This window comes from Populus trichocarpa, chromosome 10 (genome assembly GCF_000002775.5).
Source record: "Populus trichocarpa isolate Nisqually-1 chromosome 10, P.trichocarpa_v4.1, whole genome shotgun sequence".
NCBI lineage: Eukaryota > Viridiplantae > Streptophyta > Magnoliopsida > Malpighiales > Salicaceae > Populus > Populus trichocarpa.
The window spans coordinates 9,956,013-10,065,653 of record NC_037294.2 but is presented as its reverse complement, the minus strand read 5'-3'; the positions used below and the strand labels follow the sequence as shown (position 1 = coordinate 10,065,653).

At 33.6% G+C, this 109,641-nt stretch overlaps 5 protein-coding genes and 3 long non-coding RNA genes across 25 annotated transcripts; 4 read left to right on the top strand and 4 right to left on the bottom strand.

Moving 5' to 3' along the window:
* The first annotated feature begins 1,654 nt into the window (after positions 1-1,654).
* LOC7492415 (ethylene-responsive transcription factor 1B) lies at positions 1,655-2,558 on the top strand. The gene has a single exon (XM_002315671.3). The coding sequence runs from the start codon at positions 1,736-1,738 to the stop codon at positions 2,399-2,401; it is 666 nt and encodes a 221-aa protein (XP_002315707.1). The 5' UTR covers positions 1,655-1,735; the 3' UTR covers positions 2,402-2,558.
* Positions 2,559-16,715: 14,157 nt separating this feature from the next.
* On the bottom strand, positions 16,716-17,657 carry LOC7460796 (repetitive proline-rich cell wall protein 2). Its single transcript, XM_002314597.3, has one exon. The coding sequence runs from the start codon at positions 17,621-17,623 to the stop codon at positions 16,967-16,969; it is 657 nt and encodes a 218-aa protein (XP_002314633.3). The 5' UTR covers positions 17,624-17,657; the 3' UTR covers positions 16,716-16,966.
* A 7,991-nt stretch (positions 17,658-25,648) lies between these two features.
* LOC112328790 (uncharacterized) lies at positions 25,649-26,795 on the bottom strand. The gene is made up of 3 exons (XR_002983965.2): positions 26,531-26,795; positions 26,264-26,402; positions 25,649-25,920 (listed from the first exon to the last, which is right to left on the bottom strand). It is a non-coding gene; the product is annotated as an uncharacterized LOC112328790 (long non-coding RNA).
* Positions 26,796-39,656: 12,861 nt separating this feature from the next.
* LOC18102477 (probable inorganic phosphate transporter 1-3) lies at positions 39,657-88,854 on the top strand. Of its 18 annotated transcripts, none has more exons than XM_052456186.1 (3): positions 39,657-39,841; positions 74,115-74,322; positions 87,145-88,598. In XM_052456186.1, exons 2-3 carry the CDS (start codon positions 74,151-74,153, stop codon positions 88,581-88,583), a joined length of 1,611 nt encoding a protein of 536 aa, XP_052312146.1. In that variant the 5' UTR covers positions 39,657-39,841; positions 74,115-74,150; the 3' UTR covers positions 88,584-88,598. The 18 variants fall into 18 exon arrangements, with proteins under 18 accessions (XP_052312146.1, XP_052312150.1, XP_052312148.1 ...); XM_052456190.1 differs by lacking the exons at positions 74,115-74,322; positions 87,145-88,598 and adding exons at positions 40,621-41,057; positions 74,552-75,776 and having other exon boundaries at positions 39,662-39,841; XM_052456188.1 differs by lacking the exon at positions 74,115-74,322 and adding an exon at positions 40,621-41,057 and having other exon boundaries at positions 39,665-39,841; positions 87,374-88,598.
* Positions 44,723-52,930, bottom strand: LOC127905814 (uncharacterized). Its single transcript, XR_008060233.1, has 3 exons — positions 52,491-52,930; positions 44,872-44,920; positions 44,723-44,793 (listed from the first exon to the last, which is right to left on the bottom strand). It is a non-coding gene; the product is annotated as an uncharacterized LOC127905814 (long non-coding RNA).
* On the top strand, positions 48,314-50,697 carry LOC112326177 (uncharacterized). The gene is made up of 2 exons (XR_002979844.2): positions 48,314-48,781; positions 48,913-50,697. It is a non-coding gene; the product is annotated as an uncharacterized LOC112326177 (long non-coding RNA).
* Positions 88,855-95,636: 6,782 nt separating the features above from the next.
* LOC18102476 (inorganic phosphate transporter 1-4) lies at positions 95,637-98,906 on the top strand. Its single transcript, XM_052456871.1, has 2 exons — positions 95,637-96,001; positions 97,099-98,906. The coding sequence occupies exon 2, from the start codon at positions 97,107-97,109 to the stop codon at positions 98,670-98,672; it is 1,566 nt and encodes a 521-aa protein (XP_052312831.1). The 5' UTR covers positions 95,637-96,001; positions 97,099-97,106; the 3' UTR covers positions 98,673-98,906.
* A 7,991-nt stretch (positions 98,907-106,897) lies between these two features.
* Positions 106,898-108,409, bottom strand: LOC18102475 (phosphoenolpyruvate carboxylase kinase 1). Its single transcript, XM_006378277.3, has 2 exons — positions 107,363-108,409; positions 106,898-107,226 (listed from the first exon to the last, which is right to left on the bottom strand). Exons 1-2 carry the CDS (start codon positions 108,144-108,146, stop codon positions 107,189-107,191), a joined length of 822 nt encoding a protein of 273 aa, XP_006378339.2. The 5' UTR covers positions 108,147-108,409; the 3' UTR covers positions 106,898-107,188.
* Positions 108,410-109,641: the final 1,232 nt, after the last annotated feature.

The following is a 109,641-nucleotide window of genomic DNA, read 5'->3' as shown; positions in this document are numbered from 1 at the left end:
TGGCAGCGAAACAAAGTAACTAACCGACGGAAGAGATGGCTTCTCAAGTGGAGACTATGGTGGAGACCATTTTCGAGGGAACATGCAGCAGCCAAACCTGATTTGTCACGATCCCGATTACTATAAGAAAGCATATGAAAATTAGAGGTGTAAAAAAAAACCTTTTATTTAATATTTATATTATTTTCCAAACTTATCTATTCAAAATTAGATAATATAAATATTATAAATAATAGCCAACTAAATTTTTTAAAAAATAAATATTACAATTTAAATAATTCATTAAATTTTTTGAAACTTGATTAAATCAACATAACTCATAAATTCGATAACAACAAACTTAATTTATTATTATATATATATATATATTTATTTATTTTTTCTCAATTGGTTCTTTTATTATAGTCAATTGATTTAGTTGGTTTATTAAGCTAAAATTATTTGTTATAATCTATAACATGAATTAACTTATTAAACATAAATCTCAGTTTTAATTAAGCTTAATACATAAAAAAAAAAAAAAGCCAAACTTGTTAATATATATAATATTAAAAAAAATTAATCATATATATCTAACACACATAGATTTAAAAAATAAATAAATTTAGGTTTATAATTTTTTAAATATAAAAAATTAGATTAGATTTAATTATACATCTAAAAAAAAAACCATTATCTTCCGCGTGGATGACAAGTGGACAAGGCTCCATTCAACATAGTTTTCAGAACCTAGCCGGTCCAAGGCTCAGGTTTTGGGTTTTGACCGGGTCACCGGGTTGCTCAGGCCAAAAATTTTAAAAAAATTAAAACGATGTCGTTTTAGTAAAAAAAAAAAACAAAAGTCAACGAGTTGCAACTGGGTTTTTGATCGGGTCTTACCTGGTCAACCAGGTCACCGGGTCATACCTTGTTTTTTCTTCATCTATTTTTTTAATCCAATCCGGTTCGAGTCTCAGATCGATCGGGTCTCAGATCAACCCGTCGGACCAAACCGGGTTTGAAAGGCCGTCCACCAAATCTGAGACAGACAAAAACTGAGATCATTGGGATGATGTCATCACAAATGCCGTTCTGACCTGGCAATCTATCTTCAGTTGACAAATCAGCAATTTTAAGCCCATAGGCGATGCGGATCCCACACTTAATTAAATGATTAAACATATTGCCATCATATTCACTTTGGAGTTTGGCCAATTTCTTTGTTATTTAGGATATTTTGTTTTTTTATGAATAAGACTAGCTTTTTAAATTGAGATTTAATTATTTTTCATGTGCTAAATTTCATGTAGAATATCCACGTGATATATTCACAAAAGATTTTCTTACAATCTTTAAAAAAAAAAACAAATTGAGATCTTGCATAATAAATAAAGAGCAAAATAACTTAATTGCAAATAAATATCAATTGGAAAAAAGATATTTAGATTAATTTAGATTGTATTTGTTTTTCCATTTAAAAATATTTTTTAAAAAATATATTTAAAAAAACAACTACTATCACAAATTAATAACTTACTCATTACTAGTATTACTAGTAGATCACTTTTCTTTACCATTTTAGGTAAATACTTCATTCACTCTTATGACTGTCAAAGCTCAAATTCCTGCCTACCTGACTGCCACCCTTTGTTGGTATATAAAGAGCACAAGACTTCAAATTTTGCATACCCCAATAGACATCAAGAAAACAAAGAGGCCACAGAAAACACAAACCAAAAATCCCCAACCAATTCAAATGGATGCCTCCATCTTTCACTCTGCAAATTCTGATTTCTCATCCGAATCTTGTTTTAGATCACCAGACTCTTTTTATAGCCAATCTTTTAACCAAAGTTCTCTCCCTTTCAATGAAAATGACTCCGACGAAATGCTTCTTTTTGAACTAATCTCGGAGGCCACTCAAGAAACATCAAGAACAACTTTCTGTAATGGAATTGTTAAGGAAGAAGAGGTCAGTTCAGTTGCCAAAAGAACTCCCGACAAGGAAAAGTCCTACAGGGGTGTTAGGAGGCGGCCATGGGGCAAATTCGCAGCGGAGATAAGGGATTCCACAAGGAATGGCATAAGGGTATGGTTAGGCACATTTGACAGTGCAGAAGCAGCTGCTTTGGCTTATGATCAAGCTGCTTTTTCGATGAGAGGACCTGGGACTATACTAAATTTCCCAGTTGAAAGAGTGAGGGAGTCGCTTAAGGATATGAAGTGTAGTCATCATTATGAGGATGGGTGCTCACCTGTGGTGGCTCTAAAGAGAAAGTACTCCATGAGAAGGAAATTGGGAAGCAGGGGCAAGAAAGAGAGGAATGCAAGGATAGAAAATGTAGTCGTTTTGGAAGATCTAGGTGCTGATTATTTGGAACAACTGTTGAATTCATCTGGAAAGGCTACGAGTCCTTGGTGAAGTATCTTGATTTTATATATTTCATTTTTTTTTCTCCTTCCATGAAATTTATTGAAATGGTAGGATTGATCATATGCTGAATCTACATGTGTATTTTTCTTTTTTTCTCTTCTCATTTCTCCCTTTTTCCCTTGTAAAGGGATTGAAGATTGTTGTATCTCTCTTGTACGTGGGCCTGATATACCACATAAATAAGTATCAATGGAACAAAAAAAAAAAAAAAAACGAGGTGACTGCTGCCGTTCGTTGAAATACTTTTTTAACATGGTTCCACAGAGACTCGGCTAAACAGAGTAAAAAATTGCTTCATTCTCTGTTTTGGGTAAAAATACCCAGATCTGCACAAAAAGTTAAGTTGCACTGCTGCAGTTCAACAAGGCATTCGTCACCAAAATTTATTGATAAATAAAACTAGTGTTTTCAAACACTAATTAAACATATTCTATCTATTAAGAATTATGATAACTGTTTAAAGTGTTTTTTTATTTAAAAATATATCAAAATAATATTTTTTTTATTTTAAAAAAATTATTTTTAAAATCAGCACATCAAAACAATTTGAAAATATAAAAAAAATATTTTTTAATAAAAAAATATTTTTATCTATACGTTGACCTATGTCAACCTGTGTTGACCCTCCCGATCTGTGACCTGGTTCTTGTCCTGGTTGACCCCTGAGTTGGGTTTTAAAATTATGATAATAACAATTTTTATCCTTATGTTGATTCGGGTCAACCCGGGTTGACCCTCCTGGTCTGTAATGGGGCCTTGCCCTGTGTTGACCCTAGAATCTAGTTTTAAAACTATGATAATAACAATTTTTATTTTATGTTGACTTGGATCAACTGAAGTTGATCCTCCTAACACGTGACACCAGCCTTGCCCCATGTCGAACCTCAAGTCGGATTTTAAATCTATAATAATAACTATTTTTGTTTTTATATTGACCTGGATCAATGGTACTCAACCCTACTCATGACTTGGATCTTGCCCTGGATCGACACCCGAATCAAGTTAAAAACTATAATAATAATCATTTTTATTCTAACACTAACCCGGGCCTCTATCATTGACTATGGCTTTGTCCCGAATCGACCTCTGAATTGAGTTTTAAAACTGTAATAATAGTCATTTTTTTTCTTACACGTTTTTGTTTTATAATTTTAGAATTGAAAGTTTTTTACAAGGATATTTAAGAATAAAAAATATTATCATTGTAGACATATCTCTTCTATACTTTCTATTTTAAAAATATAGAAACTCATTTTAAAATTATTCTAGAAATGAATTTATTTTTATATCTTTATTTATATTTCTTCAATCAAATATTTTTTTTTTAATTGATTTTTATCCTAAAACAGTAACTAGACAATACTTTTCGTCCTTTGAAAAATCAATGTGCACGTGTTAATCGAATTTCAGTCATGCAGGAACATTCTTGTTGGGTATATAAATAATAAGAATAAATGGTAAGCAAATGGGATAGATAGCATTCGAAAAGATAATAATATCAGCAATCTTCGAAACTGACAAGTGGCGGACCTATGCAAATTGCAAAGTATCTCTGTAAACAGGGGGCAGTAGAATAAGAAAAGGGTCTTACATTTCATCTTGAAAACACTGTTAGGGTCTCATTTGAGTTCAAGACTCGAGAAAATAACTCTTTACAGCTAATGATATTTGGATTAGGTGGAGTATGGCTACCACTCTTCGTTAAGAAACAATTCCTTCGACGAACAGGATAATATTTTATTGTTTCATCGTCCCTATCTTCTACTCGTTCCACCGAATTTCCTCTTGTAAAGCATTATTAACAACGTACTTTGCTGGTTGAAAATATTATTTCCTCGTCGGATTGTGATCTAATCTACTATTATTCGGAGGCGTCTTACATTTCGAATTGTGATTTAACTAAAAATATCTAATTAACGTCATACTCTCGGCCTAACAAATTAGTTACTAGCAATCAGTAAATAATCAATTCATCTGTTGATAGTTTCTATTCAAGCAAGCATCTCTTCTCTGGTTTCGTATTTTCTTTTCGAAGATAGTCGAAACAACTAGCCTGTAAGGCAAATATTTATGAACCAAGAAACTTCGGCAGCAAGCATACCATTCGTCACGTGGTATTTGATTATTCCAAATTCAACACCAAGATTAAGAGTCATGAGTGGTCAATATCTACTCATTCAACGTGGATCGTTATTTGTCTTCAATTTGATAGAATTGAATAGTCACTTTGACAGGTAACGGATATATCACTATCCTTGCTCCTCGGTTAACTGAACTTGGCCATGTATTTTTAAGGAAAGAGACAATTTAGGTTTTTCTATCTCACTCTCTGTCTCAATTCTGTTTTCTTTTTTCTTTTTTCACTCAAAACTTGAACAAATGTCAACAAGACATGAGCAGGCATGTTCAGTTTTTCCCTCTGGAATATGAACACACGGAGTGCACTTCGATTCTTGAAACTCGAATTTGAAAGTGAAACCTTATCTCTTCTCCATGCTTAGCAAAAGTTAATATTACTTGCAAAATAGTCTTAATAATGGTCAAGTTCTTATGATGGATCTGCTAAGTGTATATTTATTTTTTAAAAATACTTTTGGTAAAATTTAAATTTGTTTTTAACTTTAAATTATATATATTTTTTAATGTTTTTGGATCGTTTTGATGTGCTGATATAACAAATAATTTTAAAAAAATAAAAAAAAATATTTTAATATTTTTTAAAATAAAAAACACTTTAAAAAATAACTAGTATTATATTATATTTTTAACCATAGATTTTTCTCAATTTTAGTGGCTAATATTTAATGTCGTGTCAACTTCTACCTGCATTGATTAATTTCCTAGCTATTTCATTTTTAATTTTTTGGGGCCTGAGTGACCGCTAAGTTTATGATTTTATTTCCAGTCGGCATTCTGTTCATGGACTATACCTTTCACTACGGAGCATTTTTTTTTTAAAAAAAAAAGCTTTTCTCTTTGAAAGTACTTTTCTAGGGATGTAATTGTTTCTCAGAAAAGAAGTCTCAAACAATATATTTTTCCTATCTGTTAACATTAGAAAATTCCTAGAAAAGATTTATTTTATGTTTACTTCTAATAATCGTAGTTGTGTTTAGCATAGATTACCACGTGTCCAATTTATTAGCTTATTGGTTTGCATTATACCATGGGTCTGAACAAATTATTCAGACGTGGCTAACGTGTATTTCAAAAGAACTTTTTTTTTAAATGAATTCAAAATTAGATACATACAGGGACGGAGCTAGAATTATTTGTTAGAGGGGGCCATAATTAATATAATAAAATATAATATTTATTTTATTTTATTATACATGAGTTGTAAAAAAAACCTGTATAATTTAGTTTTATTCAAATAACTTACTATAAATATATAATGATCTTTGTATAAGGTAAAAGGTTCGAAGAAATACCAAATTGAGTCAAAGCAACGAAGTTAATTTCATCTTCATAATATATTCATCACTTTAATGTTGTTGGTCTTTATATCTATCAAATATAAACATACAAAGTATATAAGAAACATTAGCTAAAACGAAGTATTATTTATGTTCGATAAACTTTGAAATAAAGCAAAAAATAATAAAGAACTATTCTCACTAATTAACGCGGGTTCTTTGTAAACTGAGGCGCATTGGAGTTGCTCAACCATAACTTTAACATTACACATTGGAGTTGGTTCACTAGGCTGCGAGTTATCAATATTTTTTTTGAAAAAAAAAATCAAATTCTTCTTATTTTGTTCATGGTTCAACCTAAAATCAAAACATATATCGTGAGAAAAAATTGATAATTTTGGTGATTCTGCTAAAAACAAAACATAAAAAAAATCAAAGTATAATCAAAACAAACCAATAAAATATATCTAATTAATTAAAAAAAGCACTATAACAAGAATTCAAAAAACAATTTGTAAAATTAGCAGATCTGAGAAAAAAATAAAGCAAAAATGATAGAATTATATAAAAAAAAACCTCATCAAATTATTAACAAACATCTCAAAATAAAATAAAAATAGATTTTAAATTTAAGTTACCTTGTTTGTTTGATGAAAAATAAATTAATTGATGGCTCTGCTTCAATCTTTCCGTTGAAAAATTTTACTTATGATTTATATTTATATTTTTGTTTTTGACCGGCTACAGAATTTATTGAGCAAAGTAATAATTTTATCTTTATAGGATTTATATTAGGGCTACGTAAATTAATTTTAAAAAAATCAAATTGAAAAATCACACTTAATTACAATAAGAAAACTCACCTTTGTAAAATAAAAAACCTTCTCCACACTTAATTACCTAATAATATATATATATATATATATATATATATATATATATATATATTATTAATATGAATTGCCCAGAAAGATACGGGCACACATTATTTAATAATCTAGTGAAAATGAAGGGAATCTGAAGCGAACACTCCACTACTTTCTATATATATTACAGGGGCAGAATATTTCAGGGGGGTCCGGGCCCCTGCTTGCCCCCCCTTCCTTCCACCCCTGGATACACACTATAAGATTTAACAGTTTTACCGACGGAATTTTTCCGTCGGTATAAGACACATATTCCATCGGTAATTATATTACCGACGGAATCAAAGACGGAAATGATCCGTCGGTGAATAGTTCGTCGGTAATGTTTTGTCCGTCGGTAAATCCGTCGGTAATAGAATTACCGACGGATTTACTGACGGAACAGACACGTCGGTAATAATTTTTTTATTACCAACGGAATTACCGAGGGATTTACCGACGGAATTACCGACGGAATAATTCCGTCGGTAAATCCGTCGGTAATTATTGAAAAACATTTAAAAAAAAATTCATTTTATAAAATTATAAAATAATTAAATTAACATAAATTAACACTGTATAATATATACTCAAAATGCTTGGAAAAAAGAATAAGAAAATCAATTCAAACAAATTTGCAACAAATAAATAAAATAAAAAAATTAATTCAACTAAAAAATTAATTCTATGAAGAATTTAGAGAACAAAAACAATTAAAAATAAAATAAAAATAAATACAACAACATTTATACAATTATTAAGAACAAAAACAATTAAAAATAAAATAAAAAACAAATATAGTGAAAAAAATCATGAAAAAAGAAGAAAAAAGAAAAATCTTACCTTAATGTAGTTGCAAGTGAAGCTAAGGAGAGAAAAAAAATTTCATTAAGCATATTAATTAAAAAAAAAAAACTAAGAGGATAAAAGAAGAAAGAAGAAGAAGACATACCCAAACATGGAGGAAAAGAGAAGGAGATGAGGAGAGAAAAGAAGAGAAAGAAATAGATAATAAATGATGTTTTTTACATAAAGTGAAGAAGAAGAAGAAGACATACCTTAATGATGTTTTTTACATATAGTGAAGAAGAAGAAGAAGAAGAAGAAGTAGAAGAACAAGAAGAAGAAGAAGAAGAAGAATAAGAAACGGGTCTGTCTCTTGTGAAATAAGGGCATTCAGGCTTTTTATTGGGACGCTTTACCGACGGATTTACCGACAGATAATTAAATATTAATATTTTTTAATTATTCCGTCGGTAATTCCATCGGTAATATTTAATTTAAATTTTCAATTTCGTAAAATTTTTTCAAAAACCGCCAAAAAATTACCGACGATTTTTCAATCCGTCGGTGATTCCGTCTGTAATATTTAAATGAAAATTTTAAATTAATTGAATTTTTTCAGAAAACCGCCAAATAACACCGACGACTTTTCAATCCGTCGGTGATTTACTCTCTGGAAAATACCGACGGAATTTTCCGTCGGTGATTCCCTTTGTAATTAACATGATGAACAGTGTTCACAATTTACCAACAAATTTACCGACGGAATCACCGACGGAATTTGTTCCGTCGGTGATTCCGTCGGTAATTCCGTTGGTAAAAATGACACGTCATTATTTTTTTTTTGCTTTGTTTTAATTTTTTTTCCCACGGTAATTCCCTCGGTATATACCGAGGGAATATTTCCGTCGGTAAAATCCCTCGGAAATTTACCGACGGAAATATTCCCTCGGTATTTCCGTTTGTATTTATCAATTTTCTGGTAGTGACATAGATATATTTTTTATATACCGAGACAATAATATATGAGATGATATCTTTTGAAAATAGTCGCATATTGGATAGATCTAGGTCAATCCATTAAACTCGCAACTCGGATTATGAATCCGTGATAACTCATAAAAAGCAAGTTGATATAAATTACAAAGTTTAATTTTCAATCAACTTAGTATTACAAAGGCGAAAGTGAAAAAATAAATTATGTTAAAAAAAAGAATAAAAAAAGACCTAAGAGAACTCCGGTTAAAATGTCAATCTAGCGATCTAGGTCATGCACCCAACTGGGTTCAATACTTTTTTTATGAAATTATTTGTTATTTAATTATAGATAAAAAATAGATGCTCGCAAAATTAAAAACCTAACAAATATTAGGATGTTTGTCCAAAACCGCGATAATCCTAAGAAAAGCAAGCAAAAACAGAACACAAAGATCAATTAAAAAAAAAAGCAAATGATGAATAATAAAATTAAAAAAAAAGCTCAATATCAAACAATAAAATTAAAAAGAAAATGAAAAAAGGCTAGGCACACGGGTCTGAGTGACCCAACATGTCTAAGCCTTTTTTAAAAAAAGCTTAGGCATGTGATCCTGTCAACTCATGGGCATGAGCCTTAAGTTTTTTTTATTAAATTAGGCTGGAGATGCGTTATCCGCTCATTTTTTTTTAAAATGACACAAACCACATGTCATGTATAGTTCATAGTATGACCGTCAAAAAGTGGCAAAAATCTAATTTTTAACTATTTTTTACTTGAAAACACCTAAAAACACCTTAGATACTTGAACAAATTCATTTATGGCTCTAAAACAACCAAAAAATTGGCAAGAAATGCAAAACCAATCTGGAATAAAAAACTTTTCTTAGCTTATATCTACCTTTTCAAGTAAGGTGAAGGCCAAAGAATATATCAATGAAATTCCTCTCATCAAATAGGACTTGTTAACACCAAGATCGATCTTTTTCATGGTTAGAATTGAGCCAACCAAAACTCTCTCTCTTTCATGTTTTTCGGGGACCCCTGTTTCCTCTCTCAAGCTCAAAAACTGAAATATAAAGGAAATGAAATGTTGGAATAAAATGTAAAAATTTTGTTAAATAGGATTAAAATGAAAAAAAAAACTTAAGGGACTAAAAAGCTAAAAATACGCCTTGGCTACATTATTTTTAAAAAAAGTCTTGGATTTTGTTTGGGTGTCAATTTCGATCTTTATACTTCTAATTATGTTTAATGAAGAAAATTAAAGTTGATTTTGTGTGATCAAACATCATTTAACACCAAAACCTTCTTTCAACATCGCAACATAAAAAAAAAAGAGAAAACATTGCTTCAATCTAAATTGCTTATATATGGGGTGAGCAGTATTTAACTTACACCTTTTAGTTTTTTTTTTTTTTAATTTCAATCCATAACTCCATCTAATTAAATAATTAACTCAAGTAAAATAAGATAAACAAGCCATATAACGACTTTTTCTTATACCCAAATGATCACGATCTCTTTGTTAGCGTTTGCCCTACCACTCTTTTGTTCATGACAAGAACGCCAGAGGTTGAACTTGATTAACTACTCTTACTATTAGGAATTGATATAGCTCCTTGTAAAGCTTGTTGTAAAAACTTGATTAGTCACTTTCTGTTGTTCAAAATGAATGGTAGGGGTCTATATATAACCATGATAAAGATTGGGCGAAACTAAGTGGAGGTACAGGTCGATTGATGTTTTTTTAGAACAAGCATTAGGCTTATGAGCAGCAACTTTTTGGCTATCGAACTAATTTGAAATTGAAATGCCTAAAGGAAAAGGAGCGAGATGGTGATTTTTGGTATTCTCGGGAAGAGGATTTATATCTTATTTTGAGTGGGGATAACATTTATAATCTTATGTTAATCTATTTTCCTCTCTCTAAGTTTTTAGTATGAGTTGAGAATCATAGGAAAGAGCACCAAAAACATACGAAATTGGACCCTTTCTAAAAATTTGGATGGAATGGTCCAGCCCACCATTTACTCATCATTCACGTCTGGTAAAGGTGCTTTGTTTTTCACTGTAGTAATGAATAGTGAAAAACAAAGTATTTTTTCATTTTGATCCTCAATTTTGTTTTAGGATTTTTCTAATTTCATCTTTCAATGTTGTGTTTATTAGGTATATGACTTCATAATTTGTTTTAATTTGTTTTCTATAGAGTTATCTCAGTCTCATGACTCGGGTCATGGTTTTTACGGGTTAGTCAAGTTGACTCAGATCATTTTTTATCCATTTATAATTAATTTTTTGTTTTTAATTTCATCCTTCAATATTAAGATTATTAGGAATAAGACTTTATAATCTTTTTTTATTTACTTTCTATGGAGTTATATTAGTCTCATGACCCGAGTCGTGAGTTTTGCAGGTTAGCCGTGTTAACTCAAGTCATTTGTTTTATCCATTTTTAATTATTTTTTTAATTTTATCATTCAACATTGAGTTGTTTGAGAATTTGATTTTATAAAAAAAAACTTATTCCTTTTCTACAGAGTTGTACTGATCGTCTGACCCGAGTTTTACAGGTTAATCCAAGTTGACTTGATTTATTCTTTTCCTTTTTTATTTGACTTTTTTTCAATTCAATCCTTCAAAATTAGGTTAATTGGGAATTGAGATTGATATTTTTTATTTACTTTCTATGGGGTTATCACAGTCTTATGACCCGGGTGGCAGGTTGGGCCGGTTGAATCAAGTTTTTTTTTCTCTTTTTTAGTTGAATTTTTTGAATTTCTTCCTTCAATATTAAGTTGATTGGGAATTAGCCTTTATAATGTTTTTAGTTTGCATTCTATAAGGTTATCTTGATCTTATAACTTGGGTCATGAGTTTGGTCAATTGATTCAAGTGGTTTTTTGTATCCTTTTTTAAATTATTTTTTTTTAATTTTACCCTTCAACATTGGATTAATTGAGAATTGAGTTTCATAATTTATTTTTATTTTCTTTCTATGGGGTTATTCTGGTCTTATAATCTATATTTGACAAGTTAACTTGACTCGACTCATTTTCTTAGTTGAATTTTGTTTTATATTTCATCATTCAATATTAGGTTGATTGAGAATGCAGGTGTATTGTACACCCAGCACTAGGCGAACGCGTAATGCATTGCATGGTGCCCACGCACTAGGCATCCATGTGCCTATGGAAGGACCATGTGCTCAAGTTCTTTACTCGAGTCCATGTTCCTTGGAAATTTTTGGCTTTTTTTTCTTTTAACTTTTTCCTTTTTTTAGAGAATTTCTTTGGGTCTCTTTTGAAAAAAAAAAATGAGTTCATTTTATTTATATCCATCAAGTTCCAATCTCAAAGTATTTGACTCCACCACCAATGAAATTAACTTGTTTTTATAGTTTCTCCGTTACCTCTTGCTTTTCTAGGATTGTGTCCCTAACCTCTGAGTCATATCCATGTCAAAAAGAATTTGTGGTCCCCATTTTTTGAAGACAAACGAACTAAAAAATTCGCCTTGAGGTAGAAAAAAAAACATATATAAAAATGTGCCCTGTAAATGAAATTCAAAATATTATTTAAAATTATAGTAGTGGTTATTTTTTAAAGTATTTTTTATTTAAAAATATATTGAAATAATATGTTTTTTTATTTTTAAAAATTTTATTTTTAATATCAATGCATCAAAATAATTCAAAAATATAAAAAAATTAATTTAAAATAAAAAAAATTCAAAAACATTTTTTAACTGCAAAAACGACTCGTATGATTACCTTTGGTTTTAATGTCCTTTATATCTGGACAATAAATTTAATTTATAAAAGAAAAAAGCAAAAGAAATCTCACTTTTGGGTGTGTAGATAAATTAGCCAATTCTTGGGTAGTCGGCTAATCCCCACCCGACTCCGGCATGGAAGTCCTTCAATATCTCTGTCTTTAATATTTTTATGGGTAGAAAATCACAATCTGCTTTCCAAGAAGACTAGCATGTGCTGACATGATTACAAGTTGGGCCTAACTTTTAGTTTCTGACCCGACAAATACTTGGACCCTGAAAATTGGACCCCGAAAAAGAAGAGGGCCCAAATACTTTTCGATCTGTTTCGGTACTGCTCTTATTGCATGAGACCTGAGGGACTAGATTTTGGGCCTTGGTGAACTGCTCTTATTACAATTCGTACTCGAAGGAAGGCCGAAGGTCACTTGATGTGGTAACTTCAAGCACTTAATTATAATGTTTTTAAATTACAAAATATTAAATATTTTTATTTTATTGTAATGTGATAATTTATTTTATTACTCGTTAGTTTAAATTTTTTTTTAATCTAGCTAGTATTATTTTATATTAAAAAATATTGAATATTATTTTATAATCTAGCTAATTTTTCTGTAATTATGATAGTTATGTGCAATTAACAACAATTATTAGATCTCTCCGGATATTTTCAATGAGTACTCTTAGTTAAAATCATCACAGTTTCAAACAAAAAATACCAAACTTCACTTGGAATAGTCTCGTTTTACTGTGTAAATCATATGCATTTCAAATAGAAATCCATTGATAAATCCAACATAGGGACTCAATTGAAAATTTTGAACCTTTGAGAATCCAATTAAGAAATAATGTTTTCTAAGGACTTGAATCAGCATGGAATTACAGTCTCGGGACTGATTTGAGGTTTTGATTATGGCGTGTGGTATAGAATATAGAGATATAACAAAGTTGATGAACTTCTAAATGCAAGAAACTTAACCTCATTCGTCTTCATACTTGCCTGTTTTGAAGCCCAAACGATGCTTATATTGACCTAAAGTGTATTGGTCAATGGGCCTTCTGTTTTTCCATAATGGGCTTAAATGTGAACCAATTTCTTTCTTCCTTATTTTGTATTTAAAATTGATCTTTCACTAGGCTTCACTAGTCTTCCATATCTTCAGCCATGTTCTTAAATACTCGAGTCTCATTCGTCAATAGACTATTGATTTTCTCCGGCCCTTTCCATTTCCAAATCAACTTCCATACCGGATCCCTGTTACGCTAGCTATTGATTAATGGTTCCCACCTGTAATTCATATGCAGACCTTAAAGAAAAATTTCAACAACGCAATTTATTCATAAGTATAAAGTACATTGAAATGACGATCTTTCAATGTAAATTTGTTTCAGTTTAGTTTTAGTATTTTTTTTAATTATAACATAATTTATGAACAACTAATCAATATTTCATTAATTTAATTTATTTTCAGATTCACAAGCATTGAGGCCGCCCGAATAATATCATCGGCGTTTAAATCATCGATGGAGATTCTATTATTTCAATGGAGTCAAGTTTCCAGACATTCTGAATCGAGACCTTATATTGATGCATGGTTTTGAAGATTTCAGGTTGGTGTTAATTTCTAATTTTCAGCTTATTTTTAATAAATTATTATTATAATTGTAAATAAATTATTTTTTTGTTGTAAATAAAACATCACAAATTCGAATGGGACAATACCCATAACAATGTTGCGAGGAGGGTGTGGAAAAATCACGCGACAACTAGGTAACATCGAAAATAATACGATATTTTTTTTAAAAAAAATTGTTATAAAATCAAATTTTTCACTGTGGAAGTAGGTTGTGTGATTTTTGAAATGAAACACAAAAAAAGGCAAGTACGTACACGAGAGATAACGGTCTCCAAGGCTGGAATGACGTGACAGTTTGGAGGAATTTCAAACCGCCATACATCCTGGGGGGATGTATGGCCTCAATATATTGAGCATGTGACGTCTGAGCGGTTCACACGATGCTCACAGTCCGATGCCAACAACCGGAACCGACAAATTTATGGTTCGGTGACCACGCACACTGGCGACTCCGTTCCGTTTGACACACATACAAAACGGATGGTAAGATTAATTTAAATAAAATATATCGTTAATTAATTTGTTGTTACTTAATTAATTTTTTTCTTACAAGTTACGTCTCTTGGACATGAGCCGAGCCCAATGGAGCTGTTTCTAGAGACGCACGTGCGGAGTGAAGACCGCAAAAAGGAGGTGCAACAGTTCGTTGACAACCACGCTCAACACTTCATGGTATGTTCGTTCAACCATTTTATTTCGTAAGTTATTATTTTTCTAGAATTGAATATGATGATTTCTTTTTTCATTTTCAGAAGACCTATAATAGCCAATTGAGGGAGAGATATGGGGACGATCCTTCGACCCATTCGGATTTCGATCCGGATTTGTGGATGGAGGTAGGATCGTCTGATGGACCGGATAAAAATTGGATGTACGGGCTCTCCAACACTACGGCCAAGAACTTGCGGGCGGCCCGTAGTGTCTCAACCGTCGGGAGCTTCCAATCAGTATCGAGCACCCAGTCCGAGAAGTTCATGGCCTTGAAACAACAATATGCTCAACTCTCGGTGGATTATCAACAACAACGCCTAATGGTCATGGACATTAGATCAAAGATGGGTGATGATACATGTGCGCGTTCTTTTGGTCGTTTCGTGCAGGGAACGACCAACCTCCACCATCTCCTCCTCCTTTTTCAGCTCCGTCATTGTTCTAGTTTATTTTTTTTTTTGAAAACACATTAAATTTGTAATGAATATTTGGATGAATATTATTTAACTTTATTTTTATATTTTTGATGTTTAAAACAAATTTATTTGCATAATTGGTTTTTTTTACTATTAATTTATATAATTTAATATAATTTATTCTAAATAATATTTTTAAAAAACATCACCGACAGATATGCAGACAGTATTTTACAGAGATTTGTTCAATTTAGTTAATGGTAAGATGCCGGTGGGATTAGGACCTCGATTATATCCGCAATATCAAGTACTAGCGATCGAACCAAGTCCATTAAACTTGCTCGAACAAGACAAATTAATTTGTTGGAGGTGGGGTTGTATTATACGTACCGACATCAGGAGAGGCTGAGAGCCACAGGAATTCTCTTTAGTCTTTGACAAATCTTATAATGTATCGAGTCAACATTACTGGCTGAAATCAGTTAATTAGCTCATATCTTTAATTTTTCGATGGCCATATTTCGAAGATGGGCATTTTTCTCTTGAATTGACTAGCAACATTCGGTTGAAGCTTGAAATAAAAGATTTGCAAACAGGACATTTTCGGACCGGTGCATGGATAAACTAACCAACGGAGTCTTTTGATCCTAGTTTATCTACTAACTTAGCCATCTAGCTAGGCTCTGTTTCATATCAATTGTCGGATCAACCCTGACACTTACTCAGGTCATTAAAACACAAACAAGTTAAACAAACTTGGTCAAATCACTGTTTTTATTTTTTTGTTTGATTAAAAATCTAGTCTAAGTGAGGTTTCAAGTCTCGAATTTTTTATCAACCTAATAAGCCATGTTGAGTTTAACAACGGTCGATAAGAAAAGATAACTTAATTGAAAATAAAAAACAAATGTATCGACTATACACACATTTGTTATATGATTCAAATACTTTATGAATTATACAATATAAGTAGACGTTGTGCTAATTAAGATAAATGAAACTTTTTTTTCTGTGAATAACAATGTCATCGTTACCCCCAAGTTAATGTATACATGTATTAATTTGGCACTAGCTTTGTAGTTACTGTTTAATTAAATTTTAGTTCATGACTACCGAGTACTTCCCAAAATCCGCTTGCATTAAGATGTGTCTTGTATTTTCTTTTATTTCTATATTAATTCTTTAATATATATTTTTTTAACTTCTGCTAATTTTAATTAGAAATAGTAGGAGTGTTAGGATTCCCCTCAAGACCATTTCGTCAATGAAACTTCAATATTGCATTAAGAAACTTCTCGAATTAGGAGTTTAATTTATTAAACGAGGGGGGATGGTTTTATAACAATTTTTAATATTTTTTATATCATCTTGCAATGGAAATCTCTCGCACGATTACAACTATATATTCGTGATCAACATATTCTCAAGAACTAGAAAACGTTAGATTTGATCTCTGCAGTGTGTTTTATATAACGTTACTGGTAATATAACAAGCAATACACATGCTGACAGTCATTGAGTTGATAATTCTTGACGCTTGAGGTTAGAAGCACATGTATTGGTTGAAATGAGGGAAGGATAACCACTTACTAATTAACATGGATTAATTTCACCAGTGAAAAGCGATTAATATTTGAAGATGTTTTAAACATTCAAAACCACGTCGTACGCTCGCACCACATACACAAGATCAAATATATTCATAAATATTCCAGCAAATGAAGTCCACTGGTTTACATAATAAAGTTTAGGATATGCTCATCAATTACAAGAAAAAAGAAGAGACGTTTCAACGAGAGCTTTCCTCACTTGCAGTGTGCAACTGATCGATATAGAAAACGCACTAGAAAGCCTAATGAATGAGCTTCAGCCATGGCACTTATTCTCAGCTACTAATAGTACTCCTGCATATCTATATATAAAAAGTTTAATTCAGTTTTTTGGCTTGATATATTCCGCATTTTCAACTGGAGGGTGTCCCGGATAGTGACCATAAGGTGGCAATGGCTTGTGAAAGGGTGGTGGCTTCTCAATCTTTGGAGGCTTGTAGACTGGTGGCTTCTCAATCTTTGGTGGCTTGTAGACTGGTGGCTTCTCAATCTTTGGTGGCTTGTAGACTGGTGGCTTCTCAATTGGTGGCTTGTAGACTGGTGGCTTCTCAATTGGTGGCTTGTAGACTGGTGGCTTCTCAATTGGTGGCTTGTAGACTGGTGGCTTCTCAATTGGTGGCTTGTAGACTGGTGGTGGCTTGTAGACTGGTGGCTTCTCAATTGGTGGCTTGTAGACTGGTGGTGGCTTGTAGACTGGTGGCTTCTCAATTGGTGGCTTGTAGACTGGTGGTGGCTTGTAGACTGGTGGCTTCTCAATTGGTGGCTTGTAGACTGGTGGTGGCTTGTAGACTGGTGGCTTCTCAATCTTTGGTGGCTTGTAGACTGGAGGCTTGTGTTCTGGGAATGGCTTCTCTACCTTAGGAGGCTTGAAATAAGGTGGCTTAGGCTCATACTTAGGCGGTTTGTAGTAATCTGCGAAAGAGGGAGTGGCTAAAACAACTACTCCCACGAACAACACTAACAAGGATGTGATTTGCATTTTGAGGCTTCTCGTGGTGAAAAATCAGAAGAAAGCGTTGCCCTTTAATACTAGTTTCGGACCGTTCCTCGACGTACACGTGTCAAATCTTTTATTGGTATGCATTTCGTATTTTAGTGAAAAAAGTCAAGGGTAAATTTAATATTTAGTTGAGAAATAACTGTAGTGGGTGAAGTTAGGTCCCATGGAGTTGAAAATGTTGAAAATGGGGGCAAATGGCCCCTGTGAAGGAAGAAAGATGTGATTTTAGGAGTCTCTTTGGAAGTGGAGTAGTGGAGTGTAGATTGTTTTTTTAAATTGTTTTTTATATATATATTAAAATAATAATATTATTTTTATTTTTAAGATAAACACATTAATTAAAAATATTAAAAAAATATTAATTTAAAACTTTTTCAAAGAAAAAAAGTACGAGGTTGTGAACTGGTTTCAAAAGAGTTGAAAAAATTGAAAATGGGGGCAAATGCAAAGTTGTTTATACCATATGAGGGTGTGATTTTAATTATCTTTTGCTTTTCACTTGAATCGAGCTTCAAGTTATGCTTTTAGGTCGGCAAATGCTAAGTTGTTTATACCATACCATGTGAGGAGGAAAGGTGTGATTTTATGTGAAGGGTGCATTTAGGTCCCATTGAGTCGAAAATTTTGAAAATGGGGGCAAATGCTAAGTTGTTTACACCATGTGAGGAAGAAAGGTATATATGATTTTAATGATCTTTTGCTTTCACTGGATTCCGGCTTAAAGCTGCACTTACATCGCAACAGCAATTCTCACATAAAAAAAAGAGAGGAAAAGTTACAATTGCAAGCAAAAGTTGAGTCAAACCTTTCACATTGTGGCTGCTTAATGTGGCTTATACAGCTAAAGGTTGCAGATATATGTGTCATTGTTTGGGAGTGTGATATTTTTCAAAGTATTTTTTATTTTAAAACATATTAAAATAATAATTTTTTATTTTTTTAAAATTATTTCTGACATCAAAATTATCTAAAAACATTAAAAACATATTAATTTAAAAAAAAAAAAAAATTTAAAATTTTTCAAGAACACTTTTCAATTACAATACCAAACACTGCTGGACCAGAAAAGTACCGATCAATTTATGAGCATGATCACCACAAGTTTAGTTATATAATAATTGTTGTTTTACTAAATTGTAAGAAAAATAATCATCCAATTAACAATAACCTACAAGAGAAGGAAAAATCATTGTACATCAAGATAGGATTGAAACAACGATTTTCTTCCTTTTCAGTCCTTTATTTATTTATTATTGAATTTATTATTTATTTTGTTCTTCTATGTTTGTGTTGATTTAGAACTGAGCTTGTTTATTTGTTTTAATTTGTTTTTTATGAGGATATTATGATGTAAGAAAAAATGTTACTCGATTTTACATTTAAAAAAATCGATTTATTACCTACAAAAGACTAAAAATTCAAGGACAAAAATTGACAATGAGACAAGAAATAATGTTTTCCCTTTATTGGTATTGTTCATCTAGTGCCTTTTTAAAGAAATTTGCTTGTGGGACTTTTCTGATTTTATTTTTGGTCTTTTTAATTTGAAACTTTTATGTTTTATTCCAAAATTTTATTTTTCTTTGCATTTTAGTTTCTGAATTTAAAAGAGAAGGAGAGTCACCAAAAATTAAACAACAAAAAAGAGAGAAACCATAAAAAAAGAGAGAAAACGATTAGTCACCCAAATTTTGTGAGAAAAAAAGCCAAATTTGATATTATTGTATTCCTCTTGATGAGAGAAGTATCATTGAGGTGTTTTTAAATTTTTATATTGTCGAAAAAAGTAGATAAGGATTGAGAAAAAAAAATTCTGATTTAGTTTTGTATTTTTAAACTGATTTAAGGGTATTTTGAGTTGATAAATTAATTTATTGAGGTTTTAAAAGTGTTTTTAGATAGAAATAGGATAAAAATAATTTTGTATATGCAAAAAATCTTGTCCTGATTTTCCAACTAACTACCTCTCTAATGATTGAAATTTTGGTTGATAAATAGCGCACTATCTACTTTATTTTTTTAAAAAAAATATATATTGTTTGCCTTTTAACAAAAAAAAAAAAAAAAGTCAAGCACTCCGGTCTAGCCTAACAAGCTCTCATGCACGACCCTTCTATATTTTGGTTCAAGCGTGCTGGCCTCAAATCCTTTGCTTATGCCCCCTAGCCTATTTCTATGTATTTTCCTAGAAATTTATTTTGTTTTATTTTCATTGAAATGTATTATGATAAAAAGGCTTAACATGATATTGAAATCACTATTCAATTTTATCCTGATTCTTAAATAATACTATTTTTATGATGTTTTTAACAATTATTTTCAATTATTGATACCTAACATGCAAAAACAAGAAATAAAATATTGCTTTCTTTAAAAATTTTGATGGGGGTTTTACATTATTTTATCATATTTATTAAATTTGTTTCCTTCAATCACATACAAAGTATAGAGATATTGTCTTAATTTTTTAAAACATGTTTTTAAGATCATGGTAAATTTTTATTTAAAAAACAAAGTTTACAATTAAAAAAAACATACTTTCGTTTAAAAATTCAAGAGATACATTGATGAGTAAATGAAATTTAGGTTTTTTCTCAATAAATTTATTCATTGTTTTTTTACAAAAAATTATTTTTATAATTATTTAATTAAATATAAAATAAATTTTAAAAAACAAGATTATTAAATTAAGTCATCCCAGGTCAGGGCCATTACCTAAGTCATATGCTGAAATGAATCAACTCATACCTTATTTATTTTGAAACACGGCTCAATTTGAAAGCCAAGTCGAGGAGTTACCTTGTGACGAGATTAATTGGGTTTTAATTATAATTCCAAAAAAATCCATGTGATGGTGTGCATCTAACTAGTTAATGGGCCGAGACAAGAAGCTCAATCTGATACTCCATAAATGTTTCACTGAATTCGCTATAAATGTCGTCGGCTACTTGTCAAATTGTGCGGGCATTTAAAGCTTTGTTGATTTTTACAGGGAACTAGACATAGACTTTTCCTATTATAGCAGCGTAGGTTATAACTGGACCAGGTAGGAAGGAAGAGTTTAGTTTATTTTTTTATTTTGAAATCATTTTAAAAAAAAATATTTTTTTATATTTTTATATTATTTTGATAAACTAATACAAAAAATATATAATTTTAATACATTTTAAATAACAAACACTTAAAAAAAAAAAACACTACTCCATTTCTAAATATTACTATAAACCTCGTTTTATCTATGTTATAAAAACTTTAGGAATAGAGGGTAAAATTTAAGGGGTAAGTGTAGGATGGGGAAACAAAATGTCGAGAGGAGAGAATTTTGTAATAGGAGAAATAGCTCTCTGCCTGAGTTTGACAATGCTGGTGCCATGATGACCATGGATGAGAATCCACAATGTTCTTTCCAAATACTGAGACCTGCAGCGAAGAAGCCAAAATTTGGCGTTGGGAGCACTGTTACAGCTAAGAGTGGCACCATTCCACATAAAATCAAGGTATATGCCGTCCACCCTGCTCCTCGTATACATACCTGTTATTTTATTTACAAATAATATTCCAAGAGGTTTTTAGGTGGTTGTTTAGGAGAACCATGGTCATTTGTTAGTGTAGGTCTTAGTGGAGGTTTCATTGCCAGGGGAGTTCCTTCTCATCGTTTATCCTTTCCTTTTCCTTGGAAGTAAGAAAAATCAGATTAGAGGGTTTATTGATTCCGATAATTGATTTTTCGATTAATGCTTTCATCAGCACTGTTAGACGTTCACGTATGTGCTTTATGTTGAGGTTTTAGTTAGTCTTGGTTGTGAGTGGCAGTATCTAGATATAGCACCTAGGAATCATTAAGGGTTACCTGGTGTTTCCTCAACTCTGCCTTATAATGCCTTCTCCAAGTGATATAGTGCTTGAAAACTGGTCAATTGGTTTTTCAATGAGCATCACATACGAGTATTCCATGCACATAATGATATTTAATATTGATTACACCCAAAATAAACATCTCCCATTGAGCACATGTGAGTTGGTCGATTCTTATGAAAGAGAGTGATCAAGATAAGAAAGCTTCATGGAGAAGCTGCGAAGCATCGACCAGCACATGTAGGAACTTCTAATCTACTGATTACGAGACTTGTTAATGAAATGGAATGTGCGATGTGGCAGAGAAAAATCATGGAAGATTCCTGAAGTAATTTAGCGTTATTAAAACAGAAGTTCAGGTCATTGGTTTCATAAAATAGAGAGCTCCTCTCATCTCATTTTAATTCTCCAGGCAGACCCATACACGCTTTTAATTCAATTCATCTTACAGCTTTTATTTTCTTTCTTGACTACCTTTTTAGCTTAACAGCAAACCTTTCTATCTTGAACACTGAATAAGAGATAACTTGCCCGGGTGATGAACAAGCACTTATGTTTTTGTTTTTTGACAACATGGATTAGAAGTTTGTTTTGTAAAACCTGAAAGTTGATCCCAGTTGCCCAGAACGCTAGGTTCTAACATAACATCTATTACTTTGATACTTAAGATTCCGTAACGAGTAGATACTTCCGCAGAAACATAATCGAGATTGGATCTTGTACGAAGGTAGACTTCACACCTACCCCATCTAGACGATAAATAGATAAATAAATGGGTTTCTTGCGGGCATTTGCCAGCTTCAACAAGAGATGCACCTGCCACGTAGGGGAATAGAAGGCTTATCTCCTACCTATAAACCATGAAGTACAACAAGAGATGCCCCTGCTACGTAGGGGAATAGAATGCAAAGTTGACCGTTATTCCATTGCATATAGTAGATTACAATGGTCCATTGTACCTAACAAACATTAACAATGACATTAAAGAGTGGGTTCTCTTTTAAGTCTTAACCTTTCCTATGGCGTGTTACAGTGGAAGTCAAAATCTTGTGTGAGATTCTGACATTGATCTTTTGGACAGTTAATTTATTCTTCATTATCTTAGATCGCTTGTGTGACAGTTCTATTTGAAATTATTGTGGCACAAAATCCACTTTTGTTACTTCAAATTCGGGAATCCATGAATTACATCATGGGGGATTGAAATTCGAGGTCTCTTTGAGGCGATCGTAAGTGCTCCTGGAGTCCCTTAAAGTTTCTCATTTAAAACTGAGATTGAAATTGAGAAAATTGCAGGCGACGGAGGGTTGCACTTAAAATGTTCTCTTCCTATCTTTTTCCAAGATGTTCCTGGCTTCCTGCTAGCTCTAGGTTGACTATTTTTGCCAACTGTTTATTATTTGTGTCTGATTCTCTGTTCATGTGTAGATAACTAGATATAGTATCGTACGTGTGTTTATCTTTGTGTAAATCTGAATAGGCTTCTCGGCAATCACACACCCCAGGCCCAAAAGCTTCGATCATGAATGGACAAAAATCATGCCCGAAGTCAGGATGGGCTTATTAGTTCGAGAATTGAATAAGTTAGTTACTAATAAGTGCCATCCCGATCACAATTTCTCGGGCCCTAGCCCTTTATCTTCGCAGTTTCATGGCGCCACCATGCCGTCCCTTATAGTTTATAGCTAAAGTTACACGGAAAAGGGTGTGTTGCGCTTTGGACATTTCTATTAGAACCCCTTGGCATTTGGCAAGCTTTTAATAGACAAAGTACACGGTCCACATCCACAGAGAAATCAATCGACCTCGAAGAACACAAGGCCTAATCCATTTCTTTATGAAACTCTTTCGAAGCATCCCCGTTTCATTATTATTAGGCTACTTCGAAGAAACAAACCATAGAAAACGCATAACTGTGGTTCTATGATGTGAAATTTATTACTCCCATCCTCTAAAAATGGCACGCTCTCCACTTGAGTACAAGAAGACATTGACTTTCTATGTACCTTGACGTCCCTACATTCTTAATTAATTGCGCTTTATTTTATTTTATTTTAGGATAAGACAACTTCTGAAAATGTTGTTTTCTTAAGGAAACATTTATGTTAGGGATAAAATCCCAGCCATTAAATGATGGTGGGTTCCTCTGTTCATGTTATTTTGCAGTTGTCAAAAATTATTATCTCCTATGAATTAAAACTGCACAAAAACGTGATTTGTAGCTCCAAAATCAAACGAGAGAATCATGAAAACTAGTAGAAAGTTGTGGAGAAAAGGAAAGAAAACAGACGGGGAGGGTTGTGCAGAGAAAAAAGTAAAGAAATCAGACGGGATAGTTGTGCTCAAAATGACCATGAACAGTACCATGCTAAATTAAATCCTATGGGGTTGTTTTACGCTTCCAAGTAACAGTCATTATTGTGACGTTTTCTGATCCAATCCTTGTTTTTTTAATTCCTCGAACAAAACTGATTTACTTTTCAAAGTTTGAAATTTTTCTTTAATTAATCCGATAAATCCTTAAAACATTAAATCGGGTCCCTCAAATCAAGACCTGAAAAACTCGGGCTGAAATTCTTCTTGCAGCAGGATTCTCTACTTTTTCACTAGATGTTCAAACGAGAATATCTTAAGCTTATCATATCAAAATCAAACGATTCAAAATCCAAAATTCATCAGCACATACAGGACTAAAACTTTCATGAAGGGTTCAAAGTGAGATAAAATCATTTTGAGGAACAGAATTGCCACAAAACTTGGCTAGAAACCTTTTCACGGCAGGATTCTCTACTTTCATGCTAGATCTTCAAAAGGGAATATCTTGAGCTTCTGTTATCGAAATCAGGCGATTCAAAAACCCAAATTCATCTACATTTTTAGATATATAACTTTTATGAATGATCCAAAGTGAGATAAATTCGTTTTGAAGAGCAGAATCTGGTCGCCATTTGCTTGGTCAAAAGGATCTTCTGATCCGATTCAGAAACTGACAATATTGAGCATCCCAAATCTGACTGAGGGTCTGACCTAAGGACAATGAACAACAAAATTGTGATGGAAGCAGGGTCTTTAGTGCAAAACTCGGGTTAGAATCCTTCTCGCGGCAGAATTCTCTGCTTTCTCATTAGATATTCACATAGGAATATCTTGAGCTTCTGATATTGAAATCAGGAGATTCAAAAACCTAAATTCATTTAAGCGTACATGTCTACAACTTCCATGAAGGGTTCAAAGTGAGATAAATTCGTTTTGAAAACAAAATCTGACCGCAACCTGGTTGGTCAAAAGGATTTCCTGATCTGATTCAGGAAACTAACAATACCGAGCATCCCAATCTGACTGAGAGTCTGCCATAAGAACAGTGAGCCCTAGGACCCAATAAATGTGTAGGTCAATTCTTCAACATGTCATGAGTGACAGAATATAGCTGGGATGGTCAGATATTGTACGAAACCAAATCCAAATCAGAGCCTACGTCGGAATAAAAAATTGTGACAGCAGCAGAATCAATTTTTTTTAGTGCAAATTCTGAAGGACTTATCCAACCTTAAAGACTAGATAAAGAAGTAACGAATTTAGCATTATGAAGACTCCTAATCAGTCTAAGAAACTTGATGATTTTGGTAGCAAAGGGGAGGATAAAGAGGGCAGAAAACAGCTCAAATAGGGTTCGAAAAACATTTCTTTATTCTCTGCTTTTGTCAATTTTTCATCAATCATGAACTAAACTCTTGCATTTGGTTCAAGAGGGATACATACCATCTTCATCATGTGGGATCCAAAAAATGAGTAACAACAATCCACAAGAATGAAAAGTTTTATTTTTACTTTATGTTGAATAGAGTGATATAATATGTATTTATAATAAACTTTAAACCGTACAAAAAGTTTAAAAGGAACATTACCGACCTCAAAGAACACAAGGCCTAATCCAAGGTTGTCAAAAACACATTTTTGACACAGCACGGAAAATGCAAAATAAACTCGGATTGTAAATTCAAATCGTAAAATCGTAAGGAATTTTTTTCAAAGTGTAGTAATGATTGCTTTTCAAAGTGGATGAAGAAAAGTCAAGAGAATTCGATTATTAGTCAAGAGAATTCGGTTATTAGTTAAATTTTACAAAATCTTTGATCTGCATTACTCTCCTTACAAAAAACTCTACCTTCCTGTAATTTTTATCAATATACATGGATTTTTTTATTATTTTTTTGCCTAAACATGAACAACATTTACCAATATACATAGATTTGTTCTCTCTAAAAAAAATCAAATTCACAAGAAATCAAAGTGCACTTGAAATTTTTTCCCAATTACACCTAATTGTAAGCCAAAAAATATAATAAGAATAAAAAAAACAAGAATCTTACTTCTGCAGCAAAAGGCCATAATTTGCCCAATTGCTTGTTTAGCCATTTCACCTACAAGATGCAACCAGAGTATGAATTAGTAGTGAACCACATCCTAACCATGCAACGATGCAGAAGGTGATTTTTTTTCTTGATACATGATATATTGTCCTTTAGATTCACAAAAAACCCATAAGTATTTTCAAATAATCTCTGTTGATACATATTTTCTTCAAATCATCTCTGTTGAGTGGCCCAAGAAGTTTTACATCAACTGCTTACAGACAGAAATTTGAGTTCGCATTTAACTTTCCAAATTCAATGCACCTCACAGTATTTTCAAGCAACTTCTACGGAACAAATAATAAAGAGAGAGAAAGGAAAATGACAGGTATCTCAATCAAAATTAACAAACCTTAGCAACTCTTTTGGTTCTTTGGTTCTACATCATATGCTTCCATTCAGGCTCCAACCATCAACCCGATTCCAAAAATGATCCCCAAAAATATCCCTGAAATCAACCCCATTTCCCCTGATTCCAAGCACAACTAAACCTAATCCACCAAAAAAAAAAAAAACACAACGACAAACAAATCAGAAAGAAAATAAAATCAAACAGCGATGTATTACGTCTATAAATTGCTATTGTTATTGTATGGAGAGGCTGAGGAGAGGAATTTACAATGAAGAGTTTGTTTGTTTTCTCTCTCTTGAAAGTAACGGTTCCTTTCTTTCTTGAGTGGGAGATGTGAGCATTTAATATTACTCCACGAGAAAAAGAAAAACTAATGGAAGAGCAGAGGGAGGGCCAGGAATGACGAAGGAAGGAGAGCGAGATTGTTGTTGTTAATGAGAGGAAGCCGTGAGGCGTAAGTCGTCGATCTCAAAGATTTTCTTTTCAGAGATAAGGAATTTATGGTAAAACATGGATGAGTGACTATTGGCATGCCGCTGTTGGTACAGAGAAAACATATATTGCACTATTGCAGTGCAGTAAATGTTTTCGGCTGAAATCGTTAAAACGGTCCTGAAATCGCGTTTTTACGCGATTTCATCTGATTTTAACGATTTCGGCCGATTTTAACCCGATTTCACCCATTTTCGAGTTTTTAAGGCTATTTGGCACGTTAAGCATGTATTGACTCGTAAAATCATACGATTTTAGGAGTCAAATCGTGGTTTTAACAACCTTGGCCTAATCCATTTCTTTATGAGATTCTTTCGAAGCATGCCTGTTTCATTATTATTAGGCTACCTCAAAGAAACAAGCCATAGAAAACGCATAATTGTGGTTCTATGATGTGAAATTTATTACTCTCATCCAAGGTTGTTAAAATCACGAGTTGACTTGTAAAATCATACGATTTTACGAGTCAATATAGGCTACTTGCGAAATCGTTCAAAAAACTCGGAAATTGGTGAAATCGGGTTGAAATCGAGTAAAATCGTTAAAATCAAGTGAAATTGTATAAAATCATGATTTCACCATCGATTTAACGATTTCTGCATAATCTAGCCTCTTCGATTAGAGAATGTGTGTGTTTGCTTGTCTCTGTACTTGATTATGCAGCAAATGACATTTTTCTCACATCATCACTCTTTTGCTTGCCACCTGTCTTCTTTTATTTTGATAATATAGCTTTTGCTTTTGTGATGGGATATTTTTTTAATTGGTGACTCTTTCTCCCTTGAAGAGTTAACAATATTCCTCGATGATTAATATAATTTGACAATGGAATGTAAGCCAAGGTGATAAGTGAGAGTTAAACCACAACATCGATGTTCGTCATCAACAATTAAAAAAATGATTTATAGGATTAGATAAGTTAATCGAATGAGAATTTAATTTTGAAGAATAGTGCTAAAAATTGATTATAAATTAGACCAACGTGGTAAATTGTGCTTGGATAATTTTTAATATTTGACCTTGAACGAATTAGAACTAGAATAATGAGGAAGATGAAGACAATGAAGCTGATTTTAGTTTACATAACATACCAGTAGATTGTTTGTTTTAAGTTTGTTAATTGTTAATTAATGAAAAGTTACTTGAATTATATATGAATTTTTATTTGAAGTATGATTTTTTATATATATATTTTAAAATTCCTTACAATTTTACAATTCATTTTTACAATCTAAATTTATTTTGTATTTTCTATGCCGCATCAAAATCACGATTTTAACAAGTTTTCTCCCATCCTAAAAAAAAAAATAGCACGCTCTCCATTTGAGTACAAGAAGACATTGACTTTCTATGTACCTTGACGTCCCTACATTCTTAATTAATTGCGCTTTATTTTATTTTGTTTTAGGATAAGACAGCTTCTGAAAATGTTGTTTTCTTAAGGAAACATCTTGAATGTCTTCATAGCTGATTAAAGCTGATGTTTTTATTAAAGAGATTGATGAAACGGTCACTTTATTCTGGTTTAATTAGGTAATGTCAAATGCATTTGAGATTTGCTTGTTGCAGTTGCATTCCCGGCTGATGGCGTGCGCACACAGTTGAATTGCTGCAATACGCATGGATATTTCTTTATTAACAGGTTGAGTGAAAATAATATATTCATTTCACACAAAAAAAAAAAATCATAGTTGCTTGTGCATAAGCTTTTTCATGCAAACATACCTATACCAATTTTAACCACAAAAACAAACGGCCTCCTTAACTTTCCTATGAACTATAAATTATATTATTGAACTTAAACTATGTTTCCTGCAATCAAATAAAAAAAGATATCAAGGTTTGCCAGTATTTCCTTTTCTTTTTCACACCAAGAATGGTAGTAATTTCAAAATCCAACCATCGATTTCAAGATTTATTACTGATATTTTCTTGAAAAAATTAATAATGGGAACGAACGTCTGCTTAACAAGTAAAATAATCTAAGTAAAGTTTCACCCAATATCATCAACCCATGGTATATAGATGATGGTCCACCATGCAGGTTGTTTTGGGCTAGCATATAAAATTTAAAATTTTACTGAAATAACATAATTACAAAAAAAATTAGTGAAATAACGCAGTTTGTATTTACCACAATTTCAAATATGACATATAAAAAAGTTGTGAAATATCATGGTTGGGTTAGTTTTTGTCAGGGAAGAAGAAGGAAGGTTGGGGTTTCATTTAGCGCTAGCGTTAATTATTGTGTTTCACAATCCTAATATTTCATGGATAATGTTCTTCTAAAACACGATGGGATAAAAGTATGTTATTTTATTTTATCTTTTCAAATTATTTCACTAATATTTTTAATTTACTATGCTAATTGTTTTTAAAATCCTCAAAAATTAAATTTCTAGGTAAAAAATAGCACAACGAATCCGTTCTCATTAACATCGTAAAATGTTCATCCAAAAAGCAGATTTTAAAGGTTAAATAGTTAGAAGCGAATGCATGTGAAAGTCAAATAAACAATCTCAAGATTCTCAAGATTAACCATCGTCAGGTGATAATTCCGGGAATGGAAGTGGTAATGGGTGCTGACTTAGTTTTTGGTTGACATGGAAAATACGGCATATGCTCTGAAAGATCTCTTTGACTTGCATCATGCCCTTCCTCTGTGCTATATATTATAAGATACATATAATCGAAAGAAATATCCAGAAATGATGTCTAATTAACTATTCCCGATCACCAATCTCCCTTTGAATTAATTATTAATACTTCAATTAAACTCTTTATTTACTTCGTAGCTCAAAATACTAATTTAATTATATTTAGTTCAATTGATTGCTCAATCATCAATCATTTCACATTATTTAAACGGGACGAGAGTAAACTTGGAGGGTTGCTATATTGTGAGCTCTTGCTTCGGGATCAATTATAAAATATTGCAAGCACAACCAGTCGACATCGAATTTGCAATGCAAAGTGGTGGTGGTGGGCATGTACGAAACATGATGATCATGACTGCTAAGCACTCAATCGGCATTTAAGATTGAATGAACAATCAAGTGGACACGTTAATTATAAATGGGTTTTCCAATCCTGCAGCCTTAAAAAGATGGAGTTCTACTTCTGAATCATTTGCTGCTGTTCTAAATTATGATGAACCACGATGCCCATAGACTTTAGCCGCTGTGGATTTGCATGACGAATATTTAACTTGTCAGTTTTAAGTTTATTTCTAGAAGTTACCGATTTGAGTTTTACAAATCTTAAGGTCATTAGAGGCTTATATGGTCACTAACTTCAGGGCCCGTGGGATTAGTCGAGATACGCGCAAGCTAGCCCAGACACTCACGTTACACTACACCATTAAACAGTTTTATCGATGGATTAATTCCGTCGGTGTAAGACATACAATTCATCGGTAACATTTTAATTGACGGTATCACCGATGGAATCTGTCTGTTGGAATATTGATCGTCAGTAATTCCTCGTTCCGTCGCTAACTCGGTAAGAAATAAAAAAAAACCAAACACCGACGGTATTACAGACGGGGGAGCACGCCAAAAAAACAATTTCCCGTGAGAACTTTACCGACGAAATTATTCCGTCTGTATTTCAACGGTAATCACCGACGGACTTGCCATCGGTGATTGTGGCATGATCAGTAAATATTTCAAAACTCTCTGTACAATACCGACGAATATGTCCGTCGGTAATAGCAACGGTAAACACCGACGAAGATATTTCGTCGGTGATTGTGGCATGGGTGGTAATTTTTGCGCAACTCTTGGTAAAATACCAACGGCTTGGTTCCATCTGTAGGCCGTCGGTATTGATTTAAAATATTTTTTAAAAAATATTTATTAATAGTAAAAAAACTAATTAACTAAATAAAATTGTATTAATGTTAAATAATATTTATCCAAATATTCATTACAAATTTAATGTGTTTCAAAAATAAAATTAAACTAGAATAATGGCGGAGCTGGTGGAGGAGGAGGAGGCTGGTTGTTTCCGAGACCGTACAACCAAAAAGGGGTTGCACATGTATCATCACTCATCCTTTATCGAATGTTCATGACCATTTGACAGAGCTGATCATAATCCGTCGAGAGTCGTTCATATTGTTGTTTCAAGGCCATGAACTCCTCGGACTGGGTGCTTGATACTGATGGAGAACTCCCAACGGTTGAGACACTACGGGTCGTCCGCAAGTTTTTGGCCGTAGTGTTGGAGAGTCCGTAGAACATTTTTATCGGGTCCACCAGACGATCCTACCTCCATCCACAAGTCCAGATCGAAATCCGGATGGGTCGAAGGATCATCCCCATATCTCTCCCTCAATTGGCTATTATAAGTTTCCTGAAAATTTTAAACAAAATCATTATATTCAATTAAAGAAAATAATAACTTATAAAATAAAATGATTGAACGAACATACCACAAAATGTTGAGCACGGTTGTCCACGAACTGTTGCACCCCCTTTTGGCAGTCTTGACTGCGCACATGCGTCTCTACAAACAGCTCCATTGGGCTCGGCTCACGTCCAAGAGACGTAGCCTGTAAGGAAAAAAAGGTTGCAAGTTAAATATATTTATAAGCAACAACAAATTAATTAACGATATATTTAATTTAAATTAATTTTACCATCCGTTTCGCATGTGCACTGAACGGGACGAAGCCGCCGGTGTGTGTGGTCACCGAACCATGAATTTGCCGGTTTTGGTTGTCGGCACAAGACTGTGAGCGTCGTGTGAACCGCTTAGACATCACGTGCTCAATATATTGCATCCATATATCCCCCGAGATGAATGACAATTTGAATTCCTGCCAAACCGCCACCTCATTCCATCCTTCAAGACCGTTATCTCTCGCATATCTTTTTGTTTTTTTTTGTGTCATACCAAAAATCACGCAACCTACTTCCATAGTAACAAATTAGAATTTAGAATATAAAATTATACAACAAAATATTATTTTCGATGTTACTTAGTTGCCACGTCATTCTCCCATAACCTACTCACAACATTGTTGTCCGCGCTATCCCACTTAAATTTATGTTGTGTATAAATAATTTATTTAAAATAAAAATAGTACAAGATATAAAATTTTAAAAATAATTTATTAAAAATAAGCTGGAAATTAAAAGTTAACACCTACCTGAAATCGTCGAAACTATGCATCGATATTTGGTCTCCACTCAGGATGTCTAGAAACCTGACTCCATTGAAACAATGGAATCTCCATCAACAATTTAAATGCCGATGTTATTGTCTGGGCAGCCTCAATGTTTGTGAACCTAAAATTAAATAAAATTAATAAAATATTAATTAGTTGTTCATAAATTATGTTATAAGTATATAAGAAACTAAAACCTAAACAAATTGACATTGAAAGGTCATCCTTCCATTGTGCTTGGTACTTGCTGGGTGAATTGACCCCATTGTGAAGGCACACCGCCTTTACGCTGTGAAACCGTGCTAGAAGAGGCAGCATCACAAGTTGACGCAACTGCCTCTTCGTGATCAGCACCTAAGGATAAGTCAACCTTTTAATATGTTGAAAACTACAATAAAAACAATAAAAATACAATGAGAAACACAAATGATTTGCAGGAGGAGAAGAGAAGAAATGAGAGGAGCCGAGAAAAAATGAACCGCGGAGGGGGAGGTCGGTTTTATACTGCAGTTTTACTGTCAGACTTACCGACGAAACATATAATAATATATTTTTTGGGCGGTGGCATTCAATTTCGTCGGTATTTTTTGAATTTCGCACTAAATTTTTTAAAATCCCTCCAGATTTTTCGAAGTCTGTTGGCACATCCGTCAGTAAAATAGTTTCAGAGCACGCGCGCATTGGATTTGCCGCGTCCATCGGTGATGCCGTCGATAACTGTGCCGACTGACTAGGCAGTCTGACAGTCGCACGCATTGGAATGTGCGCCATCCATCGGTGATGCCGTCGAGAAACGTGTTGGTGATTATGGCAGGGGCTGTAATTGTTTTTGCAACTCTTAGTAAAATACTGATGGGTCAAATTCCGTTGGTATACCCGTAAGTGATTATGGCAAAATGTCATAATTTATTTTCAATTCTCTATAAAATACCGATAGGACACAATCCGTCGGTATAGCCGTCGGTGATTGTGGCAAGCTTTTGCATGTTTTGCTTGTATTGCCTGTCTATCCTCCTGCACAAACACTTAAATTGCAAACTTACAGCACGCACAACACAATAACAAGAGAAAACAATTATAAAATAAATATTTCACATCCAAAATATCATCCATAATATTACATTCTAAAAAAAAAGGCTTTACAACATATTTAGTCAGAATTTTCGTCTTCGTCCTTAATTGAATTGTTATCAACTTCATCGCAATCTTCAATGTGGTTATCATCTTGTTCAACAACATTCTCTTTTCCACTAGTAGAGCTCAAAACAGCATTCAACTCCTTTGCGTCAACATCAACAAGACTATCATCGAAAATACAAAAAATCAAATTTTCTTCTAAGTCAATCGAAGGAGCAACTCGGTATGGTTTAACCAACTCACTAGTTTGGAAGACTTCATCTATCACACTTGTGTCTTCGTTCTCATCCTGAACAACCTCGACACGACCCCTGCGTTTGGTTTTTAAAAAGGATAACCAATAAACTCTTGATCGGTCCTCTCTAAAGAAAGGGGTGTATGTGTAATAAACTTGTTGGCATTGTTTTGCGAAAACAAAGATATCATTTACGTTACGGATTCTAGCTTTTGAGTTGATTTCAACGAGACCATAGTGAGGATCTACTCTTATTCCTCTGTCATCAGTTGTGTCATACCAATAACATTTGAATAAAAACACTCTATTCTGCTCGTTATGATATTACAGTTCGATGACCTCTTCTAATCTACCATAGTAGTCAACTTCAAACTCACTAGAAGTCGATCCCTTAATACAAACACCACTGTTGTATGTCTTTCTTCCATGCCCGTATTCTTCAGTATGAAAGACATATCCATTGACAAAATACCCGTTATAGCACTTAACTTTTCTTTCAGGGCTTAGGCTTAGTAAAGACAGTGAAATAGCAGCACTACCTCTCATTTTATAAACCTTGTATATAAAATACAACAATAATAAATAAACGACTATTCTATAATATTCACGTATAGTTAATTACCTTGCAAGAGATAATGAGTTTGTGATAGGACTTACATGTGTTCTAAACCACGTGGCAAATTGTTCATCTTGTAATTGAAAGATTTGTGATTCGGTCAACTGTGAGTTATTGGACAGTAAATATCGTCGATGTTGCCTACAAGGTTGTTCCAAATTATATGAGTTTATGATATCACAATATATAAATAGTACACTCTTGACAAAGTTTAAGTAGAACATCTACTTACTTAATAAAAGGTCTCAGCTCATCACAGTTAAATAGGACACAGTTGTGTGCTTGTTGGAATTCTATTTCAGACAAATATCTTCCCCTTACGGCATTTTTAGGTGTGGGTCGTCTATGATTGGAGAATATTGATAAGTTCTCACTTGAAGGCACTTCACTATCATCATCATGCCGTGGAACACGGTTGATCCTCGTTCTCAAATGAGGTTTGAAATAGTATGAGATAAATGTTAAGATCTCCTCAACCATATAGGCCTCATATATTGACGCCTCAATATGTGCCTTGTTCTTAACCTTTTTTTTAAAGATTGAACAAGTACATGCATATATAGAATTAAACAAAAATTATCAATTAAAAAAATGAAAAAATGTTTAATTATGAATTACATGGAAACTGTAACATCTAATCTCTCGAATGAATACATCCATCTATACTGGACCGGTCCTCCAACTTTTACCTCAAACGGTAAATGTATGGGTAGATGCTCCATTAAGTAAAAAAATGATAAAGGGAATATCATCTCAAGTTTGCATATTGTCTCGACGATATTCGTTTCAAGCCTTTCAATGTGATCACCATTTAACTTGCTGAAGCATATATCTATGAAGAAATGATTGATCTCCGTGAGTGCATCTCATATCCCCTGTGGCAACAAATCACGAAAAGCTAATGAGATAAGTGTTTGCGAAAACATATGGTAGTCGTGACTCTTCATTCCATATAATCTGTATTCTTTTATATGAACCAACCTTGATATGTTCGAGGCATGTCCATCGGGAAAACGCAGACTCTTAAGTCTTTTGTAGACTAGTAGTTGGGCGTTTTTATCTAACACGAAGCTTGCTCTTGGTTTTGCGACCCGTGACCCATCACAAACCAACTCCATATTTTTACGGTTACAGAACAACGCTAAATCCAATCTAGCCTTGATGTTGTTCTTTGTCTTCCCTTCACATCCATGACGATGTTAAAACTGTTCTCAAACACGTTCTTTTTAATGTGCATGACGTCAAGGTTATGGCGGAGAAGATTGGTCTTCCAATAAGGAAACTCCTAATAGATACTTTGTTTTACCCAAATATAGGTCAAACCAAAACTAGGAAACTTCTGCTTACCTGATTGGAGACCAAACACAATGTCACAGTACCTTGATACAACATTATGCAATTCTTCACCAGAAAGACGTGGGGGGTACAACATCCTTTTCAACTCTACCAATAAAAAAAATCATTTCTGTTCTTTCTATACTTGTGATTCGATGGCAAGAAACGACGGTGACAGTAAAAAAAAGAAGCTTTACCCCTGTTTGTTACCATGAATGCCTTGTTGATAGTCCACATCAAAGCCGCTCTCATAACAAAATTCTGTTTCCTCAAGATATCATAAGTCAAAGCTCCAAAGGACCATTATTGCGTCAACTCATCAATCAACGATCAATGACAAACATCTATATTCCGCCCTAGACTGCTCGGACCTGGTTTGACCATAGATAAAAACATGAACTCCGACTTCATACACATCCATGGTGGCAAGTTATAAACGATCATTATAACCGGCCAATAAGAATAAGGAGCAGCAAATAACCCGAATGGGTTGAATCTGTCTGTACACAACCCAAGACACACGTTTCTTGATTCAGCTGAAAAGTGAGGATGCACACTATTAAAGTGTTTCCATGCTTCGCCGTCAGAAGGATGCACCATCACTCCATCAACCACATGATGTGATTGGTGCCATGTCATGTGCTCAGCAGTCCTTGGTGACATGAATAACCTCTACAGTCTAGGCGTGATTGGGAAGTATCTAAGTTTTTTATATACAACGAGAGTCTTTTCCTTGCCAATTCTGGGTTTGTAACGAGAATACCCACATGTCATGCACTTGTCAGCTCAGCATTTTCAAGGTAGTATAACATGCAGAAGTTAGGGCACATGTCAATTTTCTGGTACCCTAAACTAAGGGGTTTCATCATGGACTTTGCAGCATAGAAGTTCTCTTTCAGCCTGTTCCCTTCAGGTAAAATGCTTCTCGCCCATTAAATAATCTTGTCATAATCAGCCTCACTCACTCGTGATCTGACTTGATGGTGAACACTTGTGCGACGACTGATAATTTACTGTAGTTCATGCAGCCATCCCATAATGGTTCGTCATAATCTTTCAATAGATCAAAAAACCTTGTTGTATCTGCATTAGGTTCTTCTTCTATGATTGGACATTCACTGACATTACCTTCAGTCATTCTCATTGCATCCATAACCATATTCCTGTAAGGATTATTGTTGTCATTTGCAACTTCATGCACGTTGCTAGCACTAGAAGTTGACCCAATCACCCTTTCTACCATACTCTCATTAGGAACAAATAGCTCTCTATGTGCATACCAACACAGGTAATCCTCTATGAACCCTTTGGTTAGAAGATGCATCATTACAACATCTTGATGCAGAAACTTTTTATTTTTACACTTCCTGCATGGACACCTAAACCGCCATCAGTAAAATTCCTCGGAATAGATGTTGTGAAATTAATAAAATCCTGAACCCCGTTACAATAATACATCCTCCGCAATCATTGGGGCGAGTCCCGATACATCCATGACCAATCATCCATCATGACTTTTATCGAACCTCTATAAAATTATGACGACAACATGTATTAATTAACTATGTTACGAAAATAAATTTGCAAAAATATTAGTTTGCCCCGACATTATCCAACATGCAAACTAAAAAAAGCACTTATGTTAAATATTCATTATCAATTATCAACGTCCATACAAATTTATACATATATAAATTTACGGAAATCACAACTCCGCAATAGAATTGATAAAAATTAAAACGGACTCGTTAAACAAGCTATTATTTATTTCATCACAACACATCTAATTCGGTGTAATTCAAACAAAGTTTTAACAATTTATAAACAAATACAATTTGATAAAATCTAAAACAAACTATAACAACTATAAAATTATACATTTATATTACAAGTTTCTTTGACAAATAACAATCAAACAAGTACATACGTTAACAAAATACATATACTAACAAAAACAGTAAAACATAATAAAATTGACATTTAAATGTTAAAACTAAAAAGGATAGATTTACTTACAAAAAATGATAAAATCCACAATAAATTGCTCGGAGAACGGATGTTGTGACCACGTAGAAAAGTATAAGAAACTTGAGTGCTTGTGTTGAGAAGAGGGCGAGAGTTGGGATGGGTTGTTGGCTGCAGTTTGGGAGGGGAGAGTTAGGATGGGGAAGAAGAAGGAGAAATAGAGGAAGAGAGAGTCAGCAGAATGGGTATATATTGGCTTTTACCGATGGAATCACTGACGGACACGTCCCGTCGGTATACCCGTCAGTAAGTCTGCCGGTGAATGTGTCACGTCATTGTACGGAGATCCCGGTTTGAATCCCTCGGTCATTCCGTCGGTAAAATTGTCTGAAAAAAATCCACGTCATCACATCGTTGCAACTTTTCAAAAATCTATATAATCCGTCGGCAATACGGTCGGTATATACCGACGAAATACTTCCATCGGTATATACGATCGTATTGCAGACGAAAATCGTTTGTCAGTATATATCGACAAAATAAAAGACGAAATTATGTCTGTCGGAAAAAATTATTGTCGAAAAAATTCCGTTCCTTTTCGCTGATTTTTTGGTAGGGTTAATTTTAAAAATATATATAAAAAGAAATATATAACTGCATATTTAACTAGCAATATCCTTGTTAGGATCGGATAAATTAATCGGATGCGAAAAATAAAGAAAGGAAAAGAAAATATACACAACATAAAACGTTCTATATATGGTTTAGTTAAATTGAGAGGAAGTAGTGTAATTTTGGATAATTCTCAATCCTAGAATGCATTCAATTCTCATAATATGCATAGGAATAACAGAAATCCTAAAGGTTTTTCTTTGTATTTTTAAGGTATGATCTCTAGCAATACTTCTTAAAGATTAAGAAATATAATTTAATTATTTAAATGTCATCATATATATATATATATATATTATCCAGATCAAATAACTCAACGAAGGATATGAGTAAAAACTAATGGGTTCAAAGTGAAAATTTGCAATCCGTAACATTACACTGATCATCATCAGTAGAATTACCCTAACTTTAGGGAGAAAATAAATTGGAGAGACTCGAAAGGTTAATCAAATAATCCGATAACTTTCATGTTAGGGTGGGACCCGTACGTGCAACTTATCTGTACCTTACTTGTACTGTCTCCTTCCTTACAGGCAACATTACTATAATAACACGTTGACGTTCATTTTTAAAAGTCAGTGAGTAGTTGTTAAGGTTATATACCGTTGCACACAAGAGGGACGAGTGCTCTGAAAACCCCTCGTATTGCTTGCAGCAAACTCAGTACTCCTAAATTCTAATCATTTAACTATAAATAAAAAGTATTAATATGTAATTATGGTAGCATTTATTTTTAAAAGTTTTTTTACTAGAAGCGCATAAAAAATAAAGATTTTTTATTTTTTTAATTTCTTTTTAACATTTTTTAAACAAAAAAACAAAATACAAGTATATCTCAGAAAATAACTGCGTGATCATTTTCATGATGGGGTCAACAAAGTATTTGAATTCACGGCTACATTCCCTGAACTCCCTTGAGCTTCTTTTACTCCTCGGTCTTCACTAATCTATTTATTTATTTTTGGAGAGGAGAGGATGAGAAAATGCTCTTTCTGAGATGAATTCTGTCCTATAGAATCAGCGGTGGCCCGCACCGCAATCCACCAGAACTGAGAGGCTGATACAAAGTGTCATTATAGTTCCCATTTTTGGTGGGGGCTTTATTAGTAGTACAACCTTTTAAGGCTTGCTTTAGTCCTAGAAGAGGAGAACGGGTGTTAGAATGAATTCAATCTAAGGGAAATTGGAGATGGTAGGATTAAATTCTCCTTTTGAAGTAACGAGTCGCCTCCTTGGTTAGATTAAAAAATAGGATGAGGATAACGAAATGAGAATTATCTAAAGGGATGAAGGAATCCCCAAGTTTTACGTTATGTTTTTATACAAACTATTTGTAATTAAGATTGGATTAAGGTGGAATGGAAGGATGGATGGACTCCAGGCGGTTGCTAAAAGGCAAGTCTTTTGAGCACCTTCATCGTTAGTAAGGACTCCATGGTTTGTCTATGCCTCTAGCATTGGTCAGAATCCTGAAAATCCCTTGATTTCTACTTTCCCAGCTAGTTTACCAGGAGGAGGGCGGGCAATTTCCAACTTGATCACTGTAACTTTATGGTGCTTGACCTTAAATTCTTGTAAATAGACCACCAACACCTCAGTTTGTTTTGAACGTACCAACGCCTCAATTAGAGATGACGATTAATAACTATTTAAAGGGCACAAGTATATATATATATATAAAAAAAAAAGCTAAAACGTCCATTCAATAAAGAAGGGGTTGTGATTAACAGAGAGGATACAGAGAAGTGGCAAGCCTGTGAAAGAGCTGACTATCATTAAGTGGGTATATACCATTAGATGCCGCATTGATTTTGGGTTTGTGTTAATCACATGAAAGTTGAAACCTTTATAAATAGCTGGCCACTCTCCACCCCCAACAACAATCATCTCTCTCCCCCCCCTCTCCAGCTTTATCCAATCTTCTCTCACTGGTGTAATTAGTTGAAGAAGCAGGTGAGTCTCTGTGTCTAATATCTGAATCTTTTGAAGTCTTGCCTTTTTAGACGAGTCATCATGAACCACTACAAGTTCCTTGCTTCTTGGAACTGGCTTCTCTGTATAAAGTAGTAGCAGCACTTTGGTATAGGTAGCAAGTAAATCATTTTATGTGTAGTGGTCTAGTGGATACCTTATCTTCATGAAGATCTTAAAGCTGATCATAACATGATTTTCGACTGCTAGTGAGCTAAAATATGCTGTTGCTACTTTGAAAATGTTGTTATTTGTTTTGTTTTTTTTTTTTTCATCTTCTAGAGATTAGCTGCTCTTACAATAAATATTTTTTTGCTAGAAAACTTTATATATGAAGATGGACATGAAAGTTACACACCTGGCAGGAAAAAAAGAATTCACGGAAAAAATTTGTGTCATGAAGTATTCTTTTTTCTCTAGGCACCAAAATTTAGTATCCACGTGAATAACCATTTCTCTTTTCTAATATTTGACACGGTTTTCTATTCCTTAGACAGTTTCGGTCCAATTTTTTTTTTTTTTTTTTTATGTTTGTTTCTCTTAAAATCATCATATTTGCTTCTTTTTCTATTCCTTAGGCTCATAAATTTGGATCGCCTTCCTCCCATGTTACTTTCTAACTAATGCCAATTGATAACATGTAGTTAAGGCTCGTGGGTCGTATTTGAAAAGTAAACATCTCAATTCATTATTGGGCTAATTGAATTTGTTTTAGTTATCAAATATCCTGACAGGGGTTCTGGTTTGCTGTTACAGTGCAGGAAATTTATTATACTGCTAAGCGGGAAGGATTAGGCATGGCAAGGGAACAATTGGTCGTCCTTAATGCACTCGATGTTGCAAAGACTCAATGGTACCATTTCACAGCAATCGTGATTGCCGGAATGGGATTTTTCACAGATGCCTATGATCTTTTCTGCATCTCCCTAGTTACCAAGTTGCTTGGCCGCATATACTACACCAAGCCAGGTGCACCAAAGCCAGGCACATTACCTCCTAATGTAGCAGCAGCTGTTAATGGTGTCGCCCTTTGTGGCACTTTAGCTGGTCAGCTATTCTTTGGTTGGCTTGGTGACAAAATGGGACGCAAGAAAGTCTATGGGATAACTCTGGTTCTCATGGTTGTTTGCTCTCTTGCATCTGGTTTATCCTTTGGAAGCTCTGCTAACGGAGTCATGACCACTCTTTGTTTCTTTAGGTTCTGGCTTGGTTTTGGCATTGGTGGCGATTATCCTTTGTCAGCCACTATCATGTCTGAATATGCAAACAAGAAGACTCGTGGAGCATTTATTGCAGCAGTGTTTGCAATGCAAGGATTTGGCATTTTGGCTGGTGGGATTGTGGCTCTTATTGTGTCAGCTGCATTTGATCATGCATTCAAGACCCCAACATACCATGAGAATCCGGCAGCCTCACTTGCTCCTCAAGCTGACTATATTTGGCGTATAATCTTGATGTTTGGTGCCATCCCTGCTGGGCTTACATTCTATTGGCGTATGAAAATGCCTGAAACCGCACGTTACACTGCACTCGTTGCCAAAAACGCAAAACAAGCAGCGTCAGATATGTCTAAGGTGTTGAACGTGGAAATTGAAGTAGAGGAAGAGAAAGTACAGAGGATGGCCCAAGAACCGGCCAATTCCTTTGGCTTGTTCTCGAAGGAATTTGCCAAGCGACATGGTCTTCATTTGCTAGGAACCACTTCCACATGGTTCTTGTTGGACATTGCATTCTACAGCCAAAATCTTTTCCAGAAGGATATCTTCTCTGCAATCAATTGGATTCCTCCAGCAGCAACCATGAATGCGATTCACGAGGTTTTTCAAATTGCAAAGGCTCAAACTCTTATAGCACTCTGCAGTACCGTGCCGGGATATTGGTTTACAGTGGCACTCATTGACCATTTGGGGAGGTTCTTTATCCAAATGATGGGTTTCTTCTTCATGACAGTTTTTATGTTTGCCATTGCTATCCCTTACCATCACTGGACCTTAAAGCCTAATAGAATTGGCTTTGTAGTCATGTACTCGTTGACCTTTTTCTTCGCCAATTTTGGACCCAACGCCACCACATTTGTTGTCCCAGCAGAGATTTTCCCTGCAAGGCTAAGATCAACTTGTCACGGTATATCAGCAGCAGCAGGAAAGGCAGGTGCTATAATAGGTGCATTCGGTTTCCTTTATGCTGCACAAAACACAGACCCGAAGAAGACTGACGCAGGTTACCCTCCTGGTATTGGAGTCAAATGGTCTCTTATTGTGCTCGGTGTTATTAACTTCATTGGAATGTTATTTACTCTATTGGTTCCCGAATCAAGGGGTAAATCACTTGAAGAGTTGTCAGGGGAGAACGCTGATGAAAATGATGGGGAGAAGCAGGCTGCTTCACCTAGGACGGCTCCAGTGTGATTTCAGCCAAGTTTGATCAAGGTTTCGTTCGGTTTGTTTGACTCTGGGTTTAATGCAATACGTCGTTCTTCTTGTGCAACGCAATAAATAAGGAGGTAGTCGCTACATATCCAATGTTTTGGTTCAACTGGCAACCACTCGGTGTGATTTGATCTGGTTTTTAATTGTTTTTGGTTTTCCAAGTGATTCATATCTATATACTTAAATCTATTGAAATCGGAATTTTATTTCCTTTTTTCTTTTCTTGCTTTTGTTCTGACGATCAGTTGACCTCTTAAAAGCAAATTAAGAAAAAAGAAAAACTATTAAATCTCCCATGTCTGTCTATAGGAAAACTCACACAACCATGAACCACCCTCTCAGCCCGCCTATTCTAATTTCCAAATCTTTTTAACTCCCTATCTCCAGCTCGATTTATAGCTCTTGGTATATCAAAATTCTAGTCATCAAAAGATCCTATCTTAACTAGTATACCAGAAGCAATAAAACCCAGGATCCCTATTGCCAGTCACAATTGAGCTAGCTACTAGCCAAATCACCACCACTCGCAAGACCACAACCATAACCATGGTGATGAGAGAGAGAGAGAGAGGCGTGGATTGCCAGGGACAAGGTTATCTAATAGAGGGAGTTTCTATTTGGATGCTGATAGCAGAGGTGAGTTGGTGGTGTTGTTAATAGCAGAGTTTGTGTTGGAGAAGGTGGCCCGTCCTTGAATTGATTTTCCAGGTTTTGGAATCTTCATTTAAATTTTTCATTCAAATTTGTAAGAGTAAAATAATAGATTTAAGTTAATCGGATGAACCGTTAATTAACTCAAAATTTCAATGATTCCAGGTTTTCAAGATGTCCGTATCCTCAAACGGCTAACCACCCCCCACCTTGAAGTCAACAAAAGGAGATACGTATCTCCTAGTTACAGCAAGCAAGCAGCCAAGCTTATCCCGGCGCTTTGTTGGCTTCCCATCTTTAGACTTTTATCACTTCCCCTCTGCTTTCAGTTGAAAGTCTACTAATTTGGACAAAGACTGCGCACTTCTCCTCTGTTTTGACGATGCTTCTGTTGGTCTATTGTGTATATCAATAGGATTTTCTTGAAACTTTTAGACTAAAAGGATGCCTGTTGCTTAAAGATGCTGGGCTCCTGACTCCCCGTGTAATACGTCCTCTGCATTTTCAAAGTTTGAAATGGGACCAAGTTCTCACTTGCAAAAGATGAACTTTTTCTGGAAGGGAATGAAGATGATAATGGGCACAAAACATTGCTCGAGCGTGAATGAGACCTTCAAGGAATCACACTTTTCCTCGATGTTACCAGAACAGAGCTAACAAGTCAAACTGATGGGTGACTTAAGTTCAATGAAAAAACCTAATCCTTTTCTTTTACCATGACAATATTGTTTTATAAATTATTTTATGTCGGAACTTTGAATAAAATCAACAATAATTAACGTCGGATCTTATAACTACTAATCAAAAGTCAATGGCTACCCTTATTTTAGAAATTAAAGTAGCTAAAACTTCATAAGACACCAATAATACCGGTTGAAATGGTGACAAGTGTATGGATTAATTAGTGATAAAATTTGATTACTATTGCCAAATAACGAAAGTGGAGGACAAAAATAGTTTTTGAGCATACAGAAACCAGACTGTAACACTATTCACAGTGCATTAAGGGACTTCTGTCATTTTCGTCATTCTCCCGTGTTATTCTTCCTTTTTAAAAAAAAAAAAAACTTGAAAATTTAAGTTAGCTTGCGCATACCTCGACTAAATTTCATGGGTTCTAAAGTTAATGACTATATAAACCTCCAGTGATTTTAAGATTTGTGAGACTCGAACTGATGATCTCTAAAAGACAAACAAAAAATCTGATCAGTTAAGTTACACATCTCGGAGTTCTATTTCATTCTTATAATGTGTGAAGAGAGATGATTGGAATTTTTTTAAAAAAAAATTAACAATAAAATACAACAAAACTCCAATTCAATAACACTAAATAAAATTATAAACAATGAATAAAAGAAATCACATGAGTCAACCAAAATTCCAGAGTCCACTTGTTTTTAAACCTCGTGTAACTATTATCTTCTTCTTTTTTTTACTGTGCACCAAGAAGACTCGAAATGGAACGACATTATAAAAGAAGGGGACGGTATAGGGCACTAATTCACAATGATTGGGAAAGTGGGAAAGGATAATTCTCCACTCGCAAGGCTGATCGTACTTAATTTCTGGCCTTACATCGTTGAGCAGTGGTGTTAAATTTTTAAAAGTATAAAAGAATATTTATGCATTGCTAATAAAATTAAATCAGACATAAGATAATTTGATATGATCTAATTAATTTAATAGGTCTAAAATTAATCTAGATAACCATTAAAAATATAGTTTGAGTTATAAAAATTAAAGACAACATCTTATTTTAAAATTAATATTGAAACAACAACCTATCGAATCAATCCGAGCCAGCCGAGGTTAACTTTTCAAACTCCCAATCCGGATCACAAGATCTTGATAACCCTGTATAAAAAAAATTAAAACAAATTAAAAAACTCAATTCTTAATCAACCCAATGTTAAAAAATTGACCTGAATTAACCTGTCAAACTCGCAACCCGAGTCATGAAAACGGGATAACCTCGTAGAAGCTAAACAGAAAAAAATAACACAAGTCAACTTGAATTAATCTGTCAAACTCACGATCAAGGTCTAAAACTATAATATCCTCATAAAAAGCAAATCAAACAAATTATAAAATCTAATTTTCAATAACCACATTGTTAAAGATTGAAAATGAAAAAAAAAATCAATTTAAAAACAAGATATAATAAAATGACCTAAATCTATCTAAGTTCACTTGCAAAACATGTGACCAGAGTTATAAGATTGAGATAACCACATAGAAACCAAATCAAAATAAATTATGAAGCCTAATTCATAATTAACTCAATGTTGAAGGATGAAATTGAAAAAAAATATTAATTAAAAAAGATAAAAGAAACTCAAAGTAAATTGGGTTAACTCACCAAACCAACGTCTTGGGTTATGAGATAGAGATAAATTTATAAAAAGCAAACCAAAATAAATCATAAAACTTAATTTTCAATCAACTCAGTATTAAATGATGAAATAAAAAAAATCAATTAAAAAAACAAAAAAAAAACTAACTTAACCCATCAAACCTATAACATTAATTATGAAATAGAGCTAATTATATATAAAACAAACCACAATAAATTATATATTATGAAGTCTAAAAAATAAATAATGACACCATCTTTTTTATTTAAAAAAATATTTTTTTTATTCTATTTTTTTAAATGAATCTTAATCTTATTTATAATTAGATTAATATCTCTTCTCTCTTTTATGTTATTTAGAAAGTCTATTTAAAATTACGATTATTTTTTAATTATGCATTTAACTTTTAAGTAGGTTTTTCCGATTAATCTATATTGTTTTTAATTTTTTGTATAGATGAACTTTATTTTTGAAAATAAAAAATATTTTTCTAATATGTGTAGCCTTGCATATTATTGTTTTCAATCAATTTAATATATGTATCTATTTTTATTATCATTCAATTAAATAAAAATATTGTTTTAATTAAAAACATTAGTAAATACAACCACGTAAATGTCATGTCTTGCGAAATTAAATATTTTGATTTACACCTTATCTCTTGATTTTTCTAATTTTTATGTTTAGTCATTCTGTATTATTTTTTTTTCACTTATATACACACATAGTTCTCATATATATATTCACTTAGAATTTTTTAAAATATAAAAACGAGTTAAAAAATGCATTTATAAATTGTTTTGTTGAGAAAAAAATATTTAACGCACAATGAAATGAAGTGCAGATAAAATACCCAGTGATGTCTATACTTTATTTCTTTAAAAAAAAAATATGTTGTTTGCCTTTTAACAAAAAAATAAATAAAGATCAAGCACTTGGGCCTAGCCTTACAAGCTCTTATGCACGACCCTTCTTTCTTTTCGTTCAAGCGTGCAGGCCCTAAATCCTTTGCCTATGCACCCTAGCCTATTTTTATTTTATTTTTATAAATTTATTTTGTTTTATTTTCATTGAAATGTATTATGATAAAAAGGCTCAGCATGATATTGAAATCACTATTCAATTTTATCATGATTCTTAAATAATACTATTTTTATGATTTTTTAACAATTATTTTCAATTATTGATACCTAATATGCAAAAACAAGAACTAAAACATTACTCATGAATATTCAATGAAAATAAATTTACTTTTCTTTAAAAATTTTGATGGGGTTTTTACATTATTTTATCATATTTATTAAATTTGTTTCCTTCAATTACATACAAAATATAGAGACATTGTCTTAATTTTTTTAAAACATGTTTTTAAGATCATGGTAAGTTTTTATTTAAAAAACAAAGTTTACAATTAAAAAAAAAAACATGCTTTCGTTTAAAAATTCAAGAGATACATTAACAAGTAAATGAAATTTAGGTTGAAAAAATACATTATATTTTAACTAACCATTTAATTTCTATTATTTCTTTACAAATAATCAATAGGCGCTACAAATAAATATTATATATTATATTTTATTATATATAATTTAAATTTTGATTTTAAATTTAAATTTATTGGATTCCACCATTATACATAGTTCTTACACGAGAATGAAATATTCTCAATATTGTATCCTTTAATCACTTTTTACATTTTTAATATTTTATCTTTTAACTAGGGAGGTGAGCAAAAAAATCGATAAACAGATTAAATCGAGAAAACCGAAGAAAAAATAATCAAAAAAACCGAACTGAAAAAAAAACCGAATTAACCGATTAAAAAATCACAAAAAAGTTCCGGTTCGGTTCGGTTTTGGTTTTCAAAGTCTGAAACTGATTGAATCGAACCAAACCGAACCGGTTCAACCAGGCCAGCACTTAAAAAAAAACAACTATAAATAGAATGTTTTTTCTAACCCTAAACCTAAAGCTTAAACTTTGCTCTCTGCATTTCCTAAAAACAAAAGCAGCCGTCCCTGCCCCCTTCTCTCTGCATCTCTCCCCTCCCTTCCTCTCTGCATCTCTCCTCTTTGATTGGAGAAGGAGGCTGAGTTGGTGCAACTGAGTTGGATCGGTCGCCATTAAGAGTTTAGGGTTTTTTCTTTGCGGGTGTGTGGTGGTGGCTCCAAAACGAAGTGGAGGGAAGATTGGAGAGGAAAAGAAGGGAATTTTTTAAACTAGCGTGTAAGGGTTTGGCCCTTCCTCTTCGATTTGTTTCATCTTGTTCAAATAATAATGTTTTGATGGTTTTACATTTTAATAATATATATCTTTTGATCTTTCCTTTGTTTTTTTTCCTCCAGTCAAATGACTTTAGTTTTTTCCTTTTGTTTTGTGTATCTTTTTGCAAAGTTTAATTTTTGGGCAAAGATCTAACAAAAAGAAAATCGGGATTGAATTTTTGGATATAATGCATGCCCAACCAGTTTAAAAAAGAGCCATACTTGTTGGGAAAGCCAAGATTTCTCAGAAAATAAGCACAGAAAGCACATATCTGTGAAATTAGAAATAAAACGAAAATAGAATCCCTGAAAAAATATGTTCAGTGAAAAAACTCAAAAATAATTTCGGTTTAAATTGGTTTGGAAGGGAAAAAAACCAAATCGAACATGGTCGATTCGAACCGGTTTTCGGTTCGGTTCGGTTCAAAAACTTGAAAAAAAAATAATTTCAGTTTGATTACTTATTTTAGTCTAAAACCAGACTGAACCGAAAATGTTCGCCCTTACTTTTAACACTTTATCTTAAATCAAACAGAACCCAAGTAACCATGTCCACCTCTTTTCGGAGCCCTTTTCTATGTCGGTTGGTTGAGGATAATATTCAAGGTCACCAAAGTGCTCCCAAGAGGTAGCAATTTTTCAGCCCAAAGAGAAGGCATAAGAAGTGAATATGAGATGGAGATAAGGCCGGGCTCTCAAGTGGCAATGGACAATGGTCCACCACCATCACTTTCCAAAAAAGCAGCAACGCTTCAATAGATCAATTAGGTGGTCGCAGCCTGCCGCCCCGCTTGAAAATTTTCAAAGGAAACAAGCGTCAAGATCGCTGTCATTATTAGCATTTCTTTCTCTCGAGGAAGAGCTTCTTTTTGGGGTCCATTTCTCACCTAGCCACTACTTTTCTACTACTCCAAACACTTGCTACTTGCTTTCCATTTATCTTCTTTTTTTTTTTCAAAATAATATCATTCATTCTTTACTCCACTGCAAAGAAACCAGACCCCCAAAGAGATCATATTTCCTTTTTGGAGGATTCTGATAGTTTATCATCTTAGATTCCTATTACCTCATATACCCCTTTCCATGTTCGACTGATTTATACTCACCATTCTGCAGGTATTGACATTTTACTCTTCGACACACCTGAAGCTCCATTATCTTCTACAGCCCCTCAAGTTTCTTCTGAGATTATGGATCCATCTCTATGTCAATCCACACATATTCGTAAGTCTACAAAACCATTAGATTTTGCTTATTCTTGTTATTCTTCATCTTTTACTTTCTTTTTAGCTTCTATTCATTATCTCTCTGAGCCCTCTTCCTATAAAGAAACAATTCTTGATCCTCTTTTGCAGCAAGCTATGGATGAGGAACTTTCTACTTTGTGTAAGACAGATACTTGAGATTTGATTCCTCTACCTCCTGGCAAAAGTGTCGTTGGTTGTCGTTGGGTGTACAAGATCAAGACTAATTCTGATTGGTTTATTGAGGGATACAAAGCTAGTTTGGTTGCAAAAGGATACTCTCAACAGTATGGTGTTGCTACCCAATTTTTTACCCATGTTTTTGATAATTTTTCAGAAAAAAACAAAAATATTAAAAAAACAACGAAAACCCCATAAAATGTATTTTTGATATATTTGCATTGTTTTTAGCATTTTTAATGTCATCTCAGAAGAATTTAAATTTTCAAATGTATTTTGAACGCGTTTAACTTTTAACGTGTTAATTTAACAATCACTAATTTTTCTTGTTGAAAAAATTTAAAAATACAAAAAATTCAAAATTTACAAGGGACCAAATATAAAAAGGAAAAGTTGAGAGACCAATTTATTTTTTAGGTTGCTTGGGACCAAACATTTAAAAATAACAAATAAAAAAAGGGCGGAGAAAATTTTTGAGATAGGGGGGCGGAGAAAATTTTGGGGGAAACAAAATAAAAAAACCCTAAGCTAAACTGATCTAGACAAAACCGCCACCCCCCGCTTGCTTGCACATTTGGTCCATCTTCCTTCTCCTAGCACCGAATTAGTTCTCCAAGGCAGCTTCACCCAATTTCCCTCTCCTGGTCATCAGCACAGGCAGCCACCTCTCCCTTTGCAAAAAAAAAAAAAAAACCAGAGCTCTCTTCCTCGGGGTTCTCTCCCAAAACAAAAAAAAACTCCCCCATCTTCTTCTCCTCTGGCAGCCATCACCTTTCTCCCCTCAGCCCCGGCCAGCAGACCCCGCTCACAGCATCTCCTTCATTTGTGGCCGCCACCCTGCCATTGGGATTTTTGGCTCCCAAAACCAGAAGCCACACAGGGGTCTCTTGTTCCCTGTTGAATCCAGCCCCCACAGACCCACAAGACAGCCCCGGCTCTCTTCCTCGTCGCCATTTTCTCCAGCTCTGACCAACCTCTCTCTCAGCCACTGAGAACGCCGCCTAGCAGCCCGCAGGCCCTTGTCCTCACCAAAACCCAAACCGGCCATCGGCAACTGCACAGACACGACAGAAGCTCAGCCAGACCGGCCTTCACCGAAACCTCCCAGCCTCCACAGACCAGCCACCAATCCACAAGCCTCACGGACGACTGCAGCAAGCCCAACCGCCGCTGCTACCAAAAGGAGAGAAGACCATCAACGCCTTGACCACCACCGCAGCTACCTCTACAACCGCCAGATCGGCTGCCGGGAGGAGGAAAGAACAACAAACCAGAGCAGAAAAACAGACTCGAGAATAGATCCGGAAGGGGAAAAGAAAATTAAAATCGACCACTTGTTGTGTTTCTTCTCCTGCAGGTAACGGTGGCTGTCACTGCCGGCGAGGAAAGTGAAGAGGGGAGGAAGCCGGTTCAAATCTCCCCTGGCGCCGCTCATTTTTTCGGCGGCTTGTGAACCCACGCGCCGCCACCGCTCCTACAGTTCCAGAGGGCCTCTGCAGTTCCTGTACTTTTTATGGACCTGTTTTTGTAATTTTTACATGCTTGAATATGTATTTAAATTTCTGTTAAATATTTCTAGTTTATGTTATGTTGTAAACATTGTAACAAAAAAAACATAGTAAAAAGTGATGTGTAAGTGTGTGTTTGCATTTTTTTTTTTAATGTATGTTATTGAATTATAAAATTAAAAAGACAAAAATAAATTTAATGTTTTAATTTGTGTATGGTCAAGTATCTAAAGGACAAATAAAATCATGTTGTATTTTTCATGAAAATACAAGAACATGTTTCTACATATATTCTAAAATTTAATAACTGATTTATTAAAGTTTTAAGAATTTGAGTAATATCTTAAATTTTCAAATTACATCAAACTGCAAAGTAGCTTACCTCATGTAGGGTGCGTTAGGGGTGTTAATACATTTCTTAACCACAATCAGTCCTTTACCCTCGAATCTCTAGTAACGACCAGTATATTCGGGTTTCCTAGTAATCTTCAATTAAATACTAGGTGGCGACTCTCAAGAACCAACTCAAGCAAAACGAACGAAAATCATCATCCGACGCCGCGCGGGGGACGTGCGACATATGGTATGGATTATAAGGAGATATTTGCCCCTGTTGCAAAAATGACTATTATTCATACTCTTATTGTTGTAGTTTTAGTTCGTCAATGACACATCTCATAACTTGATGTTTAAAATGCCTTTTTGAATGTTGATCTTCAAGAATAAGTTTATATGACGCCTCTTCCTGATGTTTCACATGACTCTAGATATGTATGTAAGCTCAAGTGTTATATGGTCTCAAATAAGCTCTTCCTGATGTTTCATATGACTCTTGATATGTATGTAAGCTCAAGTGTTATATGGTCTCAAATAAGCACCTCGTGCTTGGTTTGAGAAATTTTATGTTGTGATCTTATCTCTTGGATTTGTTTCTAGTAGTCATGACTCTGCTTTTTTTATTAAGTGCACTGATGCAAGTTATATTATTTTGTCCTTATATGTTGATCGCATGATTATTACTAGTGATGACATTGATGGTATCTCAGTTTTGAAGACAGAGCTGGTTAGATAGTTTGAAATGAAGGATTTGAGTTCTCTTCGATATTTCCTAGATATTGAGGTAGTTTACTCACCTAGAGGTTATCTTCTTTCTCAGTTGAAATATGTTGCAGATATTCTTGAGCGGGCTAGACTTACTGATAACAACATTGTAAATACTCTTGTCATACCCGACATTGCAGCGACCTTAAAAATAATCATGAAAAAGAACAGATTTCTAGCATCTTGTTCTTTAATGGGGGAATGGTCTTGTTTAAGGAGTCGCCACCTAGTATCATGGTCACTAGGAACCATAACTAATCAACAGAAATTCTATGGTTCAGGACTGGTTACGTAAAAGAAAAGATATTATCACCCCTTAAACGTTCTGCCTGAGGCAGACTGCATTGCTGGTTTTGTCTTAAATTGCTAAACGTTTATTAGTTTAAGCTATGATAATTTGCTTATAATATTTCTGACTCTGGCGCCAGTGAATATTCAACTACGGATACTTCCAACTCTGGCGTTGGTAAATATTACGTAGCTATAAAATAAATTTAGATCAATATTCTTATTCCTGACTCTAGCGTCAGTGAATAAACAAATAAAATAAATTTATTTTTACGCATGCATATATTTTTTATTTTTCTAGCTAAATAAAATAAAATACAATGAATAATATAAATTTAAACCGGTATTTTTATTCCTGACTCTGGCGTCAGTGAATAAACCAATAAATTTATATTATTTTTATTCATGCATACATATTTTATTTTTTTATATTTTTTATATTTTTGAGCTCAGCCCGGCTCAGCCCAGCCAGCCCGGCCAGTGACCGGGCTGGGCTAAGCAACACGCGTGCGCTAACGCACGCGTGTTGCTGCACTGTGCAAGTGAATTAAAATTCACTTGCACAGTGTAAATGCCAATTAACAAACAATGCGAGGAGAAGAGGTCGCTTACCTGTTCTGCCGGAGGCGATGGAGACGATGGCGAAGCTCTGGCTGGCCGACACCACCTCCTCTCCTCTGCTTCTTCTTCTGCTTTCCTTTGCTTCTGTGTCCACCGTCTGCTTTCGTTTTCCAGCAGCTTTTGAGATGATGAAGACACTGGCTGGATTTATTTTGACTGATTTCTGGGTTGTTCTTTTTCTGCAGGAACGAAGACAATGGTTGTTCCTCTGCTTTTCTCTCCTCTTCTCTGTGTATATTTTTTGCTTTGTTTTTGTTCTGGTTCTACCTCTGTTTTTTGATTTGGTTTTCGATCCCCCCGCTCTGATTTTCGGCCGTCCCTTTATAGAGATCAAACTGCTTGCCCCTCCACCAGTCCTGCCTCTGCAGGACTGTTATTCAATCCACGAATGAGATCGTGGGCAAGAGACGTAGTCCACGATCGGATTTGAATTGCTGTCGTTTTCCCTGTTGAATAGACTTTCTCCGCGCGAAATGGAAGGGATAATGAACAGCTCTTCAAAACGGCGCCGTTTGTGTCCTTGGGAATGACTATTTTTCACTTTGGTCCCTGAACTTCTGACATTTATCAATTAGGTCCCTGATTCCGTTAATTAAATAATTTCAAGTCCAATTAAGTCCCCAAACTTCTAAATTATGTTGTCTTGGCCCAAATTTCAAATTTATTTTTATCCATTCATTTTTTATTATTTATTCAAAAATTAGGTTATGACAACTCTCATTGAAGTTAACGCAAGATATTCTTTTTCTGATGGTTTACCTGTGACAGATCCTACTTTATATCGCACTATTGTTGAGAGCTTGGTATACCTCACCATTACTCGTCCAGATATTGCATATGTTGTTCATGTTGTTAGTCAGTTTGTTGCTTCTCCTATTACTGTTCACTGGGCAACTGTTTTTTGTATTTTATGATATCTTCGGGGTACAGTCTTTCAGAATCTTTTACTTTCATCCCTCTCTTTCATGGAACTGCGTGCATACTCTAATGTTGATCATGTCAGTGATCCTACATATCGCAAATCGGTTACTGATTTTTATATCTTTTTAGGTGATTCTCTTATTTCTTGGAAGAGCAATAAACAATCTGTTGTTTCTCAATCCTTTACCAAAGCAGAATATCGTTCTATGACATCTGCTACTAAAGAGATTATTTGGTTACGTTGGTTAGTTGCGGATATGAGAGTTTCACTCTCTCATCCTACTCCAATATATTGTGATAACCAGAGTTCTATTCAGATTGCTCACAACTCGGTTTTCATGAACGAACTAAGCATATTGAGATTGATTGTCATCTTACTCGTCATCATCTCAAGCATGACACCATTACTTTGCCTTTTGTTTCTTCTTCTTTGTAAATTACAGATTTCTTTACCAAGTCGCATTCCATTTCTCGTTTTTGTTTTCTAGTTGGCAAACTCTCGATACTTGTAGCTACCGCATTATGAGTTTGAGGGAAGATGTTAAATAATATATTTATCTTGTTTTATTTATTAAGGGTAGAATAATATTTTTAGCTTAACCTATATATGAGCTCTTTGTATTTAGGTTAAATGATGTTTTTTTTTACAAATCAATTAATGAGAATTTCAGCCTCCTTCTCTTTCATGTTCATTAGTGGTGATCATTTTCGGTTCGGTTCGGTTTTTACCCATAAAAAACAACCAAACCGGAAAAAAAACAGACCAGAAACCGAACCGAAATCGGCCCAAACCGACCGGTTTCGGTTCGGTTTTTGATGCCCAAAACCGAAAAAACCTATATGCATTTTTTTAGGCTTCGTAATGGGCTTTATTATGGGATTTTAATGGATTTTTGATGGGCTTGCAATTAATGTTGATATTGTCTAATTTTCTTTGAAGATCCAAAAGTATATTTAATTTTTTTACCTCTAAATATTCATTTGTATTAAATTATTATTGTCACTCTTATGTTTATTAAGTTTTTTGGCCACTGAATATTCATTTATATGAAATTATTAATGTCAATCTTGTGTTCAATATATTTTTTACCTTCCTAATATTTTTCAGCTTCCAAAAAATTTAAATAACACACTCACAATCACACACTAATAAGTTAAAATTCAAATTACAAACCATTGTCTTCAAAGGGCTTAAAGAAAAAACAACAAATACCATTATCATAAAACACAAAAGATATCTAATAAACCTTTGCTATCATGCTATCAGTTGTTCCCAACAAGTTGTATATTAGTACACCAAGAAAACCCAATAGCAAGTTGTCCTTTGAATGGAGCATTCTGCACAAGCATGCGAGTGAATTCCTAACAGAATCAATGCATCATCATCTACCACCAAAAAATAAGAAACTAAACATAAGGCATGGAATGTAAAATAGCGAGTGTTTTAACTGGTGAGTGACACCAGTCATATCTTAACATGCAATCATTATCATTGCAATAAAATCACCTCTTCCGTATATAAACTTCACCCAACTCACCATTGCCCAAGTAACAACATAATCAATACAATTATATGATAGATCTGCATTTTGATAGCAAGGAAAGGAACATAGAACAGCTTGAAACCATAGTGGCTGGATGCATGATTTTGGTAAAAACAAGGAGAGTTTTATGAGTAAACCTTAAGAACGATCTCAGATTTGAAGGTACCATAGTTCACTCACCTCGGATACTCTTCTTTCAATGGCTGCTTCAAGACATTGTATAATCCTTTGTCTCTCAGCCTCTAATTTTACAAGGGACCCATCAATATGCTTGATATAATATTCCTACAAAAGAATCCATAAATCCATAAGCCAAAAAATCAATTGCAAAAGCGGTCATCCCTAAACACATTTTGTTAGCACTATCAACTTCAAGAAGTATTCCATGTTTGTTAGCACTATCAACCTGTAACACAATGAAATATTTAGTACCCAAAAAACAACAAGAATGATGGGCAAGACTGAAGAGCACACACCCACAAAAAAAAAAACACCAAAACTCTTACCCTTATGACAATAGCATTCTTGCAAGCTTTATTATCAATCACAACCCTGACATAAAAAAAAAGAAGAAAAAGAACTGAACAAAATGGATATAAATCTGTTTTCACTTCAAAATCTAACATGTTGAAACTTTAGCATTGAATGAAACCTCAGCTTTGCCATAATACTCAGATTATGGTTGCAATATATCATCACATTTACGAATTCTTTCAATAAGCCAAAATAAGTGGCAATATACATGCATGATGGTAAGAGCTGCTATGAACATACTTACAAAACATTAACACTTATATATGGCTCAAAATCAGGGCTAGACAAGTTAACAGTAAGGTTCTGCATCAATAACAAAACTTGCAAGACACCAAAAGAAATTATATACAGAGCACATCGGGATAATCAAGAAAATTAGAATGTGTACACACCAAAGTTATTTTAAATAACACCTTGATGGGAAACATTTAAGGTCACTTTCACTTAGAAAATTAAAAAAAGAAGATGACGAATCTGCATAATACATACCTGGGTGGATTCAATCTCCTAAAGAGTTTCTCATATTCATCATCCATGTCATTTGAAAAGCTCACGTTGACCTCTGTAGAAATTAAAAATTTTGAAGAGGAAAAGGCAAAAAAAACTATGAGAACAAAACCAGCCAATAAAACCAGAAGTTGGTTTCTTGAAGAAGAACCATGACCAATGACAAGGTAAATAAGAAACACACAGATCCCACATCAAAAATCCTTGAAAACTGAAATAAAACACGACTAATCACCTCATCAACAAAAACCCATCACCTAAAAACAAAAGGAGAGGAGAGGAAATTGATGCTTACCCATTGATGCTTCTGTGATGTACTCGTACTAAACGAAATAACTTGTCTGAGTTCTCTCAAGAACTTGTCCGATAGGCTAAAATATTTTGAAGAGGCGAGAGGGAGAGCCTCTAGTACTGGGGTGGGTGCTCTGGTTAGGGTTAGCAGAGAGGGAGAGGGAGAGGGGGTGGGACGACAGGTGCTCTGGTTAGGGTTAGCAGAGAGGGAGAGGGAGAGGGGGTGGGACGGCGGGTGCTCTTTAGTTTGTTAGGGTTAGGCAAGAGGGGAAAAGTTTCTATTTATACTAGTGGTGGTTAGGGAACTTTTTTGAACCGGACCGGTTCGGTTCGGTCCGGGTTAACCGGTTTCTGCATTAAAAAACCGAAAACCGAACCGAACCGGAATTTTTTCTAAATATTCTAATCGGTTTAATCAGTTTTTTTTCTCGGTTCGGTTTTTTCGATTAATTTTTCGTCGGTTTTCTCGGTTTACTCGGTTTATCAGTTTTTTTGCACACCCTTAATGTTCATATTTATTTTGTGTTAATTGAATTGTTTTAACACTCCTTTTCTTTCGTGTTTGTATTTATTTTATGTTAATTGAATTGTTTTAACACTCCCAACGCCAAATTTTGGCTTCTTCGCTGTAGGTCTTAGTATTTGGAAAGAACATTGTGGATTCTCATCCATGGTCATCATGGCACCAGCATTGTCAAACTCAGGCAGAGAGCTATTTCTTATGACGAGACATATAAAGTTTCTGAGTTATTGGATCAAAACAACGATACCCCTTTTTACCTTCAACGTAACCCAGAAAGACACACATAGCAGATCGAAAGGACAACTTACTATGTTCTGCATGAGAATGAAGAACGAAACAAGTACAACCAAAAACTCTAAAGGAGGAATAATCAGGAACATACCCATATAATTTTTCAAAAGGAGAAAAACCTGAATTATGAGAAGATGAGATTGTATTAATCAAGCTTATAGCAGTAATGATAGCTTCTCCCCAAAACTCATTAGGAATAGAAGTAGATAAAAAGAGAGAACGAGCAGTTTCGACAATATACCTATGTTTTCTTTCAGCAACACCATTTTTCTCAGGAGTATCTATACATGAAGTTTGGTGAATGGTTTCATCTAAGGCAAGCAACTGATAAAATTTATTAGAAGTGTATTCCCCATCCAAATCACTCATAAAGCATTTTATTACAGCATAATGTTAAGTTTTCACAAGAGCTTGAAAGGTTGTATATATCTCATTGAATTCAGAACATTGTTTCATTAAATAAACCCAACAATAACGAGTATGACCATCAATAAATGAAAAACATAATATCGAGACCCTTCTTTTGTGGTAACAGGAGAAGGTCCCCATACATCAGAATAAATCAAATCAAAAGGTGAAGAAGAAACATAAATATTTTGATTAAAAGGTAAAGCGGAAAATTTGCCAGTTTACATCCACTACAATTAGAAATATCACAACTGTTCAAATTTTCTAAAGCTCTTACGGATGCCAAAAATCTTAAACAAGAAGACGAAATATGACCTAGACGAGAATGCCATAAATAAAAGCTAGAAGATGAAGGACTTAAATGAAAAGAAGACAAATCAACAGTAGTAGTAGCAGTAGCGACAACTGTCACTTTTAACTCATCCAAAATGTATAGTCCATTCTCCCTACGGTCTGTCCTAATCAGCTTCGAAGACTGCAGATCTTGTACACAACAAAAGAAACCAGAAAACATGACTAAATAATCACCAAAATCATATAATTGACCAACAGAAGCAAGATTCAATTTGAGTTTTGGAATAAGATAAACATTAGGGAGAGACAAGTGAGGTGTGATAACAGAACCAACACCTGCTAAGGGCATAGGAGTGTCATCAGCAGTCACAACAAGAATGGAAGGCGAAGGGGACACGAAAGTAAAGGATGAAGAATCTGGAGACATATGATGTGAAGCACTAAAATCCAAGACTCATTCAGCATGTGACATACCTGAGGAATTATGAGGCAACTAACCTACAGAAGGAGAAGCGAACATTGTTTGTGGCTGTAAGGAGATAAACTTTTGAAATTACACAGCCAGAGTTCTAGGATCGGTGATAGAGACTGATGAAGCTACTGCTGCAGTATTGTGGTGTGGTGATTTATAACCCTGAGGTGGTCTATGAGCATTAGACTGTGACTGGCTACCAGGCTTTCAAAGATTGATTATGTTGTCTTAATTTGGGACACTGAGTCTTTCAATAACCTTTCTGCTTACAGAAACTGTATTATTTGAAGTCAACCCTTGTGTAATGCTTATTCTAATGATTAGAGAATGACTTAGAGGGTATTGCTAGTACAGAAGGATTCAAAGCAGAAAGAATTTCCTTTTCTAGAATAAGATTGAAGACGTATTTCTTCAGTCAATAACTCACTAACAGCAGAATCAACAGAAGACAGTGGAGAACGATACAGAATTGAACCTCTAAGTCCTTCAAAATCACTGTGAAATGCTGTTAAAAACTGTATCAATCGTTGTTGCTCTATACACTCAATATAGACACCACATGCCTTTAGTTCTGCCGATTCTGTAAGAGCCAATTGATCCCAGAGATCTATCATAGCAGAATAAAACTCTTAAATACTCATATTCTTCTAATGAAGAGTTCATATATCATTCTCTAATTGATACTGCTTTGCAAAATTTGATTGCATGAATAACCGTTGCAGATGATCCTAAACCTCTTTTATTGTCTCATACTTCACCAACTGTGTACCTATAGAATGCTTAATGAAATTGTTAATCCAAGTAATAATCTTTGCATTGTTTGCTTTCCATCCCCTTCTTTAGTGTTTTTAGGTACCACATATGTTCCACTGACATATCCACACTTCTTGTTACCCTTAAGAAAATTTCTCATTACATAACTCCAATATAAATAGTTCTTCCCATCCAACCTCACACTCACAGACTAAAGCAAATCATCTCTTTTAGAAGCCATAATCATCAATCACAGAGAACCAGAATGCAAAAGCAGTGGAATACAAAATACCAAATTGCAGAAACTAAACAGAGACCGCATAAACTAAACAAATATCTTCTTGAAGTTATACGATTACACCAAAACATAAAACAAATTTGCAGAAACTGAACGCAATACTAAATTGTAGAAATTAAAGGGAAGGCGAAATACCAGATTTGGCATAAGCGGAAGACAAAATACCAGTTGGATCCACGAAAGCTGTGTTTGAGATTAAGCCTCGTTCCATAAAATCAGCTCTGATACCATGTTAAAATAATTCAATTAACAGAAAATAAATACGAACACAAAAGAGAGGAAGACTAGAATTCTCCTTAATTGATTTATAAAAAAAACATCATTTAACCTAAATACAAAGAGGTTATATATAAATTAAGCTAAAAATAGTATTTTATCCTTAATAAATAAAACAAGATAAATATATTTATCAAGAGCACTGTTAGAGCTAAGAGTGGCACCATTCCACGTAAAATCAAGGTATATGCAGTCCTCCCTGCTCCTCGTATACATACGTGTTATTTTATCTACAAATAATATTCCAAAAGGGTTTTTAGGTGGTTTGTTTAGGAGAACCATGGTCATTTGTTAGTGGAGGTCTTAGTGGAGGTTTCATTGCCAGGGGAGTTCCTTCTCATCGTTTATCCTTTCCTTTTCCTTAGAAGTAAGAAAAATCAGATTAGAAGGTTTATTGATTCTTGATAAGTAAGTTCACTGGCTTGGAGTCTTTCTAACATTAAATCCATCATCTTCATCTACAGCAGAAAAGGTCAAAAAGATGCTGTGAAAAGATTCCGATAATTGATTTTTCGATTAATGCTTTCATCAGCACTGTTAGACGTTCACGTATGTGCTTTATGTTGAGGTTTTAGTTAGTCTTGGTTGTGACTGGCAATATTAAAGGAATCCGTTCTCATTAACATCGTAAAATGTTCGTCCAAAAAGCAGATTTTGAAGGTAAAATAGTTCGAATCGAATGCATGTGAAAGTCAAATCAACAATCTCAAGATTCTCAAGATTAACCATCGTCAGGTGATAATTCCGGGAATGCAAGTGGTAATGGGTGTTGACTTAGTTTTTGGTTGACAAGGAATCCGGCATATGCTCAAAAAGATCTCTTTGACTTGCATCATGCCCTTCCTTTGTGCTATACATTATAAGATACAGCTATACATTATAAGATACATATAATCGAAAGAAATATCCAGAAATGATGTCTAATTAACTATTCCCGATCACCGATCTCCCTTTGAATTAATTATTAATACTTCAATTAAACTCTTTATTTAACTCGTAGCTCAAATTACTAATTTAATTATATTTAGTTCAATTGATTGCTCAGTCATCAATCATTTCACATTATTTAAACGAGACGAGAGTAAACTTGAAGGGTTGCTATATTGTGAGCTCTAAGAGGCTTCGGGATCAATTATAAAATATTGCAAGCACATCTAGCCGACATCGAATTTGCAATGCAAAGTGGTGGTGGTGGGCATCGTTTTAATATATCAGCTGTAGCTGTCTTGACTCTGTACGAACTGGTCTCAGGATAGCATGTACGGGACATGATGATCATAACTGCTAAGCACTCAATCGGCATTTAAGACAGAATGAACAATCAAGTGGACACGTTCCAATCCTGCGGCCTTGGAGTTCTAATTCTGAATCATTTGCTGGTGTTCTAAATTATGATGCGATGACACAACCACGATGCCCATAGACTTTAGCCGTTGTGGATTTGCATGAAGAAGATTTAACTTCTCATGTTTTAATTTTTTTTTCTTTTAGAAGTCATTAATTTAAATTTAATAATTTTCAAGGTTATTGAAGATTTATATAATTATTAATTTCAAAACTCGTAGAATTAATCGAATTACAAATAAGCTGATTTGATTTGAATACCCATATTAATATAAAAAAAATATAAAAAAAATATATAACTGCATATTTAACTAGCAATATCCATGTTAGGATCGGATAAATTAATCGGATGATAAAAAAAAAAACAAAAGAAAAGAAAATATACACAACATAAAACGTTCTATATATGGTTTAGTTAAATTGAGAGGAAGTAGTGCAATTTTGGATAATTCTCAATCCTAGAATGCATTCCATTCTCATAATATGCATAGGAATAACAGAAATCCTAAAGGTTTTTCTTTGCTTTTTTAAGGTATGATCTCTAGCAATACTTCTTAAAGATTAAGAAATATAATTCAATTATTTAAATGTCATCATATATATATATATATATATTATCCAGATCAAATAACTCAACGAAGGACATTCTTGATATTTTATTAATATCATAGCATTGGTTTTTATGAGTAAAAACTAATGGGTTCAAAGTGAAAATTTGCAATCCGTAACATTACACTGATCATCATCAGTAGAATTACCCTAACTTTAGGGAGAAAATAAATTGGAGAGACTCGAAAGGTTAATCAAATAATCCGATAACTTTCATGTTAGGGTGGGACCCGTACGTGCAACTTATCTGTACCTTACTTGTACTGTCTCCTTCCTTACAGGCAACATTACTATAATAACACGTTGACGTTCATTTTTAAAAGTCAGTGAGTAGTTGTTAAGGTTATATACCGTTGCACACAAGAGGGACGAGTGCTCTGAAAACCCCTCGTATTGCTTGCAGCAAACTCAGTACTCCTAAATTCTAATCATTTAACTATAAATAAAAAGTATTAATATGTAATTATGGTAGCATTTATTTTTAAAAGTTTTTTTACTAGAAGCGCATAAAAAATAAAGATTTTTTATTTTTTTAATTTCTTTTTAACATTTTTTAAACAAAAAAACAAAATACAAGTATATCTCAGAAAATAACTGCGTGATCATTTTCATGATGGGGTCAACAAAGTATTTGAATTCACGGCTACATTCCCTGAACTCCCTTGAGCTTCTTTTACTCCTCGGTCTTCACTAATCTATTTATTTATTTTTGGAGAGGAGAGGATGAGAAAATGCTCTTTCTGAGATGAATTCTGTCCTATAGAATCAGCGGTGGCCCGCACCGCAATCCACCAGAACTGAGAGGCTGATGTAAAGTGTCATTGTAGTTCCCATTTTTTGTGGGGGCTTTATTAGTAGTACAACCTTTTAAGGCTTTGTTTTAGTCCTAGAAGAGGAGAACGGGTGTTAGAATGAATTCAATCTAAGGGAAATTGGAGATGGTAGGATTAAATTCTCCTTTTGAAGTAACGAGTCGCCTCCTTGGTTAGATTAAAAAATAGGATGAGGATAACGAAATGAGAATTATCTAAAGGGATGAAGGAATCCCCAAGTTTTACGTTATGTTTTTATACAAACTATTTGTAATTAAGATTGGATTAAGGTGGAATGGAAGGATGGATGGACTCCAGGCGGTTGCTAAAAGGCAAGTCTTTTGAGCACCTTCATCGTTAGTAAGGACTCCATGGTTTGTCTATGCCTCTAGCATTGGTCAGAATCCTGAAAATCCCTTGATTTCTACTTTCCCAGCTAGTTTACCAGGAGGAGGGCGGGCAATTTCCAACTTGATCACTGTAACTTTATGGTGCTTGACCTTAAATTCTTGTAAATAGACCACCAACACCTCAGTTTGTTTTGAACGTAACAACGCCTCAATTAGAGATGACGATTAATAACTATTTAAAGGGCACAAGTATATATATATATATATAAAAAAAAAGCTAAAACGTCCATTCAATAAAGAAGGGGTTGTGATTAACAGAGAGGATACAGAGAAGTGGCAAGCCTGTGAAAGAGCTGACTATCATTAAGTGGGTATATACCATTAGATGCCGCATTGATTTTGGGTTTGTGTTAATCACATGAAAGTTGAAACCTTTATAAATAGCTGGCCACTCTCCACCCCCAACAACAATCATCTCTCTCCCCCCCCCCCTCTCCAGCTTTATCCAATCTTCTCTCACTGGTGTAATTAGTTGAAGAAGCAGGTGAGTCTCTGTGTCTAATATCTGAATCTTTTGAAGTCTTGCCTTTTTAGACGAGTCATCATGAACCACTACAAGTTCCTTGCTTCTTGGAACTGGCTTCTCTGTATAAAGTAGTAGCAGCACTTTGGTATAGGTAGCAAGTAAATCATTTTATGTGTAGTGGTCTAGTGGATACCTTATCTTCATGAAGATCTTAAAGCTGATCATAACATGATTTTCGACTGCTAGTGAGCTAAAATATGCTGTTACTACTTTGAAAATGTTGTTATTTGTTTTTTTTTTTTCATCTTCTAGAGATTAGCTGCTCTTACAATAAATATTTTTTTGCTAGAAAACTTTATAAATGAAGATGGACATGAAAGTTACACACCTGGCAGGAAAAAGAAATTTCACGGGAAAATGTTGTGTCATGAAGTTTTCTTTTTTCTCTAGTCTCCAAAATCTAGTATCCACGTGAATAACCAGTTCTCTTTTCTATTCCTTAGACAGTTTCGGTCCAATTTTTAAGACTTGTGCAAGTTTTATTTTTTTCTAACTAACCATTTAATTTCTATTATTTCTTTACAAATAATCAGTAGGCGCCACAAATAAATATTATATTTTATATTTTATTATATATAATTTAAATTTTGATTTTAAATTTAAATTTATTGGATTCCACCATTATACATAGTTCTTACACGGAAATGAAATATTCTCAATATTTTATCCTTTAATCACTTTTTACATCTTTAATAATTTATCTTTTAACACTCTATCTTAAATCAAACAGAACCTAAGTAACCATGTCCACCTCTCTTCGGAGCCCTTTTCTGTGTCGGTTGGTTGAGGATAATATTCAAGGTCACCAAAGAGCTCCCAAGAGGTAGCAATTTTTCAGCCCAAAGAGAAGGCATAAGAAGTGAATATGAGATGGAGATAAGGCCGGGCTCTCAAGTGGCAATGGACAATGGTCCACCATCATCACTTTCCGAAAAAGCAAAAACACTTCAATTGGGTGGTCGCAGCCTGCCGCCCCGCTTGAAAATTTTCAAAAAAAACAAGCGTCAAGATCGCTGTCATTATCAGCATTTCTTTCTCTCGAGGAAGAGCTTCTTTTTGGGGTCCATTTCTCACCTAGCCACTACTTTTCTACTACTTGAAACACTCGCTACTTGCTTTCCATTTATCTTTTTTTTTTTTTTTTCAAAATAGCACCATTCATTCTTTACTCCACTACAAAGAAACCCAGACCCCCAAACAGATCCTATTCCCTTTAATCCTGTTTCACCCTTTTATTTTAGTCAGAAGACTTAACAGAGGCAAAAAAATAAAATAAAATTGGAGCCTTTTGTTCTTGATGGAATCATTAATAGGTTGCTTGAAGTTGGGGGAAACCAGGTTCAGCTTTCCGAGGCTGAAATTAGGCAACTTTGCATCACTTCGAGGGAGATTTTCTTGAAGCAGCCCAATCTTCTAGAGCTTGAAGCTCCTATCAAGATTTGTGGTAAATATCCTTTTATAAAACCCCATTATTTTTTTCCCAACCATATTTATAATGTCAAAATTGAATTTTGCATGTTAGGACAGTCAAAACAGATTGTCACGTCAAAGTGGATTTGTTATGCATATATTGATTGGAATTTGAACTGGTTAGTGATCAAGGCTTATGTGAAACTGCCTGAACTCTGTTCTTTATGGGAATGTGATGACATTTTTTGACATTGGTGTTGAGATGTGCTTTATGGATACAAGCGGTGAGTGCATTCATCTAATGCCTAAATGATTGAAAATTTTCATTTCTGAATATATTCCCTTCTGTTCCTTTATAATTATAGCACACAGGGCTCATTGGACAATATGCACTAAGAACATGAGATCTAGGTGATGTTTTCATAATTGGCCTGCTGAATTTTTTTGGAATTGGTATGAAATAAGCAGGCAAGCGATAAGAGAAATAGCTCTCTGCCTGAGTTTGACAATGCTGGTGCCATCATGACCATGGATGAGAATCCACAATGTTCTTTCCAAATACTGAGACCTGCAGCGAAGAAGCCAAAATTTTGCGTTGGGAGCACTGTTACAGCTAAGAGTGGCACCATTCCACATAAAATCAAGGTATATGCAGTCCACCCTGCTCCTCGTATACATACCTGTTATTTTATTTACAAATAATATTCCAAGAGGTTTTTAGGTGGTTGTTTAGGAGAACCATGGTCATTTGTTAGTGTAGGTCTTAGTGGAGGTTTCATTGCCAGGGGAGTTCCTTCTCATCGTTTATCCTTTCCTTTTCCGTAGAAGTAAGAAAAATCAGATTAGAAGGTTTATTGATTCTTGATAAGTAAGTTCACTGGCTTGAAGTCTTTCTAACATTAAATCCATCATCTTCATCCAGAGCAGAGAAGGTCAGAAAGATGCTGTGAAAAGATTCCGCAAATTGATTTTTCGATTAATGCTTTCATCAGCACTGTTAGACGTTCACGTATGTGCTTTATGTTGAGGTTTTAGTTAGTCTTGGTTGTGAGTGGCAGTATCTAGATATAGCACCTAGGAATCATTAAGGGTTACCTGGTGTTTCCTCAACTCTGCCTTATAATGCCTTCTCCAAGTGATATAGTGCTTGAAAACTGGTCAATTGGTTTTTCAATGAGCATCACATACGAGTATTCCATGCACATAATGATATTTAATATTGATTACACCCAAAATAAACATCTCCCATTGAGCACATGTGAGTTGGTCGATTCTTATGAAAGAGAGTGATCAAGATAAGAAAGCTTCAGGGAGAAGCTGCGAAGCATCGACCAGCACATGTAGGAACTTCTAATCTACTGATTACGAGACTTGTTAATGAAATGGAATGTGCGATGTGGCAGAAAAAAATCATGGAAGATTCCTAAAGTAATTTAGCGTTATTAAAACAGAAGTTTAGGTCATTGGTTTCATAAAATAGAGAGCTCCTCTCATCTCATTTTAATTCTCCAGGCAGACCCATACACGCTTTTAATTCAATTCATCTTACAGCTTTTATTTTCTTTCTTGACTATATTTTTAGCTTAACAGCAAACCTTTCTATCTTGAACACTGAATAAGAGATAACTTGCCCGGGTGATGAACAAGCACTTCTGTTTTTGTTTTTTGACAACATGGATTAGAAGTTTGTTTTGTAAAACCTGAAAGTTGATCCCAGTTGCCCAGAACGCCAGGTTCTAACATAACATCTATTACTTTGATACTTAAGATTCCGTAACGAGTAGATACTTCCGCAGAAACATAATCGAGATTGGATCTTGTACGAAGGTAGGCTTCACACCTACCCCATCTAGACGATAAATAGATAAATAAATGGGTTTCTTGCGGGCATTTGCCAGCTTCAACAAGAGATGCACCTGCCACGTAGGGGAATAGAAGGCTTATCTCCTACCTATAAACCATGAAGTACAACAAGAGATGCCCCTGCTACGTAGGGGAATAGAATGCAAAGTTGACCGTTATTCCATTGCATATAGTAGATTACAATGGTCCATTGTACCTAACAAACATTAACAATGACATTAAAGAGTGGGTTCTCTTTTAAGTCTTAACCTTTCCAATGGCGTGTTACAGTGGAAGTCAAAATCTTGTGTGAGATTCTGACATTGATCTTTTGGACAGTTAATTTATTCTTCATTATCTTAGATCGCTTGTGTGACAGTTCTATTTGAAATTATTGTGGCACAAAATCCACTTTTGTTACTTCAAATTTGGGAATCCATGAATTACATCATGGGGGATTGAAATTCGAGGTCTCTTTGAGGCGATCGTAAGTGCTCCTGGAGTCCCTTAAAGTTTAAAATTGAGAATATTGCAGACGACGGAGGGTTCCACCTAAAATGTTCTCTTCCTTTCTTTTTCCAAGATGTTGCTGGCTTCCTGCTAGCTCTAGGTTGACTATTTTTACCATCTGTTTATCATTTGTGTCTGATTCTCTGTTCATGTGTAAATATAGTATGGTCCGTGAGTTTCTTCATTCATCTGTGTAAATTTGAACAGGCTTCTCGGCAATCACACACCCCAGGCCCAAAAGCTGCGATCATGAATGGACAAAAATCATGCCCGAAGTCAGGATGGGCTTATTTGTTCGAGAATTGAATAAGTTAGTTACTACTAATAAATGCCATCCCACTCACAATTTCTCGGGCCTTAGCCCTTTTTCTTCGCAGTTACGCTTTGGACATTTATATTAGAACCCCTTGGCATTATGCAAGCTTTTAATAGACGAAGTACATGGTCCACATCCACAGAGAAATCAATCGACCTCAAAGAACACAGGGCCTAATCCATTTCTTTATGAAATTCTTTCGAAGCATCCCCGTTTCATTATTATTGGAGGCTACTTCGAAGAAACAAACCATAGAAAACGCTTAACTGTGGTTCTATGATGTGAAATTTATTACTCCCATCCTTTAAAAAAGGCACGCAATCCACTTGAGTACAAGAAGACATTGACTTTCTATGTTCCTTGACCGGTGGAGCTAGGGCTAGGATTATTTATTAGAAAGGGTTAAAATTAATATAATAAGATATAATATTTGTTTTAATTTATTATACATGAGTTGTAAATCAAAACTTGTATAATTTAGTTTTATTTAAATAACTTACTACAAATATATAATGATCTTTGTATAAGATAAAAGGTTTGAAGTAATACTAAATTGAGTCAAAACAATGAATTTAATTTCATCTTCATAATGCATTCATCATTTTAATATTGTTGGTCATTATACCTATCAAATATAAACATACAAAGTATATAAGAAACATTAGTTAAAGCGAAGCATTATTTATGTTTGATAAACTTTAAAATAAATAAAAAAATAATAAAGAATGATTCGTACATATTTATTTTAATTGTACTCGTCATTCTTTCATAAAATAGAAATTATCGATTATCATATCAATTTTTCTTATTTTGTTCATGGTTCAACCTAAAATCAAAACATATATCGCAAGAAAAAATTGATAATTTTAGTGACTGCTAAAAACAACATAAAAAAATCCAAGCATAATCAAAACAAACGAATAAAATATATATAATTAATTAGAAAAAAAATCACTATAACAAGAATTCAAAAAACAATTGGTAGAACTAGCAGATCTGAGAAAAAAAAAGAGCAAAAATGATAGAATTATATAAAAAAAATCTCATCAAATTATAAACAAACATCTCAAAACAAAACAAAAATAGATTTTAAATTTTAATTACCTTATTTTGTTTGATGAAAGATAAATTAATTGGTGGCTCTGCTTCAACTTTTTTGTAGAAAAATTTTGCTCGTGATTTATGTTTTTATTTTTGTTTTTGATGAGCTAACAGGATTTATATTAGAGTAAATTGGTAGCTATATTTTTTATTTTACAAAATAATGCTTTTATATTGTTTTCTTTACAAGCAGGTCAAAAAGAAAATCAAAAGTAAAGTGACCCACCTCTTTAAAATAGCAACTATAACTCTTCCTCGTACCTAATTACCCTAATTACCCAGTAATAAAAAAATGTCTTGCAGTGGAGCCTGTATATTCATAGCTGTTATCGGTCCTTTTGATATTTAGAGGAGCCCTTTTCAGTTCTGGTAGGTGTAGGAGAATATTAGGGTACCTGTATATTTTGATAGTGATAAATGGGGCCGGGTCAGGGTGGCTCCTTTTCGCTGGGGCATTTTGGAAAAGAAAGTTGCTATGTGCTTCAGTTCTCTTCTTACAGTCCTTGAGTGGCTGCAGCTGCATTTCCTTTTCATATGTGTGTGTGTATCAACTTGTGTAATGTATCCACATCACTGTGTTTTGTTTGAGGAAAAATTCAGAGCATCCTTTATAAGATTACAAGGATTTCAGTTCTTAGAAGATAATAATACTAATTGGACTAATGATTTATCTAGGTTTCATTTACCTAGAGTCCATTACAGGGAATCTTAGGGTCTCAGGTTTGCTATATTATATACTCTAGTTGGTTAAAAGATTTTGTTTGGCTTTGTTGAGCTTCTCATGAGTTCATGGTTTGATTTCTTTACTATATTTTTGGAGGTATATTGCTTGAGTGAGTGCGATATATCATCACTGTCCATTGTCCAACATTAATCCCATATTTATGTCTCAAAATGAGATTTGTTTAATTGGAGTACAAATGTAAACTGTGTTAGTTGTTGCTGGTGGTAACATTTCTCAATTATAACTTTCAAACGCCAGAAGCACGATGGAATAATAGATGTTTCTAATCACTTTTTAAATGCGTGGGCACGCCAATCTAGATCAGCTTCTAATCACTCACTGATGTCGTGAGCGCGCACACAGTTGAAATTGCTGCAATACGCATGGATATTTCTTTATTAAGAGGTTGTGTGAAAATAATATATTCATTTCACACACAAAAAACAAATCATTTTAACCACAGCTTCCTAAACTTTCCTATGAACTATAAATTATATAATTGAACTTCACTATGTTCTCTGTGATCAAATAAAAAAAGATATCAAGTAATATATATATATATATATATATATATATATATATATATATATATCTCACTGATATTTTCTTGAAAAAAATAATGGGAACGAACGTCTGCTCGCTTAACAAGTAAAATAATCCAAGTAAAGTTTCACCCATTACCATCAACCCATGGTATGTAGATGATGGTCCACCATGCAGGTTATTGTGGGCTATTAGCATATAAAATTTAAAATTTTACTGAAATAATACAATTACAAATAAATTTAGTGAAATAACATGATTTGTATTTACTACGATTTCAAACATGACATATAAATAACATCAATTGTCGTGTTTCATAATCCCAATATATATTCCATGGATATTGTGTTTCTAAAACATGAGGGGTTGAAAATATGTTTTTTGTTTTTCAAAGTATTTTACTAATATTTTTAATTTACTATGTTAATTTTTTTTTAAATCCTCAAATTAAATTTCAAGGTAAAAAATAGTACAACGACCCTGTTCTCATTAACATCGTAAAATGTTCATCCAAAAGGCAGATTTAAAGGTAAAATAGTTAGAAGATTCTCCCTGCAGTCAAATAACCATCGTCAGGTGATAATTCCGGGAATGTAAGTGGGAATGGGTGTTGACTTAGTTTTTGGTTGACATGGAATATGGCATATGCTGTGAAAGATCTCTTTGACTTGCATCATGCCCTTCCTTGTTGCTATACATTATGAGATATATTAATCGAAAGCAACATCCAGAAATGATGTCTAATTAACTATTCACAATCACCGATCTCCCTTGTAATTAATTATTAATACTTCAATTAAATTAACTCTTTATTTAACTCGTAGCTCAAATTACTAATTTAATTATATTTAGTTCAATTGATTGCTCAGTCATCAATCATTTCACATTATTTAAACGAGACGGAGTAAACTAGGAGAGTTGCCATATTGTGAGCTCTAAGAGGCTTCGGGATAAATTATAAAATATTGTCGAGCACAACCAGTCGACATCGAATTTGCAATGCAAAGTGGTGATGGTGGGCATTCATCATGATTTCTAAGCACTCAATTGGCATTTCATACAGAATAAGCAATCAAGTGGACACGTTATACATGGGTTTTCCTATATATCTTGCGGCCTTAAAAGATCGAGTTCTACTTCTGAATCATCTGCTGGTGTTCTAAATTATGATGCGATGACACAGCCACGATGCCCATAGACTTTAATTAGCCGTTGTGGATTTGCATGACAACGACGACGTCCATGATAAGATATGAAAGAAACACATAATTGCATATTTAACTAGCAATATCTGTGCTAGTATCGGACAAATTTAATGCGCAAAATTAACAAAGTAAAAGAAAATTATTAGATAATAATATAAATCATATCTTGGAGTCTTACTTAAAAACTTAAGTTATTGAATTGAATTGTTTTCTTTTATATGGTATCAGAGTTTTGATGACCAAGCGATCACGAATTTGAATCTCATTATTCTCATTTATTTGATAAAAATTAAGCATAAGGTGGTGAGAAATTGTACAAGTTTCAAGCCTAAAGAGCATCCAATTAAGGGAGTATTTGTGCTAGAAAATAATATAAATCATATCTTAGAATATTATCAAAAAATTTAAGTTATTGAGTTGAATTGATTTTTTTCACAAGAATAACAGAAAGCCTAAAGGTTTTTCTTTGCTTTTTTAAGGATTCTCTCGCAATACTTCATAAAGATTAATAAATATAATTTAATTATTTAAATGTCATAATATATATATATTATCCAGATCAAAGAACTCAACGAAAAACATTCTTTATATTTTATTAATATCATATATACCATTGGTTTTTATGAATAAAAATTATCGGGTTCAAAGTGCTCATCTGCAATCCGGAACATTACACTGATCATCAAAAGAATTACCCTAATTTTAGGGAGAAAATAAATTGGTGAGCCTCGAAAGGTTTATCAAATAATCCGATAACTATCATCTTAGGGTGGGACCCGTGCAGCTTATCTGTACCTTACTTGTGTCTCCTTCCTTGCAAGCAACATTACTATAATAAAAGTCAATGAATAGTTGTTAACGTTATATCGTTTCACACGAGGGATCGATGATGTTCATCCTCTCCTCGTATTATATAAAATCATTAAAAAAAAAAAACTCAAAATATTTTAAAAACAAAACCAAAGTACAGGTATATCTCAGGAAAAACTGCTTGATCATTTTCATGGTGGGGTCAACAAAGTATTTAAATTCACGGCTGCATCCTTGAACTTCTTTTAATAAAATGGAATTGCGTTCTCTCTCTCTTCAGTCTTTTCTTATCTAACTGATTATTTTTTATTTGGTTTAGTTTTTATTAAAAAAAAAATAATTAAATTGGTTTTTTTAAAAGAAAATTGATATCAAACCAGAACCGATTCAAACCAACCGGTTTTGGTTCAGTTATTTTAAAACAAAAACTAGTTCAAACCGGTTTGTCTCAGTTTTTTTCGATTTGGTTTGGATTTTTTCCGGTTTGGCTTGGATTTTTTTTAGTTTTTTCAGTTTGAGTTGGGTTCGGTTTTTTCGGTTTCAGGCTTATGAAACTGAACCGATCGGTTTTTTTAAAATTCTAATCAGTTTTTTTTACTGTTTAATTTTTTTAGATTTTTCTGTAGAAGGTGTTTGTGTCTTACTTTTACGTTTCATACAAACCATAATAAACTCATCGTTTGATAACAATAAAATTAAGTTTTGAAATGGTGGGATACATGTACTTTTTAGGTTTGCACCACAGGGTGATAAAAAGCATTATCAACCTGCTTTTAATACATAGAAAAGCCAAAAACCTTGTTTACACTCTGCAGACCATTGCTTTTACCATTGCAGACATGTTAAACTTTACACTTTCCAAATTACCTCCGACTAATATCTTTTAATACTCGTGGAGACACGAGTCTAGCATGATTGTCAGATTCAGACGTACTTGGGTGTGTGAATTGAGCAACTTCATCATTACCAATCATCTAGGGGGGTTTCCAACTTGATCACTATAACTTTATGTTCCTTGACGTTAAATTCTTTGTAAATAGACAACGAACTCCTCAATTTGTTTTGAACGTACCAACGCCTCAATTAGGGTTGACGATTAATAACTATTTAAAGGGCACAAGTATATAAAAACAAGCTAAAATATCCATTCAATAAAGAAGGGGTTGTGATTAACAGAGAGGAAGAGGCAAATGTGAAAGAGTTGACTAATATTAAATGGGTATATACCATTAGATGCCGCATTGATTTTGGGTTTGTGTTAATCACATGAAAGTTGAAACCTTCATAAATAGCTGGCCACTCTCCACCCCCAACAACAATCCTCTCTCTCTCTCCCTCTCCAGCTTTATCCAATCTTCTCTCACTGGTGTAATTAGTTGAAGAAGCAGGTGAGTCTGTGTGTCTAATAACTGAATCTTTTGAAGTCATGCCTTTTTAGACGAGTCATCATGAACCACCACAAGTTCCTTGCTTCTTGGAACTGGCTTCTCTGTATAAAGTAGTACGTAGGAGCACTTTGGTATAGGTAGCAAGTAAATCACTTTATGTGTAGTGGATACCTTATCTTCATGAAGATCTTAAAGCTGATCATAACATGATTTTCGACTGCTAGTAAGCTAAAATATTTGCTTCGTTTTCTATTCCTTAGGCTCATGAATTTGGATCGCCTTACTAGCTCCTATGTTACTTTCTATTCCATAACATGATTTTCGACTGCTAGTAAGCTAAAATAAAGAGATTTTATGTACTGTCATGGGTCTTTTGTAATTATAACTCAGTTTAATAAAAATTTTGAGAATAACACATGTTAATATTTGAAAAATACTATGGTTTAAACACAACCACTTTTAAATTATATTATTTTTCAAATCTATATCATTCTTTCAAAAAAATTACCAAACTATATCAATTTTTTTAAAAAATTCTTATTGTCATGGGATATTAGGTGCAACTAATCCCTAACATGGAGTTTAACTTGGTAAATAAAATATTATAATTTTTTTTTTATTAAAAACCTTTCATCATCTGGATGGTTTGACCAACTCTATCTTTGGCATCAACACTTTTATATTTGTCATCGTTGTTTAGGGTATTTTATTTAAAAATATATTAAATTATTTTATTTTATTTTTAACAATAACACACTAAAATTATTAGAAAACAATAAAAAATTATCAATTTAACATTTTTTCAAATAAAAAAATTAATGCAAATTGATATGTAGTTAAGGCTCGTGGGTCGTATTTGAAAAGTAAACATCTCAATTCATTATTGGGCTAATTGAATTTGTTTTATTTATCAAATGTCCTAACGGGGGTTCTGTTTTGCTGTTACTGTGCAGGAAATTTATTATACTGCGAAGTGGGAAGGATTAGGCATGGCTAGGGACCAATTGGTCGTCCTTAATGCACTCGATCTTGCAAAGACTCAATGGTACCATTTCACAGCAATCGTGATTGCCGGAATGGGATTTTTTACAGATGCTTATGATCTTTTCAGCATCTCCCTAGTTACCAAATTGCTTGGCCGCATATACTACACCAAGCCAGGTGCAGCAAAGCCAGGCACATTACCTCCTAATGCAGCAGCAGCTGTTAATGGTGTCGCCCTTTGTGGCACTTTAGCTGGTCAGCTATTCTTTGGTTGGCTTGGTGACAAATTGGGACGCAAGAAAGTCTATGGAATAACTCTGGTTCTCATGGTTCTTTGTTCTTTTGCCTCTGGTTTATCCTTTGGAAGGTCTGCTAACGGAACCATAGCCACTCTTTGTTTCTTTAGGTTCTGGCTTGGTTTTGGCATTGGTGGCGATTATCCTTTGTCAGCCACTATCATGTCTGAATATGCAAACAAGAAGACTCGTGGAGCATTTATTGCAGCAGTGTTTGCAATGCAAGGATTTGGGATTTTGGCTGGTGGGATTGTGGCTCTTGTTGTGTCAGCTGCATTTGATCATAGATTCAAGACCCCATCATACCATGAGAATCCGGCAGCCTCACTTGCTCCTCAAGCTGACTATATTTGGCGTATAATCTTGATGTTTGGTGCCGTCCCTGCTGGGCTTACATTCTATTGGCGTATGAAAATGCCTGAAACCGCACGTTACACTGCACTCGTTGCCAAAAACGCAAAACAAGCAGCGTCAGATATGTCTAAGGTGTTGAACGTGGAATTTGAAGTAGAGGAAGAGAAGATACAGAGGATAGCCCAAGAACCTGCCAATTCCTTTGGCTTGTTCTCGAAGGAATTTGCCAAGCGACATGGTCTTCATTTGCTAGGAACCACTTCCACATGGTTCTTGTTGGACATTGCATTCTACAGCCAAAATCTTTTCCAGAAGGATATCTTCTCTGCAATCAATTGGATTCCTCCAGCAGCAACCATGAATGCGATTGAAGAGGTTTTTCGAATTGCAAAGGCTCAAACTCTTATAGCACTCTGCAGTACCGTGCCGGGATATTGGTTTACAGTGGCACTCATTGACCATTTGGGGAGGTTCTTTATCCAAATGATGGGTTTCTTCTTCATGACAGTTTTTATGTTTGCCATTGCTATCCCTTACCATCACTGGACCTTAAAGCCTAATAGAATTGGGTTTGTAGTCATGTACTCATTGACCTTTTTTTTCGCCAATTTTGGACCCAACGCCACCACATTTGTTGTCCCAGCAGAGATTTTCCCTGCAAGGCTAAGGTCAACTTGTCACGGTATATCAGCAGCAGCTGGAAAGGCAGGTGCTATAATAGGTGCATTTGGTTTCCTTTATGCTGCACAAAGCACAGACCGAACGAAGACTGACGCAGATTACCCTCCTGGTATTGGAGTCAGACGGTCTCTAATTGTGCTCGGTATTGTTAACTTCCTTGGAATGTTATTTACTCTATTGGTTCCCGAAGCAAAGGGTAAATCACTTGAAGAGTTGTCAGGGGAGAACGGTGATGAAAATGATGGGGAGAAGCAGGCTGCTTCAGCTAGGATGGCTTCAGTGTGATTTCAGCCAAGTTTGATCAAGGTTTCGTTCGGTTTATTTGACTCTGGGTTTAATGCAATACTTCGTTCTTCTTGTGCAACGCAATAAATATGGAGGTAGTCGCTACATATCCAATGTTTTGGTTCAACTGGCAACCACTCGGTGTGATTTGATTTGATTTTTAGGCGTTTTGGTTTTCCAAGTGATTCGTGTCTATATACTTAAATCTATGGCTTTTGTTTTGACGATCAGTTAACTTCATACATTTAGTTAAAGAGTTTCTTTTGTTTCTTACTTTACATCTAAAGTTGTGTTTGGCATCAGGTGGTGAAAGAATTGAAGGGAAAATTTTAAGTTAAGGGGAAAGCAATGTTAAAGATGTAATAAGTGTATTGTTTGAATTGTTTTTATGTTTTTTTATTTTAATATATTTGTTGGTATTAAAAATAATTTTTAAAAAATAAAAAAATATATTATTTTAATATATTTTTAAATAAAAAATACTTTGAAAAACATAAACACCTCTTCATAAATAAATAAAAAATACTTAATAAAATTTTAAAAAATCTGAACATGAACGTGAAAATTGCAAAATCAAGATTTCCAACAAACTGCAAAAATCGACGGGATGAACTAATTTTCCTCTTAAAAGAAAATTAAGAAAAAAGAAAAACTATTTAATCTCTCGTGTCTGTCTTTCCACAGGAAAACTCACACAGCCACCCTCTCAGCCCGCCTATTCTAATTTCCAAATCTTTTGAACTCCCTGTCTCCAGCTCGATTTGTAGCTCTTGGTATATCAAAATTCTAGTCATCAAAAGATCCTATCTTAACTAGTACCAGAATTAATAAAACCCAGGATCCCTATTGCCAGTCACAATTGAGCTAGCTACCAGCCATATCACCACCACTCGCAAGACCACATCCATAGCCATGGTGATGGGAGAGAGAGAGAGAGAGTGGTGTGGATTGCCAGGGACAAGGTTATCTAATAGAGGGAGTTTCTATTTGGATGCTGATAGCAGAGGTGAGTTGGTGATGGTAATAGCAGAGCTTGTGTTGGAAAAGGTGGCCCGTCCTCGAATTGATTTTCCAGGTTTTGGAATCTTCATTTAATTTTTCATTCAATTTTGTAAGAGTAAGATCATGTCGTTTTAAACATGAATAATAGATTTAAGTTAATCCGATGAACCGTTAATTAACTCAATATTTCAATAATTCAAGGCTTTTTTAAGGTCAACTCTTAAATTGGAAGTAATAACTGGTTCGATATCTTCAAAGCATGTTTTAAAGCTTGGTTAATCCCAATAGTGTTTAGTTCAAGTGATTTGATACTTATTTATTTTAATTATTTTTTTGAATTCGAGCCTTGTGAATTGAGTATATTATTATTATTAGAAGAATTTTATCTTTTAATAGGTTAACCCGGCTTATCCATATTAGTTAGGGTCTAATGAACTTCAAAATATCGGGATTTAGACTAAAAAATAAAGCTCGTTTAATATTATGGAAACAATTATTTTTTAAAATATTTTATATTTAAAAATATATCGAAATAAGTCTTCTTAAAAAAATTATTTTTGACATTAGCATTTTAAAATAATTTAAAAACATCAAAAAATAATTTAAAATAAAAAAATAAAATAAAATTCAATTTATATTAAAAAACTTATGAAATACATAAACAAGTGGAATTTTTAATGCCAAATTGTTTATCATTTCCACGATGTAGGGATCCGGTATTCATATATCAACATTTTTTTGCTCCATCACACCCGATTATTGTAAAATTGCTTGCAACTAGCATGTGTTTTTCAGAAGGCCAAACTTATTCCAAATGCTCAACATGTCCATATCCTCAAACGGCTAACCACCCACCACCTCAAAGTCAACAAAAGGAGATACGTATCTCCTAGTTACAGTAAGCAAGCAGCCAAGCTTATCCCAGCGCTTTGTTGGCTGCTGGTCCAAAACCAAGACTAATCCCATCTTTAGACTTTTATCACTTCCCCTCTGCTCTCAGTTGAAAGTCTACTAACTTGGACAGAGACTGTGCGCTTCTCCTCTGTTTTGACTATGCTTTTGTTGGTCTATTGCGTATATCAATGGGATTTTTTTAAAAAACTTTTAGACTAAAAGGATGCCTGTTGCTTAAAGATGCTGGGCTCCTGACTTCCCGTGTAATACGTCCTCTGCATTTTCAAAGTTTGAAATGGGACCAAATTCTCACTTGCAAAAGATGAACTTTTTCTGGAAGAGAATGAAGATGATATTGGGCACAAAACATTGCTCTAGCGTGAATGAGACCTTTGTGGAATCACGCTTTTCCTCCATGTTACAAGAACAGAGCTAACAAGTCAAACTGATGGGTGACTTAAGGTATGATCCAGGTTCGTTCAATGAAAAAATCTAATCCTTTTCTTTTACCATAACAATTTTGTTTTATAAAAAAATTAATTAATGACAAGTGTATGGATGAATTAGTGATAAAATTTGATTACTAATGCCAAATAACGAAAGTGGAGGACAAAAATAGTTTTTGAGTATACAGAAACCAGATTGTAACAGTATTCACAGTGCATTAAGGGACTTCTGCCATTTGCGTTATTCTCCCCTGTCATCGGATTTCATTATTTTTTTTTTTTTTATTAACGTGGGTACGAACTGGTCTCAGGATATATATCAGCCTGTAGCTGTCTAGACTCTGTACGAACTGATCTCAGGATAGCATGTACGACACATGATAATCATGATTGCTAAGCACTCAATTGGCATTTCATACAGAATAAACAATCAAGTGGACACGTCATACATTGGTTTTCCTATATATCCTGCGGCCTTAAAAAGATCGAGTTCTACTTCTGAATCATCTGCTGGTGTTCTAAATTATGATGCGATGACACAGCCACGATGCCCATAGACTTTAGCCGTTGTGGATTTGCATGACGACGACGACGTCCATGATGAAGATATGAAGATATGATATAACACTTGAGTTCGTGGCCCAGTGTTCATGGCAAGAATTTGTTATTTTTCTCAGCAACTAGATTCGACTCTTTATATGCATGCATGTCATCCTCGCGGTGTCTTACCTGTCTACTGGGGCTTGCAGGGTGTTCAGTAGATTCGGGGATTAGTCGTGGTGCGCGTAAGCTAACCCGGATACCCCGGTTATAAAAAAAAAATATATGAAAAGAAATATATAATTGCATATTTAACTAACAATATCTGTGCTGGGATCGGACAAATCTGATGCGCAAAATTAACAAAGTAAAAGAATATATATATATATATATATATATATATATATATATATATATATATATATATATAAAATGAGAAAACAAGAATTCCAAGTAAGCTTTTGTTTATAGAAAAACTGCCATCTGTCAGTTCCGTGTTTTGCTTCTTATACGTGAGTGTTTTCCTATACATGGAGTCTAATTGATTCCTAATATTCAGCATCTATACATGGTAAGATAATCTCTACAACTGATATTAATAGTCCTAAATTGTATAAGTGTATAAATTACATACAGTAACATCCCTTCTCAAATTGATGTTGGTAAGTCAACCAACAACAATTTGCCAACAAGAAATTGATGCCGTTATCGAGCCATAGCTTTGGTGAAGATATCAGTCACTTGGAGATCAGAAGATATGTGAGGAAGAGATATCACCTGACTTTCTAAAGTGTTTCGAATAGAATGACAATCAACCTTAATATGCTTGGTGCGCTCATGGAAGACGAGATTGGTGGCAATCTGAATAGCACTAGTGTTATCAGCATGAAAAGGGGTAGAAGTAGTCTGAGGAAACCCAAGCTCCGCAAGAACACCGCGTAGCCATACAATTTTAGAACAAGCAGTAGACATGGCACGATACTCGGCCTCAGTAGAGGATTTAGAAACACGATCTTGTTTCTTACATCTCCAAGAAATCAAGGCATCCCCTAAAAACATACATCAACCTGTAGTAGATCGACGTGTATCCGGACACCCAGCCCAATCAGCATCACTATAGGCAACAAGTTGAAGAGAGGAGTCGGTAGGAAAGAACAACCCACGAGTAGGTGAGCCTCGAAGATAACGGATGATACATCAAACTGCAGCAAGATGAAGATGCCGAGGAGAAGACATAAATTGACTGACCCGATGAACAGCATAGGAGATATCAGGTCGAGTAGTAGTCAAGTAGATAAGACTTCCAACCAGGCACCTATAGAGAGTAGGATCATCTAGAAGGTCCCCTTTATTTTTTTTGTATTTGACATTGACCTCCATAGGAGTATCAACCGAAGAAGTGTCCTCCAAATCAGCCAAAGTGATAAGATCTTGAATATACTTATGCTGGTTCACGAAAATATCATTAGCCCGATGATGAACTTGCAATCCTAAGAAGTATGTGAGCTGGCCAAGATCTTTCATATGGAAAGTTGCATGTAATTGCTGTTGAAGCTTAGTAATCAAACCACAGTCAGTGCCAATAATGATAATATCATCCACATAAACCAAGAGAAGGACTATACCCGACACAGACATATGGAAGAAGAGAGAAGAATCATACTGACTTTGTGTAAAATGGAAGGAAAGAAGTGTATTGCGAAACTTCTCAAACCAAGCCCGAGGCGCTTACTTAAGCCCATATAAAAAACGCCTTAGCTTACAAACATCATAAGAAAAAGAAGTAGTCATACCAGAGGGAAGCTTCATGTAAATCTCTTCCTGGAGATCACCATGAAGAAAGACATTCTTCACATCCATCTGATGCAGTGGCCATGACTGTGAAGCGGCAATTGCTAAAATGGTTCGAACCGTGGTCATTTTGGCAACAGGAGCAAATGTCTCCTCATAGTCAACCTCATATTCTTGCTTGTAACCCAGAGCTAAGAGGCGAGCTTTGTACCGATCCAAAAAGCCATCAGAACGAAGTTTTACAGAGAAAACCCATTTACTCCCAATAGGTTTGATTGTAGGAGGACAAGGAACAATATCCCAAGTGTGATTCTCCTTAAATGCTTGAAGTTCTGCTTGCATTGCATTTTGCCAACACTCATGTTCCATAGCCTGTTTGTAGCAAGAGGGAATGGAAATAGTGGATAAAGTAGTGACAAGAGAGACAGGAGAGAAGAATCCATACCAATCAGGGGGTCGAGAAAGGCGAGTAGACTGACGAAGAGTGGTGGAAGTTGGAGCAGGATCAGGCATCGGGTCAAGATCGGAAGGGGGCACAGAGGAAGTGGAATCAGACTCATGTCGACGACGTCTTTCATATACAAAACCAGGTTTGAACTTTTCCATAATTGTTGGGGAATAAAAAAACTAGGCAGAAAAGGTAAAGAAGCAGATGGCAACTCAACATGAGATGGAAAGAAATATTGATTTTCAAAGAAAATCACATTCCTAGAAACTCGTATACGACAAACATGAGGGTCATAACAAACATAACCCTTTTGAGGGATAGCATAACCAAGAAAAATACACTTAACAGACTGAGCAGTAAGTTTATGTCGTTCATGAGCAGGGAGATGCACAAAACAAACACAACCAAATGTGCGAAGATCATAATATAAAGGAGAATGACCAAACAACTTAAAGAAAGGAGAAACATGATTTAATGTAGGAGAGGGTAAGCGATTGATTAAATAAACTGAAGTAGAAAGTGCTTCACACCAAAAATAAGGAGGAACAGATGATTCAAGTAAAAGAGTTCTTACCATATCAAGAAGATGATGATTTTTTCTCTCATCAACACCGTTTTGCTGTGGTGTCGAAGGACAAGAACACTGAGAGATAATCCCTTTACTTTGAAGAAGGTCCTGAAACTCATTAGACATGTATTCGCCACCAGAATAAGAACACAAGATCTTGATGCTGGCAGAGAATTGAGTCTCAAGAAGTGCAAGAAATCGCTTAAAGACTGAAAAAACTTCAGCCTTAGCCCAGAGAAAGTAAACCCAGGTAAAGCGACTAAAGTCATCAATGAAAGTAACAAAGTACTTGTAATGTGCATGAGAAACAACATGTGCAATCCCCCAAACATCACTATGAATAATATTGAAACATTGAGAGGCACGAGATGCGTGATGAGGAAAAGGTAGAACTTTACTTTTTCCAAGTTTGCATGATGTACAATCAAAAGAAAGATTAAGAGAAGAACATGCTTTATTTCCCAACAATCCAGATTTAAACAAAGTGCGAAGTACATCCAAGTTTGGGTGGCCTAGCGTTTATGCGACATTTTATGTCCAGAACCAATAACATTACATGCAAAAGAAAGTAAAGGAAAACTAGGAATAATAGTAGAAGAATAAATGTAAAGAGGAAAGAGTCGTCCCACTTTAGGCCCCTTCGCGATCATCTTCCCTGACACTTGATCCTGCACAACACAACCAGAATGGGAGAAATGGACATCACAATTATTATCAACCAATTGACCAATAGAAATAAGATTTGTGGAGAGATCAGGAGACATAAAAACATCAGTCAAGGAAGGAGAAAGATCACCAACAGCACTGATAGGCAGAGAACTATCATTAGCGGTATTAATTTTCAGATTACCATCATAATTTCTGACATTGGAAAGAGAAGCTACAGTATTGGTCATGCGGTTAGAGGCACCAGAATCCAAATACCATGATTTAGAAGGAAATTTATAATTACCTGAGAACCCAAAAGCAGAAAGAGCAGAAATGATCATTTGTTGTACCATTTCAGGAGTAAGTGTATTTGGGTTTGCTATAGGAACAACAGGCGAGGTAGTAGGCAATACAGTAGAACTAAAGGCACCAATGAAGGCATGATAAGCAGTACCCTGTTTCCTTTCAGGTCGAATGGGACAAGTAGAGATAATATGACCCTGTTTCTTGCAGTAATTACAGAACTGTTTAGGGCAATCCCTAGTAATATGACCAAAAGCCTTACAACTAAAGCACTGGATAGCATGCATGTCTCTATCCTTATTCTTCCCTTGTGCTGCATAAGCCACAGAAACAGGTGCAATAACATTAGCCCGATGTTCCATTGTAGCCTGAGTGACGATACACTGCTCCTCACGAAGAAGTTCACTCAAACAGGCATCCAGAGATGGTACAGGATGACGATTCATCAGATTAGAACGTACAGTTTCAAAATCAGAACGGAGCTTCATCAAGAATTGATCTCTCTTACTTGTTTCATGCACTGCTTGAACAACAGAGAGAGCTGCAGCAGGAACATTAGGATAAACAATATCCGAATAATTAGCCCAAAGATTTTGAAAACCAGAAAAATATTCCTCAATAGAGAGACTTCCCTGTGTGAAATTAGCCATCTCATACTCCAATTGAAAACGTCGAGCCGTGTTGTCTTGATTGTAAATCTTATTTAGATAATTCAACATAGTAGCAGCAGTTTTATAAGACCTTAGATTGAGAACAAGGTGAGGCTCTATTGAGCTAAGGATCCAGGACATAACCCGAGCATCCATGATTTCCCATTTAGACAAAGCATCGGCATCGTTAGGTGCGGGATTACTACCATTAATATGACCCCACAATTCTTTCCATTTAACAAATAATTGAAATTAAAACTCCCAAGTAGAATAATTTTTGCCATTAAAACGGATATGGAACGAGTCTAACCTTTCGGATGACATGATGAACCCGAAAAAAAATAGCCCACTAGAAGATTGCACACCAGAAACTCAATAGAAAGTGCCAAGTAATTCCAAACCAGGAACCAAAATGGAGATTGCCGAAAGATGAATAAACCAGGAATCAAAATAAAAAAACTACCGAGAATTAAAGCCAAGCCAAGAACATCAGAAACTGTAAAGAGTGAAAACCAAACCAGGAATAGCACAAAGACTACCGAGTGGTCAGAACATAGGCAAACAACTTACACAGACAGCACCGAAAGTCACAAAGACACCTTCAAGAGAAGAAAAAAAGAAGATCAAAACAAACAAGGATTCAGAACCCGCTCTGATACCATGTCAATATAATGAGAAAACAAGAATTCCAAGTGAGCTTTTGTTTATAGAAAAACTACCCTCTGTCAGTTCCGTGTTTTGCTTCTTATACGTTAGTGTTTTCCTATACATGGAGTCTAATTGATTCCTGATATTCAGCATATATATATATATATATATATATATCTTAGAGTCTTACCTAAAAATTTAAGATATTGGATTGAATCATTTTTTTTTACATGATATCAGAATTTTAATAACCAAGTGATCACTAGTTTGAATATTACTATTTTTATTTATTTGATAAAAATTAAACATAAAATAGTGAGAGACTGTACAAGTTTCAAGGTCAATGAACATTCAATTAAGGGAGTGTGTGTGATAAAAAATAATATAAATCATATCCTTGAAATCTTATTTAAAAATTTAAGTTGTTGAGTTGAATTGATTTTTTTAACTGGAATAGCAGAAAGCCTAAAGGTTTTTCTTTGTATTTTTAAGGTATTCTCTAGCAATACTTCATAGAGATTAAGAAATATAATTTAATTATTTAAATGTCATCATAAATTGTTTTATACAGATCAAAGAACTCAACGAAAAACATTCTTGATATTTTATTAATATCATATATAGCATTGGTTTTTATGAATAAAATTTGTCGGGTTCAAAGTGCTCATTTGCAATCCGGAACATTACACTGATCATCAATAGAATTACCCTAGTTTTAGGGAGAAAATAAATCGGTGAGCCTCGAAAGGTTTATCAAATAATCCGATAACTTTCATCTTAGGGTGGGACCCTGCAGCTTATCTGTACGTTACCTGTGTCTCCTTCCTTGCAAGCAACATTACTATAATTACACGTTGATGTTCATTTTTAAAAGTCAATGGATAGTTGTTAAGGTTACATCGTTGCACACCAGAGGGACGACGAGGTGCTCTGAAAATCCCTCGTATTGCTTGCAGGAAAGTCAGTACTCTGACCTTCTCTTTCTAATCATTTAATTATAAATAACAAGGTATTAATTTATAATTTTGGTGGAGATGGTAAATTAAAGTATTTTTTATTTAAAAATATATTAAAATAATATTTTTTATTTTAAAAAAATTTATTTTTAATATCAATATATGATATAAAATTATTAAAAAAACTCAAAAATTTTAAAGATATTTTTTAAAAAAGAAAAGAAAAACAAAGTACAAGTATATCTCAGAAAAAACTGCGTGATCATTTTCATGGTGGGGTCAACAAAGTATTTAAATCCACGGCTACATTCCCCGAACTCCCTTGAATTCTTTGTAAATAGACAACGAACTCCTCAATTTGTTTTGAACGTACCAACGCCTCAATTAGGGATGACGATTAATAACTATTTAAAGGGCACAAGTATGAAGTATATATATAAAAAAAGCTAAAATATCCATTCAATAAAGAAGGGGTTGTGATTAACAGAGAGGATACAGAGAAGAGGCAAACTTGTGAAAGAGTTGACTAACATTAAGTGGGTATATACCATTAGATGCCGCATTGATTTTGGGTTTGTGTTAATCACATGAAAGTTGAAACCTTTATAAATAGCTGGCCACTCTCCACCCCCAACAACAATCCTCTCTCTTTCTCCCCTCTCTCTCTCCCTCTCCAGCTTTATCCAATCTTCTCTCACTGGTGTAATTCGTTGAAGGAAGCAGGTGAGTCTCTGTCTCTAATATCTGAACCCTTTGAAGTCTTGCCTTTTTAGATGAGTCATCATGCATGGGCCACGACAAGTTCCATGCTTCTTGGAACTGGCTTCTCGATCTAGTATAGGTAGCAAGTAAATCACTTTATGTGTGGTGGATACCTTATCTTCATGAAGATCTTAAAGCTGATCATAACATGATTTTCGACTGCTAGTAAGCTAAAATATGCTGTTACCACTTTGAAAATGTTGTGTTTTTTTTTCGCAATTTGTCCCTTTTTTTCATCTTCTAGAGATTAGCTGCTCTTATAAGAAATATTTTTTTGCTAGAAAACTTTATAAATGAAGATGGACATGAAAGTTACAAAACTGGCAGGAAAAAGAAATTTCACGGGAAAATGTTGTGTCATGAAGTTTTCTTTTTCTCTAGGAAGCAAATTTTAGTATCCACGTGAATAACCATTTCTTTTTTCTAATATTTGACATTAATTGGTCACGGTTTTCTATTCCTTCGATGGTTTCGGTCCAATTTTTATTTTTTTATGTTTGTTTCTTTTACAATCACATGTGCTTCGTTTTCTATTCCTTAGGCTCATAAATTTGGATCGCCTTACTCCCCATGTTACTCTCTAACGGAATTGTTATCATTATTTTGGTACCGTATGTAGGTGGTTTAAAGAGATTTTATGTATTGTCATGGGTCTTTAATTTGTAATTATAACTCAGTTTCATTTACATGTTCAAATAATTTTCAAACCTTTAACATTCTTCCGCAAAATTTACCAAACTATATCAATTTTCAAAAAAATCATATTGTCATGGGATATTAGATGCAACTAATCCCTAACATGGAGTTTAACTTGATAAATAAAATATTATAATTTTTTTTTAATTAAAAACCTTGCATCATCTAGATGGTTTGGCCAACTCTAACTTCCACATCAACACTTTAATATTTGTTACTATGATGTAGAGTGTTTTTTAAAAGTATTTCATTGAAAAAAACATTAAATTTTTTTATTTAATTTTTAATATCAACACGCCATAACTATCAGAAGATAATAAAAAATTATTAATTTAATATTTTTTCAAGTGAAATGTATTTTTAAAACGCATTATAAAAATAATAGAAGCTACCACTTTCATATAGTAAATTACTCTACGGATAAAAAAATAAAAAAAAAAAATAATTATCCTTATAGAGTCACGTTAATTAGCATAACCAAGGAAGATAAGATTTCCAAGATCTGGCGTAATTGTTTGAGAATGCAATTTTAATTCCTACGACCTCTCTCTTTTTTCTTCGAGTACTTATTGATTGGTTTCGGGCTTGGTTTCCAAGTCTGCCTATACTTTGTTTTTATCCTGTCACTCTTTGCTCTCTCTTTTTTCCCCACTTCTTCAAAATCTCCTGAAAGAAAAAAGAAAAAAAACAAATGCCAATTGATAACATGTAGTTAAGGCTCGTGGGTCGTATTTGAAAAGTAAACATCTCAATTCATTATTGGGCTAATTGAATTTGTTTTATATATCAAATGTCCTGACAGGGGTTTGCTGTTACAGTGCAGGAAATTTATTATACAGCTAAGCGGGAAGGATTAGGCATGGCAAGGGAACAATTGGTCGTCCTTAATGCACTCGATCTTGCAAAGACTCAATGGTACCATTTCACAGCAATCGTGATTGCCGGAATGGGATTTTTCACAGATGCCTATGATCTTTTCTGCATCTCCCTAGTTACCAAATTGCTTGGCCGCATATACTACACCAAGCCAGGTGCACCAAAGCCAGGCACATTACCTCCTAATGTAGCAGCAGCTGTTAATGGTGTCGCCCTTTGTGGCACTTTAGCTGGTCAGCTATTCTTTGGTTGGCTTGGTGACAAAATGGGACGCAAGAAAGTCTATGGGATAACTCTGGTTCTCATGGTTCTTTGTTCTCTCGCCTCTGGTTTATCCTTTGGAAGCTCTGCTAACGGAACCATAGCCACTCTTTGTTTCTTTAGGTTCTGGCTTGGTTTTGGCATTGGTGGCGATTATCCTTTGTCAGCCACTATCATGTCTGAATATGCAAACAAGAAGACTCGTGGAGCATTTATTGCAGCAGTGTTTGCAATGCAAGGATTTGGGATTTTGGCTGGTGGGATTGTGGCTCTTGTTGTGTCAGCTGCATTTGATCATAGATTCAAGACCCCATCATACCATGAGAATCCGGCAGCCTCACTTGCTCCTCAAGCTGACTATATTTGGCGTATAATCTTGATGTTTGGTGCTGTCCCTGCTGGGCTTACATTCTATTGGCGTATGAAAATGCCTGAAACCGCACGTTACACTGCACTCGTTGCCAAAAACGCAAAACAAGCAGCGTCAGATATGTCTAAGGTGTTGAACGTGGAATTTGAAGTAGAGGAAGAGAAGATACAGAGGATAGCCCAAGAACCTGCCAATTCCTTTGGCTTGTTCTCGAAGGAATTTGCCAAGCGACATGGTCTTCATTTGCTAGGAACCACTTCCACATGGTTCTTGTTGGACATTGCATTCTACAGCCAAAATCTTTTCCAGAAGGATATCTTCTCTGCAATCAATTGGATTCCTCCAGCAGCAACCATGAATGCGATTGACGAGGTCTTTCGAATTGCAAAGGCTCAAACTCTTATAGCACTCTGCAGTACCGTGCCGGGATATTGGTTTACAGTGGCACTCATTGACCATTTGGGGAGGTTCTTTATCCAAATGATGGGTTTCTTCTTCATGACAGTTTTTATGTTTGCCATTGCTATCCCTTACCATCACTGGACCTTAAAGCCTAATAGAATTGGGTTTGTAGTCATGTACTCATTGACCTTTTTTTTCGCCAATTTTGGACCCAACGCCACCACATTTGTTGTCCCAGCAGAGATTTTCCCTGCAAGGCTAAGGTCAACTTGTCACGGTATATCAGCAGCAGCTGGAAAGGCAGGTGCTATAATAGGTGCATTTGGTTTCCTTTATGCTGCACAAAGCACAGACCCAAAGAAGACTGACGCAGGTTACCCTCCTGGTATTGGAGTCAGATGGTCTCTAATTGTGCTCGGTATTGTTAACTTCGTAGGAATGTTATTTACTCTATTGGTTCCCGAAGCAAAGGGTAAATCACTTGAAGAGTTGTCAGGGGAGAACGGTGATGAAAATGATGGGGAGAAGCAGGCTGCTTCAGCTAGGATGGCTTCAGTGTGATTTCAGCCAAGTTTGATCAAGGTTTCGTTCGGTTTATTTGACTCTGGGTTTAATGCAATACCTCGTTCTTCTTGTGCAACGCAATAAATATGGAGGTAGTCGCTACATATCCAATGTTTTGGTTCAACTGGCAACCACTCGGTGTGATTTGATTTGATTTTTAGGCGTTTTGGTTTTCCAAGTGATTCGTGTCTATATACTTAAATCTATGGCTTTTGTTTTGACGATCAGTTAACTTCATACATTTAGTTAAAGAGTTTCTTTTGTTTCTTACTTTACATCTAAAGTTGTGTTTGGCATCAGGTGGTGAAAGAATTGAAGGGAAAATTTTAAGTTAAGGGGAAAGCAATGTTAAAGATGTAATAAGTGTATTGTTTGAATTGCTTTTATGTTTTTTTTTTTAATATATTTATTGGTATTAAAAATAATTTTTAAAAAATAAAAAAATATATTATTTTAATATATTTTTAAATAAAAAATTCTTTGTAAAACATCAACACCTCTTCATAAATAAATAAATAAAAAATACTTAATAAAATTTTAAAAAATCTGAACATGAACGTGAAAATTGCAAAATCAAGATTTCCAACAAACTGCAAAAATCGACGGGATGAACTAATTTTCCTCTTAAAAGAAAATTAAGAAAAAAGAAAAACTATTTAATCTCTCGTGTCTGTATTTCCACAGGAAAACTCACACAGCCACCCTCTCAGCCCGCCTATTCTAATTTCCAAATCTTTTTAACTCCCTGTCTCCAGCTCGATTTGTAGCTCTTGGTATATCAAAATTCTAGTCATCAAAAGATCCTATCTTAACTAGTACCAGAATTAATAAAACCCAGGATCCCTATTGCCAGTCACAATTGAGCTAGCTACCAGCCAAATCACCACCACTCGCAAGACCACATCCATAGCCATGGTGATGGGAGAGAGAGAGAGAGAGAGAGAGTGGTGTGGATTGCCAGGGACAAGGTTATCTAATAGAGGGAGTTTCTATTTGGATGCTGATAGCAGAGGTGAGTTGGTGATGGTAATAGCAGAGCTTGTGTTGGAAAGGGTGGCCCGTCCTTGAATTGATTTTCCAGGTTTTGGAATCTTCATTTAAATTTTTCATTCAATTTTGTAAGAGTAATATCATGTTGTTTTAAACAAAAATAATAGATTTAGGTTAATCCGGTACACGTTAATTAACTCAATATTTCAATAATTCAAGGCTTTTTTAAGGTCAAACTTTAAATTGGATATGATAAATATGGTAATAAGTCTTAAACCATGCTTTAGAGTTTGATATTACGATGATAATTGATTTTTTAAATGTTTTTTTTTATTTAAAAAAACATCAAAATAATTTTTTTTATTTTTTTAAATAATTGATTTGACATCTTAAAAGCATGCTTTAGAGCTTGATATTATGATAACTGTTATTTTTTAAAATGTTTTTTGTTTGGAATACATCAAAATAGTTTTTTTTTATTTTTTAAAATTTATTTTTAATATTAGCACATCAAAACAATATGAAAATATCAAAAAAAATTATTTCAAACAAAGAAAAAAAACGCTTCTAAAACGTAAAAATAAACATGATCTTAGAGCCAAATTATTTTATTTTGTTAACGTGAGTGTCCGGGCCAGTATGTGCGTACCTCGACTAATCTCACGGACCCTGAAGTTAACGAATATGTAAGCTTCCAGTGACCATGAGATTTATGAGACTCGAACTGATAACCTCTAAAGAGCAAACTCAAGACCTGACCAATTAATTTACCCCTGAAAAATTATTTATCATTTCCGTGATGTACGGATCCTGAGTCATAGGTCACCATTTTTTTTGCTACATCATACCCGATTAGTATAAAATTTATTGCACACTATGATGTGTTTTTCTGAAGGCCACACCAACAGCTCTACATGTCCATATCCTCAAGGCTCAAACGGCTAACCACCCACCACTCAAAGTCAACAAAAGGAGATACGTATCTCCAAGTTACAGGGTAAGCAAGCAGCCAAGCTTATCCCAGCGCTTTGTTGGTTGCTGGTCCTAAACCTAGACTCATCCCATCTTTAGACTTTTATCACTTCCCCTCTACTTTCATTTGAAAGTCTACTGATTTGTACAAAGACTAAAAGGATGCCTGTTGCCTAAAGATGCTGGGCTCCTGACTTCCCGTGTAATACGTCCTCTGCATTTTCAAAGTTTGAAATGGGACCAAATTCTCACTTGCAAAAGATGAACTTTTTCTGGAAGATAATGAAGAAGATGTTGGGCATAGAATATTTTGCTTTTTAATTAATATGAATATTCAAACTAGATTATATATATCTTAACTAATTTCAGAATCCTAAAATTAACAATTATATGATATAAATACAACGTGGAATCTTCTAGCCACTACTCAAAAGTCAATGGCTACCCTTATTTTAGAAACTAAAGTAACTAAAACATCATAAGACACCAGAGTTTATGTATCTGCATGGTTTTTTTTTGTTTGTTTTTTATTTAATTTACAAAGAAAAAAATAAAAATATAAAAAATGTCTCGGGACCACACAAAAACTCCAATGATAATATTATTGATATCGTTGAAAAAATCTCGACAAGACAAATCTAACAATACTAAATAAGATTATAAAAAATAAATGAAGTGAGTCACACGAGTCATCCAAAGATATCAGATTTTACTTGTCTTTGATCACTCATGTGATTTATTCCGGTCATTGTGAATGATTTTTTTTATTATTGTTTTGTTGATATTTTTTTAATGAAATGAGTGGTGTTATCATCATAATCTCACTGTTAGTATATATTTATTTTTTTTGTATTTTTCCTCTCTCCTCTATCACTTCTTTCTTTATTAAATCATGTCTGCAATAATTTTACATTGAAAGAGTCAATATGCCTATCATTTTTTTACTGTGCTAGAAACCAAAAAGACTCGAAATGGAACAGGTCACTAATTGTTTGTGCGAAACGAAATTATAAAAGAAGGGGACGGCATAGGGGCACTAATTCACAATGATTGGGGAAGCGGGAAAAGATAATTCTCCACTCGCAAGGCTGGTCGTACTTAATTTTTGGCCTAACAAAATGGATACATTCATTGCCTCTAAATTATATAAAATTTAATTTAATATAACCTGATTGATTTAATAGTTCTAAAAATAATTCAAACAATCAAAAAAAAAATAGTTTGATTCATAAAAATTCAAGACAACATTTTCTAAAAATAATTTGAAACAACAATATATTGAATCTATTCAGGTTAGCCATGTTTAACCTTTTAAATCTACGATCCAGATTATGAGATCATGATAATCTCATATAAAACAAATAAAAAAAATTTATAAAATTCAATTTTCAATCAACCTCATGTTAAAGAATAGAATTAAAAAAACAAAAAAAAAAGACCTGAATTAACCTGTCAAACTCGTGACCCGAGTCATGAGATCAGGATAACATCATAAAAGGTAAACAAAAAAAATGTTCAAGTCAACTTTGATTAATCTTTCAAACTCACGACCAGGGTTATGAAACTATGATAACCCCATAAAAAAACAAATCAAAACAAATTATGAAGTCTAATTTTCAATAAAATCATTGTTAAAGATTGAAAATGAAAAAAAAAATCAATGTAAGAGCAAGATACAATGAAACGACCTGAGTCTACTTAAGTTAACTCACAAATCACATGATCTGAGTCATAAGACCGGGATAACCTCATAGAAAACAAACCAAAATAAATCATGAAGTCTAATTCATAATCAACCCAATGTCAAAGTATACAACTAAAAAAAAATCAATTAAAAAAAGACAAAAAGACTCGAGTTAACTGGATTAAGTTGCTAAACCAGCGTCTTGAGTCATAAGATCGAGATAACCACATAGAAAGTAAGTCAAAATAAATTATAAAAGTTTAATTCTTAATCAACCTAATATTATAAAGGTTTAATTCCTTATGATTTTTCTATTTTATTTCACATGTAATATTAAAAAAATAAAATCGATAAATATAATTTTGAAAAAAATCATAAAAAAATAGAAATAGAAAAACTACGTGGGAAAATACCGTAGCAATCCACACTATTTTAAAGAGAAAAAAATTACAAAGCTAAATTTTTAACCAGCTAGATATTAAAAAAATAAAATTAACAAATATAATTTTGAAAAACAAAACAAAATAAAAAGAAAATAATATTGTAGCAATCCACATTAACAAGTTTTCTTACTCTTTGTAATTGGTATTTTTATCATTTACACTTATGATTTAGCACCAATTTTTTTATCTTAATTTTTTATATATATTTTTTTTAATTTTTCCTTTTTTATTCTTTACACTTTTATTTGAAAAAAAATATTATTTTTTATTCTTTACACTTTGAATATTTATTACCTTACATTTGGTCTATTTATATCATTTTTTTTATCTTTATGTTTTTGTAATTTATTTTTAGATTTTTTTCCTTACATTTTTTTTTTTGAAAAATTATTATACAAAGACTAAGAAAATAACATTTCACAATAGCAATTGTAATATTATTTTATTCTTCTGTTATATTAAAAATTAGTTTGAAAATTTATATGTTTTTATTAAGCTACATGATTTTTATTTACATGTTTTTAAAACAGTAGGAATTAGCAATTAATCCTATTGAGTGGCGGGTCTATCAATCATTTCCCGATCACATCACGGAGGATGTTCGCACTTTGCCTCGCACTACAATAGGATTGCTGGTAGCAATGTGCTCAAAACTTGAAAATGTTGATCCGTGTGGTTCTTTAATTTATAGATCATTGGTCGCATCTATACATACGGTCAGGTGCGTTTTTATGTGTAGTATAATTGTTTTTTAAAATGGTTTTTAGTTAGAAATATATTAAAAATATATTTTTTTATTTTTAAAAAATTATTTTGACATCAACCTATTAAAATAATATAAAAATATAAAAAAATTAATTTAAAATTAAAAAATATAAATATTTTCAATTCCTTTCAAAAACATCTTTAAAACAAAAAAAAAAAACACACCCATGTATTAGATATAAAAGCGCTGGTCAATATCCAAAAGTAACATCTCATTTATGCTCTCAATGGATTCACGACATCAATCAATACCGATAATTTCTACGTTTTATATTATTTGCAATCTCAAAAAACAAGATTACAAAAGATAAAACAGGAAGAGATGGTGATACACGTTTCACAGAAGCAAAGAAGAAGCTTCCCTTGTCTATTTCTTAGAAATGAAAAAAAGCTTTTTGGTTCATCGAGAAGAAGAAAGGAAAATCAGGATCTAGTCCGATTCGAAATTTATCATCGTATTTTTATTTTTTTTTTCCAATACGAAGGCCAATCTTATTGGTACCGGAGCTTATTGTGCTAATGTTGTAAGAGTTACTCCTCTTACTTAATTCTTTTGTACATGTTTTTAGACCCGGCCTGATAACCGGCACGGTCTAAGACCCGAGTTTCAGATTTTGACCGGGTCATCCGGGTCAATTCTTTTATTTTTAAATCAAAACAACGTCGTTTTAGTATAAAAAAAAAAACCAAAGTGAAATGAAAAAACTATGTAAAACTATGTTTTTGTATTTTCTAACACTCGAGTACACTGCGAGTAAGATTTTAAATTAATTTTTATTGTAAAAAAAATACATTAATATTACAAACATGTGTTTTATTGTATCATGTTTTGTTAATTGAATATTGTGAATATACTACTTATATTTAATAAAATAAATTTTAAAAATAGTTGAATCATGCAACTATGAAATAGTTGTTAATAATAATTAAATGCTAAAGTGTTAAGCCAGTATTATAGTTATGCAAATGTCTAACACACCCTTTTCTCTTGATTTTATATGTTTATACTTTTTTTATTATTTTTTTATCTTAGAGATCATTTTTTCTCATCTGAACAAACAATATTTTTATAAAAAATACATTACAAAAATACAATTTATTTATATCAAATATAAATGAAAAAAATAAATTATAAATTATAAAAATCTTTTAAAATATTATAACAATAAAAAATAATTAAAAATAACAATATTGAACAAAACAATTTTAAAAATAAGAGACAGAGGGTATTAGTTTAAATTAAAAAATTAATATAAACTAAAAAATACATACAAAAAAGGTAGGGTATTAATTAAAAGTTTTAAAAAAAAATTATAAAAAAAAGATCAAACCCTTATGCATGACCAACTACTCAAGCCCAAGATCATTTCGGCTTAGAAATCCAGGCTCAAAAACATGAGCTTTTATATATATATATATATATATATATATATATATTGCGCTTGCCTAAAAAGAGTGTTTAATATTATTATAAAAGTTATTTTTTAAGGTATTATTTTATTGAGAAATTTAATAGAATAATATTTTAAAAAATATATATTTTTATCATCAATAAATCAAAATAATTCAGAAAAAACACTGTTAAAAAAAACACTGCTTAAATGTTCTTTTGTACTTTTAAAACTTAAAAAAAAAAAATTAAATTGAAAAGTAAGAAAAACATATCTTAAAGTCTTGCTGAAATCAACCGCTAGCACTTCTTCCAAAAGGTTTAAAAAAAAAACACTATTGATTCGGAACCAAAGTACATGTCGTAAAGAACAAACGAGATAAATTATTTAGTAAATCTCAAGTAAAAAAACCTCGAATTTCCAAAATCCTCAACTAATCTTCCTATCCAAAAGTTCCTTCCTCCAACTACATAAGAAACTTAATATTTTTTTTTTTGTTAAAAAATTATAAAGTAAATGAAAAACTTAATTGATAATATTTTAATACTAATTAGAAACCCAAATAAAAATAGTGTTTTTTCAAATACTCAATAGTGTCATCACAAGGTCCAAAATTGGATTTGGTGGTAAATAAATTCGATCCCACGTATCACTGTTTTTTTTTTAAATAAAGAAATATGTATATAAAAAAAGAAATTTCTCATAATGCAGCCAGGAGGGATAAAGAACTGACAGAAGCTCTTAAGGTCATAAATAATAATAATAATAATAATAATAATAATAGTGAGAAAAAAAATCCGAAAGCAGAGAGGGTTCGTTGCAGTTAAATACGCAACTACCTCTCCATTCTATCCCTCCATCCCTTGCCTGCTCTCTCTCTTCTCTTCTCTTCTCTTCTCTCTCACAGAGTCATTAACTATACATAGAAGAGATATAGATAGATAGTACATTCCTTTGTGATTCTTTGCGATCACTTAAATCTCTCTCTCTCTCTCATTTCCAATCTCCCTCTCTCTCTAACTACTACTCTACGTAACGTTTGCTCTTCCATAATTCTCTTTCGTCCCTTGATTACTTATAATAAAAAGCAAAACCTAGCTAGCACCTCTCGTTGACATTAGGAGCGCTCATAATCCTTTTTTGTGCTGTTCTCTCTCTGCTGCACTTGAGGTATATGCTGCACTCTGTTTTCCACTTTTCTTCGTTAAATACTTTTTTTTTCCTGTTAATTAAGAGCATGGATGATTTTTACTTCAATTTTGTTATCTTAATTCACCCCCTTTTTTCTTTCTTGAAATTAGAAACAAGATAGATAGATACCCCTTTCTTTTCTAGCCTGATTGATCTTTTGATGGTAGAGAAGGAAGAGGAAGAAACCCCCTTCAAGTACTTTGTACAACAATGGCGATTTTTAGAGCATCTCCAAAGAAAAAGTTAAAATAGCATTTTTAAGTTAAATAATTATTCTTACATGTTAGTTCAAAGCTAAAATTTATTTAATATATTTTTATGTAAAAGAAAATTTTTAATTGAAGTTATATTAGACGGTTATTATTAATAAATAGTCATATTAATATTAAATATATTAAAATATAATTAATTTTTTTAAATGGTTTTTTTAATGGGAGTACGTATATAAAAAAAACGTTATATTTACACCATGTTATCAATTTAGCTTTTTTTTATTAAAAATGCTCTTAGTATTTTATTTTTTTTCAATTCACAGCTACGTATTTTTTAAAATTTTGAATTTTTTTGTTTAATTTATGTTTTAATATTATTATATTATTTTAATGTTATAATATCCAAAATAATTTTTTAAAAATAAAAAAATATATTTTAAATATATTTTTTTAAAAAAAAATATTTTAAAAAACATCTGTTATTAAAATATCGACACAATCAGGTACTGTACAATTTTTTTTACCCTTTAATTTCCGTTTTAAAGATTTGGTTGTTTTTCGTTTTCTTAATTGAATTTTCGCTGTTTTTATTGTTGTTTTTAATTTTCCTGCGTCAGTTCAGTTGTCGTAATGACGTGTGGCAGTGGACCTTACCTTTTGGAACATAATTAACACTTTCATGTCTTTTTCTCAAACCATCTTTGTTGGACACTCACATGTCTAATAGTTTCAAGTTTCAACAGGTTGAGTCAATGGTTCACTACACACAACTTCCAGAAGTGTTTTTTTTTTTTTTCCCTTCTGAAGTATTTATGTACGCTTTGTATGCCGAATTATTGATTGATATTTGTTCCATAAATCCAGGGAAAATCATGGCAAGGGAACAATTGCAGGTGCTTAATGCACTTGATGTGGCCAAAACACAATGGTACCATTTCACGGCAATAGTGATTGCTGGCATGGGGTTTTTCACTGATGCATACGATCTTTTTTGCATCTCCCTTGTGACCAAATTGCTGGGTCGGATATATTACTACCAACCAGGTTCTGATACTCCGGGAGCTTTACCTTCAAATGTGTCATCAGCTGTTAATGGTGTTGCATTCTGTGGTACCCTTTCTGGTCAGCTCTTCTTTGGCTGGCTTGGTGACAAAATGGGCAGAAAACGTGTCTATGGTATGACGTTGATGATCATGGTCATTTGCTCCATTGCTTCTGGCCTCTCTTTTGGCAAAAATCCTACCGCTGTTATGTCTACTCTTTGCTTCTTTCGCTTCTGGCTTGGATTTGGCATTGGTGGTGACTACCCACTTTCCGCTACAATCATGTCTGAGTATGCTAATAAAAAGACTCGCGGTGCTTTCATTGCTGCTGTTTTTGCCATGCAAGGTTTTGGAATCTTGGCTGGGGGGATGGTCGCTATTGTAATTTCTGCGGCTTTTAAGGCCCAGTTTCCTGCCCCAGCTTTTGAAGTTGATCCAGCTGGCTCTACTGTGCCTCAAGCTGATTATGCTTGGCGGATTATTGTGATGTTTGGTGCAATTCCAGCTGCTCTTACTTATTACTGGCGAATGAAGATGCCTGAAACTGCGCGTTACACTGCCTTGGTTGCGAAGAATGCTAAACAGGCTGCGTCTGACATGGCAAAAGTGCTTGAGGTTGAGTTGGAGTCAGAACAAGAGAAAATTGAGAAGATGTCACAGGAAAAGGGCAATGATTTTGGTCTTTTCTCTACACAATTTGCTCGTCGTCATGGACTCCACTTGCTTGGAACCACTACCACTTGGTTCTTGTTAGACATTGCATTCTACAGCCAGAATCTGTTTCAAAAGGACATTTTCAGTGCTATTGGGTGGATTCCTAAGCCCAAAACTATGAATGCCCTTGAAGAGGTCTTTAAAATTGCTAGAGCACAGACTTTAATTGCTCTTTGCAGCACGGTTCCGGGTTATTGGTTTACTGTTGCATTTATTGACAGGATTGGCAGGTTTGCAATTCAATTGATGGGATTCTTCTTCATGACAGTATTCATGTTTGCCTTGGCTATCCCTTACCATCATTGGACTCTGCCGGACCACCGAATTGGCTTCGTTGTGATATATTCACTCACTTTCTTCTTTGCCAATTTTGGTCCCAATGCCACCACATTTGTTGTTCCTGCAGAGATATTCCCAGCGAGATTGAGGTCTACTTGCCATGGTATATCAGCTGCATCTGGCAAAGCAGGGGCAATTGTGGGTGCATTCGGGTTCTTGTATGCTGCAGATGGTATCGGAGTGAGGAAGACTCTTATAGTTCTGGGTGTAATAAATTTCCTGGGAATGATTTTTACTTTCTTAGTACCTGAATCGAAGGGAAAATCACTCGAGGAAATGTCTGGTGAAGGTGAGCAAGAAAACGGATCCACGGCTGAGTCTAGGCAAACCGTTCCAGTTTAGTTAGGCTTTCATACTACGTGGTATCTTTGTATAATCTCAGGAAATTAGCGGAAGACGCAGGGATAAGCATGCTTATGAGCATAGTAAGCTCTCAGGGTTCTGCTTACTTTTCTAGCCGTGAATTAGCTGGTCTTAGTTGTAGGAAAAATAAGAAAAATTAGCTTTCTAGTGGCGTGATTCTCACTTTCCTGTACGGTTCCTATAGAATGAATCTCTATTTCACCGTTTACATAACTTTTCACACAAACTCATTATAGTATCGTATTCCTGCACTCTAATAACCTTTTTTAATTATTTTTCTCATGGCTCCTTGGTTTGCTAAGAGTACAGTGAAAACCCAATTCTTCTTGGTTGTTTTGCCCTCGTCTCTTCTTAGAACCAACAGGAAAGCATGTGATTTGTTTTTCTTTTCTGGGCACTTTCGTTGTTTTGCTTGCGGCATTTACTGGTAACATTCATTGTTCTCCGTTACCTTAGGTTGAGATGTGAAATTAGTTCGAAAATTAGGGACACTTTGTCAACCCTGTATGTGTAAATTGTTTCTGTTATTGCTTGCAGTGATGTATTCTGGGCTACTAATCCCTGCATGATTGATGTTAAAGGCAATTTGGTAGTTTAAAGGCAAAGTAATTTCTCCATGTTTCAAGAATTGGAGAAACACCCTTACAGCCACTACACTTCCTGAGGGGTACTAGGCAGCAAGCGGGGCATGAGCCTAGAACAGTCCCAACTTGATCAAATCTTTTCTTAATTAATCGAAACATTCATTGTTCAAGGTGCCTTTAGCATGCTTCATTAGCTAAATATCACTACGCTCCACCGAGAGCCCACCCCACAGAAGACAGGCATCTTTGAATCTGCTTTAACCTTGGCTTGTTGCTTCTGTCCCTGCTAGCTGTACTTTGATGCCATCCGTATCGCATTGTAACAAGCAGTAAAAGTCTAAAAGAAGTTTACATAGCTCGTCAGTGCACTTCATTTTCTCATAATCTTCTAAAGATTTGCATCTTTATCAGACTCTTAAGCAGAAACGTTACTTCATGAGCACATAACTACAATTTCCGCACTCCTTTTCTGTAACATTTGTGATTTTTCTCTTATACGATTTTGGATTCTGAATCGACCCAAAAGAATCCAAACTTGCATCAATTCTTCCTTCCACAGCCTTTTTAGCAACCAATGGAAAGCACGCCATTTTTTCTCTCGTTTCCACTGTTGTCTTGTCTGTGAATGTTCGGGAAAGTTTAGCTGGACTTGGCAAATTTGTTTGTTTCAAATTGAAGGGACCCCTTGATTAGACCCTTTACCTGCGCAGCTGTCCATGCCCAGCGCAATGACGAACTTGTACTCAACATGACAACGAATTTAAGTTGCTACTGACCAACTTGTAGAACAAAAAAGGAGTGCAGAATTTGTGGAGCGAAATCACAAGATGGACGATCGTTTTTGAAGGATTTTTTTTTTTTTGTTCTTTTTTCTTTTTCGTTTTGAAAAAAACTTTGTTTAGCAACTCTTGTGTAATGACGTTATCCTCCAAGAATAATAGATAATCTAGAGGCCTGTATTTATAAGTGTAGTTGTGGTTGTTTTTTAAATTATTTTTTATTCTAAAATGTATTAAAATAATATGTTTTTTTAAAAAAATTATTTTTTATATCAGTACATCAAAATTATTTGAAAATATAAAAAAATATTAATTTAAAACAAAGAAATTTTAAATTAAAATTTTTTTTAAAACATTTTAAAACACAAAAACAAACATGATATCGGCAGCTTGGCAAGTGTTTGGTCTTAAGGTTGCTAGTTGGATTTTTTAGTGGTTTGTATGCGCTATCCATCATGACTCATGCCACTTGCCGTAATGAATTAACTTCTGCTACAAGGTGTAATTAATTGAACTAAAATTTGTTTGGTATGTTTGAATCACAACCGCGAACGTCTTTTCTTAGAATCTCCAAATGAACAATTTTGATTACGCTATGCAAAAACTTTCCATTACAAATGAAACTCATAACCTTTATTAAGAAGTTCCAGAGGGCATATGTAGAGCCAAAGAGATTAGACAGCCTAACTAACTAACTAACTAACAGATGTCCTGGTTTGCCTCTGTTCAGTTAATGGTATTTATCTCAAAAGGAGAAAAACAACTACGAGGAGGGTTGGCACAGACAACTAGATTACGTTGGAAAAATTCGATAGGCTTTGGATTAAAAATGAGAAAGTTATCCCAATCATAAATTTCCATCATTATCAATAAATATATATATATTACAGAAAACTTAAAAGAGAGGATGATTTCACTATTCACCGCTTCATAAAATACTGTGCAAATCTATAGTGGTTTTCCTTTCTTTTGGTTTTCTTTTTCCAGTTTTATTTTTATATATTGTGTTGATTGAAGGTTGCTTTTTTTAGCTTGTTTTAATTTGATTTTTATAGAGTTATTGTGATATAAAAAATATTTTGATATTGAATTCATGGTTGGTTTTGTAAAAAACAAAATTAGCTTGATTGTTTGTGAAAAATTAAAAATATGGACGTAAAAATTGACAATAAGGTAAAAAAGTGGGGTTTATACTTTTTTGTTATTTTTTCTACAGTGTTTTTTTTTTTAGTCCTTTGAATTATTATTTTTTTTACGGTGTTTTGAAAAAAAATCAATTTCATCCTTACACATTGCGTTGCATTGATTAAGGATTAAATTTAATAATTTATTTTGATTTATTTTTTATAAGGTTATTATTGTGTAAAAAAACAATCCCCGCATTGAGTTGTTTGATTTTATAAAAAAAAAAATTGTTTTGATTGTTTGTAAAAAATGAAGATGAGTGGATCAAAATTGACAATGAGAGAAAAAAGGATGGTTGTTTTTCTTTTTTGTTATTATTCAAATCACGCTTTTTAAACTTTTTTGTCTTTGGAATTGTTTTGAATTTCTTTTTGGTCCTTTTGGTTTTTGTAATTTTTGTTTTTATCCACAACTTCATTTTGTTTATTTTTCAGTCTCTGAATTAAGAGAGAAGAAAATCAATGGAAAATAAAGAAAGAGAAAGAAAAGTTGATGCTTGGCCAAATCTCGACAATGAAACAAGTCCTTTTTTATGTTAACAAGTTCTATTTAACAAAAAAAAAGTTTTATTTATGTGTTTTTTCTTTTTTATCTTGTCATAAAAAGTATATTGGATCTAACAAAGAATTTTTTTCATATTTGATTTTCTATTTTTTCTTACCAATCTTAAGTTGAATTGATAAATTGTTTTTTTAAACATATAAGGTGTTTATTAAATGTTTTTATATAAGAATAGTTTGAAAATTAGTTTTTTGAATTCTAATATTATTTTTTTAAATAAAGGGATGCTGGCCTAAGCCTTGTAGGCCTACAAGTGTAGCCTTTTCAATTTATAAAAATGGTGCACTAGCCCACCCAAGCTCTTGACTTTCTTTAGTCTTTAAATTTTTCTCCTCTTCTATTTAAATTTAAATTCTATAAAATATTTTTAATTTTTAATTTTATTTTATCATTTTCTGAAAAATATCTATTTTCAGTGTCATATAATTAGATGAGAGATAAATTTGAAAAAAAAAATAGATTCAAGCATGTTCATGACTTGAGTGACGAGTTTTAAAAGCTAACTAAATTGATATGTTTTGATTAAAAATATGGTTATTTTAATATTATTCATTTAAATAAATTAATTAAAAAAATATTTGGGATATTATTAAATAAATATAAATCAATTTCTACTTTGTTATTCAATAAAAATATAACATATTTTTTTAATATTAAAAAACACTATTTTTTAACAACCATTAGTGATTTCTTTTTTTAAATTATATTCAATCAATTTCCTTCATATATCTATTTTTTTATTATATAATTATATAAAAAACTTAATTTTAAAAAATAAAGTTATTAAACTCGACTTGTACATGACTCCATGTGACGGGTAACCCATGTCAATAAAAAACACAATTATCTCTTGAAATTCTTTTGAGTTAAATCGGGTCGAATAATTTACATCATGCAAACTCCAATACTATTTATTTTGAAACATATACCATCGAAGAAGCCACGTCGCAAGGCCAAGTAAAATTAACAATAAGAATAGTAACTATGCTAACAAATTATTTTGTTTCGAGTGAAATTTAATTTTAATTTTTTTCTAAAAATATTAAAATATAATTTAATAAAAAAATTTAAATAACATAACACGGCACAAGATCAAGGTTTTTTATTTACATTTATTTCATAGTTTTCTAGTTTAGTCTTTGATTATAATTATGTCTATTTTTATCATTTATTAGTGTATATGATTATCTTTTAATTTTATTAAATAACCACGTCAAATTTTGGTTCACATCTCAATTTTTTCTTTTTTAAAAAAAAAACCTTAACAGCTCCGACACACATATATTTTCTTTAATGTTAAAATTAAGTTTCGATACGGTCCTAAATTTCCATTCCATACCTTTTTGAACTTGAGAGGAGGAACTCCAAAGTTTAAATATTATTTGGGTTCCGAAGACCAATTGGGTTGCATTTAAGCTCGCCAGCCATTGAAATGGACCGGCCTCAACGATAAGGAAATTGACTTAGGCTTCTGCCAAGCATCAAATTGGATCATATTTCTCTGGTCCAAAACAAAAACGGAGAACCACATTTTAAAGACTCTAATTGGGCTCTGGGCTGAACTGCCCGTATGTACAGAACCCCACTGTCTTTTTCAGGCCCCTCAAGAACCTAGGTCAGTAAGATCCAATTTGTTTTTATATTTTAAAAGTATTTTTAAAAAAATAATTTTGTTTTATTTTTTTAATTCAAATTAATATTTTTTAATTATTTTAATTTAATGATATTAAAAATAATTTTTTTAAAATATAAAAATATTATTCTAATCCTATTCGACAAGGGAAAGAGGTCGGGCGATATTAGGGTGCAAGTACCCACAATATGGATCTTGGAAGATGTCTCCTCTGCCTTGCACCCTTGGATGTGCCAAATTTCCCTCGATGCTGCTTCAATGATGCTAATACTTGGCCACCTCAGTCTGCCAAGTGACGTTCATTTCCCTCGAGTGGCATGAACTTGAGTATGACTAACGCGCTAAAAGAAGACACACAAAATAAGAAATTATTTTACATTCATGATTTTTTTTAAAAAAAGCGAATGTATTTGATTAAACCAAAAAAGAAAAGGAAAACTTAATTTCAATATGCACATGCCTTTCCTTTGTTACATACATATGTATGGACCATTTGGTATGGGATTTCAAATTCCCCCGTGAAAGCAATCTTGATTGTTTTTTTTTTTTTTTAAAGTATTGTTTTGTCACTAAATGTCAAATTTTAGAAGAAAAAAAATATATTTATCAAGGCATAATATTTGATAAACCTAAATTTAACAAGTTTAAAAAATCTCTTTAAAGCAAAAAAACACTCATAGTTTCAGATAATGTGCTCAAATCCTGCTTTCATGAGCTTAGCCTTATAAAATAGCCAAAAAAACATGACCTCAGTTTAGGAACAAAATCTAGTTTCTATATGCTTAATTTTATTTTATTTTACACGTTTAAATATATAAAAACTCTCTAAAAATCCACGGTAATATTACTAATATCAATGTTATATAAAAGGTAGTGTATAAATTGTTTTTAAGAATACAAATGACACGTCTATATTACTAATCTTAGGGCCAAAACATAAAATTGCTCAAGGTCGAGGCAGGGACAAAATTGTTTTTACAAGGGTCGAGGCATTGCCAGCCCTCTATTTTCACCACTGTTTCTATCTCTGTTATTTTCATCTCTCACAACTACATGGCTTAATTTCTTGTGGGCTCTTTGACATGCGGATTGATTTCAAGAAATGTTATTACTACTTGTTATTGCTAACAATGTAATAGCTATTGTCTAAGAAAGTGGTGTATGCACTTAATATAAAAAAATATTGCATACATAGAGAAATTATGTACATGGAAAAGTTTATAGTTGTGACTCTTGATAAATTTTTTTAAAAAAATGCATAGAGGTGTGTGTGTTGGTGTAAAATTAAACAAATTGAGAAAGTTAGGATTGAGTTGAGGCTTGAAAAGCTAGGTTTCTAGTTATTCGTGCATGACCCCGACATGCTCAATAGGCTATAAAGTTCACCCATCTTTGCCCAGCCAAAACAATTTATATAATTGATGTATGCAATGCATGCGTTAATGAATAGTCAACTTACCACCTTTAGTGTGTGTTTGGTATTGCGGTAGTGGTTGTTGTTGTGGTTTGAAAAAAGTAGTTTTATAAAAAGTACTTTTAATTGAGGTTGGTTTGAAAAAATAGGTGTTTGGTTAAAACTGTGGTTGAAATTGAGGTTGAAAAAAAGTAGTTTAATGTGTTTGGGTAAGAATGCTTTTGAAATTGAGGTTATAAAATAATTTTAAAAATATATATTAATATTGATAGTTTTAAATTTAAATATTATAGAATTAATTACTCATATTACATTATGAAATAAATAATACTTTATATAAAATATTTTTTATTATTCCATTAAACTATTTAATAATACAATTAAATAAAATATTATCATGTATAAAATTGATATTACAGTGCGAGTAAATTTAATTTACTTTATACTAGTTTTTCGGTAAAAATATATTGTTCATATCACAGTGCAAATAAATTTAATTTACTATAAACTATTTTTTTAAAAAAAATATTAATAAAATTAATACATAAAAAAAAAAAGTGTACCGTGTACACTGTGCATGTTAATTGCACTATTCAGTGAACAGTGCAATTAGCATGCACAGTGAATGGAAAGCATGATAAAAAAAATATTAATAAAATTAATACATACTAAAAAAAAAAATACATACTAAAAAAAAAAAAAAAGTGTACCGTGTACACTGTGCATGTTAATTGCACTGTTCAGTGAACAGTGCAATTAGCATGCACAGTGAATGGAAAGCATGATTTTCCTGCTTTTCATTTTTAACGTTTCAGCCGCAAAAAACACGTGGGACCCAGGCACAGTAAATCAAGTTTTTTCATTACCAAACGGCTGCCAACTGCGTTTTAATTAAAACGCAGCCGCAGCCGCGTAAACAAACGGACCCTTAAGCATTGTGTGTGTTTTACTCTAGTCTTTAATAGTGATCTTTTAAGGTATTCATGAATTTATTTAATGAAATTTTTTATATAATACCAGGAGTGTTATGATTGAGTGTGTTTGTTTTTTAAGTAGATTTGTGGCTATGGTTTTTTAAAAAATAAGTTTTAAAAAAGTGTTGTTAGCTGAGGTTAGTTGTATTTAGATACGTGTTTGGTAAAAATTGTGATTGAAACTTATGTGCAGCAAAAAATATATACTAACATGTTTGATAGTTGTGGGATTACGGTTGCTTTTCAAAATGCCTTTTACTTGAAAATGCATTAAAATAATATATTTTTATTTTTAAAAAATTATTTTTGATATCAGCGCATCAAAATAATATAAAAATACCAAAAAAATTTTAATTTGAAGTAAAGAAAAAAATAAAAAAAATTTAATTTTTTTCAAAAGCGCTTCTGAAACGCAAAAACAAACACTATTTTACAAAACTCAGTTAAAAAATATGTAAAAACTGCTTCACAAAAACTGCGTTTCAAACTTAATTTTTTAATGAGTCCCACAATATAAAATATAATTTTTACAGTTACCAAACACCTTGTTACGTTTTTTGCATCGCAAATACAAAAATAGATGCAAAACAAACGCAGTCTAAAACTAGAGTGTGAACTTGAGATCTCATTCTCTCTCTATCTCTCTCTCCTCTTACCCTTTATCTTTTTATGCTATCTCAGTTCTATAGTAATTGGATTTTTTTTTGTTTCTTGCGTCACCATTGGATATTCAAGAAAAATTTAGGTTGATTTTTGTTCATTATAATTCATTAAAGAGGAATTTGCATAGGACATGTGAAGTGACTAGCCGTTTAGGAATTATTTTTGTGAATTTTTCATACATCATCAAGGAAAATATAAAATCATAACTTCATATAAAAGATTTTTCTTTTATATATATATATATATATAAAAGAAAAATCTTTTATATGAAGTTATGATTTTATATTTTCCTTGATGATGTATGAAAAATTCACAAAAATAATTCAAAGCAATCAAGAAAGCTGTATCACAAAAGATTCTTAAATGATAAACAACAACTAACTACATTATAGAAAAACTCATAATCTCCAGTTTCATGCAACGATTCATTCATATATATAGAGTATCCTCCGTCAGTCCGTTGGTTAAACAAACAAACAAACAAACTTATAAATGGAAACTCCTTCCTCACAAGCCAGCTTCTTTACCTAATAAAAAATGAAAAAGAAAAGAAAAGGGATCCTCTTCATAAGTGAGAACCAATCCAGTAGGATGGATACTCGCCGGCGCTGCAGCAAATCTCTCTACGCCGTTCGTGCACTACCTATACTGTACAACACAAGCATGTCTACTCGTCTAAGCCCCCTGTTTCTTTTTTGGCCTTCATGTCAAATCAGCCACATTCGCTACCCATGGATGTCCTGCAAATAATTAAACACATGAAATCAAATTACTATAACAATTATCTGGATTCAAAGCCCAAAGATATTTAAACGATGAACATTTTGATGAGAATCTAACTCTTAAATACAAAATCTAATTTTTGTTTCTACTTACTTAGCACTTGTTCAGCAGAAAATCGCCTGGAAACATCTTTACAAAGTATCCTCCTTAAAAGATCCTTAACACTTGCTGACACAGACTGGAAAACTCTAGCAGGAAACCTCAAATTCCCCCTCAAAACCGCCTCAAAAATCTTATCCGCTGTTTCCCCGTAAAACGGCGGAAATCCAGCTAACATTATGTACAACACCACCCCAGCACTCCACACATCCACCTTCTTTCCATACTCTCTCCCCAACAAAACCTCAGGGGCCACGTAATACGGTGTCCCCACTACACCACTCACCATCTCCCCTTCCATTACAACCTCGGCAGATCCAAAGTCCGCCACCTTAATTGTATTCTCCTCGTCAAATAAGATGTTGTCAGGCTTGATGTCTCGATGAACGATGCCGTACGTATGACAGTGAGAGATGGCTTTCATCAGTTGAGTAAAAACCACTCTGGCTTCGTTCTCTGAAAGAACGCCATTGGTGATTATCAAATCGTGGAGGTCTTGATTAGAGCATAAGTCGATTACCATATGAAGGTGAGTTTCGTCCTCGTAGAGGTTGTGGAGTTGGATTATGTGGGGGTGAGGAGAAAGAAAGTGGAGGGTCTTGGGTTCTGTTAAGAGGCATTGCGAGTCAAGGGAGTCACCGGAGACGAGGCTCTTGACGATGGATTTGACAGCGAAATAGTCTCCGCTGGAGCGGGAGATGCATCGGAAAACAGTACCGAATCGTCCACGGCCGATCTCCTCGCAGATTTGGTAGTCTCTGTCGAGTGCTTCGCTCATTGTATCTGTTTTTTTGTTGTTTGCTCTGTTATGTCTCTGTTGCTGTTGTGATATACGCTGTAATCTTGTTCGGTGGTGTGTATCTTGGCTGTTAACGTTACTTAAGGAATGTTTGATAGAATATTCAGCGGAGCATGGATCTAACGGTTGGAAACAACAGTAACCGAAAGAGCCGTTGGATCAGAAACAGGTCTGTTAATAAAACGACGGATAAATCCTTTTCCTTTAGTGCATTGTTTGAACTGGACTGGAACTCTAGCTGTATGGGTTGTGACAGTTTTTTTATTTGAAAATATATTTAAATAATTTTTTTAAAATTTATTATTATATATATTCTAGTTTTCCTTTGCCGAAACGAAGTCTGGTTTTTACCGGACACATATTATGGATTTTTTTTATTAGCATTTGATACCTGCACGAATATAAATTGTAATATCCATGTTAAATTCGTAATTTAATTTGCACAATAAATTACCCTAAAAACTTGTACAAAAAGGAAGAAAGTAATACACCATGCTTGCTCTTCCATTATAAGAAATTAGGGGCGCTCGAATGTATGAAAAAAACATTCTTTGATTACATATCATATTTTTGGACCCACTGATGTTTAATCACATTAGAGACACCATGAAATTTCTTTCACAGTCAGTATGATTTGAGCCTTGGGATTCTCTTCGATGCAAGATAAGTGGGGGTATTCTAAATGCTATTTTTTTTAAAAAAAAAAATTATTTTTGAAAAAATTATTTTTTTTATTTTTAAATTATTTTAACATGTTAATATTAAAAATAAATTTTAAAAAATAAAAAAATTATTTTAATTTTTTTTTAAATAAAAAACATTTTAAAATACAGCTACAACCGAAATTCCAAACAAACTATAATTTCACAGTGAAAAGAATCGGCGAAATGAAACTTCAGGAGATACGAGGTTGTGCTTTTCACGACTCTTGGAGGAAGCAAGGGGTCGGGGGATCATAATTTGTGATTTAAAAGTTGGATTTGCTACGGAATCCGGACGATACAAGGTACAAAGGAAGGAAAGATCGATCACAAAGAAAATGCAAACGCCAGCTACCTCTTCGTTTCTTCGAAGAGCTACTTTCACGTACTCACTGTTCACCAAAACTTGTGATAGAATGTTGCAGTAGAGACAAATATATCGTGGGAAGCAAAGCAAAGCTCCCTTTCCGTTTCAATCAATTAATGAACATTCGGCCTTGAAACATTATCAATCTTCTTTAACCCCCCAAGCTCCTGCTAGCCCTTAAAAGAAAGAAATGGCACGGATGCAAAAACAGCAGAGAAATACGAATCGTTAGCCTTTATTTGCTTCCTTGGAGACGGCATGCCTACTGATTGCTGCCCAAATTCCAAGCAGAATGCATAAAAAAAATACTCTTACCCAGTATGGAAGTTAGCAAAAATTAGTTTTCATCATTAAACTTCGTTATCAGACTTGATTCGTTTTACAAACTGACTGCTAATACATCGAT

Coding starts and splice junctions, on each gene's coding strand:
- LOC7460796 (XM_002314597.3), bottom strand. CDS start 17,623: ATGCAAATCACATCCTTGTTAGTGTTGTTCGTGGGAGTAGTTGTTTTA.
- LOC18102476 (XM_052456871.1), top strand. CDS start 97,107: ATGGCAAGGGAACAATTGCAGGTGCTTAATGCACTTGATGTGGCCAAA.
- LOC18102477 (XM_024609528.2), top strand. CDS start 85,243: ATGAAAGTTGAAACCTTTATAAATAGCTGGCCACTCTCCACCCCCAAC. Junction 85,379..86,931: donor TAATTCGTTGAAGGAAGCAG/GTGAGTCTCTGT, acceptor TTGCTGTTACAG/TGCAGGAAATTTATTATACA.
- LOC7492415 (XM_002315671.3), top strand. CDS start 1,736: ATGGATGCCTCCATCTTTCACTCTGCAAATTCTGATTTCTCATCCGAA.
- LOC18102475 (XM_006378277.3), bottom strand. CDS start 108,146: ATGAGCGAAGCACTCGACAGAGACTACCAAATCTGCGAGGAGATCGGC. Junction 107,227..107,362: donor TTCTGCTGAACAAGTGCTAA/GTAAGTAGAAAC, acceptor AATTATTTGCAG/GACATCCATGGGTAGCGAAT.